Source organism: Nelusetta ayraudi, unplaced genomic scaffold (assembly GCF_046127955.1).
Source record: "Nelusetta ayraudi isolate G7.1 ecotype Tasmania unplaced genomic scaffold, CSIRO-AGI_Nayr_v1 ptg000059l, whole genome shotgun sequence".
Lineage (NCBI taxonomy): Eukaryota > Metazoa > Chordata > Actinopteri > Tetraodontiformes > Monacanthidae > Nelusetta > Nelusetta ayraudi.
The window spans coordinates 89,521-221,243 of NW_027466109.1; the positions used below are offsets into that span (position 1 = coordinate 89,521).

General features: G+C 47.7%; 3 protein-coding genes across 3 annotated transcripts; 1 reads left to right on the forward strand and 2 right to left on the reverse strand.

Annotated features, from left to right (window-relative positions):
* Nucleotides 1-2,364: 2,364 nt before the first annotated feature.
* On the reverse strand, nt 2,365-14,173 carry usp46 (ubiquitin specific peptidase 46). Its single transcript, XM_076039224.1, has 9 exons — nt 13,756-14,173; nt 10,640-10,720; nt 10,076-10,289; nt 8,283-8,530; nt 7,883-7,959; nt 7,699-7,782; nt 6,647-6,844; nt 5,354-5,432; nt 2,365-5,243 (listed from the first exon to the last, which is right to left on the reverse strand). Exons 1-9 carry the CDS (start codon nt 13,789-13,791, stop codon nt 5,142-5,144), a joined length of 1,119 nt encoding a protein of 372 aa, XP_075895339.1. The 5' UTR covers nt 13,792-14,173; the 3' UTR covers nt 2,365-5,141.
* Nucleotides 14,174-28,582: 14,409 nt separating this feature from the next.
* rasl11b (RAS-like, family 11, member B) lies at nt 28,583-30,980 on the forward strand. The gene is made up of 4 exons (XM_076039459.1): nt 28,583-28,884; nt 29,000-29,056; nt 29,153-29,229; nt 29,716-30,980. The coding sequence occupies exons 1-4, from the start codon at nt 28,770-28,772 to the stop codon at nt 30,220-30,222; spliced, it is 756 nt and encodes a 251-aa protein (XP_075895574.1). The 5' UTR covers nt 28,583-28,769; the 3' UTR covers nt 30,223-30,980.
* A 1,332-nt stretch (nt 30,981-32,312) lies between these two features.
* On the reverse strand, nt 32,313-114,538 carry scfd2 (sec1 family domain containing 2). The gene is made up of 9 exons (XM_076039236.1): nt 113,597-114,538; nt 113,286-113,454; nt 104,827-104,954; nt 99,541-99,716; nt 76,011-76,293; nt 45,234-45,379; nt 40,743-40,877; nt 35,201-35,320; nt 32,313-32,723 (listed from the first exon to the last, which is right to left on the reverse strand). Exons 1-9 carry the CDS (start codon nt 114,405-114,407, stop codon nt 32,631-32,633), a joined length of 2,061 nt encoding a protein of 686 aa, XP_075895351.1. The 5' UTR covers nt 114,408-114,538; the 3' UTR covers nt 32,313-32,630.
* Between the last annotated feature and the right edge of the window lie 17,185 nt (nt 114,539-131,723).

Consider the following 131,723-nt stretch of genomic DNA (forward strand, 5'->3'; position numbering starts at 1 on the left):
CGACAGTGCAGTTTGCACTCACAGGGATCGTCAGCACTTAGCCTTCTGTTAAGAGCCTGCTGCTAAAACTGAAGCTTTGTCGGACCATCCACATGCTTCGAAGTAGACAAAAAAAAACCCCGGGGAAGTGAACGTCACATGATAAGTGAGAAGTAATCCAAGGACAGAATGCAGTGGAATTTTACGCATGTTGGTTTACCAAATTCTGCTGGGATGAAAGGCCCTGCTGATTGGACTTGTGTCTACTTAAAGTTAAAGTTAAAGTCCCAGTGAGTGTCACATCCCGAAGGATGCAAAATTTGTCCTCCGCATTTGACCCATCGTCCCCTGAGGGAGCGGCGGGCAGCAGTGTTGCCGCATCCCGGAATCACTTAATGGTATTTAGAGCATGAGAAAAAAAACAAAAATGGAGAGAAAACAGTGCTGAGGCCACTAGACACGGCCGCTTTGATCTCACCCCCCTCTTTGAGAATGAATGTACATCTTATGTTGCACACTAGGACAGAAAGTCGAGTATCCAGTAGTGCATGTGTTGTTTTAACTCGTTTAATTATGTGTGATCTGTAAAACTGACACTCACTTGGAAACTAGCTGCACTCTACAAGCGATCGCTACACTGAATGGCGTCTCTATCATTGTCTAATGGAGACGCAACTCATTCCAATTCACTCATGTTGGCTATCGGTTATCAAGTTCACTTTAGCTCACTACTCGTGCGAAGTGACACAACGTACACATACACGAACAATGACATAAGAATATGAATGGCACATTTTCCAATCAAACAATTAAATAAATTCAGAAATGCTTTCTCATGACTTTTCTATCACTTCCGCTAACCTGTTATGGACATGCACACACCATAGATGTATCACAAGAACTAGATACCGGACTGACAATACGGCGGAATGTCAATTTTTCTTTCCCCAGTGGCCACTTGAGGTACTGCAGCAAAATAATCCCTTGGGCCCCAAAAGCATCAGGTTGACTGTGACCTGAAACGCGATTCATAGCCAATATTACTATGGTAGATTTTTCAGTTATGGTCTTTGAGTCATTTTTAAAAAAAAATGATAAAGGCCAGAAAATCACCAGAAAAGAGTTTACTCCCAGTGTGACGTTCGTGTATGTGATGTTCTCCAGATTGGTTCTGATTGGCCAAATAGATCATGTGAGTTGCAGAGGCATGCTGGGAGGTGACACTACCAAAAATAGCCTCTGAAGTAGCATTAAAGTGTTTTTTATTTGGAGTTTGTATCGCTCATTTCTCTGGAACTGGACTTTACAAACAGTCGTATAAACAGCCTGAGAACTTTTACTGTGTTCTCATGTCGCTCCTCCTGGTCTGAAACAAGCGGCCTACCAAGATAGATAGATAGATGGATAGACAGACAGACAGACAGACACTCTTGGTCTATTAAATTTGGAAAAATACAATTCAAGAAATCCTTTATAAAATGAGTTTTCAGGGTTTTTTTTTAATCCTTGTTGTTGACAGAATAGAAGAGGAGTCGCCGCTTTGTCAGGACGTTTTTTGCAAAATCATGCGAACACACGCACACAAAGACGTTGACAAGCTACAAAGTCGTCTCCCTTTGGTTGACTTTCCGTCAGCTTGATATAACCGACACATTTCATTGTGTTCAATTTCTGGGAAGAAACTGTGTTCCGAACCACAAGGCTGTCATCGTCAATGAAAACTCTCTCTCTCTCTCTGTGTCCCTCAGTTCAGCGCTCTGTGGGAGACGGAGACTTTCTGAGAAACACTGTACCCAGTGTCTTTCCATAGAAACTGAGCAAGGAGGTCAGCGTGGCAACCGAGGCCCCCTGCTGGCTCTCACCGCCGTCTCATCGTCTAAATCTTCAAACACAAAGCAGATCTCATGACTCTCCACCCTATTCTGTTTTTATGATTATCTTGCAAAATCTAAAAATACTCATTCTGGTGGACATTATTAAGCAATGACATGAGTCATTTAAACGATTCAACAGGAGTCGTTTAAAGGTGTAAACAAGATATTTTCGGTGCTGGTAAACACTCTGCTCCAAGTATTTACTTAAAACATTGTTGGAGTTGAACGCTGAAGCTTGACAAAGAATTCTGGACATGAGAGTTTGATTAATTCACATTCCTTGACTGTGAACACGATTCATGAGCCAGCTGGTTTCTTTTTAGCCCGTAAATCATGCACAGCACCGCCGATTAAGCCGTGTGTGGAAAAATAATGACAAGCTAGTTTAGCACTAAATCATCTGAAAGGAACAAATTAAGGTGTAATTCGTTAAAAAAATAAAAAATAAAAAATCTATGGAAAGATATGCCAGCCTAAGCCAACAAATAAAAAAAACCCAACACACTCAAAGTTTATTTGATAGTCATTTTATTGAACAGAAGAAAAAAAAAGAAAAAGAAATGCTCATCACTCATCACAAATAAAGTGCACTTTCAGTTTACAGCCAAATAATCAGACGTCACTTCCGCCCGTCGCACTGGCAGGCCGGCCATGTCCTTCCTGACGGGTTACAGTAAGACCAAGTGCAACATCTGAGCCTTGCGGCGAGGGCAATGCATAAGTGTCAATGGAAGCACGGTGCGATAAAGGGACAGAACGCCAAAACCCCACATTTCAACCCAATTACCGCACACACACACACACACACACACACACACACACACACGCACACGCGCACACGCGCACGCACGCGCGCACGCACGCACGCACGCACGCACGCACGCACGCACGCACACACGCACACACGCACGCACGCACGCACGCGGGTGACCCTTTCTAATCCATGTAACTGTTCAGGAGTTCTACAGAGAAATAAAGAACTCCATGTAACAATGCTGTAACATAAAAACCAAAACAATAACGGTACAAGAAAAACAAAAGACTCCACTGCACTGCTGCTGTGGTGGAAGACACCGCAGCAGTAGTACAAGTCCAGTTTGCCCGGTAAAAACGTTGTTAGGTAAATCTCAAGTGCAGCCTCCAAACATGAGGCTTTGTTCCTGTGAGCGCCACCAGTGGACGCTTTGGTTTAAACACGGCACAACCGTCTTCGGTTGTATTTCTTTTCCATCACTGACACTCCAGCAGGGTTACTCGGATTAGAAATGGTTCCCAGAGTCTAAATCCACAACATTGGGAGTCGTAATTGGGTGAAATATCTATTATTGCGCGAACTCTCCCTTAAAAATACAACAACAAAAAATCTCTCTCCATGAGACCGAGAAGTCGCTGACTGGCACTCCAGTTCGTAATTCCTTGGCGGGTTCACTTCTCCCTGGCAACAGCTCTACGATGACAAGACGTCCACTTATGTGTAAAAAACAAACAAAACAAAAAAAACGCAGTGATTGTAAATTTATTAGTGTCTAAATTTCATTTTAATTCTAAAATCTTTGCCTTAAACAAGCGTCTTTACAGTTGAAGATCGTCCCTTTTAAAAAAATATTTTTCCTATTTCCAGAAGTGTTTTTTTTTTCTATATCATATATGTACAAGTTGTTTTTTGTCGTTTTCTCAAAGAAAATAATGTTCTGTTAAAAGACTTTTGCAATGTCGGCGTCGACTCCAGTTTTGGCACGTGTTACTTGACCGTTTCGGACCGTTTTCACTGCGGATGCGGCCTCTCCTGAGCCGACATGCCCACCCACCGCTACCTTTTTTTTTCCTTCCATGTATTTACAACGAGATGACTCTGACACGCCTCCTCCTACAGAGGCAGAAAAAAACAAACATCTAACGTACAAGAAGTCTGGGAGTCTGAAGGCGGTGGGGTGTGGGGGGGCAAGGGGAACCACAATTCAACAACTCCACCACTAGAGGACCGTAACGGCGCTACATCGGACACACAAATTACACAAGTTTTTTTAATCTAGAGACAAAAACGGCAAGGAGGCCGCTACGCCGCCAGTACTGGAAATATAATCCATCGTATTGGAAAAAATGAAGGTTAACATCATGCAAATTTACACAAAGTTGGACGATTAAAAGCTCAAAGCGGAACCTCTGGGCGGGTGGTGTGCAGTCTGCACGGGGCAGGAGGCGCAAACTCAAGAGCGCTGGGGATTTTTTTTTTTTTTTTAAACTAAGGGAGCAGCTGCTAAAAACAAAACTAAACAAACAAACTAAAACACGCCTACGGACAGTTACATACACTTCACCATCGTGGGAAACGCCACAACAGATCTTTTCTCCCCCTACTTCTTATTGCACCGTTTGGACCGCTCATGCTGCCAGAGACGGATCGTTCCGGCCTCTCCGCTGCACCCTCTCTAAGTTTACTGGTCCGTGTGAATTGACAAGAGGTCATGAGAGCCATTTATGCCATGTCCGGTAGTGCATTAGACGCACCTTGGCCGTCTGCAAGAGACTTGAGAGAAGAAGAGGAGAAGCAGCAGGATGAAGGATAAATGTCTGGGGGTCAATAAATAGCTTGTTCCCACCTCATCAGGATAGGGAAATTCAGACTAGAATCAGGGATATTTGGAGGGAGGTCCTGCACTGGGATTTCCACTCCTGTGTAGTGTCTCAGTCTGACTGACATGCAGTTGCACAGCAGCTGGAGGAGAAGAATGGCATATCGAGACTGTGGGTCGTTTTTCAGTTGGTGATTTCTGCTGCAGGTGCACAAAGTCTGCGCGATACGGCGCGCTGGCATCACCTCACTTCCTGTTCATCCACCCAACCAACCTGACGGAGAATATCTGCACGTCGCGATGCAGACCCACATCCCATATACAAATAAATGCGAAAACTAAAGATGTTCTAAATTACCAAAAAACAACAACCGCAAGAGCACCAGAGTCAGTGGAAAAGATTGGACTCTGCAAGATACTGCTATAGGTGCAGCTTAGTGAGTTCGGGTGGGGGAGTGGGGGTTCGTTTAGTCTCTATCAGGCTATTTGGAGTTTTGGCATTAAAGTGCGGTCCAGACGCAGGTGACAAACGACAACAAAAAACAGAAAGAAAGACGGACGGACCTACAGAGGCAAGACGGGGGAGACGGAAGGATTGGCACGTACAAACAGGAGCAGCATAAGATGAAGACGACAGGGATCAGATTATTCAAAAAAACAAAAAACAAAGCAACAACAAGAATCCCGTTCAGTCTTCTCCTGCCATGGGCTCTGGTCAGTCCCTGGACTGGTAGAAGAGGATGTATCCCGACTCGGAGTTCTTGGAGATGTCTGAGGTAAGGCCGTAAAACTCCTCGATGGCCTGGGCGTCGATTTTCTGCACCACACACACACACCAAGACACACACAGACAGACAGGCTGGGTTGAAGGAGCGCAGGGCGGACCCACACACACACCGACAGCGAGATACAGTGAGAGTGACGCACCTCCACGATGTCATCGTCAAACAGCAGCCAGAAGCCGTGGCTCTTCACGATGGTGATGTAATGTCCTCGGTTTGGGCCGCTGAGAACACGGAGACAAACAGTGAGTGCAGCCCCGGCCAGGCGCTTTGGCAAAACGATGAGTGAGCCCGTCTGCGATAACAGAACCCAGCATTTAAAGCCAAACAATTATTTTGAAGAGGCCCGAGTCCAGGTTGATTCCAGCTGGAGTTGATGAGTTCTGGGGGGACGGGCAAGACATGAAAATAAACTGACTGAAGTTTTAGCAAGAAAGTGTCAGCAAATATCAAACAGTGGTGGAATTATTTCTTTAAACTGTCAGTTTAAAATATATACAAGAAAGAGAAAAGGAGCAATTCTTGAGCTAAAAACCCAAGCTCTGCATATTAACCTTTGTGATGTCACAAAGGGCAGCAATATTTCACTGGCTGGGGACCACACCCACCCTCACCCCCAAAAGGCCCTGACTCCGCCCTCTGAGACCACCCAGCTCATGTCCACACTGAAGGTCCAACCGATCACGGATGTTCACAGCAGGCTAAGATTTTTTGCAGGAGGCTGCAAACAGCGGGCTAAACATGCTGTTGGCTGGAGAGTCTGTCCTTAATAAAAGTACTGTGTGCCACTCATCCAGCGGAGCGCTGAATGAAAAACAGTTTAAAAATAGATGTAATAAGGGGCCTTGAAATACCAAACCAGGGTCCACGGCTGAACATGACAAGGTGCAATTACACATAAGCGCAACAAAAAAACAACAACTCTGTCACCTCGGCGCTGAGGACCTCATTCTGTCTTTAGCTGCAGGCGTCAGCTCTGCGATAGGAGCTGCTTTTGTTAAGCATTCAAGAGTTTTTACATGCGACACAAACACAAAGTGAAAGGCGGTTTTAAGCTGGCAGAAAAACAGCAAGCAATGTGTGTGCGTGTGTGTGTGTGTGTGTGTGTGTGTAGATATATATTTATATATATTTTCAATTACTGCCAGTTTCACAGAAGCTTTTCAACTGATGTCAGCAAGATCTCGGAAACTAGGCTGAAAAATATTTGAATAGCAGTCTGCTGCTTGTAGCAGATTACAAACAAGCAGTGTGTGTGTGTGTGTGTGTGTGTGTGTGTGTGTGCATGCAAAGTGCATGTCTGAAATAAAGCAAACCAAATGCAACCACAGAGCTGAAGACCTAATAAACCTTGCTGGACGGTGGGTTTTACTTCGGGTCAGGAAGCACATCTGAGTCAAGCTTTAAAGCCGACACCACGGCTGTTGGAGTGTCGTACCTGCCGCAGTGCACCACCACGGCCACCAGGTCGTACATGCGGTCCAGGTTGACGGCGTCCCCGGACGTGTTGAAGAGCCGTAGTTCCAGCGGGAACACCACCCGGTAGGAGAGCTTGGTGTAGCGGTGCAGCTGCTCCATGTACTTGAACCTCTTCAGGTGCAGCGCCAGGATCATGGGCAGCTTCTTGACGCGCATCCTGCCGAGGAGAAAATCAATCAAACAATTAGGGCTGTCGGCGTGAACATATTAATCGTCATTAATTAAATACAATCCATAACGCGTTCATTTTTTCCAATCGCATTTCAAACGTAAGGCCGGGTTCACACTGGAAGCGAAAGCGAGCGATCTGCGTCAAGCTGGACAGGAAGTCACTCAAAGAAACACAAGAAAATCTGGTAAATTTTCAAAATAAAATACTGCGATTGACAAATGCGATCATATTTGTGTCCGTTATATTTGTCAGCATCAAAACAGAGTGCCAGAGAGATGAAAACGAACAAACACGCACAAAAGAGAGCAACAGAGTGGGCTGGCTACGGGGCGGGGGTGGGGTTTTGGGTGTCTGAACACAAACAAACAAACAGGTAAAGAGCGAGAGAGGGGCAGAGAAGAGTTGTTGTCAAGTCAGGATGGACGATGTGAAATTGATCTTGATGAAAAAAATAGCTCTGAATGGGAGTAAACAACGGCAGAGCAGAAGCCCTGCAAGCGACTTTCGTGGGCACTTAGGCTTCCGGTGTGAACCCGGCGTTAGCATCTTTGCCCCTTTTACTAACCCCTAGTCGGCCCCTCTGGCCGATTTCTGGTAATAAATACTTCACATTATGGGGTTAAAACTGCCTTTAAATGCAAAATAACAGAATTTTACACATGCAATTCAAACGCAGTTAACAATTAATCATTGTTAACTGCGATTAATCGCCATTGCAAAAATTAATCATTTGACAGCCCTACAAATAATAATTAAAAACAATATAAGCATAGGGGGCGCTGTGAGCGGTCGGCTGTGTGGGCCTGGGCGTGTGAGACCCCGACTGAGGGTGGTCTTACCGCTTCTGCGCCTCCTGCTTGCTGCAGCACGTCTCACAGTAGTATTTGTATTCGCTGCACAGAGTCTCTGTGTTGCTGAAGTCCCTGCGGAGGAAAGGACGCCACGCGGGGCGACAGAGGTTACTCCATCTGGCCCGCATCGACTTAAAAATAAACAGTAGAGTAACAGTAACACGGTGATAACCTGAGGCAGTGTGTGATGGACGTGTTCTGCTCCACGTCCACGGAGAGATCCAGAAAATCCTCGTCTTTGCTGCTCACCTGTCAGAGAGACGCAGAGGAAGAGGAGACATGAGGTAACGCCACACATGCACGCACGCACGCACGCACATACATACGCACAAATCTGTGCAGCCTTTGTGACCCTCGCTGCCATTCAGGGCCAATCGCGGCCCCCCCGATCGGCGAGGACAAGCGGCCGTGCACCCAAACGCCTCCCTGCTTCACCTCTCAGCACCTCCGCGTGAGGCTAATCCTCCGCTCCCCGCTTCTCTTTCATGCATACTCAGCAGCAGCGCCGGGGTGTCAGGGGGACGCCGGAGTCAAAGAAAGAGAAAGACAAAAAAAGAAGAAGAGAAAAGCACCGTTTCACAGTTGAGGCAGCGCGTCTCGTTGGTCAGCGTGCCCTGGAAGATGTCGTGGACCCACGTGGGCTCTGCCTTGTTCTCCGCCTCGGCCTCTGCGGCAGCGGCCGCCACGGCGGTGCCGTTGTTCTTGAGACGCCCGTTCTGCTTCTCCTGCTTCTTCTCCTCCTGCAGGATGTCGGCCACCGTGTTCAGCAGGTAGTTGAGGAATTCGTGCGCGTCCTGTTGCATGTAGTTGTCGAACAGGTCTGCAGGGCGAATTGCAGATTTGGTGATTAGGTCATGAGTCAATGACGTCTGTATGTCTGAAAAAAGCCATTACAATTTTTTTTAAATCTTTTTAGCTTTTGATAATATGACTGCACCACATCAAGCAAACTCCTAGTTCCAGTCGAATTTGGGCCTTTTTTTTTTTTTTTTTTAGATCATTTTCAGTATCAGTCACTTTCATTCTTTCACTCCTGAAACTATGCACCCAGCGAGAGCAACATACCATCATCCATAAACATTCACACACAGAGACAGTACGTGGAGAGAGTGAGTGTGTGTGTGTGTGTGTGTGTGGACCCTGAAAAGCGAGACGAGGGCACCGCGAGTGTTCCAGGGGACGGAGAATGCGAGGAGAGGAAGCAGCTGAGCGAAGCCCGCTCCCCAACAGAGGCGCCATTGTTCTCTGACATAAAGAGCCTCGTTACTGCGGACGGCGGAGAACAGTCGGCCTCTCTGTCGGTCGCCCGGTGACCCCGTCCACCGACACGCACCTGTACCTCCACTCAAGTATTTGGGACCAAATTATAGAAAACGTGGCCACGAGGTTTGTCGGCCCCCATCTGGAGAGGTCCCGAGTGGAAAAGCAGCCCCGAGGTGAATATATTATAGCAAAATGTATCTCATGACCTATCTGTAGATCTAGTTAGTTGGTTTACAGCCTGTTGACTAGGGGCAGAATGTCCCAATAAACTTCATAATTGGCCTCGCCCTTTGCGACTGTATTGGCAGCTTTGTTCTGGTGTTGGAGATGGCTGTCTGGTTCAACTTATAAACAGTGTGACTTTTGTCGAGTTTTTTTTTCCCCCTCAACCTCCTAAAACCCAAAATGCTGCCACACGCTGGCTTTAAATCCCGAAGCAACCACTCAAATTCGTTTTCTTTAGTGCTGTGTGCGTGTCGGTGCCTCGTCTCATGAGTTGGTTTGGATCTGCGTGCTCGTGTGTCTAGTGTGCATCACCTTAAACGGACCGGTACGACGCTGCAGTGCAGTTGCACATGAGAAAAACACATTTTTTAAATTTGTGAATCGATTCATAATTGGCAATGTCATAATCGGAATTAATATAAGAATCTATTTTTTTCCCCCACCCCTACTGTTGACATGAGTGCAACATTCAGAAAAGGATTATGCAGGCAAGAATTTCACTGTCAAATTTTGTGCTGCATTCTGGGTGATTTTATCCCTTTAAATGGCAGATAATCACATTGCACAGCAAAATGAACCTCCTGCTACTACTTCAAATCTTATTGGTCAGAGTTATCCAATAATGGTAAATGGACGGCGCTTATATAGCGTTTTCCAGCACCTTGGAGCCAGGATTCGAACCGCCAACCCTTCGATCATCAATTCACAGCCCGCTCTACCAACTGAGCCACAGCTGCCATAATGTCGTGTGACGGGTCTCCGTCAATCACTTTGGTTCTTTTCGGTGCAAGTGTTTCAAAGCTTTCAAACTGCAAACTACAACATTTCTAGCCAAAGGATTCCGTCCAGAGCTACAACATGAAGACGAGTGTGTCACCGTTTTCCTTCCGCAGCCGCGAGATGAACTTCTTGGGCGGGATGACGCCCACTTTCTTCTTCTGCGTGGCGATGGAGTGGAAGAGGTCGGCCAGGCATGTGAGCAGGTTCTCCTTCTTCTTCTGCTGCGCTTTGTAGGCCAGCACGTTCTCACGGAAGGGCCGGCAGAAGTAGAGGGCCTGGAGCACCGAGTTACAGTAACATGTGTTTCCAAACTGGGAGAGAACAAAAAAAAAAAACAAAACAGGATGAGGACCAAAAAAAAAGTCGAAGAGCCGTCTGCTTAAAGTAGCCGGGGGGGGGGCAAAAAAAAAAGACACAACTCTTAATGTCTTCATCCCCTTGGCCGACGCCGCTGCGTCCACTGTGTTTACGCGATTCCCTATTAAGGAAGCAAAACATCAACATGTTGGCCGGGAGGCTCGGAAAACATCAGAGCTGCGGCAGGACTGAGCGTCCTGCCTGGGCCGTGAGTCACGGCTCGCTGTGTTTTGACAGACGACACCGGTGTTGTTTTGGCAGCCAGCGGCACCGACGCTGCGCGGCAGGATCCGGCGGTACTCACATTGACCAATCCAAAGTAGTGCTCATTGATGGGGAATTGCTCCGGGCCGATGTCTTTCTCCAGAGCAGAGGCATTGGTGCCCTGAAAGACAAACAGAAACCAGGCGGTGAGGAGTGTGTGTGTGTGTGTGTGTGTGTGTGTGTGTGTGTGTGTGTGTGTGTGTGTGTGTGAGTGTGAGTGTGAGTGTGCGCAAAGAGTCATAAATCAAAGTTTTCTCAAATTCATTAAGCGGGTGAAACGGACTGTTGTTCTCCACCATGACGCATGATTGACAGGAAAATGTTGGGGGACAGTTTCTTGGGGTCCGAGTCGGCAGTGGGACCAAAATTACCGACCAATTACGTCTTAATTGATATGATTACCCTTCTAAGCAAAAGACGTCAGCGTATCAGTTTACCTGCTATTATAGCTTAAATTTAGGGCAATTATCCCCCTCCTCTTCCTGTCGCAGTGGAAAGGGATCGCGCTTTAAACGGGGCCGACGCCAGCGGCGCCGCGCGCAGGGGCGGGACCTTCGGAGACGCGTGCGCGTTTCTCGCAAGTTCGGAAAAACAGCCGTCGCATTTCCAGCTTCGGTCCGTGAATTCCGGTGCAGCCGCAGCCCAGCGACTGCACAACAAATGCACTCTGTTCTCCGTTAAAAGAGAATCATTGTAAGCAAAAGAATGAAGGATAAGTTCGGCTGCAAGTTTGATTACATTTGAAACATTCGCCCGACAAACAGAAGACAACTCAAAGTCACCTGGAGTCAGGGGAGCATTACTGCCTCTTTAAGAAGGTGACGGGGACCCGAGGCTGCCACCGTCTCTTTCTTGGCGTGAGGGGATGCGCATGTTATTTGACAGCAATAATAAAAAAAAAAAAGACTCCGTTGGAAATTAAACGTCCGGTCGATTGACGTTTGCACCAATGTGGCAATATCTGACGATCTAGGTCGCACAATGCGGCAGGGTTACCAGAGCACAATCGGGTGCCGCATTTCTGAGCCTTTTTTGCGGCTGCGTATCATTAGCGCAAAACCTTTGTGCGGCGATAGGAACCGACCCCTGCCCAAGTCGGTTTGGACTGCTGCTTCTGCTGCTGCTGCACGTGATACAAACTCTAGGAAAGCAGCTCGCTGGACAGCAAAGCACCTTGACTCGCTTTCAAGTTGCTCTCCATTGTTAACATCCCTGGATTCTGTTGCAACTTCAATTGATTGAGAGTCGACCCGCGTTCAAGAAACACAGCGTCAACCCCCTAATTTCAGTGGGCAAGTGGCTCATCAGTGCTGGTAACTTTGGGGACGAGAGACGGTGTTCTGACGGGAGGCGTGTCGCTCCAAGTGCAGCCGGGAGACGGTGTGCGACGGCATGCGGCTCCCTGCAGGCCCGATGGCCGACCAAGCCAAAACTGCTGCCAGCAGAACCAGAACCGCGGTCGCTGACATCTCGGTAGCTCGCCAGCGCACGGCACGCTGACAAAAAGACCCACACGGGCCAAACGTGGAATTGTTGGACTTAAACAGAAACAGTACATTTTGTTGCTCTGGGGTTAATTGTGCCTATTATGTATATTGGTGCTCCTGTAGGCAGTCTGACAGTTACTAGTGCTTATTTTGTTTGCATTGATGTGGACTTTGACCAATTTTCAAGTGTGTAGCAGAGTGAAAACCTGCTGATTGGTCCATTTAAAAAGTAAGAAGAATAAAGGCTGTACTGGTGGTCCCCTGTGCACTGTTGGGAAGGAACCTGACAAGGACGTGTGATGCACAGCCGTTGAAAAACGCCTTTACTGACTTTCTATCTATCAAAGTGAGCTTCCAAACTCTGTGTCCTTGGCCAACATACGAACAGTACAGAACACAAGCCTGAAAATCTTCAGAGACAAAGAAGAAGAATGATTCATTGCAACCCAACAGGAACTATCTTTCAATCAACTGTGAACCATGACACATTTTCCCAGCATACAGACAGAAACTCTGCTCTGTCTGAAAGGCTGTTCAGCAGATTCAAGCAGTCGGTTTAGACAATGCCTTCCGCACAAAGCATACACAATAGAACAGTGTTTGCATCATGTAACACATTCACAATACCTGATATAACTGTGTAAAATAATTAAATAAAAAGAGAGAGAAATACAGTGCAAATGGTTATTATTATTACATTTATTTTTTTTTTTTTAGAAAAATGCTCTGCCACAGGAGCACCAATATCAGGGAAAAATTGTTGGGGCTCTTTTGTTCATATTTTCCTGCAGCTACAGACAGAGAATGAGGTGACACGTTTTTAAGACTGAAGTGACGGAGCGTTGTTGCACTGATATATAATTATTGCACTTTGTCATGTTCAGTTTGTCATTTAGAAACGGCTGAATAATCAGGAACGTACATGGTTGGCACTTGCACCGTGGATGTGCAGGCACAACTAGAAAGTTAGACACAAACCTGATTTTTCAGCAACAGCAACTCCAATAAGCATTTAATCCAAAGGGCGACTGGGAGGCTGGATCAAGGCCCCCCTGCAGAGGTCACAGCAGGGCCCACAATGCACTCAAATCCCTGAGGGATCCCTTCTGAACTTTCCCTGCTGCAGACTGGACCATCGAGATGTCCAGTCTGCAGCAGAGAGCTTGCTCTACAGAGGGCCTGGTTCTCATCACTTGCACCTCGTTGTTCTGCAGCAGCAGCAGCAGCAGCAGGGAGCACTGCGGTCACTGGGTGTCATGACTGCAGCTGCAGCAGCAGCGGCCAGAGGGCACAGACGCTGCAGGCCCCTCTACAACAGCCTCCAGCCTGTCTGCGTCGAAAACCACGTTATGCAACCACAGCAGGCTGCGCTCGCACGTCAATCACCGCTGACAGGAGACACAGTGTAGCGTTGTGTCATCCCGCGCTGCCTGCGACAACAACACAACGTCAAGGCCACCTCGGGAAGCCTGCAAGCCAGTCTGGGCACTTGAGCCCAGCACACATAACTAGTTCAGCACCATCCGCGGGGAAATGAGTGCGGATGCAGCGGGTAGGGCAGGGCAGGGGATCGGCCGCGGACATCATCTCCACCAGCAGCTCTGCTGCACAGCGGCGGCTGCAGGCTGATCGATAGCAACACAGCGCCGAGCGGCGACCGAGTACTCACCATATTACAGATGGAGGCGATGTTTCTGACAGTCATTTAGTTTACAGTGTCCCCCTCACCGCCATCTTCATGAAATAAACATGATTTTCAGAGGAGGGCGAGCGAGAACGAGCGGCCGAGTTGATTGTTCGCAGCCGCGGCTGGAGGCCAGACTGCAGCCCCGAGCGTCAAGAGAAGCGGCCGCGGCGACGCGGAGCACCATGCGGCCGCCGCCGACGACGCGGGGGAGCTGGGTCGGGCTGCGGCGCTCAGCGGCAGCACGGCTTCATCCTGCCACACGTCCCGGAAACGCCGCCGCCGAGGTACATGAGTGAGCGGCGGACGGACAGCTGAAGTTGCGGGGCAGCAGGTTGTCAGCGACCACCAGGAAGCTCGGACGATGCTCCTGCGCGAGGCAAGGCGACGCTCCCGCCCATATTGCTAGAAGCTCAGATACGATTGGTTCACAGCTCCTCCTTTTGAGTGACAGAGAAAATGAGACCAATTGACATCGCGTAACGGGGAAGTTTAGGTGAGATGCGACCAATCAACAGTAAACGTGGCCCGAGTCCATGTGGGAGTTGTAGTTTGTATTTGTGACGGATTTAAAGAGATTTTGTAGGCTTTTTGCACAGCTGCGGATCTTGGAGTTCAACCAGAGGGTGTCATTTGAGATGAAACGGGGAACTGCCACCACCCACCCCTGCTACTGTAAAAAAAAAATAATAATAATAATTGTAACCATGATTCAGCTTGCGTAGTAACCAAACAATTTAGTAGTTTTTAGTTCTTAGTACAGAAAATTGCTTGACGTGACTCATTAAAAAAAAAAAAAAAAAGTTTGACCTTCTAAAATACAACTGTGTCCTGATTAAAAGTGCACACAATGCACACATCTAGTCTGAAAACATACAGCCTACAGTGTGAGTTTAGCCAATGGTAATGTTACGTAACCAATCAGCTCCCAGTGAGTCGTGATAATAGCAGGAGCTGCCTTTAAAAATTACAGAAATCTAAGAAAACAGGACACAACTTTGAGTCTAGCTGCTGCCAAAGACAATGAATTGGAAAAAACATTCACATTAAAAGAACCACAAAACAACACTGAAGCATTTTTCAAGTGGTTTAAATACGTTTTGCTTAATTCCTATTTAGTTATATAGCAAGTTTTGGTGCACCTTGGTGAACCTTGAACCTTGAACCATTACCGTTCACCACCAGGTAGTGACTAGCGTTGCCAACTTTCATTCGGAAAAATGAAGGAATGAAGGAAGCCTCCCGCAGTGGTCGGGGCCATGACCATCACAGGCCAGTGGCTCGCCAGTAGTGGTAAATCAAACTAATAGGGTTTCAAGAAAGTATATGGTTCACATAGTTTGAACAGCTTTGTTACCATAGACACTGAAAACAAATTGAATGTTTAAATTTGATTGAAATCTTTAAATTTAACATATTTTACACAACAATCAAAGTGCAGGATGGATGCCTTTTTACAAAGGAATTAAATAAACAAAGCTATAAAAGAACAAGCGATCCTGATTCATAGCCTGTTCTTTGCAAGCTAAGCAGCCAGTTGATAGTAAAGTAAGCCTTTTGCCACATAGATTACGGTTTTGAACGCCAGCTCTATGGAAATGAACCTGAGTTTGCATCAAAAATAATAGTTTGTATTGATTCAAAATGGGACGCACTATTTCATTGTCAAATGCGGAACAATTCTGTATTCAAGGGACAGTTGGCAACTCTAGTAATGACATGCATTTCATATCACTCGTTGCACCTATTGGAGGCATTTGTGTTTCAACTGACAAGTTTTCCTGGAATGTGATTTAACATTTGTCCAATTGCCTTCCAGGTTTCTCCCTAAAATGGGCCCTCCTCTGTCTGAATGTTTTCTATGGTTACTTTTTCTTCGAAAATAATATGTGAAGTCAACGGAACAGATTCAGAACATTCCATCTGATAACTCGGTTACATCAACTGAATAAAGAAATAAAGTTGATTTAAGGCACAGGTAGATCGAGATGCATAATTCTGGGTAGGCTTTGAGATTCAGAATCCCTGGATCCAACATTTCCTCTCATGCAAAGTTTTACCAAAGCTGCTGCTGCTCATGACTGAAACACTTGAAAAACAAACCAAAACAAAGGAACTGAGATAACCCCTAAAGACATCAATGGACTTCTGATCTCCAATTAGACCTAGAGAGAAACAAACAAAAACAAACCTGCAAAGCTGTTCTTTAGAGCTCAAAGTTGCATTGCCCTTTTTATGTTTTACATATAAACAAATGTTACTTGCTTAGGGAGAACGATTTGCTGATCATGGCTAAGAGGTAGGCTGAGCTCTCTGCAGGAGTTCCTGCCCTCAGGACAGCCATGCACTACAAGGTTTATTTGGGGTTTCATTGTATTTGCATGACCTCTTTAGAATATTTGAGACCAAAAAAGGTAAAAAGACAAACTGTTATAATACCTCTCGATTTTCTGGGGAGGGCGGGAAGGGGGGCAGAAAAGCAGGATTGCAAGTTTAGCCAGCAGAGGAGAGAAATGTTTTTACTATAGGGCCAAACCTCTCTGTTAACGCGTAAAATGGTTTTGATGAGCCATCCTCATCTATTAACAATAGTTAGCTGATGACTTCAGTGTCTTTCCCTTGAGTTCTGTGGAGGTCAGCTGGTGTGTTGACGTGAGCTATTTAATGAAAAGTCTTGTGTTTATTCCCTGTTAATCTGGCCCGGTCGCCTCGGCACGTTTTGGATGGAGCTGACAGGACTTTTGTATCCACAACACGACTTGTTTTTGTCAGACGCCGGGCCGGCCTCAGAGGAACCTCGGGCGCTCTCATCGGCCGGGATGAAAAGAGGAGAAGATGGGGAAATTTATTGCACGTGCGCTGCACACACAACACGCACACAGAGTGATCAAAAATAGATCCCTGAGCTGTGTTTTGCAGTTGCAGAGAGTCTGGCTATTCATGACCTTCCAGTCATTTTCAAGCCTGCTCCAAAAAGGTGCACATGAATTATGCATCCCTTCCTGGGAGAAGGATAAAATAAAATAAGCTTGTCTACTGCAACCTATGAGTCACTTTTTTCTATCAGCAATCTGGGTTGGGACATTTTGCACAGTCTCTGATTTAAGAGTTTAAGATCATTCAAGAGTCCCCTAAAAGTTCACTGGCAACCATGCTCCTCGTTTTCGCCATCACAGATGGAATATGTTCCAAGTGCCGGTTGACATATTTCCACTGATTAATGCTCCAAACACAACGCACATCAAAACCAAGGGATGCTGGCGGCCGCTTTTATACAAATGATGCACGGCAGGTTCTGCTCTCTGTCTCCGTGCCTGTCGTTTGGACTGAAGGTTCCACGCTAAGAGATGAGCGAGCCTTTGTCTGCCTTATCATCTGGTGAGATCCGGGCGCAGAGCTGGACCGAAACAAGATTAAAGGCGGTGGACTAAACTATACTGCTTTAAACATTTTTCCGTTCAAGGGTTTAACAAAACCCTTACAAACAGAGTGTGTTGTCAACAGAGCTGATACACCTACACACTTCCATTACACCGGCTTTATCATCAGTCATGATTAACTTGCTCATTAGTTGCTCAGAGTCTCTGCCCTTGCTCAACGTGCGCTGCTCTAACAAACGCAGTGTGTGTCTTATCAGAAGGAAGCGGTGGTGGTGGGGGTGGGGTCAATAATGAGGACAGCACAGGAGGACGGGGAGAGAGGCCGACTGCACACGCCAGCCTCGTGTTTACTGGCACCCCGGTACAGGCTGTTCTACACAGACTCCACACGGTTTGAACACGCGGCACCCAGGACCTCTGCAAGGCATGCTGGGTACAAGCCTGCTGCCGCATCACCACCACGCTGACACAGGCGCAACGTGCGCCCTGAGTGGCCGGTGGCTGAGAATGCAAAGCAGCACATCAAGATGAACTTGATTTCAGGGAACTCAGCGTCGCTGAGCTGCTGCAGATTCGCTCCTGACGCTCTGAAGCCGCAGACCTCCCAGAGTTTTTCCGCTCAGCCTCGTCAAGCAACTCTTGGAACTTTTGGTTCCCAAAACCTTTTGGTTTACAATGATGTGAAACAGAAGAAACGTAGAAGTATCAACTAATAGGAGGTTGCTGGTAAGTGTTTAATTATTGGGTGTATTGGGTGAGCTGAGATGATTTGATAAATATTACAAACATCGATGATTCAATTAATATTTTCATCATATTGTCCTTTTAAATACCCTAACCGTAACCTGTGAATTATTTCATTCAATTCTGTAAATATAGAGGCGTTTTATATTTTTTATATCCTATTTCCTGTTTTTTAAACTTATTTATGTATGCTATATTTGTATTGTAGATTTATTTCTATTTTTCCATCTCTGTGTTAAAGCTTGCACAATTACAATAAAAGCCCTTGAATCTTGAATCTTAATCATGCATACACTTGTGAAGATGGTGTTATGTGTGACTGGCACCTTTCATCCTGGTTAGTGACGATTGAAATGTGTGTAGCTGTGGTGCGAAAAACAAAACAAACAAAAAAAAACTCTGATGATGAGGATGTTATCCTACAGGATGTGTCCAAGCAGCTTGTTTGCAGTTGTTCTTCTCCAGCTTCCTCCATCACTCACAGCCTAACTCGTCTTCTTTCCCTCCATCCTCTTTTTTTCTTAAAGGAAGCTGATTGCAAACCAATCAAAGGTTGAGACGCGCCGGAAACAGCATCTGTCGGAGCTCGGCGCGATGGGCGGCCGAGTGACCGTTTTGCGCATATTCAACAATCTCCAAATCTGCACGCGTGTTTACATATGTTTGGCCCAGATGAGTGCGCATCGTCGAGCGCCTGACTCACGAGGCGATCAAATGGAAAATACCAGGAGATGTGTTTATTCAGGTTTTTGCGACGGGGGAGAGAGGGAGGCAGTGGGTGGGTGACGGGGTCAGGCTAATACGGAGGAGCGCTGGCCTAGTTTTCTGGCAACTTTTCCCCCCTCCTCACTGATGCGCTGCATACTGACCGTGACATTTACAGGTTTGTTTTCCTAGCGGATAGCATTGCGGTTCGCCGGAGCGTCGCAGTAACTCTTCTCTATCTGGATTAAACACGGTAAAGTATCGGTGACTCCCACATGAAAGCGAGGCACAGCATTTGATCCGGCGATACGGATGCATTTGTCATGCATATGTGTGACAGACGCAAAAAAAAAAAAGCAATAAAAACCTGTCACACACGGCTTGTGTAAAACCTTGATATTTCTCTCTGCTCTACAGCGGATTCCTCTCCCTCGTCTGCATCTCAGCTGCGTCTCATAATCGCGGCAGTCAATAACAATAGATCTGTTTGTGTAACCCAATGTCAAGTGAGCTGAGATGGAGGGAGAAAAAAAACGTTAAAAAAAAGTACTGGTGACCCACTTTTGTTAGTCTCACAATCCCTCCTAATGCAGCCTGCCAGGTTGATCCTGGAGGCTGGAGGTCTGCGGTATGAAGCCCCCGAAGCCTCCAACACAGTCCACGCAGCAGCTTCAGGAGTTTTCAGGAAGTTTCAGGAGGTTTCTGGCTATGGCCTCAGTGTCAGGTCTGCATGGAGTGCAGAGATGGAGACGGTGAGGGTGAATCAAGGTAGGGCAACATCAAATGTTGTGCTTATGCAGCAGCTCACACACAGTCCACATCCTTCATTATGCTAGTGCACGAGTAAATTCTGAATTTACGCAAGAAATCTTTCCCAATCGAGGGTTTGAAAGGTTGATGCAGGACTGAATGTAATAAGCAAGGTTGTCAGGTTTCCTGTTTCCTTCACATGGATTCATACATGTAAGTCACTACAGTTTTGTTAGCTCTGAGTCACATTTTGTCACTTTAATTTTTCTGCCTGCCAGCTGCACACACCTTTCGTACTCTGACGTCTTCAGGGACAAAAAAAAAAACAAAAAAAAACAAGATTTTTCAGAAATAGTGATTCACGCCTTCTCTGAATGGATTCATCACACACAGGAATCCTCATTCTCTGTGAGGCGCTGACCTCTGCACTGAAACGTTACGTGCACGTCTTTGTTTTTTTTCTATTCATCTGAGCAGAGAAAAAAAATCCTCGGGAAACAAACCGCAGCATTTTACCTTGACTTTCTTTCATGAATCATATCATCAGAGTCTGCTGCAGAGGAGACTGCACTCAAACACATCTGCGCCCACAGCCCTGCAGACCCAGCCACTGAAACACAGCAGCGTCATGAATAAAACCAATTAAAAATCAGTTCACCCCTATTTATTAGTGAGAAAAAATAAATTCTGCTTTCGGCCTGTTGAATGGAGTTAAACATAGTTTTCAGCCTCTGCCATTGGCTGGAGTGGAAGGAAGGGAGGAAGGAAGAAGGAAAGAAGGAAGGAAGGAGGAAAAGAAGCAAGGAATGAAAGAAGGGAGGGAGGACAAAAGGAAGGAAGGTAGGAAAGAAGGAAGAAAGAAGGGAGGGTAAGGATGGAAGGAAGGAAGAACAGAAAGAAGAAGGAAGGAAGAAAAGAAGGAATGAAGGAGGAAAATAAGGAAGGAATGAAGGAAGGGAGGGACGACAGAAGGAAGGATAGAAGGAAGGAAGGAAAGAAGGAAGGACGCTTTCTGGGGTTGGCTTGACGCATGTCTGCTCTCCCTCTGCTTTGTGCTGGGTAGCCAAAAGGCAATTTTCACACAGGAGTACAGCGTGTACCCTTCGAGGACACTCGAGTGTGTATCACCTCCTGTTGCCCCCAGAGCGCTTTAGCTTGCCCGTCTGCTCAGCCCCCCACTAACAGACTAATGGTCTGACATGATGTCTTCCTTGAGCTCGAGAGACATCAAGGAAGGTGTCACCTTATCTTCTGTCGCTCTACACAAACTTTTCTTAGCGTGACGGACTGTAATGCCTCTGATTTATTCTTCCGTGTGCTTTAGCCACGGTTTCAATACAATCCCTGACAAACTGCACCCGAAAAAAAGTTTTTTTTTACTCAGGAAATGATGCAGAGTGTACGCATCACGCAGCACATTGTGTTGCCCATTGAGGGTCATGCAGCTCAGCCGAGCTCAGAATTGATAGCGAAACTCCCCATGTGGCTTCGTATTTTGTGCACTCTGAGTTTTCCAGGCTTTTTTTCTCGCTGAAACATTCAATCATTCATTCATTCATCTTCTATACCCGCTTCTTCCTGAGCTCAGGGTCACGGGGGTCTGCTGGAGCCTCTCCCAGCTGTCTTAGGGCGAAGGTAGGGTGACACCCTGGACAAGTCGCCAGTTCATCGCAGGGTCACATAGAGACACACAACCATTCGCACTCACATGCACACCTACGGACAATTTAGAGTGTTCAATTGACCTCACATGCATGTTTTTGGAGTGAGGGAGGAAGCCGGAGAACCCAGAGAGAACCCACGCAGACACGGGGAGAACATGCAAACTCCACACAGAAAGGCCCCAGGCCCGGAATCGAACCCACGACCTTCTTGCTGTGAGGTGGCAGCGCTAACCACTGCGCCACCGTGTCGCCTCTCGCTGAAACAATACATTTTTTTTTACATCACTGGGTGAACATGGGGTTAATGCCTGGGCAGCCTCCTGGGTCTTGAACTCTGAGATGCGAGCGTTACACTGGGCGGCAGGGTGGGACAATGATATCATAAACGAGTCCCTTGTCAGTTTCACCCTATCAACATAACAAAACAGCTCACATGTCAATAGGGCGGGCCAACTCTCAAGACCACCCATAAGGTTTTCCCTCAACTCCAAGCACTGTACTTTCTAAGCCTTTTTTTTTTGTTTTTAGAACTGAAGGTGAAAAGTCTTCGAGTAACCACGAGACAAGTCCGGTCGCCCACAGCTCAACCCTTAAAGAACAATCTACACCGTCTCATTTTTCCTCTCTTGGTTTGGTTTTCATGTCCAGCTCAGAGAGGTTCATCTTGTTTCCTGTGTTAAGAACATCAATGTAGAAGTCTGAAGGCTAGGCAGGCAAAATCGTGAATGAATAGGACAGTGACATTAAAAAAGATGAATGATTTTAGCTGCCAAATTTGCCAAGGACGCTTAATGGAACCTTGAAATTGTCCAGATACTCCCAATTCATGACACACTCTCAAAAAATACCGTCGTGAAAACGACTTCTATGCCTGAATCACGTTCCATGATCGATGGCAAACAACCCAAGCAAGACTTCGGGAGCAGGAAACGCACGTTGCCCACGTTGCCCAATATGTGAACCAGGAGCAGCGTGCAGAAAACAATTCCACGTGACAGTTCATTTTGAACTCACTAAACAAACAGGGGAGGTTCTGCCTCTGCTGTGGACTGACGTCGCACTTCCGCTCTGACTCGGCGAGGCGGCTGCCGTCGTCCTTTCTCTCCCCGCTGAAACGCCCTCGCAGGAGGGACGGCTGCCTCAGAGGAGAGCAGCCTTGGGATGCCGGATGGAGGCGCGACTCGGTCTGCATGTGAATCACTCCCGCTCTCGCTGACACACACGCGGACACACGCACACAGGCAGCCGCATTTATGCAAAGGAAGCTGAACTCCTTCAAGGTGATTTGAATCATAACCAGCAGGATTCTGCAGTTGCACGTGGGAGTTTGCGTGAAGGCTGGTCTGCAGGAGAGGACTGTTCCAGTGGTATGACTGTACAAAGACATCGGGAGGCATCATAAATGCTGCAAACTCAAAGTAGGAGTCGAGTGACTCAGGACCCCCCGGTCAGGCTGCGGACACCTCTGCCTCCCTCACGTTCTCTCAGCTGGTTGAGTCGAGCCAATGCAAAGCAGCCAGTTGTTGTGTTCGCAGGTGCCTAATCCACCTGTATTGAGGCCCGTTCTACCCCCCCCCCCCCTCCCTCCCTGCCAGAGGTAGTGACAGGACTGAGCCTGTCTGTCAGCTAAGGCACAAAACTCTATTTAGTCTGGGAGACAGCGGGCTGACAGGGGAGCCGCCTCCAGGCCGGCCGCGGATGACAGACGTGCGGCTAAACGAGTGAATAACGAGGTAATTAAAGTGATCGATACGGGACGACGATAATGAGGGAGAGATAGCGGCGATGACAGACGTCTGAGCGCCTCATCAGAATAAATATTTGGGAGGACCCCCTACCCCTCCATCCCCACCCTCACCGCTGTGTGGACATACAGTGCCCCCCCCTCCCCCTCCCCCTCTCTCCCCCTACCCCTCTGTTGACTTTTCTTTGTGGCCAAAATCCTGAATATGGGTGCACGTGTGCAGCGGCAGCGTCCTTATACCTAATTCACAGCCGCCGGCTCTTGTTACTGTTGAGCTGATGACGGGTCACTGTGACCCGATCGGAGCTGTGAAGAGGCCGTGTGAGCGCTGCGCTAGCATCACGGCCTTGCTCATTCTTCAGACAATTGTGCACACAGCGGCGGCGTTGACGTCGTGGCATATTGACTCGGGGGAAATTAACGTACATGAACACAAAGCAACAGTAACAGAACAGAACAGAATAGAACATCTTGAAAACACCTATTTTAAATTTACATTTATATATATCTATACAATAATGTTTTTTTTCCCCCCAAAACTGTCATTGCCATTAAATGCTTAAAGTGCTTGCTAGCTACACTGTAACTGTTTTAAGGAGGCAACGACGATCCAAGGTGACACTGAGCATCTTGCAGGATAAAGTCCTCCTCCTTTTGCACGGGTGTGTTGTAGCAGCGCGTGCACCAGCCTCACAGATCCAGTGAGACTTTCTGCAGAGGTTTTGCACAACGTTACCAATTTTCCAGCCGAAAAAGCCACAGACTGTGACTGCCTTGCTGCGTCAGTGCGACAGCTGGCGACCTCCCCCCAGACACTTCACCCCCGTGCAAGTCCGTCATAGCCAGACTTGTCACCCGACCTTGACCAGGTAGCGTCCAGGTGAAAAAATGGCCGTGTTTGCATACACACGTACGGCCTCTCTGGGTGAACTCTCGCAAACTATGTAAGAGGCTTAAAACCATCTTATCCCCCCCCCACCCCAAGATATAGACTTTCCACTGAACTCTGGCAGTCGACTGTACTGTACAAACAGTACTACTGTCTGTCTATTTTGGACGCTTTTCCTGTATGGTATGTGAAGCAGATCTTGCTAGTGGCTTTTTTCCCCCTCTTTTTTTGGCCTCTCACTAACGACATCCACAGACCGGAACTCGAGCTCCGGCTCAGAATCAGCCCCTGAGGGAGCTCTCTGTCTGTATTTGAGCGCCGCTGAGGCCTTCAGCTTGAGCTCCTGCTCCGCTCAGTCTGGACAGGACAGTCTGGACTAGACAGACAGACCGTCCCCCCGGGGGGAGAGAGTCTGACTTTGCTGCCACACTGTCCAAAAAACACAGAAATTTAAAGCAGCGGACCCGACGTGATTGACTCAGATTCCCGTCTGTCTGCTGCCTGCTTCTGTTGTACTCATGTCGCGATCACAAAACCACCCCCAGGGAATATTAATCTGTATTTTTGTGACTTCAAATGCTGCATTCCGAATAACATTTTGTGTGCGGTTGATGACGTAACTTGTTTTCTGCTTTTGCCAGCGTTTCTGATCTGTGGCACTGTGTTATTGCTGCGTCTACCGGCTTCACTCTTGTTGTTTCATCTGCATGGTATTATCTACCGTGTCCACATGAATAAAGCTCAAAGGACGTTGCCGCTAAACGCCAATCCTGTGGAAGAGTCTCGCTGACAGGCCTCACTGTCTCACCTTCACCACCCTGCGTTTCCAATCAGACTGGAGAGCCTCTCCAAGGCCCTTCATGGATAAAATCACATTGATCTACAAACCATTTTTCAGCCATTATCATCATGGACATTATCATAAACGTTTTCATCTAACATATAACCTGGTACAACCAATACAAGTCTTTCTTTGCTGCAGCTGCCACACAACATTTCAAAACAACAGTTCAAAAATGGTAGAATTCTCCACGCTGACTGAATTATACCTAAAAATCAAGCAAGATTATAGAGTCTGACTGTATTTTGTTGTTTGGGAGAATGCCAGGGAAATGTGTTGTTCTCTTCATCGCCATGCATGAATGAACGATGACTAATTCTCTGTTATGTGGGCTCTGAGTTCGCTCAATGCATAAAAAAACAAACAAAGCAAAAAAAAAAAAAGGCAGATTCTGTGTTTTTTTTCCCACCCACAAGTTTTGCATGTGATCAGAAAAAAAAAACCAACAGCTTCCTCATTCAGCGAAAACAGGATAATCCTACAGTTTAAGATCTTACCTTAAACACATGTCTACAGTCACATGGCAGCTAACCCCCACCACCACCATCAAAATATCATGGCTGCCGTCGCTGCGACACCTATCTGTTGCCGACACATTCGACGCCGCCGCACATGTTGACACACATTCGCACAGTTCCGGAGCTGACACGTGCACATTAATCCTCCGAATGAGTCGGGGTGGGGGGAAGAAGGGGCGAAACCAATTATCCAATGTTCTGCAAGAGATCTGCTGTGGAATGTAAACAGGAGCGGTTGCGGTGTGAACGGGAGGCGTAGAATCGAGATTTTTGACGTTTTTTTTCCCGCTGTCTTTTCCGCAGTAATTGGCTGTGACTAACAGCTTTCAAATCTTCAGCTGGCATTCCGTGTGTGTGTGTGTGTGTGTGGAGTATTGTTATTCGGAGCAACCCCACTAGAAGCACTCTCGCCATCCCCCAGCCGGTCAAACTGAGAGGTATGCAAATGGTCCAGCATGTTGAGGTTGAAGCTTTACATTTCAATCAGACAAGAAGCACAGCCTCCTCTCCCCTTTGTGTGGGCCAAGCGCTGCCCGTGCAGGCAGGTCGGGTGCAATCTGTATGCATCGCTCGTCAGAAATGCAAATGCACTAGATGGCGCAGTGTAAACAAGTGATTGAGATATGGAACAATAACGAGGGAGACCCACCTTGCAAATAGAAAGTCCTGCAAGAAGTCTCACAAACTCGGCTTTGGCTTGAAAAAGCATCTTACACTTGGGGTATGATTACAGAAATAATGATTTAAAAAAAAAAAGCTTTAAAACATTACTTAGAACAATTCAGAGGATGCCCACAATTTTGCAGAAATTGCAATTGTAAAAATGGCTTTTATAACCCGGGACTGTTGGTGGAAGAATTGTGTCCTAATGCTTCACTCCAGTGCGCCATGATTAAAGGCATTGAGAATGATAAGCATCTATCAGGACGGTGATAAAGAAGTGACCGTGGCTCATGACATTCACCCCTCAGGGCCATTTTCCAAACTGCACCCCCCCCCCCCTCCCGCCCCAATTCCCTCAGATATCCTGAATGGTCATCCTTTGAGGGCTGGAGCCCGAGGGGCCGCAGCGACGGCAGGATGCCTGTTCTCAGAGAGGCGGCAAACAAGGTGAGGCCCACTGGGGAAATCAATCCTCACTGATGTGTCAACAAGGACATCCTTCTGCACGGGAACACCTACAGATTCCTCCCGCACCTCGTTTTATTCCACCTCCCCCAAAACTAGGCAGGAATTTGTTGGTCGCTCTGCAAATTTGTCGTGCACTTTGACCCTTTGCTCATCTTAAAATGTTCACAACCGAATATCAAGCTGCAGGATTTGTGCTGTTTACGTCTGATTAGACAACGATGGTACAATGGCGATGGTGACCTTCTGCCTGGTGCCTTTTGTTGAACATTCTCTTTGATAAGCAACACAACACAACAAAGCACAGCAAACTACACGCGTTTACGTCACGCCAATGGATATTATTCAGGCGAGACCACAGGTTGTCCAACTGCTGGACAACCAATCAATACAAAGCTTGTTGTGATGCTAATACAGCCTCGTCCTCTCATCCATTTTATGGTCTCCGTGACATGACACCCACGTGTGGCTGACACTCTCGGCCCTCAATGAACCGTCTTGTTTGTTAAGTACTGCCAGGGAACCTGCAGCCCCTGCACAGGCAGAGCTGCTGTTTTTTGCAGAATGAAAAAATGCAGTTGCTGCACTGACCTCCACCGCTTTCAATTCTCCTTGGCATCCACCACACCTTCACGGGCTCACACAGTTTCCTCCCATTATCTGAGATCATTAGCCTTGATGTGTGGTTGCCAGAGGAGGGAGCAACAGCGACGCTTTTCATCTGGCTGCGTTGTAAACATGCTGCAGCGTGGGCTAAGACAACAAAAGCAGTGACACATCACTCTCAGCATTCACTTGGAAAGGAGTGGAGGGGTGGGGGTGGGGGGGGGGGGCACTTGAAATTCTGAGGAAATCTGGAATCGAATCAAGGGTGCGAGCGAGCCAGCTGTGTAGAAGGAAAAACAAGCGCTCCCTTCCATCGTCATGCCGGCAGGGGCGGAGTTAAGTGTCGCGACTGCGATGTGGTTAGAGGGCAGCCAAGTCTGCTCACGAAATCCCGGTCGCTAATTTCACATTTCGGCACAGACGCCTGTCATCAGCACTCTTATCAAAAATACATACCAGACCATAATCACAGGAGGAGCGCATGCCAAAATACCTCAGGAGCACATGAGCACAAATGAAAGACGAGGTGGACGGAGGCCTGATCGGGAGGGTGCAGGGAGGAGGGGGGGTGCAGAATAAAATGGCGTGTAGCGCTGGTAGAAGATAAATGTGAAAAAATAAAAACACATCAACAACAAATATTCTTCCTGCTGCAGCAGCCACAGTCTGTGCGTGGAGGCCTGCAGCTCCTTGCAGTCACTGCCGTGAAGGATCTGCTGAGTTCCTGCGAGGTATGTGCGAGCCGTTCGCAGCCTATTTGTAAAACATCAGAAACCATTAACCCCCCCGCCCCACCCCCGTGTGGGCCATTCACCAGGCGTAAGGAGCATGTCTGGACAGGTCGCCTCCTGCAGCACAAACCCCACAAGGCTGAGCAGGACTCAGGCACATGCAAAAGATTTCTGGGTGACGACAAACACAAGTGAAGGGAAATTGTACTTTAGACTTTAATAGTAATAAAAATGACACCAGATGGCGGGGGATGGCCCGCAGACCTATTATGAAATTTCAGTTAAAAGGCCGTGTGTTAGATGTAGTGGCACTGGATGGTAAGAAAGCATAATGCAAACACTGCTGGTGTTAATCACTGTAATCTGTTGTCCCACTTAAGGTGACGGTGTTCACACATCAAGTGTGATAACGCGAGAAAGTGATAAACGCCCTTGTGGAACTGCGTTTTGTGGATTTTTTTTGTCCAATGAAAATGGACTGTCAATGTTATTTATGATGCATGTCATACCAATAGGTACCTTTGAATGGTACATCCTGGAGCTTTACGTCCATATACTTTCTATGTATAAATATTCAGTTTTCCATCTTGTGTAATACCCAGATAAAAGAGCTTGATTTGCATTCATCTGACTAATACCAACTATAATGTCAAGGTAATATTGTAAAGCCTTTGAAAGATCTGGGTTATGAGCCACTATATGCTGGTAAAAAGAACAACCAGCCAACCCTATAACGCGGCCTCACTAAAAACATACTGTATATTCTTTCTTTCTTTCTTTCTTTCTTTTTTTAAATTATGTTAACACATGTTTTCCTCAGCTTCCACACTGCGCCATTTAAATGCACGTTTATTTCCTCCTTCTTTTATTTCGACAAAAACAGACTCGGTGCTGCACAGCGACAATAAAATATCATATTTCAGACTTGGTCCTTCCACAGAAAGCCTGTTTTCGCCCACCTGTTGCGGGAACTGATTCCCGCTTGTGTGCGTCGCTCTCTTCCACGTGTGGGCGTGTTCGCTGGAGGACCAGGGGGGGAAGCGGGAGGGGCTAGCCCGCAGCCAATCAGAGAGGAGCGCCGGCAGAGCGCTATAAAGCCTCCGTGCGCCTCTCCTCCGCTTCAGTTCGCCGCTTGTTTCCGGGCCAAGTCTCTCTTCCTGCCGGCTTCCCTCCCACTCCGAGCCGCTCCGGGGACTTAACACACCACCAGCCGCTCCGACCGCAGGCTTAGCTCGGACTAGTTGAGCTTTTATTTTCCCATCAGTTTGGGACTGTTCCGGCTTCACCCAGGAGGAAACCATGCGTCTCATCCACAACATGACGACGATCGCCGAGTGCCCGGCGCCCGAGAGCTCGCTGTCCAACCGGGTCATAAAAATGGCTGTGATTGGAGGCAGCGGAGTGGGCAAAACAGGTAAGAACACACATGGAGCCGAGCTGTATTTCTCTTAAAGTCACAGCTGCAGAATAGCTTCTCTTGCTTTCTGACGCACCCGTCTTTAATGGTGTTTTGTCCTCCCTCATTGCAGCGCTCGTGGTGAGATTCCTGACGAAGCGCTTCATCGGAGACTACGAGAGAAACGCAGGTGATTATCTGAGAGATCATCGTCACCTGCACACTCACGCGCAAGACCGTGAAACTCGTCGCTGAGCCTTTCCCCCCCTTGCCTTTGCCTGTGCAGGAAACCTGTACTCCAGAGAGGTCCAGGTGGACGGAGATCAGGTGACCATCCAGGTTCAAGACACTCCAAGTGTGGAGGTAAGACTCTGATTATTATTTCTTTCCCTCCTGGCCAGCGGGGGAATCTGTAGAAGGATCCCACTGTGTGAAAACCCACTGCTGCAGTTCAGCGGCTGGCAGGCTGCGGTCTCCACTGGGCGTGTGTCCAGAGGGTTTTTTTTTTTTTCATATATATTTTCCCCCCGTCAGAAGTCGATCCTCTGAGTCTGGCTGGTCTTAATCTCCCGTTTAGGCTAATGGATGTCTGAGGCCAGGGTAAATGATACCCTGGATCCAGACTCCTCAGTCAACCACACCTCACCTCGCCAGTAATCCTATAGCCTTGGTCTGCCTCGCTCAGCATTCCAGTCATGGCTGAACAAAGTCGGGGAACATTTAATTTGCTCGCGTTTCATTTACGTCTAGACAGAAAATGCTGTTCTTCCCCCCCCCCACTCCATTTTCCTTCTTCGTTTGCTGGCCTGTGTTTTAATCACTCCTCTCCTTTGTTTCCCTCTCCTGCAGCTGACTGATAACGGCATCACCCTGCCGGAGCACGTGTCCTGCTCCATCCAGTGGGCCGACGCCGTGGTGCTGGTGTACTCGGTCACCGACCGCCGCAGCTTCGACGCCATGGAGCAGCTGTACCAGCTGGCCGTGCGTGCCGGCGGCGCCGGCGTGCCCGTCATCCTGCTGGCCAACAAGGCCGACCTGCTGCACCTGAGGCGCGTGGACCCCCAGCAGGGCCCCCTGCTGGCGGCCGCGCTGGGCTGCTCCTTCTACGAGGTGTCCGCCAGCGAGGACTACAGCCAGGTGCACAGCGCCTTCCACAGGCTGTGTTGCCAACTGGCCAAGCAGCAGCAGCAGCAGCAGCAGCCACCCGCGACCTCCTCCTCCTCCTCCTCCAGCGGCGTCACGGAGAAGAGGCGCTCGCCCCTCATACCGCGGCCAAAGTCTCCCAACATGCAGGACCTGAAGAGGCGCTTCAAGCAGGCGCTCTCAGCCAAAGTCCGGACCGTCACCTCGGTGTGAGCAGGGCTGCAGGGGAAACTTTGAAGGTGGAGGATTGAGGAAGAAAAAAGAGAAAAAGGACGGAGAAGGTTCTCCTGAAGTCCTGTGCCAGTCTGGCTGCAGAGGGGCGGGTGTGAAACGCAGCCAGAGGTGGATGACTGTGAAAGGGGCGCAGACCTCTGGTTGGCCGGGGGTCCGTCCTGTCCGGGAGGGGGGGGCAGAGCAGGCCGGGTGAGGTGGGGGAGGAGGGTGAGGTGGGCGGAGGTTCATCCGAGCCAGAGAGACGACACCCGAGGACACAGATGCGCGCGGCAGCGTAGAGGCTGACTAAAGGAAAAAGAAAAAGCCAGAGTCTCTAATCAGAAAGACGTAACTCATGCTCTCCTGGCAACAGCAGCTCTCAAAGACTCGGCGCATATTTTTAGCCCATTGTGGTGTGTCTGTTTTTTAGGCGTCGCCGCTGAACGTCGGGACGATCAACAGCAGCTCAGTGAGCCGGGGACTCTGTGCCGTCCTTCATCTGCTGCATGTCAAAACCTGCAGTGTATTTGTGCACCACTCTTACCCCCCCCTGTAAATGTGCATTGAGAGAATATTGGGAGGAGGAGGAGGAGGAGGAGGAGGTGTGGTGGTGGTGTGTTGGCAGGGGTGGGGGTGGAGGTGCAGCAGACAGAATGTAGCAAGTTTTTTTTTGTTTTTTTTATCACTAATGCACTTTATATGAAGAAAAGGAATAATCCAAAGGGCCTGATTTATTTATTTGCTTCTGTTTGTTTTTGTCACAATAAAAATGTTGATGAATTTGACTTGACTCTGGTTTGTCTTGATGTATAAAATACACACAGTTTTGGCATTTAAAGCAACGCTATGTAGTTTCTATAAAAATTAAATTATAGTTACAAAATATTTATTTGTGTTTTTGACTTATCCTGGTTGAGAATGGCACCTCTTTCACTAACACAGCGCCCCCAACAGGCGAACAACATAACTTTGGTTACATGCCCGGCACCAGAAAGTAAGAACACACCAGCCCACTGGTCCCTGTGTCTGGCTGCTATCTGGGGCATCTCTGCCAGTATGAGCATACAGAGACTAGTATGCTAGCTCGCTAACTTCTACCCATGCCACAGACTAGCATGCTAACTCGCTAACTTCTACCTGGGCCAGGTTAAACCACCATACACCAGGCCTGCAAGATGCACTGTCTTAGTGCAGACAATCATTTTAAGGTAAGAAAAACAAAACTACATGGTGTTATTTTTAAATACCTCTCACATTCTCTGCTTTAAAAGTCCAACCAATGAGAAATACTTTTTCAATCAACTTAGCAGATACCGACATACTAATTGAGGCACGGCTGTTTTTGCAGCCTCCAAACCAATAAAAAAAACCAAACAAACAAACACTGCCGACCGTGTGCGCAAGCTCATAAAATCAGTTTGACAAAATAAGCAGTTTTAACAGGCCGACTTGCCGAAGAGTTCATGTTTTCATTAGCGAGTCCTCAGGAGGACTCGCAGCTCCCAGAAGATGAGGGGAAATTTATATTAAGCCGCTTTCTCATAAAGACTGGTGCATGTGTGTGTGTGTGTAAACGCGGCCGTGGTGGTTAGTCAACCGTTTATTTACAATTCGGGGAGCTAATCAGGAGCCGCAGAACATCTTATTCCCATCTGTCAACAGTGTGTTGAAAAAATGAAGGGAAGGAACCCAAGCGGAGGATGTGCTGGGCGGCTGTGCGTTCGCCAGGAGTTCAGGTGAAGGCGAAGCTGAGGTGACTCACGGCAACTCAACTGGGGGAGGATTGCGAATGTGTGTGTGTGTGTGTGTGTGTGTGTGTGTGTGTGTGTGTGTGTGAGAGGAAGGTGTGAGCAAACGATGGCTCTCTGCAGACCCTGCATGTGAAACGCGCTGCTTAATTATCCCGCTTGTCCTTTGTCGCCGCGAGGTGTGAATGGCCTCGGGAGGCGGGACCTTTCATTCTCTGCGCCGCGTCGCACGTCTGCATCAAAAAAAAGAAAGAAAAGAAAACCACCCTCCAACACAAACCCGCCGAAAAGGCCAACCACCGAGGCCGCCGTGCGTGCAAACAGAAGAACGAGTCACGTGACCCCCGTTTGCAGCTTTGGATTTTATTGTGTTAACAGCACAGAGTGCAAGCAAGACAAAAAACAACTAAAAAACAGAGACGTTATTTTTCTTTTTTGCGTGTTCATCACGTGTGGCGGCAGACGAGGACGTCGATTGTCTTTGCAGGAGGCGGGGAATGAAAGCGTCGGCAAGGACGCCGGCTTCATTCCCCGCCTCCCCCAGTTGCAGCTTCGCCGCTCAGGAACCCACTCAACGCCTGACGAGGACCACGTTGACGCCACGTGCGCCGGCGCTGGATTGGCTGGCTGGGGCGCCCGGTCACATGGTTGGTCACATGGTCAGACGCCGATGTCAGGCGTCAACCTCTGGGTGGTGAAGAGAAGCTCGGGGACGTCGGTGGGCCGCAGCAGCCTGGTGGACAGGACCAGCACCTGCAGCACACACGGGTTCACCAGTTGCAGTTAAAATGAGCCCATCTGGGTTTCCATTGATGGTACTGCAAGTATGACGGTGCTGACAGGTGTCTCAGAGAATCAATTCTGTAGCAGATGGTTCAAGACTATTCCTAAACGCACACTCACCGCTATCCAAAACTGATTCCTCACTGTTCATATTCAAAACAAATACAATCAAATTAAACATTAAACATCAATTAGGTCAACTGTTGTTTCATCTGCCTGTTGCTACTTTCTATTCAGACTAAGCAGGACTGCTGTGGACCGAGACCAGGAGTCTTTAACTATTTGTTTTAGCAGGCAAACAATGTTTTAGACTGTTTTTAATCTGTTGGGTTCTGGAGCTTGAGATAGTCTTCATGATGAGATCCTGTTCCTGGGAGATTTGCTCCTCACCACTAATGTGGTGGAGGTTCTGATCACATCTGATTTCTATTCCAAAATTTTCAAAAATGTTATTTTGTTTGGTTCTGGAAAGAATGATGTCAATGTCAGTAATAAATCCCCTGTGGCCAAATACTCCAATTTAAAACAAACCAGGAGAAACAAACAGAAATAACACAACACATCTTTCAATACAATGTTTGAACAAAAATATAACTTCCTGGGCATGAACTGCATCGTCATTTTTACTTAAAACTACACGAATGGCACAGAGACTCCTGATAACACAAGAAAAAGCCGCCAGTGGGTGTAGCGGCGGTACACAGGTGAAATGAGCAATTTTGTGCGGACTGTCCCTTTAGGGTGAGTTAACCAGAAGTTGGCCCTCTTTTGTGTGCTGTCCGGTTTGAACCAGAGCTCCAGTGTTGCGGCGTTGTGTAACAGCGGAGCAGAGTGTCTCTGTGGCCGTGTTGCTTTAACTCCGGGTCGGCAGCCGGACTTGGCTGCTCCGTCTGTTTGTAGTGGCAGAACCTGTCTGTTTTCAGACAAGTTCAGCCTGAAACGCTGCCGCTCACCAACATAGGCAACCCAAAGGCCTGTAAATATATACACACAGCAACACAGTGTGTGTGTGTGTGTGTGTGTGTGTGTGTGTGTGTGTGTGTGTGTGTGTGTGTGTGTGGCCTAGCAGGTTATTGTACGACGTGGTCTTTATTCAGTTTGTCCTGATTACAGACGGGAGGTCTTTGATCCTCACCCAGCCTTTCATTGGCCTGGGCCCCTCCACCACCTCCACCACCTCCACACCTCCACCTCCTCTTCCTCCTGCTCCGAGTCTCTTATTAGGGCGAAGCCACAATAGCTGGCTGGATCTCGGGCGGCCTGCTCGCCGGCTCTTCCTCTCAAACGGGAGGATTCATATGCACGTTGTTTGCATGTCGTGCGTAATCGGCGCCGCAGACACACACAGACACTGGAAAGGCAAATGTGTGTGGTCGCCCGAAAAAGAGACGCTGCGACTGTAGATCATCTCACCTCAGCGCCTGATCTGAACCACCTGGGAATGTAGGGCAGCGGATGGTTTCCTTGTCCATGCGGAAGAGTTGCGGCCCTCCCCGAACTACACAGCGACGTTTTTTTATTATAAGTTACATGAGAGGAGCTTGACAAGGTGGAGGTTCACCAAGGCTAAAAGCAAAGCTAGCTGACGAGGGGTTTTTGTGACCGCGTTGACACTTTGGGTCAACCACCTGTGGCCTGAGCATCAGCTGACGCTGCCCTGGCTGGATCTGGAGGCTAATCGCTAGTTTTGTGGAGGAGGTTGTGCAAGAGCTCGCCCTGGTGAACGGCAGCAGAGAAAAGAGAATAAAGGCGCACAGAGGGCATGAAACATCCGATAATCGTGGCTAGCACACCGAAGCCAAATGCTGGGCTTTAGCCGCCGTGCTACCGCTAACCACAGCTTTGAACTGTGGCCGACCGCTCCACTCCACTCCTCAAGCAAATTACATATTAGCATTCTATTCTATTCTGTGCGTTGTGCTGCAGAGAAAAGCAGATTAAAAAGACAAAATTTGCTACTGATTGACCTCCCTGGGCGTCACACTGAAAATGTGCATTGACTTGTGAAATCCTGCATTAACTTTTTTAAAATGGCCAAGCGGACAGGGTTGGGTATAAACCTCATTCTCTCTTCCTGTAGGTGCAGCCCCCTCTTTAGAACTGACAGTAATTATGCAGGCGGTGGTGCGGCTCCTCTCAGGCGTTGCATAACACTTGATTGTCATAACTAATGCCAGGGTTAAAATGCACCCTCTTACATTCTCTTGCACAGTTATTTCAGAATTACCCATCAAGTATTACTCGATTTATTCAAGTGGGAAGAGAAATAAACCTCGGCATTTGATTTATCTCACTGCGCTCGTGTGCGTTAAGTTTCAAGTCTTCAGAACGAGGCCGTCTCGTCTTACATGGACCCCACACGCTGTTTAATAAGAGGGACAACGTTTTTACTTCTTCTCTCGCTCCTGGGCCGGTGAAAGAGGACACCGGAGAGAAAACAAACTCACCTGGCTCCCCGGTCTGTGTGAGGCGACAACCTCTCGGATGAGCCGCAGCTCAGAGGGCGTGACTCCGCCCAGCATGAAGATGAAGAGCAGGGGGTTGTCGCTGGGATGCGGTCGAGTCACCTGCAGAGGGGAGGGGACACTGTGATTGGCTGCTGCCATTTGATACCGCACGGTTTTAAGGAGATTTTCACGACTGAATGTGCCCAGATTAGCGTGGCCTTGTCAAAGACAGCTTATATCCATGTGAGTAATCAAGATCCTTACCCACAATGCACTGCGGTATATAACTAAACTCTTGCGAAACTGCAAAAATGTACTTTTTATTTCCGAAAGTCTTCAGGACTGCTCTTTGTTTTCTTTTAATTTGAAAATACCGTCCGGTATTAACATCCATGCTTATCCTGTTAGCCGTAGCTAGGCTCGCAGTGACTTCCTGCTTTTCTTCCGTGCCATCCTGTGTGGCTTGCAAGAGCAGCTCGCAGCAGGCGCTTCCTGCTTTCACGACAAAACAAAAGGCGGATTGGTGACGGAATACTGAACGAGTGAATGGAAAATGAAAAACGCTTTACGCTGGAGCTCGGCACGGCGGACGTGAATCATGAAATCGAAACGTCAGCTCCTGTTTGAGCCGGACTGACGGCCGACCGCACTGCTGGTCGTGTGTGACCGGGAGTGGGCACATCTGTGAAGCTCCTCCCACCGTGGTGATGCAATAACGACATGTGCACCGTCCCCTTTCTCCATCAATCACACATACCGCACACTGCAGGCGCACCGGCGACATGACTGGCTGCCGGCTGAACAAAGTCTGCTCGCGATTGGTCGGCGGAGCCGCAGGCGGGAGGCGTCTGCCACCTGCCAGCGCAAACAATAACAACCGGCGGGCGGCAGGCGTGGGCGTCCACGTGAAGGCTGGGCAGGCAGGCGGGAGGGCGGGGGCGGGGGCGGGGCTGTGAAAGCATGACTGGACATGTGTCTTGTGGTGAAATGTGAGAGCAGCAAAAACGCCAGCGCTCGTGCTGGCTGGGCTGTGGTTGGGGCGGGGCTAGCGAGGAGCCATGTGCCCGGCAGGTGGCCGCCGCCGTCGTGTTTTTCCGGATTTCCGAAGAGGCGGCGCAGCTGGACGCGTGTGAACAATGTGCAGCGTTGTGAGGCAGAGCGGAGGGATGAGGAGAGGAAATGTGACTGTGAAGGACACTGGCTCAAGGAGGACAGTGGATAAAGAGCTTCCGTGTGGCAGCGAGGAGAAAAAAAAAATTCAACACAAAGTCTTCGTGAGTAAAGTGCATGTTGCGAGTTTTTTTTTTTTTTTTTTTTTTTTCAACTGACTGAAGTGGTTGGTTTAATTTTGGGACGTCATGCGAAGTGACAAACGCTGAGCATCGTACAGCAAAAATGTCCTTAGTGACATCACACGCCGGGGACAACCTGTTCTGTCGGGATCCAGCTACTGATGCATTTTTCTATGTTAACACGCTGCTTGTTTGTGCCTTTAATATGCTGCATTTATCGTCGGCTTTTAGCTTGTTTGAATATGTATCACCAGGTTACCTGCTATTTATTATGTAATTATTTCTTTATTATGTAAACATGTATTGTGTTATTTATTCCATTCGCCCCCGGATCTTTGTAGCGAATTTTGCTTCTTCATGTTTTTCCACACGATGACGATAACAAAAAACTGAGCCGTGACCCTTGACCTCATGCCCGCCATCGCATCGCTTCCACAATGAGCTCCAGCTGCTTTTACCTAACTGAAAAATTCACCGAAAACTAGTTGGCGAGAAAATAACAGTTCATTCATAATTTGTGCATTTCAATGATTCACGTCCTCCACCCACACAAACAGCTGCAAACAGCTCGGACTGACGGCAACCGGAAAGACTTTCACTCCTCGCCGGCTCTGTTTTGTTCCTATTTGACTTTGTGTCACAGACTTTCGGTTCAACTTGCAGAAGTGCATGTTTAACTGCACGAAACCACCGATGGCCAAACACAGAAAAAGAAATGGTATAAATGGGAGGAATTCGGTTCATAATGCTGCTCTCTCAGAACGCTGCTGCCAGAAACCTCACAAACACCAGGAAACTGGACCATGTTACACCGGCCATTAAATCGTTACACTGGCTTCCCGTGAGGCAGATGCTGTGTCTCAATTCAGGGTCTGCACCCTTCAAACCGAGTGTCCTCCGTCTGAAGGAAGCGTTCTTCAAGGACCCAGCCTAGAGGGGCGGACCAAACCCCGCCTCCCCGGTCACCACTCGGGACGGTCTGGCCTTCGGCGTATTTCCTCGTTTCGTCACCGCCGTTCCCTCCGGCTGGCCAACCCCGGAAGTGACGTTTTTATAGCATCAAGCTAACCATTGGTTCGCCATCTAACGATGCTGTTCGATAGTCAAATAAATAAAAACCCGATGTTAAACCTGAATATTTGATGTGAAATTTAATCCTAATTTATACAAAGTGTCTTTACCAGTACATGCCGCTAATTTCAGCTGACTTCCCAGGATCCCACGATGCTTTGCAGCAGCACACAAAGCATCATGGGATACGCAAAGGATAGTAGCGGTGCAGCCTTGGAAATGGGCTAAAACGAGGGCGCAATTCGAGTACGCATTTTGAGCGTCCTAAGGACTTGTGGGAATTGGGACAAGCCTTCACGCAGTGCTATGACGCAACTTCCTTTCAAAATGCGTACTTCAAGGATACAGACCCTGAATTGAGACACAGCAAAATAATAGATGTTAAAATCTTATTGATGGTTTATAAAGCACTGAATGGTCTTGGACCAAAATATATGTTTGATCTGTTGGTTCCTAATGACGCATCCAGACCCTTTAGGTCATCTGGAACAGGTTTGTTGTGTTTACCAAGAACAAGAACCAAGCAAGATGAGACAGCATTCAGCTATTATGCTCCTCATCTGTGGAACAAACTTCCAGAAGATCTGAGGTCTGCACAAACTGTTGGTGCCTTTAAATCAGGGCTGAAAACATTATAGTTCACTGCAGTGTACTCATAAGTCAAAATTCTCCATACTTGCTGCATTATATTTTATTGTCTTTTTCCGATTTTTATTGTATTGCATTTTCAATCAATCAACTTTTATTTGTACAGCGCTAAATCACATCCAAAGACGTCTCAAAGCGCTTTGTACAATCAGAGAAAAGGCAACCAACTGGGCCTCCAGAGCAAGCAAGTGCGACAGTGGCCAGGAAAAACTCCCCTGTGGGAGGAGACCTAGAGCAGATCCAGACCCCAGAGGGCCGTCATCTGCATATGACCGTCTTATTAATGCTTTGCTGGTTTTATTGTCTATGTGAAGCACTCTGAATTACCTCGTGTTGAATTGCGCTATACAAATAAACTTGACTTGACTCTCTTCTTTACTGACTACACACTCGGGCTAATACTGACTCTCTTCTCTTCTGCAATGATTCGTTTTCATCTTAGTTGCAATTCATTTCCATCCATTTCAGCAGGCTATAGTATTTTTAAGAAAACAAAACTCTATTCCCCTGAGGTCCAACCAGCTGAACATTGCAAACTGCCACTGGGCTCGTGTTCAAATGCAGCTTCAACCCATCAACTTGAGATGAAACCCCTGAGTTCCTGCTGTGGGATCCAAATAAAACAATCTGCTGTGACTTCCACCTCAAGCCCGTGGCAGTCAATCATGCCCTCGGGGCAACCTGACACCAACGTGAACAACACAATTGGGGTCACATGACGGGCCCCTGTTATGCTGATTAAGTGAGATCTCCCCCTGGATACAACCCTGGATTGGGTCCAGGTGCATATTAGCCCAAGTAAGACTTGTTGAGTGGCCAGCATTTGAAAAGCACATCCATCAGTTTGTGCGGGTCAGCATCAGATCTCCAACATTCGCTGCGCATTCCACAGTGTTTGATGTTTTTTGACAGGATGACCTACATCACTCGCACGGATCCCAGATCCCAGATCCATCACTGCTTATTGTATGTTCTTTGTCTTTTTGGCATGAGCAAACGTAAGAAAACGTTGCCCTACATCCAGGTGACAAAGTGTGAACGATGCACAAAGTGTGAACGATGACGGCCGAGAGGCATTTGTCCATCTCTGCTCCGTATCTGCTGAACAATGTTAACCAATTGGTGGGACAGGGTGCTGAGGAAGTGGAGCCAGAATTTAGTGAAAGTAGGACACCAGACACAAACGGACACTATTTGGGGATCAGCTAGCTGTGACATTTAAAGGGAACAACAGACGCCTGGTGCTGATCCAGACTGCGGGGTTCTCGAGTGAGCGAGCGAGAGGCTCGTGTGGTTAAAAATAGAAAGCTGCACGGCGTCCGTCTCACTGCACACAGGGCCGGGCACGGCGCCCCTATAGAAAGCTCAGGTTTACAGGGTTTAGCGCTCTGTGGGCCAGCCAGGTTCCTACACTTGTGTGAAGAAAGAGTGAGAGAGGGAGAGAGAGAGACAGAGAGAGAGAGAGAGCGAGAGAGAGAAAAAGAGGCCACGGTTACACAACTCACGCTCACTCCCCCCCACCCCCCACCTCCTCCCTCTAACCAGAGCCAGATGTGGGCTAATCAGCGGTCATCTGCTCTGCACTGGATATACATTACACACAAGCCAAACAGGACACAAAGCTTTTTAAGGGTATAATTGTGCCGACGCGATAAGATAAAACCAGAGTGAAAGCCTTCAGGGTGGAAACCTGAACGCTTTTAAAGCCCTCGTGTTGTGCAAAACAATCATCTGTGTGTCTCCATCCTGCCGCTGCAGGGAGAAAGTCCGACCAATCGTTGGCTGGCTCGTTCTGCTATTCAGAAAGTGCATAGTGATGTCACAAAGGGGGCCCTGATGCCTGTGCCAGGTTAGTGACAATAACTCCACTCTCTTGTTTTTGTCACACGCAAGCTCCATCAGTTCTAGCAGGAAGCTACCACCCAGTGTTTAATGTGGCGGGCTGTAAACAGAGGGCTAAGTAAGTAGAGTTTTTCTGATGAGGTTACTCCAAGGTGAGATCTACAACTGGGTGCAGGATGGAACCTCTGAATGATCAAAGAAGCAGAAACCGTCCTTCCACACAGAACTGGATTATTTGAATATTTAAAGCTAAAAGATGGAATGAGTTTAAAAAACTGAATTTCCCCCCCCTCCCCTTTCATCTTGAACGCCAACAACATGCGGAATAAATGTCATAAATCTAACAACAAAGGTTTTTTGATCTGTTGCTTATTTTACCATAATGATGCACATCAAACTCTTGTGTGTCTCTGTGCCCGACAAAGGCCGAGAGCGAATACCACTCTGATTCCTTTTACTGACCCATTTTTCGGTGTACGGCGCCCATGTGCACAGAAGAGAGACGCTGCACGAAAAAAAAAAAGAAAAAAAAGAAATGAAAGAAATCACCTAATCGGGTCACGACCGCCGGATGAAACGAGACACGTTGCCGTGCTCGGCGGGGGGAAGGTGTGACGGAGCTGTGACCCTGTTAGAGGCGTGTGTGTGCGTGTGTGTGTCTGCGCGTGAGACAGCAGGTGACGGCTGACCTTCATGAACATGCTGAAGCCGGTCTTCAGCAGATCGGTGAGGCCGCCAGACATGTGCTCCACATCGGGACACTCAGGCCGGTCGGGGTGGAAGACCTCCTCCAGGAGCTGCCGCAGGAAGGGCCGGTAGGAGGCCTGCAGCGACGACGACAACACAACCATCAACACAACACACCGACGCACAGAAACACCTGCACAGTTTGTAAACACAGACACGTCAGTGTGACGGAGCGAGGGGGGTAAAAATAGAAGCGTGTGAGTGTAAAAGTGTTGGAAGAGCTTCTCCCCCGCCACCTGGGCTTGTTTACACCAGTGGACGTGGGCGGCACGGAGTTATAATGGGCCGAGGCTCCTGAGTCACTAAAAGCAGCAGGAACTGTCTGAATAAGAGGCACTTTGACTTATGGTGATGAGTGGAGATGGTGCAGCTGAAATACCAACTCATGAATCACATCCTGCGCTGGTCCAGTAACGAAGCCCGAGCCCACTGACGGAAAAATCTCCGTTGCATAATAGTTTTCCACCTTTTGTTCCCCCTCTTTTCTTAGGGTTTGTTATCATGATTTGATTATATTTGTGCTTATTTTAAGTCTGGCTGTCCAGTGAAGCTGCAGTCACTCATTCGTACCTTATTATACCAATTTTCAGATCTTTATATTGGATCCCGGAGCCCCAGTGGAGCTGCTTCGCCTGCTCAATCATCTCCATGAAGACTGACAGGGAAGATTGCTTTGTGTCAGTGGCTGTTCTATTGATCTTCACACATTTTGGATACATTTTTACACAACATATACAGACATACATTTTTTAGCCTTGTATCATGTGTTAAAAAAACCTTCCCATTATTTAGCCCTGTGTTTACAGCTTCCAGCTATATTGAGCGAATAAAGCCAACACTTTGTCAGACTTTGCGGTTGTTTGGAAGATGACCAAAAATAAATAAATAAATAAATTACACTCACTAAGCCCAGTGCCCTCAGTGACATGACAAAGGGATGCTTCCCAGGACTGTGTTTTTTTCTGAAAAATGGAGCAATAGCAGTGAAAATAGACGTTTATCCATTTCTGGGGCCTTCGCTGACTGGCTAGAGACGCAGAATAATGATAGAAAACATAATCTGGGACCTCGTGTTGTAGTCAAGACCGCACTACCCGGGACCAAGACATTATCAAGACTAGATTGTATCGACATGGAGAATGACCAAGACATTTGGAGTATGAGACCAAGACAAGACCAAGACTTTATACATCAAAGAAAAAACAAAAAAAAACAAAACAGAAAAAAATGGCAGCAACTGTATTCTTTTCCGTTATTATCGTGTCATTGCAGTGTTGGCTGAGTCTTGACTGGTCTTGATAAAAAATCCCAAGTCTGTCCAGTCCAAGAAGGAGACAAGGCCGAGTAAAAATGCCTCCAGGTCCGAGGCGAGACCGAGACCTTTAAAAAGTGGTCTTGAGACCAAGACCAGTTTTAAGAACTACTGGGACCTTTATGATTTAATTGAGAGCCCTTCAGTGTGATGTTGATGCTCAATAGCAAGAGACCCTCAACAGCTACCCAGCTGATACTCACAGAGACATCATTCAAGACAGATTTTCTTTTTGATTCTTTATCAGTGCAAGAAAAGTTTGCATTCTTAGAGGGCAACAAGTGACCCCAGTAGAGTTGGCAGAGAGTCAAATTGAATATTAACTGAGACTCTCACAGTGCTGGAACACAGACAGGTGACACACTGTGGTTACACGCCCGCAGGCTGGTCAGGTAAAGATGGTGCACGGCAAAGCTTTGATCCAAGCAAACGAACACACACACACACACACACACACACACACACACGCACACACACGCACACACACACACACCTACACACACAAACCACGCCTACACACACAGATATGCTGTGTGTATTCCAACAGGAATCCTGTGACCTGGAGGAGCTGCACAAATGACAATCTGCCGGCCGCGTTATGTAAACCAGATTAATATAAACTAATACTGGAGCACTTTTCCTTTAGAGGTCAGTTTGCATGAAACTGAGCTGAGTGTAAACACATTAGTGAGTCAACCTGCTCCTGAATAACAAGGTTTCACACCGCCACCCACCGGCACAACAAACCGGCCCAGTGTTGTGCGCTCAACTGTTTGCAATTTTTTCATCCCGAAATAAAAAAAAAAAACACACACCCACTAAAAGCAATCCAATTAAATTCCTACAAACACCCACCTGATAAAAAAACATCAGAATCAGTTGTTTAATAATGCTGCCGGCTGATGGTGCTACTCAGCGGATGGACAAATTGATGGTCCATAGGGAAAAGAATTCCTGTTTATGTGCGTATGCAGCGTCTCCTTGTTAATGGGAGCTGTGCTTTGCATCTCATTTGAAGCCTCTCAAGATCACACGGCTGGACTGTGGTCGCCAGGCGGCCTCTCCTTCTCCCGCAACCTCCTCCTCTTCTTCCGTTTGGAGGCAGAAGAACGAGGAACAGACAGTTTCAGAACAGGCAATTTTTTTTCGATTTGTTTCGACCTTTTACTGGCCTGAAAACTGAAATTCCCATTAAATCAATGCTAATGCTAAGTAGGAACAGTTAACCAGTTATAACAGCAGCTGGCTTGTGCGTGTGTGTGTGTGGGAGACTCACGATGACTTAATTCCACTTTACAACATCTTGCTGCTACGTCAAGTGATTTTTTTTTTCTTTTCTTTCCCTTTTCCACTCCTTAACAACTGCACAAATTGTGAGTGCATTGAAACAGCGGCTAAGTGCTTCTTATTTTCAGTCCTGGTAACCGGAAAGCCTCCCTGACACTACACACACTCTCTCACACTGTCGCTGCCTGAGAACGGCGAGCATGTTTAGACACTAGCAGCAGGAAATGCCCGCCCACCCCCACTCCTCCACCCTCCGCAGCCATCCTTTCTTTCTTTTTTCTCTCTCTCCTAATAGCAGAACCTGCAATCTCACCGTGGGGCTGGAAGACCTGGTGAAAAAAAATAAAAAAAGGCAACACGGCAGATTTAAAAAGTCCTCTCCTGTAAATAATTGGACAAGAAGAAAGTGGGATGTGTGGTGCGGAGCCTGGAAGTCTCTGGTGGCGGCAGGAGACCTGCAGGCTGCAGGGGCTCTGATGGGGTTTCTGAGGTTCGTGCCTCCCGCGGCGTGAAATCATTTTAATCAGGCTGCGGCAGCAGGTACAGGAACAGACAGTTCCTCCTCCTCCTCCTTCTCCTCGGCACAGAGATGTTGCCACATTCTGACAATTCTGGCATTCACTGTGTCACCCTGAGCAAAAATGATGAGATTCGTCCTTCATTTGTGCTCCGTACTCCAAAACAACCACTGCATTCTTTGTGTGAGGTTTTGATATTTTCTGAGACCGTGTTTGAAACTCCCCAGACATGATGCACTCTGACGGGTCGGGGTGAAACCACTGATCTAACGCCGGTTATAAAGTTCAGCTTTATTTCCTGCTTCCTGGTAACGTCTTTGGTAAAACAATTCCAAAAGGGGGAAAAAAATAAGTGGAAATTTGGCTTTTATTCAGGAGCGCCGACAGGAAGTTGCAACTTCAGGAACATTTTGGAAAAGGAGGTTTTTAATTCGCCGGCTCAGTCTGACCTGAACAATGCTGCAGCAGTTGCAGTGAGTGCCTCGATATTAGCAGCTGTCTGATGATGGAGAGACGGCAAAATAGCTGAACCGTTCTAATGTTTTGACACTTGGATAAAAAAACAAACAAAACACCTTTGTGTCCCTATTTCCTCCTGAGGACAAGAAAAAAACCTTTGCAGGAAAACTGCGGAATTGCTTTTACCCCCTCAAGTGAAAACATGGTTGTACAACTCATAACTTGTCAATGGATGAATCCAGACTTATATAAGAGATAGAAAAAGAAAAAAAAGGCCACTACAACGGCACAGCCAAAGGCTGCGGCGCAGATGTTCGGTTGTAAAAATGCATTTTCCTTTTGTTCGGGCGTCTAGTTTTCTCAAATGCATTCGGATTAGGAAAAAACAGAAATGCCCTTCATGCAAAAAAACAGCAACAAAAAAAAAAAAAAAAAAAGAAAGAGAAAAAGAAAAGAAAAGAAGATCTAGCGAGTCAGTGAGGCAAAAAAACCCGCAGATGCGGCGACGGCCCTGCGGAGTTACATAAGCAGCAGAGAGCAGTTCCCTGAAGAGACTCTCTGACTGACAGCCGTGTGACGCAGAGCCGAGCAGGGACAACAGCGGCCAAGGCCAGAGGTCCTTCACTCCATCTTCCCTTAGAGCCACCGCAGCAGCCAAACAGGTAAACACACAATGAAGGACACAGGCAGGCTATATGTGTGTGTGTGTGTGTGATGGAAAACCAAACAGTTCTGAGAAATGTCCCTGCCACTGTGATTGCTCTTGCTGTGTCAGTGTTTATCTTTTTTAATCATGAAGTGTGTGTGTGTGTGTGTGTGTGTGTGTGTGTGTTTATTTTTTTTGTCGAGTTTCTAACCTGGTGAACTCCATCGCTGGCTGTGTAGACGGAGCGCAGCTGCTTCAGGTGGTCTCTGGTCTGGCTCAAGGATTGCAGGGTGTCAAACATCTCCTCTACGGCGGCGTGGGCCCGCTCGGTGCTCAGCTCCTCCGGACTCGCGCAGCCTGGCAACACACACACACACACACACACACACAAAATGAACGCACAATCAAGAGAGGGGACACCCGCATGCAGCGACTCCCGAGTAATTGCTTTTCATTTATGCACACGGGGCCTCGTTATCAGCAACACGAGGGAGGGAAAATGCGAAACATGCAACATTTACATGTGCAAAATATATAAAAAACAGGCACAAAATGCTGCAGCTTGAGGGTAATTATCCCGGCAGGGTGCACGCTGCAGGCGGCTGGAGGTGCACACACACTGCAGAGAGAACACAAGAGCTCCTTCTATTCCCTGCCTGTCTCATAAAAAAAAAATCTCTTCTAATCCTTTCTTGCAAGAGTGCAAAGGGAGGCAAAGAAAACAGCTGCGGCTAAAGACAGAAAATAAGACAAAAGTTGAGGCGGCGGCAGCGGACTTAGGCAAAGTAGGTCGACTGGCACCTGTGGCCCTGCTGCTGCTCTCTCGGTGCCGGAATGTTACAGCCTCAGTCAGCTGCCTTGTAAAAAGGCAGAGCAGCAAAAACCTGCAAACCGGATCAGCAAAAAACTCCACGAGGCTCATTACAGCTGACCGGCAGGCCGGCCGGCACACCGATGACTCTGCAGCTGCAGCAGGTTTTTAATGTAAGGCGTCGCTCTTTTCTCTTTAATAGAAATAGAATATACTGGGCTTTTTCCCCCCCAAAGAATAATTCCATATTGGCAGCCCATGACAGACTTCCATTCACAGGAATTTTAAGCCCCCGTTTCCTCCCAGTCATATGCTGTGGGCCCAGTGCTGCGATAAGCAGATTAAAGTGGAGGAACCACTGAAGACTTATTTCTCTCTTGGCTCAGTGGGTTAACTCGTCTTGGCAATGACCTCAGAGGAACTGCGTTTTCCACCCCGCAGTCGTCCTGTAGAGTTTTGAAAAACAAAAAAATAAAAAATAAAAAAACATATCAGAATATATATATGTATATATACATATACATATATATATATATATATATATATATACATATACATATATATATATATATATATATATATATATATATATATATATATATACATATATATATATATATATATATATATATATATATATATATATATATACATATATATATATATATATATATATATATATACATGTATATATATGTATATATATATATATATATATATATATATATATATATGTATATATATTTACATATATATATATATATACACATATATATATCTATGTGCCAATGGGGTTTCTTGAGGCCAAACGTCAGTGGGCTCCACTGATGTGTTCCAGTGTGTCTGAAGTTGCTTGTCTACAACATTCAAAAAGGGTCCAATCAGATTCCTCCACCGCTGCTGCAGCCACCCAACACTCAAATCACAGCACGGTTCAATGTCATTCTTGTCAAAGCCTCCTCACGGCTAAACTGCAGCTTTGAAAAGCTTTCCAAGGTGCCAGAATTCAGCTGTCCGACGACCCACTTCAAGGCCGCCGTGGCGCCATTGCACTTGCAGACGAACTCCTCCGACTTTAATTGGACTCATCAGGCGCCACGTCCAGGAGGTCGTGCATGACTTCTGCCACCGCGGGGTCGCCATCGTAAACCTCCCGGAAGAAAAACCTTAATTAGAGCGCCGACTCGGCGAGGTTACGTAAGAGGCGGTGAGCTCACACCTCACGCAGCCTCGCTCTGGGACCGGCGCAGGACAGACAAACGCGCCGAGTGTGTGTGAGTAATTCGAGCAGATAAGATCCCTCCAACTTTACAGGACATGTGGAATAAATCCAACATAATGCCGGTTGATGCGCTGAGACTTTGCCTCTCGGTGATACGATTGGCGAGGAAAATCCTCTTTTTCATAACCGACAAAAGAACTTTTTCGCAGGCTGAAATCTGACCTGTTTTCTGCAGGGACACCGCACATACGTGGCGTTGGAATAAATCAGTGCCCAGCGTGGTGAGATGAGATAACATAAGCGCTGGTATTTCTTCCCCCGCCGCCCCGCTGGTTCCTTTTCCTTTTCCCGTATAGAGGAGATTAAATTTAGCACGTCAAGTCTTTGTTTTGAGTTTCTGTCCTGAGGAATGTAAATGTCTGGTCTGGAGGAGCGTTTCACTCTCCCTCCCTGGGTTGGCCCGGCGACCCGGGTGGGGGTTGGGGGGGGTAGTCAGTCAGCCAGTCGGCCCGATGTGGGTCTTATCTCTGCAGACGGCTGCAGAGCAGGAACGGCAAAACAGTCGGCCGAGTCGCTCTTCGCACCCTCCGCGTTCGCGCCGTGGGCGTCGACACTGGCAAGCGCCGGGTCGGATGTGGCGCGAACGGGGGCGCGGGATGTGTGGCACGCGGCCCGGCTTCCAAGCATACGGCCGAGGCCACGTGCAGGCTAAGGTTAGCAGCGAGCGTTTGAGTGGGAGTGGAGGGGGCGGGCGGTGAACCGTGAGGTAGCCTGGGACCAGGACCTGCGGGGCGAGGAGCCAATCCGTGGGCTTCCTGCAGATCCGCAAAGCCAGGTGCCGAGTCCAGACATCTGCGCCCGGAGTCACCGTCACGCGACGATGCCACGCGGCCGACCGTGGAGGCACGCCGAGGCGTTTCAAACACAACAGCCGTCCCTCTCACGCGAATCAGCTGTGGCTGCATGCGTTTTTTGCCCCCTTTTCAATCTACAAAGAGGCTCTGTCAACATCCTGCTTCCCGACAAAACAGCTCCGTTTAATGGCCGGGCGATTCATTCGAGTCATTTCTGAGACTGACTCATCAGATTAGAGAGTCTGTGAAAGTCTGAGGCTGCTCTCGCCGGACAGGCAGGAAGTGGCTGATTGAAGGCTTCCCTTAATTAGATCTAACAGAGCCGGAGGTGAGCATTAGTTACTAAGAGGGATGTGACGCTGGAGGTGGAGGCGACCAACAAGAGAAGAGCGGAGGAATGTTTCACCAGCCAGATCGGACGGATCGACTGGGGATAAAAAAAAGTCTGTGGCTGCTAGAAAAAACACCAAGTCATACAACGAAAGATGAAGCAGCAAAAACAGAGTTGACAACGATTTCTTTTGCAACCACGTCAACTGGCACCGCTGACTTCTGCGACTGGGTTTTGCACTTTTTTCAAGATCGATGAGGCACTGACACCTTGTCTGTCTCCCACCATATGTGTGTAGGAGTCCCACTGGGATGTGCACTCGGTCCTGTCACACTTACTTTAAAGACTAAAAACACAGTGTGCACCTCGTAGAATTATTAGGGCTATTTGTGCAAGTGAAAATACATAAAGTTAAACAGGAAGAACTGCTTTCTTTACTTTCGACCTTTTACTGTCTTCGCTCAGTACGAAGCATTGTGCCACTGACAATGAGGAGGCGAGCCTCATGAAACACATGGAGCGTGAGCGCTACCCTTTGTTAACTGAGGAAAAGGACAGAATGTTACAATTGGATACGTGGCAATAAAAATAAGTATGGTCAAAGGTTTTCGGCGTTGCTGCCACACTGTTGTGGCAACAGCAAAAATGACGTCTCATAATAGAAAGCTGAATTTGCGATGACAGAGACACACGCTGTTCCCTAAACAATGGCCGGAACGGCGCAACAACTCGCTGGCAGTGCCCGCCGAGGCCCTCAAAACTTAATTGTTATGTTTCATTATTGGAATGAGGTGTGCTTACAAAAATATATATCACAGCTTATTGTGATACTTGATCACAAAATGCTATTCTGGTCTGAGCAGAGAGCAAGGGAGGATACGCTTTCAAAAAGGGGTCAGAGAGAGGATTTGATTTCTTTTTTTTTATATAATGGGTTTATATCAGATGAGGTGATCCTGTGTGGAATGCTGTGAAATAAATCTCTCTGCCGCCGTATCTGAGAATAAAAGAGGAGCAGGAGGGAGGAGGGATGAAGGAGGGAGGAGGAGGGGGGCTTTTAGGGCTCAACGCTCTTCATACAAAACTAACAGTAAATCCGTCAGTCGTGGTAGATGTGTCTTTTCCACCCCTAGGTGGCGCTATTAGAAGAAATACCAGTCATGTATTTCTCATGTCTCTGGTCACAAGAGGGTGTAACCCACCAACCTTTGGCTTTTCATCATCTTTTTTTTTCTCCGGGTTATCAAATTATGGAACAGAAGTAAAAAAAAATAATCAAGATTTAAAAACATAGAAACACATGCAGTGGTCCCTCGTTTATCGCGGGGGATACGTTCTAAAAAATAACCCGCAATAGACGAAATCCGCCAAGTAATCAGCTTTATTTCTTTTACAATGTTTTAAGCCGTAAAACCCCTAACCACACACTTTTATACAGTTTTCTCAGACAGGCATTAACATTTTCTCACATTTCTCTCTTATTTAAACACTCTCAAAGTTCAAACTTTCGTAATTAAAAAAAAATAAGTACAATATTAGTAAATGAAACCAAAGTTCAAAACCTGTTTTCAAGCCCAATTTTTTTTTTTTTTTTTTTAACAAATTTAATTTTAATGATCAATCTACGAGGTTTGACACATAAGAAATTACGCTCCGCTGTAACGTCTTTTTCCTCCGAAGGCATTGGTGCAGGTGTTTTTTTTCCGAGTGAAGAACATAGTTATAGGTAGTTGTTGGTGATTGAACATTTATGTAAATCTGGCGAGCCAAACGCATTCTGTACTGTACAGGAGACACTGCACGGAGGAGATTGATTGACAATGGTGTAGTAGACTGAAGTACAGTCCTTTAGCTAATCAGGACGCATAACACATGTGCGGTTCTCCCTTAGCCAATCAGGACGCCGAACACAATGTGCGTTCATACTGTACACTAAAAAAAAATCTGCGAAACAGCGAGGTAGGTGAACTGCGTTAAAGTGAGGGACCACTGTATATCTATATGCATGTATGTAGGTATGTATGTATCTCTCCTTCCATCTCTATCTATATATACAGTATATGGAGAGAGAGAGAGAGACGTGATTATTACATAAATTAAAATTAAAAAGTAAATTGAATGAAGGATCTTTGGTGGAGTCGTTGTGTTAATATTATAAGGATACATTGCACATAAGGTCAAACTAATGCCAAGGGTGCAGAACCCTCACTGCGACCTTTGTGTGTGTGTGTGTGTAGCTTGGTTCCACACTGGTCTGAATCCAGTGTTTAATCCTCTCAGTTGAGAGAAAACACAAGACCTTTTAATCCCGGCTCACTCATACAGTCTTAATGAAGATTCCCAACAATATCCCACACACACACACACACACACGCACACACACAGGCCGAGAGCCAGAGAATCATGTATACAAGAGGTGGGAAGAACCTCTTCGTGCTGCAGAAGCTTGGCCATTCACAGCGGACGTGATGAATCACGCCTGTTGCTGCTGCTGCCTTCGCTCCACCACTTCCAAAGAGAGGAGAGTAGAAAAAAATAAATAAAAAAGAATCCAACAAAATCCCCCAACCTTTCATGGTGAAGGCATACCGCAGGCTGCATAGCTGTGGGGGAGCTGAGGGACGTGCATGTAAGACACGGCGTGTCGGCCGGTCCGCGTCTTGGCGACGGGCCCCGGCGAGGAGCCTGCAGCTCCATCTGCTGAGAGACGCCATGAGACAAAAAGCAGTGGCTGCAGGGCGCACACAGAGAAGAAACACCTCGGCCCTGCCAGAGGGAGTCAAGGGTCGACAGCGGAGGAGGGACATGAATGTGTGCATGTGAGGGAACAGATATTATCGATTTTAAACAAATAAAAAAACGCTTCTGTGCTTTTGCAAGTCCGGTTCCTTCCTCCCTCGATTTCCAAACTCCACACAGACAAAAGCTCATTTATGAGCCAAAGCGTCAGCAGCAGCACCTCAATGATGAAGTTCCTCGTGAGGTGTGTTTGCCGTTGCTGTCGCCTGCTATTAGGCCGCCGATCACGCTCAGACTTTCACTTTGAACCCCTGTAATTACATTGTTCTCTGTTTGGGCATCAGCATGTGTGTGAGTATGTGTGAGAGTGAGTGAGTGAGTGAGTGAGTGAGTGAGTGAATGGTCTGGAGTGTGTTATCATCGCTGTGGTTGCACTCTTCCACGCATGATCTCACGGCAAATCGGTGAGATGCAGACAAACAGAAAATTGCAACTCTGCACGCAAGTGTAAGATGATGAGTGAGGAGTAAGTCAGTGTGTGTGTGTGTGTGTGTGTTCTTGCAAATAGGCAATTTGAGGACTGTAATAAAATTTTCACCCAACAGAATGAGGACATGGTGACAAGTCCTAACTTTTCCTCACAACTGCACCACACAGCTGCACAAAAGAACCGAAAATGAATTGCTGTCAAGTCACTTCCAGCAAAAGTGTGTGTACATGTGTGTGTGTAGCCTGGTGAGATGTTAAACAAACGGCTCCGCCACACACAGGATCCACTCAGGCTGACTGGTATGTTCGCTCTCCCGACTCATAAATTTCCCCTGCGGTTACATAACTGTGTCCCAGCGGAACACCAGGTGCTGATCCTCACGTCTGTCGCAACATTTTCTCCATCAAATTGATTGAATCCAGTTATGCATACGAATGCTGCACTCAGTGTGTGTGTGCATATTAAAACCAGAATTAGCGCCTCGCGGTTGTTCGCCCGGCCTGAACCGGTTGAGACGGATTTCATATTTGTTCAGGACTCGAATAATATAGCACATAGGAATTCAAAAAGGAACTGCTGTTGAAATGTCGAAACACCTATTAGCTTGAAATCACAAATACAAAGACCTGCAAAATATCAGAGAGCAAAGTGTGATTTACGCTAACAAGACTCCAAGAAGTATGTTGGTAAAAGTAACAGTTTGCCTCTCGACAAGTAGGTAATTCCTGAGCAGATAGCGATCGCTTCTCCCCGTTAGCGCTAGCTGGCTGCTTCACAAGCAAATAATGTTTACGTGTCCTCATTAGGCTAACACATTTTTGAATAAGATCCCAGAAACCTCAAACAGGACAGGAACAACTTTATGCAATGAAAGTAACACATTCCTGAAAATCTTTCCCAACAGATAGAATTTATCACCATAATTAGCAACGGCACATCCTGTCATCATTCACTTTTCATTCTTTCATTCATTCTGTCAAACATAAACAAAAATTACATGGGAAAAATAACAGAATTGGTGTCAGGTTCTACATATTTTTTTCTGTGGAGGGAAGAACAGAAATGAAGCAGTGCTAATTTGGTGTGCTGCGTAGAGTGTTTCTAAAACACTTTTGATATTATTAGTATGAGTTTTAGAAGTGTTAGTTGGTTTTTCTTTCCTAAATAAAACTTGAAAACCGAATCAAACCCACCATTTCGATATTCTTTTAATACTATTTCTACTTCAGCCAAGAGTTGCTAGATGGTCAAGCAAACTTAACTCTGTAGCAAAGAGAAATATACTGTCCACCAGGAAAGCCCTTCACCACCTTTTCAGGCTTTTCTTTTATTGTGAAATATCCTCCAGTTGCGATTAAATCAATTCTGCAGCAACATTCACGCTAATAGCTTTAGCTGCGGCCACACCTTGCTCTTCTTCTGCGGTCACTCACTAGTTCGAAGTGGCAGCTTCTCGCTCTGGTCCATCTTACCTCTGTATCCGTAAACGCGGCCGACTGCTTATGGAATCCACGTTAAAATGAGGCCGATTGAAAATGCAGCCGATTGAAGGCTGGCGAGATGTAGGACTAACATTTCAGATGTGGAATCTGAGCGATGCAGCTGCAGTACAGGGTCAAGGCAGCACTAAATGGAATAGACTCCAACTTTTTTAAGTGCTGTTTGTAGGTCACAGACGTACATGTTATGAGGGGGAAAAAAATGCTGTTTCTGAGAGGTTAAGAAAGCGAACGGTAATGACATAAAATAAAAAAAACATGACGATGCTGCGAACAAAGATCCTTTTAGTCTCAGTTTTAAGTTTATCAGCTCTTGCAAACACAGAGTGCTTGAGTGCATGCAGCTTTTTCGCCTGTTTGGTCTGCAGGATTTACACAATGCTTCTGTGGGCCGTGACAGTACAGTTGACATGACAACCCAACGCCTTCAGCAGCCAATAGAGGCTGCCGACGCTGTGAGAAAAGCTCACAGATCAGCACACAAAAGCTTTTAAAAGCTCAGGGTCTTTCTGTGTGTGTGTATGTGTGTGTGTGTGTGTGTGTGTGTGTGTGTGTGTGTTGTGTTTGAATTACAGCTGCATATATAGGTATATACATATGTGTGTGCATATCTATGTGAATATACAGTATATATACACATATATACGTATACATGTGTATACATGTGTATATATATATACATATATATACACACACACACAAACACGAATATGTATGTACACACACACACACACACACACACACACACACACACACACACACTGGGATGTGTGAATGGGAATCTGGCATGTTTAGCATTACCAACAGCGCCTGTTGCTGATATGAGAAATAAGATAAGTTTAATTAAGAGGGACATTCAGGGAGATTTGGTTACCTTTTAGGAGCCAAGCTATTTTATCACGCAACTGGCTGGCAATGAAAATGTTATGTAACTATTATTAAAAAAAAGAGCGAAGCCAACACCACTTAATATGGCTGGGATTATGTAAGCATTAAAAAATTAGTTAGGTCTATGACTGCATAATACGAAAAGGAAAATAGAAATAATTTAACTTCTCTAAATATCTCTCTGCAAAGGTTACTCACAATTCACTGTGAGTCAAAGAGCCAAAGGAAAAAACTTTTTCAACAGTGCAATCGTGTTAAAATAGAGTTACCACTAACACTAAAGTTGTGAGTCCAGAGAAGTTGAAAATATTTGTTTACGTGGAGGAAAAAATATCTTAATCCAGTAGGTCAGACTGTGAACCAGTTGAACCTGCAGACCACTGCTCCCCGTTGGACCAGCGTGTGTGTGTGTGTGTGTGTTTGTAGGAATGCCATTAGTACCGTGATGACTGAGCGTAGGTGTGTGTGTGTGTGTGTGTGTGTGTGTCCTAAGTGGTGCAGTGCTCGGCTCTCATCACTCCTCACCAGGAGATCTCAGCTGACGCTGCTGCAGACAGCAGGTCATTCCACAGTACAGGAGCTAACAGCTGAGCCAAAAAAAAAACAAAAAAAAACCCCCCAGCAGGTGAAGACACAGTGTAGTGTTAGCCTGCCCCCTGCAGGTCAATAGTGACAAATGCAGGCAGTACATCAGATAAATGGGCAGTTTGTTTTGCACTAAGTAGTGTGAACACGTTACTGCAGCGGGTCCACAACAGTCTTAAACACTATAAAGTGATTTATTAAACAGTTATAAGCAAACCAGTATGAGGGGAAATGAAGACGTCAGCGTGACTGGTAAATATTTCCAGTCCCAGAGAGCCCCCTGGTGGACAAAGACAGCGCAGCATACTGGACATAAGAGGTCTTCCTGGTGACAAGAAATACAACCAGAAGACACCAAAACCAAAGGAAAAAAACAACTGAACCAAAGAAGTAATTAAAAACAGTGTATTACTAATAAATCCGCATATGTGTGACATGCCCTAGAAAAACATAGCCATAATCGTAGACGATGTAAATATTTACACTGTTTAAGTGCTGCCACAGATCTGTTTAAAGTAAGTAAATGTAAGATGAATAAAGGCTGGTTGCCAGCTCCTTATTTTTCATCCTTACTGGGGCTTGTATATGCTTATATTAAAAAAGCTGTGCATTTACAGCCTTTGGCAAAACCAAACAATAAAAGTCAATACAAAAAAAACAACAGCAAAAAAAAGTGTCATTATTTTAATATCATTATTATAATTATTTTCTGCTTTGTTGAATCAAACACTGGTTTAGAAGGGGACAAAATATTTCATGAGCAGTTTACAATTTACAGTTTACAGTCGGGGTCCTTTAAGATTAAGTAAACCCTTGTCAAACCACAACTCTACTTTAACTATTGACTATTACCCTAACTATTTGTACTCCTGCACAACATTTAGTTGCGATCACGCGGAATTATCAGAATCTACAAAATCAAAAATCACAACGGCAACAACGCAAAGGTTTCTAAGCGAACCTGAAGGGGGACAAAAACAACAACAACACTGTAACCAAGGTCAGAAACAAGGTCAAATATGAGTAAACAAGGACTTCCTGCCGTGGGGGGAAGTCTGCACCTGGACTTCTCATTACTGAGCACCAAACAGCACATGTGGCCCAGAGGAAACCGGCACCGAGCATCGCAAACACGCACACACAGACACACATGCTTGGTCTCAGGACCACCTCCCCTGTTTCGGTCGTGTGGCTAAAGTTGCATTTGCTGGAGAGCAGCATCTTGCCGGAGCTGCAGATCTCTGGTCTCTGCCACGTCCTGCAGCGTCGCTCCACTCGGCGAGCAGCCGGCCTTATTTACGACCTCACTGCCACTTTGATCCTCTTCAGTCTCACAGCTCCAACAGCTTGTTTTCTTCCCCTCTGCTCCCTGCGTGTCACATCCATCTCCCCCCGAAGCAGCCAAGGCACAAATGACCTGACATTCTCCTCTGAGAGCTCCCCACTCCCATATCCTCCCCCCCCCCATTAAGTTCTCATCCCTGCTTCAAGGTGCGTGACTCTTGTTAAAATAACAAAGGTTATCATCATTATGTGGCAAAAAGACACATTTGTGGAGGAAAATGTGTGTTCTTTTCCATCCTTCCATCCCCTCCTCCTCCTCGAGGTCTTCACCTGGGGGCGCCCCCCCCCCCCCCCCCGACCACCGAGGGGCCCAGTTCAGTTCTGTCATCCACAGTGCCGAACGCCGCATTAATCTCCCGGGCTCGTGGCCTCTCGCGCTGTGTTTACTCCAGCGCCTCTCTCAATTCTCAGGATTCCATCACCCCTCTCACTCCTCAGGTGCAATTGTTGCAAAATCACCTCATCTGGGCTCCCAAACAATAACGGAGGGGGGGGGCCGCGAACAAACACACATAAAGTCCCTCGTAAAACTTTTATGCGTTTGAAATGCAGGTTGGACAAACATCCTGCAAAACAACCTCCCACCCCCCACCCTCTCGCCTCGCCCCCTTCAGGAGAGGTCGAACTGTGACCCGCACAACGGAGTCCCTGTTTTGGAGGGGGAGGAGGGGCCCGCTCTTATTTTGACAGTCCCTCCTGTCCTGAAAAAAATGGCCCCTGTTCTGTTTGTTTTCCCGAGGAGAAACATCTGAACATCTGCTGTGTTCCTTGGAGCGACACGCTGGGCTAGAGTTACAAGCTGCACTGGTGCGGCCAGAATGCATAAACACATGTGCGCTGTCGGACGCGCAGATGCACAGCAAATAGGCACACACACACGAGCTGGAAAGGGGAGGAGGGGACGGCTTGATGTTTGCGTTGCTGTGTCATTAATATCGGACCCTATTCTTAACATGATGCATAATCCAGATGTTTTTTCGCTATCAGACGTGGAAAATAACAAAACAAGAACGCTTGAGAGGCAGTGCGGGGAATGACGACTGATGTGGCACAGTCGTCATTCCCCGACTGTGCCACATTTAAAACGACTTTTAAGGGAGCCACAAAGCATCAAACATGGGAGAAAATATCCTTTCATTCTTTAGTTTTGCCAACTTTTTTGAGCAAATGTGTGCTAAAACACACTCGCACATATTTCGGGTTCACCCCTCAGTGATTTCACGGAGAGCACCAATGCATCTGCCAGGTTAAGTGACATCCCTCCCAGCTGAGTGTTGGCTCCGCCCTCTGAGACGTGTCTTGTTTTAGTCTCCTTCCAAACATGTGGAAGGTCCGACAAAGCAGGAAGCTAAAACTGTGGAGGCTGCAAACAGAGGGCTAAATAAACTGTTTTCTGGATATCTAAAGAGTTTTTTTCTCTTCTTTTTAAATTTTTCCCCTCTTTTTCCTTCTTCCCCCCCCCTTCCAAACATGTGGAAGGTCCGACAAAGCAGGAAGCTAAAACTGTGGAGGCTGCAAACAGAGGGCTAAATAAACTGTTTTCTGGATATCTAAAGAGTTTTTTTCTCTTCTTTTTAAATTTTTCCCCTCTTTTTCCTTCTTCCCCCCCCCTTCCAAACATGTGGAAGGTCCAACAAAGCAGGGAGCTAAAACCGTGGAGGCTGCAAACAGAGGGCTAAATAAGCTGTTTCCGGGATATCTTAAGAGTTATTTTTTAAATTTATTTTAAATTTTTTTTTAAATGTTCAATTATGTAATGCAGCTGCAGTGGAGTCCGGGTTAAAAAATAGATAAGTAAGTGGGTAGAATATGGAACCTTGTGCCACTAACAAGATCATTTTAGAAGACATGAACACCCAACCCTTTGTCTCCCGTTCCCTTAACAAAAACAAGTCGGATTGCCAGAAGCTAATCAGTGACAATGATGACAAACATCCCCAAAAAAAAGCCTGATGACAAGCCAACCTAAACTGCTGCAGGTCTCAACAATGCCACTAGGGGGCACTGTTAAACTTCTTACTGGACCCTAACTTTCTCACACACGCACACAGCTACAGGCCTCTAAACACACTGTTGCCAGGACTGAGCTGTTTTCTCCTTTTCTCCTGAGACAGATCAACTTTGTTACCTCCCCAACCCCTCCTCCTCTTTTTTTTTTTCATTCTCCATCTCGGATAATACGGCGAAGGTTGCGCTCCAGATGTGAGGCACCAACCCTCTAAAACTTGCTTGAAAAAACAAGTCACTTTCCCCTCCTCCCTCCCCCGCTCCACCCCGTCCTGTTCTTTACTTTCGCTCCTTTTTTCTTCTGACTCTTGTAAACCCCAATCATAAATCGGAGAAAAACCGCTTAGCGGGAATCAAAACAGAAACCCACCAGCGGCACACAATTAGCTGCAGAAGCCCATTAAATGCACGTAAAAGTGCCGCAGACGGTGAAAAAAGGAGAGAGAGAGAGTGAGAGAGAGAGAGAGAGAAAAGAAATTGAATTTTCAGGCCATTTCACAATCGCGCTCGTAGAGCAAAAACGATGCTGCCCTGAAATGCTGACTCCGCCCTTCCAAAGCTGCCCTCTTTGCATCAAACCTTTGCCAAAATCACAAAAAACTTTGAACCCACTAGTTGGCGGGAACTTTACACGGTTTTAATACAAGGGTGGCGCACTGCAGACTGGGAGAGCACTGTGTTGTTTTTTTGTGTTTTCTTTTTCTTTTTTGGAACTTTTTTCCTGACCAGATCTGGGCAGCACTGTGCCTCACGCAGAAATTGTAACCTGGCCATAATGGGCGAAAATGAAGGCTTGTCTGGCGTGTAATAGCACACGCGGCGCTAACAGGCTGTCATACTGGACGCAGGTTGACATTTGAAGGGAGCCGCTGAGGCGTAGCAGCCGGGCCCGGCCCTCTGAGGTCATCTGTTTGCGTGAAAGAGACCAAGATTTGGGAGATTTCATTGTACTACTACACTTCCACCGAGACGTGCGTTCAAAACATGAAATCATAATATTATCTGTGGAGCAGAGAGAGAGAGCGTGAGGGCGACAGACGTGCTGTATTCTACACTCAGCCGACAAATACACAGTGTTTTTTTTCAAATGCAAAGCCTGAGGCATATTTGATTGATGTCAAGTTCGCCTTCAGATATGGACCTATTATAAAAATCAGAGTGTAGTCTGAAGGACTTGGCCCAGCAGACAGCAGGTACATGGTCCTCACAAGGTTATTCTGAATCTCAGTCTTCTGTCAAAAAAAATGTCTAAACCCTGATCAGATCCACCTTCTGGTCTGCTGTAGGTACCTGGTGGCGGTGGAACATGACCACCTCCTTCCACTCTAGTCCATGTTGTGCCAGGTTCCTGTATATTTTACACACTGGGCCTTTAAGAGAAGTCTCCTCAGAGAGGAGCAGCGACACACACACACACACACACACACACACACACACACACACACACACACACACACACACACACACAAACTTTTTGACACACTTCCACACTTTTGACATGCCATCAATGCAGTGTTTTCTTAGTGGGGAAACAAGCTGGGAATATATGGGAAATATGCCTGTTTGGAAAAGTGAAGGAACTGACAGCTGACAAAATCTCCTGGTGGTTTAATTCGAACCCCCGGAAGGTGGCCAAAACTCCTCGAAAACACACACACACACAAAAAAATTTCCGCAAAACAAAGTTGCCTCTTCCTCTCTGTTTGTTTTTAACACATTTCGCAATTAATAGAAAACATATCCATATAGAAAGAAGTGTAACGTCCCAAATTAAAGCACAGGCGTGAGTATGAGGTGTTACTGGCCTGAGCTGCTGGAAGCTAATTCTGTTACCTTTGGATGGAGCCCGTTTAACCCCATTTCCTGTGTTTGTGTTACACTAAGCTACCTGGCTTCTGGCTGCAGCTTTTATATCAACCCTCCATAGGCCTGGCAGCGCTATTATTCATCTCTTTATTATTTTGAACCCGCTCTCAGTCGAGGGTAGACAGAGATAAAAAAAAAAAAGGGGGCAAAAATTCTCAAAACACCGCTGCTCCTTCCGTGTTTAGAGACAACATCCAGAGTTTAGTGTAATCGCACACCCCCGTAGGAAAATAATAAATAAATCAGCAGCGAGGTGATCCGCTTGTATTTGGACTATCAAGAGGCCCAATTAAAATACAGCCGCAAAATATGCAACATATCCTACATGTGGCGGTGCCGGCTGAGCCTGGAGGGCTTTCTGGTATGTTACACAGAGAAAAGCAACAGCCAGGAAATGAGGATTTGTAGCATCCTCTGGGAACATTGTTAGCGAAAAAAAAAAAAAAAAAATGTCTGACCCGATTGTCTTCTTATGAAGAAATTTGTGCCCTAAACGCACTTTATGAACACGTCTGAAGCGCCGAGAGATATTTGTGGAAGGATCTGCGAGTAAAAAAAAAAAAAAATTTCCCTGCTGAATGGACCGGTTCCTCATCACTTCTCTTCCCGCACTGAACGCGCTGGCTGCGGCCGGCTAACAAGTGGCGTCCTGACAGTTATTGCTCCACATCACGGCGCTGCTGTTGCTGTTGGCCGCTGCCTCGACAATTTCAAACCCTTGCGTATTTAATCTCCCAGCGAAGAGATGTGGGAACTGAACGTTAAAGCGGACCGTGGCAGATGCATCACGTGACGCTTCCCCCGCACATCTCCCTTTTACTTTTTTTTAAAATTTTTTTAAGTAAAATCAAAGTTCCCAAGTGTGTCAGATTAGTTAACAAAATACCATTTTGAGAAAGCCTCAATGGCTAATGTCCAGTCCAACACACAAGGAAGCGTAATAATGTGATAATGTGCAGGGCAGCGGCGGCCCGGAGCGTTGCCCTGAAGCTGTGAACCGGCACCGCCAGCGCGGCTCATCACGGAGAAGAGAGGAGAAGAGAAGAGAGGAGGCTTGACTCGCAGCCAGACTCACAGCCGGGCTCATCATTAACGAAGTGACGAGCGGCGACGCCACAAGTCACGGCCGTTCAGGCTGCTGGATCTGGGTTTTTTTTTCCTTTCTTTCTTTCCCCCTGCCGATGAGAATGGTGCCGATGCGAGGAGAATCCTGCATCCGTCCTCCATCCATCCATCCATCCATCCATGACTGATCCACGGAGGAGTAGTCGTGCACGTGGAGCAACTCCTTCAGATTTAGGGATGATGTCATTTAGGAGTAATGTCGAGATAGGGTGTCTCATAATGGAAACAGGAGGGCTGCAAAAGAAAAGGCCAAGAGTCTTCTTCCGCCAATATAAAGCTCAACTGGAGGAGTTGAAATGCAGCAGATTGGTTGACTGAACTCCCTACCACTCATACTTGGTCTCAACCTCGACACTTTTTGGTCTTGGTCTGGTGTTGGCCTTGGACATTGGTGTGAAGGGGATTTCAAAAACCAGGCAAGCTGGTCCTGGTGCAGCATCATTATTATCATTTGCCCTTTTTCAAATGCAACCAATAAGTTGCATCTATGTAAAAAACAATGTACACAATGTATACAAGTGGCAAAGGTGACGGTCAGAAGAAACAGTTTGTGGCGTCATGCAGTTATGCACATCCATAACACTTTTTGTTTTTGCACACAGTGTGATGTTCAAAATTCCGTCGCTGTCTAATAAACGCTGACTGCACCATTACTAAGCCTTTATTTGTCTTAGTGGACTAGTTAGTTGAGGTATTAGCCAAATATTACAGTCATATTTTACCGTGCCTCATTCCCTGAGTAAACGCTTTTAAGAGAGAAATGATGAAGAGAACGTTGATGCAACAAAGAAGTGGACTAAGTCATTCTTTTATTAAGAAAAAGGATGATTTTTTTCACCCCGCCGAGGGGTCACGGCTCAGACTGCAGCTCCATTTATTTAACAGGAGAAAAACCTTCCTTGAAGGGGGAGAGGCCGTAAATACTGCAGACTGTCTTTGAACGCAGCACACAGTCTTTGAGGCAGCAGGACAGGGGTTTCTGTAAATGCACCCCTCTTAAATAAATAGGCACTTCCTGTTTCAGACAGGGCTGGGGTGCGTGTGTGTGTGTGTGTGTGGGGGAGCGGGGGGTTCATGCAGGGGGGAGGTCAGACTGAGAAATATGCCATTTCCCCCCCCCCCCCATGGCTCAAAAAAAAAAAGGTAAAAAACACGAATGAAAGCGTCGATAGCAAGATTTTTTTTCCTTTCAGCTTCATAAACACGTGGCCGCAATCTGCCGCGCTTATCAAATTATAGGAAAAGCTCTGTTACGTGGTATTTATTGAAGCGTATATCAAATTTACAAGACTCGCCTGCCATTAAATCAGCTAATGTAAACAGAGAAAATGAGGGGGGGTGGGAGGGTTCCAGGCAATGTGGAGAGGTGGGGCAGGACTGTTTATTTATACTGCCTCTTTTCAAAGTGTCCTGGAGAGGATGGGACGGGACGGGACTGGAGCGCCACGACCAGCGACCGCAGACAAACACCGTCTGCTCGGAGACACACACGCATACATCTACACACACATACACACCGAGGCCACAGACAGAGCGTGTGTGAGCGGTATGATGGAGTGTGTGTGTGAAGCGAGTGTAGAGAAGTGAGCATGCGCTCGTGACTGCCGATCGTTTACATCGTATTGCCGATAATAAACCACCACTGGAGACGTCACATGACTGTTTGGCCAAATCAAAGAAAACAACAAAATGTTAGTGATGGGAGGAACTGTATCAATGTAATAACTCCTAAACTTTAAAGTAGATGTTTTATTATAAAGTCCTCCCAGTGATGAGGTTGAAGCTGCGTTCAGACTGCCAGCCGAAATGTGTTTTTTTTTTTTTAGCCCATCCAGATTGAAGCTGGATGGCTCTTTTGCAGTCCAAACAGTCACAAATCACATGAAATCCGTTTTTTTGCAAAACAGATTGAAACCACGTTCGGGAGGTAGTTTCAAGTGGCGTTTTGGACTGATCTGCGTCTCAGTGTGAACAGCTCCAAACACACCAATCAGTTTTGACTGTCCGTGTTGTCACTCTAGACGACCTAAGACCCAATGCGCTAGACCAGAGAGCGACATTCCGGGTGTGGAGCTGTAGCGTAATGGAGCAGACAGAAGAAGTAGAAAACAGCAGTCCCTGGACAGAGGAGGAAACTCATTGGCTCATCAGTGTGTGGGGAGATACTGTAGCTCCATTCAAGCCAAGCTCCAGGGCATGTATGGCAACAAGTGCCGCTGTCGCAGTGAAATGACGTCACACACTACACGTGCTGGACAACGCCTCCGCTCCGACGTCGTTGCTCCAGCAACCTGTCAGATGGGCCACTGTTTCAAACTTTATTTTTATGTATTTATTTTATTTGTCATTATGATTATTCTCCCTCCACGCTGGGAGCTTTTTATTTTTTTCTCATTGTTACTACTATGATTGTTGTTCTTATTATTATTACCTTTCTTTGTTTTGCTTTGTTTTGTTTTGTTTTATTTTGTTAAGCACTGTGGGTTGCACATGTTGTGTATGAGCAGTGCTATATAAATAAAGTTTATTATTATTATTATTATAACGTGGCCCAGGCTGAACAGAACCAGATCCTATTTGGACACTTGCTAAGAAATAGTGTGGACAGTCAGCCCTAAAAATTTGAGAAGGAATCCGATTTGAATCGGATTCGCCTGCAGTCTGAACGCAGCCTTAGACATCACTCTAACTCATCACTACACTTCACTCTCAAACAAACAGTTGTTACATTCAATTTGACAGTTTTGATCAAACTTCCCTCAGCTTGCGTCAACTTCTCTTCATGTTGGACATCTTGGTATCAGTATTTTTAAATTCCCAACTTTGCTGAGGTGGAAACGCTGAAAGCAAACTGGCCGACACTAGGTGGGTTACAAATACAAAATTACAAACGTGCGCTTTGAAATCAGCATGGACTTTTCAATTTTTCAGCCAGTCACACAACTCTCAAGCTTCAGTGGTCCTCATAAAAAACACAACCGGCCGGATTTGACCTGCAGGCCTTGAGTCTGAGGCCTGTGACCTGCCCAGCGTGTAAAGTGCCCTCGGGTGACTTTGTTATGATGTGCTACTATACAAATAAATCTGTCATGACTGCAAAGAGACAGACTAAAAATTTGGTCACAAACAAAAAAAAAAAAAAGGTTTTCTGGACAGTAACTGTGCTGCTCTCATGGGAGACAGAGCGCGACGACTCTGACGCTGGTCAGGAAGGAGGAGATGAAGGAGGAGATGGCTGTGTTGGTGAAAGTGTATGTGTGTGTGTTGCTGTTGCAGAACCTCTGCTTGGACAGCGCGAGTGTGTGTCCCTGGGAAAGCACACAGCGGAGAGATCACAGTCTGTGCTTGCTGGACGCTGAGATGTGTATTTGTGCGAACAGGCTCATGCGCGGCTGTTTGTTGACTTGCCGGAGCTCGCAGAGACGGTGGCGGGGGGGATACACGCGTGTTTGTGGGAGAGAGTTGCGGCTTTAATTTGATACCTGAAAGCCAAATAAACAAGGCGGGACGTCCAGATCTGAACCCGGAGCAATAAACGGGCGCTGATATCTGAGCCGCGGGGTCTGTTTACGGGCTCATCAGTCAACACACCACCAGAGCCTGAGCACACACGTACACACACACGGACGCTGGATGCTCCAACCTCAGTTTTTCCTCTGGGATGCTCTAAAAGAAAGGTTGTTTAGCTGGGATGATGATTGTTTTGTGGCCAGAGGACAAAACCAAGTGAAATCCTGAACGAATCACCGTGTTTTCGTCTTCAGCGGCCACAGGTCCGTGCAACAAAAGGGGTGGGGACGAACATAAAACACTTATTAAAGCCACATGTTCCCCACACAGACACACACACACACTCTTGCACGTGGATTGATTGATTCATCTGGAATGTTTCTTTTCTTCTTCTGCCTTCCAAACGCACGACGCCACGGAAAAAAACCTCGAACAGATGACAAGGCATCGTTCATTTCACTGCACCAGAACCCCAAAACGTCCCCACACATTTTTTTACATTTTTTTTTTTACCTCTGGCTTTCATGTGCGCTAATGCACTTCACTCTGACTCACACTCATTCACTCACTCCGACTCATGCCGTTCGATGAGTCATGTCCGTGCAGCCGTAGTGACCCGCACTGGTCTCTGCACTAATTTCTGCCCTGCCCATCCATCATTGAGCATAACGCAGTGGTTTGTGTTAATGAATCAGGAAGTAAATGGAAATGTTTTTTTTTAATTTGTAGTTTACTGGTTATGAGTGTTTTGTCATTAATTTGTCACCTGATTAAAATGGAAGCTGCATATTAAACTTGAAGGAAGCCTCCAGAACGTGACTCTTTGTATGAAGACCCTCCCTTAAACTGTCAGCGTCCAATCAAATCCCACCTTCTGTCAGTGAGCTTAGCTAGCAAACTTTCCACCAGTAAAAATTTTGGCAAAGTTGTCGGGTTTCCCCATTTTCTCTGCGCTTCTTCCGCCACACTTCTCCCCCAACAAAACCCAATTTCTGCCTGCACCACCTGCAGCTCAGCAGGCTGCTGCGATCTTCAGATGATGCTGAGAAGTGACACGGCACCGAGCAGACGATATGGGCAGACTGTAATCCCACCGTGAGGCGGGGGAGGAGGAGGAGGAGGAGGAGGAGGAAAAGGAGGAAGCTGCAGAGCGATGACAGCACAAGTCTGCAGCAGTAGTAGTGCACGCTGGGGAGGCGTTAAGGGGAGACAAAATACAAGCTTGTGGGAAAAGCACAACAAGTTTGAGAAGTTTCCTCGGAAAAGTTTGCAGAAGTAAAAATTGAGACGCAGCTGCAGCAGCAGCAGCTGACACCCACTGATGCACAAGGCTAGTGCACAACATCGTGTCTTGCATCGGCTGAGCAAACTTTCCTTGAGCGGCAGTTGGATCGACTTCAAATATCATATTGAAATAAGGAGCAAACTGAAGTGGCGTAATTAGATTTAAAAAATCAGTAGATAAAATGTAAAAAGGCTAAAGATTCCTGCTGTGAAAGTCTTTGGCTTCTGATTGGTCAGCTGCTGGCCGCTCTGGACGCTCGTTCAACCAGAGGACATGTTGCGTTATCAGGGATCATTGCTCAGAGGCAGCAGAGACCCTCTGGACATCCTTTTGGGAGTCTGTCTGTAAGACAACAAGAGTGTCAAACAAACAGCTCAGCGTGGGCAACAGCCAGTCAAAGAGCAGCGGACTGGAGGACGAGTCAGCGGCGCACAGGGAGAGCTCGAGATAAGGCGGCGAGTCCCGCGGACGCAGAGGAAGCTCCCAATCGCAGGAAGCTCCTCCGGCCCCCAGTGTCAGATTTTTCCTAATCTGCTCCGCTTCCTGCCGCGCTCCCTCCGAGCTGCACGGCGGCGGCGACGACGACGACTCACCAGCGATGCCCACGACTGACTGGCCGAGCCGCCGGGATCACACATATACTTACCCGCCCGGCGAGGCCTGGCGGTCCTACACAAACATCACATCCTGGTGGGCTCCCCAGTCCACATCAAAGCGGATTACAGGGTGGACGAGGCCGGCGCTAAACTGAGCGAGAGCAGACACACCGCTTATTATTTCTGACCTCGACAGGTCGACGTGGGCTCGGGCCGCCTCTCCAAAAGCGTCTGCCGCGCCTCTCGCTCCCTTTCAAACGTGGATCAACGCGACGCTGTGCTAATCTGGTGAATTAGCGCCCCCTCCGTCCCCGCCCTCGTTTCTATACTGCCACGGTAATTGTTGCAAAAGCCCACACAAACTGGGTTAGCAAAACACCGCTATATCGCTGCTCTCTGTGCACGGCAGCCCGACAGAGACGCACAAAACTTCCTAATCCTGTCGTTTTCTAATGCGTCTCGGGTGCTAATCCACTCCCACACGCTGCGGCGGCCGACTGTCACGGAGCAACACATCACCAAACTAGGAACACAAGCACTGAATAAGTTTGATGAGTTAGTCTGAGCCAAAGCACAAGACAGCTGTCCGTGTGTGTGTGTGTGTGTGTGTGTGTGTGCGCGAGCGTGCAGACCCTTGACTGGTGCAGCGATGCGAGGAGGACCTATCAGAGGGAGACGGCGCCCACCTGAGCGGCAGATTTTGGCGTGTAAGATGCGCTCGTCCACGTGTCTGCAGCGGGAGGCAAAAGGCGCACAAAACTGACGAGTCATTATTTAGAATAGCTGTGATTTAGTTGTGTTTAGGGGTGATGCTGCTCTGCTGTCCACAAAGCCACAGTAATAATAAAGACTCCACAGGTGGCTTCACTCCCTTTTATCTCTGTCCTTGAATTCTTTCAAAAAATGTTTGTATCTTTCTCTCGTTTGGTGCTAAGATCAAAAGTAAAGGAAGGAAGAGACGGACGGACACCCTGGATATGTGAAACTTTTAAGCCGATTTTCAGGTATCAAGGAATTCGAGCCCGAGTAAGACTCGCTGGACTAGGGAAAACGTTTGACATCAATCAACAGCTGTCGGCGCTACCAGTCATGCTGCCGTGCACTGTACGCAAACAGAAAGCTGCCATTACAAGCTCCCTACGTCACAACTTGTTGGCCATATTTGCTTCCATCTGCCAAATTGCACATTTCTTGCAAAACGCCGAAAACAAAAGTCATGCAGGACCTTAAAAAAATAATGTTTTTTAAAAGAAGTGCAACGGAGATCCAGGACGTGACTAGTAAACTGTGGAGAGATGCTGCTCAATAAGTGTGAAAATTGCACAGGAGCAGCAGCAGCAGCAGCAGCTTGTGCATGGACTGGGTCTAAAAAGAGCTTTTCGGAGTCGTGGCGGGCAGGAAAAGGAGAAAATTAAAAGCACACATCCCATCGTGGAAATAACACACTCCCCCTGCGCTGGCTTTTCTTTGGGATTTGCTATTGCTATACGTCGGAGAGGGGAAATTAAAACGCGGCCCCAGAAATAGCCTGTTTTGAGTGGCGAGCCTCCGTGTACTCGGGGGGTCAGGGAGGGTTGAGAGGGGAGCTGGTAAACAGGGCAAAGTGTTCTAATAAAGCAGGGGATCTATGGGCTGCTGGCGTCCATGGGAAGAAGAGGAAGAAGAGGTGTATGGCTGGGACCCTGGACGAGTGTTTATCAACAGGGGGGCCTCGGCGCTCTGGTGCCTCGGCTTGCGAGACGGTCATTATCGCTGTCCAACATATGACGCAGACAACGGCGTCCCCCGCCTGCCAAAAAGCCCTCGGTTTCCTGCTTTTCCCACCATCTGCCGAGGAAACGCAGCAACAGGCGGCTCATTCATTCATTCATCCATCCCCCACCTCCGTCCGTCCCTCCCTCACACGCTCACCTGGACGCCGACTCGGACCCGGTTGGATGTGATAGCGTCGAGCCGCCAGACGCAGCGCAGACGGCCAGCAGCTGGCAGCATCAAAGAGCGCTGGAGTGCGTGTGTGTGCGTGTGGGGGAGTGAGCGTGTGTGTGTTTCAGAGGGGCTGACAGCGCAGAGATAAGATGAAATGATGAAGAGCGCGACAGGGAAGGTTCTATTGATAGCAGGATTACCGCGATTGCAACAGGCTCTTTGTTTTAACTGGCCGAGGAAATTCAGGATGAAGAACCTGACAAGTTTCCAAGTCAGGCACATTTTACGAAACCAAGATGGAACAACGGTGGGATGAAGCGGCGGAAGACGGAGAGATTTGAGGAATTAAAGTCAGGAACGCTGCTCTTCAACCAGGACAAACTGTCAAATTAGTCTAATGCAGCTCATTAGCTGAATGTTTAGTGTATGTATTAGTCACAGTTTAATCTACAAAACTGTTCCTAACAAAAAGACAAGAAAGCACCTCAAACCAGCCCACAAACTTTTTCTTTTGAAAATTATAGGATTTTGTTTTTCAATTTCCTTAAATTTTTTAGAATTTAAAATGCTTGACGGCCAGAAAAGGCTCATCCTCGGGAATAAAATGGTGTTTTTATCATCCAGTTTTCAGGGGTGTTACTGAAATGACATCAACCAATTTTTTTCAGGAATATTTTTGCTTTTCCCGACATCGTTTCCTGACATGTGAAGTCGTGAGTGCCAAGAAGCAACGAGCCGCCACGTCTTTTCAGGCAGATTGCGCAACTGCGACCACTGAAATCCTTCGCATTCCCATAATTTCACTCACAAAAATGGGAACCAGGATATCTGTTGAATCACAAGGGTTTTGATTGCGGTAAGAACTTTGTCACTGTAATCTCACATCTTCCTCGTAAATCAAGGCTGAAACATTTCGACCCCCGTGGCCTCGCGCTTCAGGATTGTGTTTTTCACATTTGGCTGAGCCGGAATTCCTCTCCGGCTGGATCAGGGTCCGCCAGGCTACATTTACACGGCCACCGACTCTCCGGGCGTATAAATATCTCTCCGCCGAGGATGAGGCCGGCGCAATGTTTCACCATCGAACATGAGCGATGAGGCACGTAGGCCGTGAGGAGCTCAGTCCAAACATTCCCCACCACCACCAGCATCACCTCGCCTGCGTCTGGCCAGTGAGCGGGTCAGCTGAGCAGCAGCAGGAGGAGCGGGGGTGGAGGTGGGGGTGGAGATAAGCCTATCTCTCCCGCTGAGTCCGCAGGAGACACAACAGAAAGTGACCAGACACGAGGGAAGAAGGAAAGAAAGAAAGACTCCTCTCTCCTCTCTTATTCCTCACTATCTCCTTCTATCTGCTGGCTGGACCAGCGGTCCTCCGCAGGGACCCCCATGATAAGATGGAACCCAAAAGTCAGAGTTATTTACAGCCACCTAAAAGAGGCTCACGCAAAGGTATGACATGTTTTAAACAAAGGGAGAAGTGCGGCTGAGGGAGACAAAAAGGAGAAACTCTGGGTGGAGGGGGGTGGAGAGAGAAATATGTGGAGTTTTGAGCCTCTCTGCTAAGTTGGAGGGGGTTAAAGTGGAGAGGGGCTGTAAAATAAAGAAAAGGAGGAGGAGGAGGGAGAGGGGGAAAAAGGGGGCGTTGCTATTGGCTCGGGCCTTGATTAACACCAGGCCTTTCGACAGGAAATGACCCGGCCAGCTCATAGCGCCAGGAGAGCTTCCATCTGGTGCCGAGGCCCGTGGAGGAATTCTCCACCCGGGAGCAGCGAGCGGAGAAGGACTCCGAACCAAGTCAACTCCCCCCCCTTCAAGGGCTCCCATATCGGACCGGGCCGCTTCCAAAGAACACAGAGAACCGCCGTGTTCTCCTTGTCTGATGGCACAGCTCTCCTTCTTCTCCTCCAACTCCTCCTCCTCCTCTTCTGCAGCCAAAAGCTTCGCAGCTGGACGTCCCAGTGAGGTGGGAATAGGTTAGCAACCCATCCTGTATTCGGGGAAATGGAGGAAGCTGCACTGGTAGAGGGCGGGAAGGGGTAGAGAGAGAGAGCGGGGAGGGAGAGAGGGGACAGCTTTGGGGAGGGAAGCGGGTAAATTGGGACAGGTCATCTTTCACCGCCGGCTGGAATCTCAAACGTAAACATGTTCTTCCGCAGCAGCAGATAAAAGGCAGATATACTGTAAAAGCAGGCGACTCTGGCAAAAAGCAGACGTGCACACGGTCGACAAAATTCCTCCACTTAGGGATGAGGATTTTTTGAGAAGGGGGACAGAGGTGGGGGTGTTTGAAGGACCCCTAGCGACTCCGGAAAACTCCTTAGAAGGGTCTCATGTTATCCAAATCCAACAGGAATCAGTCAACCATCTTCCCGTTGATGAGGGAAAAAAAAAATCATGTTTTAGGACACCATAGAGGCCTGTAAATTGGTCTTCGGTGATGTCACAGAGGGCACTGACACCTCAATCAAGCCCTCAGTCAGGTCGGTGACCACACCCTCCACCAGGTGTCGTCTCTGCCCTCAGTTCCGCCTCGTTTCCTCGTTTTTTGGCCAGTGGGAAAGGGGCTCAACAAAGCTTTAGCTTCAGCAGGAAGCTAAAACCCATCGATTCAGTGGGGAGGGTGTAAACAGAGGGTTAAACAATGTGTGGTCTGGAATTCTCCGTTTCTCCACTGCAGAACAGAGACGTGAAAATGGGCACAACGTGATGGCTCCAAACTGTTTCTGTGAAGGTACTGGTGCAGATCGGGAGGTTTTTCCTGCTTCTGAGCTGCACGTCCCCGCAGACGCTGCAGGAGCGTGTCAGGCCGACTCCTACGCTCCGTCAGAGGGTCGCGGGCTGACCCCGGTCTGCAGTGGTGCGTGTGCAGGGGCCAGGGGCCGCTGTCTCACTCCGAGTCCCCCAGGAGCCCCGGCTGCGTCTCCGTAGTTGCCCCCCTTCTGTCTTTGCTCAGCGCGCACGAGCGCCTGTTTGTCAGCCTGCGCCGGATCACCACTGAGTCCCTCCTTTCCCTTCATTTTTTACCCCTAAGATTTTCCCAGCGGACATGTAAGGGAGATGTGAGCGCCTACACAACTTTTATGACGTGCATTTCCTGTCATAAATACAAAAGCGGAGGAATTCTCCGCTGAGCGCTAACACACTCCATAAAGCAAACAGAGGCGTAAAGCCCGGGCCCCCCCGGGGGGGGCACAAGTGTGGGATCCAGCTTGCACGGCAGAAGATGGGCCTGCAGGCAGGTATCACTTTCCCCTCTGCACGCTGCGAACCGTCAACACCACTTCGCTGTTAGCTGTTGGCCACATCTGTCCCGGAGCGGACACCAGTATGTTTGCATGATAATGACACATTTCAACGTTGATGCGCAAGAGTTTCGTTCTGAGCATGCATCACTTTTCAATATTTTTTCAATATTTAAAATTCAATATGCAAAAAGGTTTACATGCATATAGTTTTTATAACAGTCAAAAAATGAAAATTGAAATTCAAATGTGTAAATCACACCAAGGTTCTATTTAAAATCAGCAGCCACTGCAGCACGTCAGAGTCTCGTTATCATGCAGTTTCAGTTTGAAGACGAGAAAAAAAAAAATGGCTTGTTACTTTATCGAACCGCCCATCGATTCATATTCGTCTCTCTCCCGGTGGGTTAAAGCCTCCAGACTGGTGGCGGATCGATATGTGGCGAGTGCAGCATCAGATTAATGCACGAAAGGAAAAGAAAAAAGAACTGTTTCCTGATGCATCGCACCCCAAACAGCAAAACTATTGCAAGGTGACGGGAAGGACAGTGTGCATCCACCTGCAGGTGTTTTGAAGACGGGCAGACTTGCATCGACATGAAGAGGTTGTGCACGCTCATGTAAATGCGACACAATGTTGCTGTTTCCAGTCACTCTTGGACCCCTAATGGAGCAGTACGGGGGAGATGCTGTTTGTATCTGCTATCTGCTTTGTTTTATTGCTATTATCGCAACTACGCACAGTGTCCATGAGGTGGAGCCCTCATGTGGATTAGAAATTGCCGCCTGGCTGTATCCACAACACGTCCAGAGACGACGAGCGAACCCTCCAATTACTGGCCAACGTCGCCTTCCCCTGTTTGGATTTACGGGTCCGGAGCGCCGCTGTGGGCTGAAATCAGTATAATCCGAGAGGAGAGGAAAAGTGCGGTGATTGACGGATGCGAAGGAACAGAGAGCCAGTGTGCGGCGCCGCAGCGGCCGGTCTGGGGGGGGATCTGGGGGCGACTCCGTGTGTGGCCCGTCGTGTGAAACCGCCGACGTCTGGCACGGCGGCGAGGAGCTGATGAGCCGGCGCTAATTAAAGCCCAGCACCCGTGTCATCGGCTTATCTGATGAGCGGGTGAGGAGTCCAGGGGGAAGTGATGGGAAGAAGGGGGACCAGCGCCACCGGCTGCTCTGTGTTCACCCCGAAGAGAAGTGTGTGTGTGTTTGTGCAACTGAGGAGGAAGCAAAAAGAGAGAGAGAAAGGGAGAGAGTGCCAATTAAAAATAATTGGGGCTAATTTCATAACATGGCTAATCAGGCGTGATCAATAGGGCTCTGCCTCCCCGGCCCTTCAGTCAGGCCGGCAGGTTTGGAGGAAGGGGAGAAGGACAGCAAGGGTGGCAGGCTGGAGAGAAGAAGAGAGAAAGCAGGAGGGATGGAACAGGAAATGAAGAAAACAAAGAGGAGGAAAAAGTTTGAAGGTGGTTTTTCTGCAGACGGCGGTCGGAGTCGTGTGTGTGTGTGATGCCTTTCATGTCCCTTGGCCGGTCGGGCCGACGCTCTGCCAACCCAAACAGCAGCGCGGTGGAGGTCCCACTCTCCTGCTGCCTCCCACACACCCACTCACCCACCCTCCATCCATCCATCGCCTCCTTCCATGCCCAGCGCAGGGGAAAGAAGAAAAAAAGAGACACTGACAGGATGAAAAACAACCCCCTCTTATTTACGGTCGTCAGAGAAAAGCTGTTTTTTTGCCAACTCTCGCTGTGTCGCTGCTGCAGCTAAATCTCACAGAGGAGATGGAGAGAAAGACAGAAACTAGGCAGGTAAAGACAGGTTGGAGAAAAAAGAAATGCAACCGTTCAGGATAAGTTTTATCATTAGTTTCTTGCTGCAAGCATCATTGTTTCTCACAACTGAACTGCCGGGAGCAGCTTCACCACCTGCACACATCAAACGCAGGGGGGGCCGCCTGCACCGCAGACAGCCAATGGGAAGGCAGGTGTCTGGGAGAGCAGCGGCGGCTGCTTCTTATCCCCCTTCGGCGGTGTTTGTTCCCCAGTTGTGGCTTCGCCTGCGAGCTTCAGTTTCTATCGCTTGCTCCACATGTGGCGGCTGGCTGGCCGGCAGCGAGATGCTGGCTTCCGAGCTAGTTAGTGAAGCCTCTTGCTGTGCTTTCACCTGGAGAGGAGAGTCGGACCGCAGCCACCGAGCCTGACCACAAACTCCAGACAGGAGTTTCAGGGGAATTTAATAAATAAAAACACCCTAAAAAACCTTTGATTTGTAAAGCGCTAAATCAAATCAAAATGCATCTTGAAAGCCAGGAAAAAAAACCCAGCAGGGGGAGAAGGGGGGGGGGGGGGATCGTCTGCTTTGACCGTGTTAGGGGTGAAAAGGGAATACAAAAAAAACAAAGAGAAAGAGAGAGAGAGATATCCCGTGTCATATCGCCGTGGGTTCAAAGGTCAAACATTTACATTTAAATCTCACTGATTTACTCCCTTCCACTGCGACTCGCAGCCTTTTTTGCTCCTCTTCCCTGAGGTTCGCTCCTCAGTTCATAGCTGGAAACCGAAGCTAAAGATAAAGATAAAGTCGGGTCGAGCGGCGCAGACAGGAAACACCGTCGCACAGCACCGCACAGCAGTCTGAGGGGCCGCCGTTTCCCTCGGATGCTCTTTAATTAAGCTCCCTGAAGGGGGCGGCTGAGGTTGGGATTTAGCTGCCGCGGCATCCCTGTCTCTCCTCGGCCCGGCCCGGCAAGATCCAGCTCAGCCCAGCTTGTCCCTGCTGCCCTCCCTGCAGCCATTTGCGTGCAGCCGCTGTGTTTTCACACGCGCCGTCGCCAAGGAGCAAAATGGAAGAATTTGTAAAAACAATGTTCTCATGGCGACCAGGTTTTTTTTTTTGCTACCGCGTCTGGTTTCCATTTGAGCCCTTTAATCGAGGAGTGAATGTCACAATGTTGGAGAGAGGGAGAGAGAGAAAGAGAGAGAGAGGGACAGAGAGAGAGAGTCGCACGTCGTTCCGTCTCACAGTTTGCCAGAAATTGTCCACGCTAGGTTGTTTTTTTCCTCTCTTGGTCAAAAAGTGCACCTGCACTAAAGAGGATTAGGTCTGCTAGCTAACTGAGTTCGGTTACCCACACCAAACAGGAAACTACTCTGGCGAAAATGGAAGTTCGCCACAAGGCTTAAGTGCACAGAGGAGCCTTTCGTCTTTAATCATGAAATTTCGAAATGGAAACTAAAAAAAAAATAATAAAAACTAAACTAAACCTTCCAGTAATTATTTTTTCCCTCCTCTTGTGGCCCTGTTCCTCTTTCGTACACCTGGCACACTCCGGCAGGGTGACTTCCAATGAAGTGTTTACAACAGAGAGTCTGATTTTTTTTTTTTTTTTCCCCACTTTCTTTAAAAACACAACTCACATCTCGGTCTCGGGGCCCTCGGCTGCCAGAGGGGCCCCTCGGTTCCGAGCAGCGCCTCGCCAAGTGGAACAGGAAGAGGCAGAGGCACCGAGTTCAGTGAGAGGGGAGTGAAAAATGTTCTGCAGGGTTCGACGACCCCAGAGCAGAACTTCACATGGACGGTTTTAACCCGGCCGGTAACGACCAGGCAGAGATATGAGCAGAAAAACCGCTGAGTTATTATTTCATGGCGTGTGCTGAAGAACGAGCCAAAACTAAAAGTAGCTGTAATTATGAAGCAAGTGGTGGTACTGAAAGGAAGAGGTTATATATATATATGTGTGTGTGTGTAGGCTCAAGGCTGAAGGCGCCGTTAGCCTGGGTGGTGCAGCTAGTTGTGGTGGTGGACGGCCTCCATCAGCTCTCACTTGCATTATTCTTTAGCTAGAAAGAATTTAGAGTATTGTGGACGTAGTTCCTCCCGCAAATAGGAACTTTCTGCTGCAGTAAAAAAAAATGCACATTTCCCCCCGAAAGTAGCTCAAAAGAGGGTATAAACTGCTTTGTTTGCTAATGGCAGTCAAAGGTAAAATCGACAGGTTCCGTAAGTTGCAAAGCATCGATGTTTAAACGTCACATGACACACGTTTTGATTTGAGCAGATCACACCGGTGGGATCCGACTTTCCCACGCTGGACTTTTTGTACGATTGCAAGAATTTTTGAGCAGCTGCTTGCCAGGCAAGCTGACCTGCAGGGCTGTACACTTACCTTTCTAAGTGCTAGCACTAGTGCTGGCATGTTAAAAATTTTAGCAGCACAAAGAAAAATTTAGTAGCACACCTGGGTGGACAGTGAGTTCACATGTTTACTGTGAAGTTAATTTGAACCAGGAAACGTAGTTCTTAAATAGCTGAATTGAGATGGATAGTACACACGTAGAACTACAACTCCCATGGAGCAGGTTTAGCAACAACGGACGGTTACTTGTATGGGTCAAAAAAGTGGTACTAGTTTTCCCACTTCATGATCATGTTCACTATACAGGCCTGACCTGATTGTGAGGATGTGGCTATGCAGGAGAGAGTGTAGCTCAGAAATAGAAGCAGAGCGATGGGGTGCGAAGAGGGTGATAAAAATCTTCCCCACTATGGGGATGACTGTGGAAATAAACAGTGGGCCGTTTGCACTCCTCTCCTGTTTCATCCTCCCTGTCTCTCTCCCCGGACTGATCGCGTTGGACGGAAACACGGATCAACGTCTCTTACCGGTGAGCTTCTGCAGCAGCGGGCTGAGCTGCGGCTCTCGGGTGAGGACCAGGGTCAGCGCTCCCATCAGCTCCCTCTCCAGCTTCTCCAGCTCCTCCTCCTCGCCCTCCTGGGCCTCGTCGGCCAGCGAGTACAGGTAGACCAGCAGAAGGATGAGTTCGTCCGGGCCGCACTCATCCTCCCCGGACCTGCAGCCGGAGGCGTCGCCGTCCTCGGCGTGGTGGGGCTTCATCAGCGGCAGCAGCTGCCGCAGCACCGACGGGAAGTCGGAGTCCCCCAGAGCCTGCGACACATACAGTATGTGAGAAAACAGGTTTTCAGTCTGTCAGTCAGTCGGCTTCATTTAGGTCTGAATTAGTAGCTACAGATCAGGGCTGCATTTTAGCTGGTTGTCCTCAAAGGGCCAATTGGAGCCATTATAAAATATGTTCAATATCTGTCGTAGAAAAAGCCACATTTCTCCACCAAACTTTCAAAAAGTCAATAGCAAACACAAATATCATCAAACACAAGTTAGTGCATTAACTTTGGCCAAAACACTTTTCTAAATATAATTTTGGGATTATTTGTTCTCAAAAAGAACAAACTGTAATTTGTCGGCGGGACGTTGTTGGGTTGTGGGTCAGAACCTTGGTATGCATTGTGGGCGACACAGTTTACGGGCAACTTTAGGGACAATTATCATCTTCAACGAGACATAAGTGTGATTTGACTATGTGTATATGTATTTGAATATGTACTGTTAATTTCTGCACATTTTTTTTTTTACCAACTAAGTGCACGTGTTCAAACATTTGCGTGAGCCCTGATGTAACCCCATCATGTCGTTATGACTGTTTCCTTGCTAGCTGCTCATTTCGTGGATGCAGTTATACACTGAAGGTGTTACAGAATTTTTTTTTAAAAAAATCCCACGGTGTGAATGAGCTCACTGAGCCATCATTAGGTAATTTGACCTCTAGGCCAACGGTCAGGGTCACATTTAGTCTACGAGCCCGACACGCTGAGAAATCCAACGCTCCGAGGAGAGCGTCCAACAAGCTGCAGATCACTGAGATTCTACAGAACTCTGGCCTCGCTCACAACACGGGTGACCTCATTGAGTAATAAAACAAGCGGGGTGGGGAGAAGGGTGGGGGCTAATCTGTGTTACGAAAAACATTGGAATTGTATAAAAAAAAAGTGGGCGAAAGGGAAGAAAACACGGCCACGGAGCGGAAGGGGGAGTGAAGGAATAATAAAGAAGAAGAAATGAATCAGGATGGAGATAGTGGAGGAGGGGCCTCGATCGGAGGGGACGATATCAGGGGAGCCGTTGTTGTGTTTGTCCATCGCGCTCGCGAAGCGCCCCAGCGGATCTATTTCATTTTAACGAGGCCCACTTGTGTGAGGAACACTGTTCCTCCAAGTGGAAGACAAACAGGCAGTGAGAACGAGGGCCTGCGCTGGCGGCGGCGGCTCCCGGCGGGGGGATCCCGTGTCCCACCCAGGAGGACGTTGCGCTGACTCAAGCGGTGACATGCAATCGGTAGGCCGAGATCTGGAGCCAAGCAAAAGAAGAAGAAGAAGAAGAAGAAGAAGAAGAAGAAGAAGAAGAAGAAGAAGAAGAAGATTGTCTAGCAGTGAGTGTCCCCTGTGTGGAGTTCATGTTGGGACGTCAGCGGGCTGAAGCTCCAGTTTGTCATGGCTGCCGATGGCGACACCTGCATCAGTCACATATTCCAAACATCAAGGGAACAAACTTCACAGCTCCTCCTCCTCCTCCTCCTCCTCCTCCTTTTCCTCCTCTTCCTCCTCCTCCTCCTCCTCCTCCTCCTCCTCCTCCCTTCTGGACCATTCCAGCAAAATCTCAGCGCACGTTTCTTTTCAAACAATCAGAAACATTAATAAAAATAATGATAATGACAAAAGGAAAGGAAAGAAATAAACCCTCTATTGCCAAACAACGTCCGCTATCCTTCAGCAGTGAGCTGGGCGGGATTCACAACAAAGGGATGTCAAGGGCTCCTCGACCAAACGCAAACAACTTCGCACTTTCATCTCTGGGAGCCATCCATCGCCTTGCACAGCTGGCCGCACATGTGGAGGAGGAGGAGGAGGAAGCAAGAGTTGCACTTCCAGAGAGATAGGCTTTTATTTTGACGAGCAGCTGGCCGGGGGAAGTACCTGCTGAGGGAGGAGATCGGGGTGGATTCTGGCCCCTCCAAACGTTTGGATGAGCTCAAGAGGTGTAGCCCCTCCGCCCCTTCGGTCTTCTCGCTCGTTTGGCGTCGTTCATCCTTCCGTGGCCTTAAGTACTTTTTGATATACTGACCCTGAACGACTGCCAGTCAGAACACGAGATACTCCTCGGATGTGAGTTACTTTCAAGGGGTTTGAAGGTTCTGCTTTCACAAAAGTAGTGGTACGCAAGCCAGACAGGACGAAAGACTTTGGAATTTATTCCCAACGGCAGCACTTTTCAAGATTGCAAATTGCTCCAGAAGACGTTTCAGGTCAACGAAAGCCGGAGAGAACAGAAAAAAAGTGTTTGCCGTGATTGTGTTAAACTCAAGAAATAAGTGGCGGCTGTGAGTTGACTGTATTTATTTATGAATTATGTGCAGATTTCAGCATTAATTTATTTTTAAACCCCTATAATCTGGCATTAATGACAAAATATAGACAATTCATTGAAGTAGAAAATGAAGACAAACAAACATCTTGCATCATTAGTATGTAGATATTTCATTACATTACATTTGTGTGTTTGCATGTTTGGATTCTAACTAACCACTCAGCCACTGGGAACTCTGGATCACCACTCCTTGGTCAGATTACAGTCTTACTTCGTTATGAAAAAAGTTCAGTTCCTTGAACACTGCCATGTGGCACCTTTGCGTTATGACCTTCGCCGCAACTACACGGAAACCCACCTACCTCGACCGGTGAGGTTTTATGCCTTCATGCCTGGACACGGGTGCGGAAAACGTGCACTGCAACTGGCTTCCTTCAGAAGATCTATTAAAGCTGCTGTCAGCTTTTATGCCACAGCATGAAACAGACTTATTTGGTGCACTGTTCTGGGAGGACTGACTAAAAAGCTGTTTGCGGCACTAAAAGACAAATTCAGCGTTGGCAAGAATCAAATAACTGGCATAAGAAGCTGAACAGAGGTCAGAGTGAGGGGACCGGGGGAGAGTCGGAGCACAATGGAAGTGGAAACTTTAAATGGCACTCTGGTTAACACAACCAGATTACTGCCTCAGATAACATCAAGTGACCAATCGATTGAAGGAGGGAATTCGACTCAGCAACTATTTTTTAGAAGCACACAATTTATTTGACCTCCACAATGGCAGGAAAGTGGACTTGGAGCGCGGCTCGAGTCACGTGGTTCCAGGAGTTGGCCGTGCAGAGCTCACGGCCAGAAATGAAGCTTTACTGCAGTAATAACAGGAAGCCGGCGCTATTATGACACACTATTACTGGATGCTCTCATCCTGCTGCCGGCCACTAATGCGACTATTACGCTAAAAATTGTAGAATAACAGTGGAATAACGCTGTCAAAACACGAGGCCTGCAATTACTCAAGTAAAGTTGTTACTCTGGAGGAGCCGTTGTTTCTCAGAGACCTTGAGATAAAAAAAAAAAAAAAAAAAAAAAAATCAGCTCTTAAGACTTCATTATTCTCCAAACAGAAGAGAGGCCGATGCCTAAATTAACTTTTGGATTAAGGGCGTAAATCTAAAACATCGCTGGCTGCAGACTCGTGGCTCTGCACCAATCACAGGCCCTCTCTTTGCGGCCCGTTCTGGGTTTGAACGTGCACGCCAGCGATGGACAGATTACCGCTTGGCAACTGCAACCCTCCAAGGGGTCGACGAAAAGGCCCAATCAGAGAGGTGGGGAGCCAAACTCCGCCCCCTGCTCCGTCGCAGCCTGAACAGGAAACCAACTCCAGATGCAAACCCTGGAGGAAGGTGAGCTCCAGCGAGCAGCGCGGCGCGCTAACCAGGACCAGGCATGCGCGGCCCAGCTCCCTGCCAGCACAATGAGCCTTTTTCAGGGCCCGAGGGCAGGAGGAGCAGGGAGGGGGGGAGCGAGCGAGGGGAGGTGGGCTCATGGGAGCACGAACAAAGTTGGCCACAGGTCAGATGTTCTAGTCAACCTGCACAGGAGTAACCTTAGACTGATTTCAGTCAGTTTGTCATGACCAAAGGCGGCCAGAGAGAGAGAGAGAGAGAGAGAGAGAGAGAGAGCGAGAGGGAGAAAAACAACAGAAAACCCCCCCAACAAGATATTTACATTCTTTTGATAGCCAACCCACACGTGTGCTTCATTTCCAAACGTGTAATCACTTTCAATTCGCAATCACAAACAACAACATGTAAGGCTGGATGACACACACGCAAACAAGTCTAAGGTTTGGAAAGAAAAGGCAGTAAATCACACAGATGGAAGACAGAGAATGTAAATGTCCCCCATCGTGAGTGAATTCTGGATTCGTGCAATGGCTGGAAAACACAACCAGCGTCGCTACGAAAGTCTGGAAGGGTTTCATGGCAAACAGACCGAACAAGTTATTTCCCTACGTTTGTGCACATAAAGACTGGTTGACGTGTCTGCATTTCAGAGTCTTGGCGGGGACACATGTTCACTGTCACCTGGCGGCGGCGACAGTGATGAATCCGAGGACGCTTCCTCCGGAAAAAATTCTGTTTATCGCAAGACGGAAACTCGCCTTAAGTTGAGGCGGAATGGAAAAAGAAAGTTTACCTCCGGCTGCTTTTTTTTTATTTTTATTTAAAAGGCCATTTTTCTGTCTTATGTTAAGAGTGAGGACGGTGCATCAGGTGCTCGACAAGGACGGCGGAAATACACGTCCAAACACTGAGCGAAGGTCTGCACACGGAATCTTTTTTTTTATGACGTTTTTAGAGCAGTGGAAGACCACCAATGAAAGAAGAAAAAAAAAATCAGGATTTGGAAAATTTACTCGGCCTTAAAATTAGCCTGTGCGACAAATTCTCATGGTAAGATTGTTTTTCTGCTATTAATCTGGATTTATTAAGGCTTTAATCATGGGTTAAAAAAAAACAAACCAATGTAGGCGGCTCTGGTTACAGTAGCTTTTAGCTCTGCTAAATGAACTCAACCACTAAGAGCTGTTATGACTGAAACTAGTGGTTGGTTCTGTTGGCAGCAGATAAATTTTGTCACATTATCACGAGTGGTGGAGTTCACGACTCCATGATGCTTGATTAAAAACGTCTTGTTGTGGCCTAAAACCCCCAGAATGTAACGTTTATGGGGATCTGTTGGCATCAAATGGACAAAAAAATAATAATAATACATGTGTGTTTTTAGTCCAATAAAGTCACTGGAAGTGAGTAACCTTTCCAGCATTTCCATTTGCATACAGGGCGGCTCCATCAGTGAGGCGGCCCAGAATGTGGATCAGCTCAATATGTCAAGATTTTATACGACTTCGACGCCACAGCTAGAAAAAGGAAAAGATGTGAAATCGAGTGGGATGTCGAAAAACCGGGATGAGATGGAATCTGCTGACGAGAGCAAAAGAAAAATGTTTGCAGAGTGGCGCTGAAGTCAGCTGATTTCTACAGCTTTCACATTTCGTTGCAATGTATTATATCATGGGAGCAGCCTGCACACACGACAAGCAGGCATTGATTTGTTTGCAGCATGTTTTCTCACTAAATCTTACACACTGGGCCTCGGAGTGTGAACGACAACAGCGGGTCCACAGTCCAGGACGACTGCCTTCCCTCTTCGTTGCTTTTGCACCCTTTTTTTGTTGATGCGTTGATTATCACAATTATTCATGCGGCAATTATAGGTTTTCAAAGGCATCTTACAAATTTCCCCGTGTCATCGACAAATGCAGTTCCAAGACAAAGCATCGGGAGGCAACGCAGAGGGATCAGTTTGAAATATTGCCCTAGAGTTGAATATCGACGTGTGGAGTAAAATACTGCACGAGGATCTCCATCTCTTCTCCACGTTAGCATAAAAACTCTGCTCGGAAAAAACAGCCGCGCAGTGTGGGAAACTAAACTAGCTGCGTTTGCATGATTTCTCTCTTCCTTTTTTGTTTTCTTTTCGACTGGGAATCTGTGCCGGCGCGGTGTTTGTGCAGCGGCGGACCGCCCTTGTTGTTGTTAGCCGCGACCGCCGGTTTTGCCACACAAACCAAGTCCGACATCTGAAAGGACAACAAGCCTTGGCTCTGTCGCCACCTTGCTCCGCCTGGCCGCCATTAACCCAGGATCATCCCGTGACTCAGCAGAACGAGAGCTCGGATGGAAAAAAGGGTTAAAGAGGCGGCGTAAATAGCGACTCAAACTCAATAAGGATCTGGCCCGTACGCTTGGTGCGCTTCTCTGCAGCTCGTCTGTCAGCGGGGTCCTGCGACGTCTCTGAGCTCCGGAGCTCAAACTAAACTTTAGTCTAGCTCGAAGCCGAGAGAACAGAGAGACGGACGGAGTGGAAAGGATTTCAAGGGCGAAGGGAGCCTCTGGTTTGGCGTGTTTGTCTGCGATGCTTTGCGGGAACAAACCCCGGGACGTAAATCTTTTGGCCTTTTAACGAGGCCTGAATTGCCACACAGGCTGCGGGGCGGCGACTCTTGTTTGGCTTCCTGGCCCGTCTGACCTGGAGACCTGCGCTGTTTGGAGGCAGCCCTGCACGTGGAAACACACAGCTGAGGCTGGAGCCAGGAGCCTCGCTGGATGCAGCTGCAGCTCTGCATACGAAAGAAACATTAAAAAAAAAATGAAAATAAAAATCTCAGTTTCACATCTTCATCCTCTCTAAAGCACTCTTCTCCTCTTGTGTTTTTATCTGCGCTCTGTAAACTCCAACGCCTCGCGCTGAAGGTTGGGCTCCAGGGCTGTAATTTGGCAGAGACGTGGGAGCCAATCACAGACACAAACACGGCGTCTCCGCACGCCACCCTGTCACCGCCGCCCGGCCACATAATGACCACTGCGGCTGGACCTCTTGTACGCCTGGCGCACGACATCGCTGCCCGCTCGCTTATCTGACCGCTCCGACCGTCCGTCACCACTTCCTGCTCCTCAAAATAAGAGCCCCCCCCCCCCGCAAAAAAAAAGGCTTTGAAAAAAAAAAAAAGGCATTTGCTCTCCGGCGCTTTAAACACACGTGTGGGAGGACTGAGCGTGTTTTCACGGCACATATGCTGCAACAGATGATGGAGCGGCGCACCGGTGGAGCGGCGGCGAAACCCCCCTGAGGGCTGCGCACGTCTGACTCAGTGTGAGAGGCTGAGTAACAGGCATTCATGAGCAGACGCACACACACACACACACACACACACACACACACACACACACACACACACACACACACACACACACACACACACTGCATTGCATCCACTACGTGTTTATGCAGTGAAATGGTAAGGCAACCAGATAAGAACGAGGCCTCAGAAACGTATGTGATGCTGTCCAAACTAAATCAGCTTTTTTCCATGCTAGCTTTTGCGCCTGGAAAAAAAACAAAAAATTAAAAAAAATTAAAAAGACAACTGGGGCCAATAAAACAAAAACAAAAACAAAAAGTTATGAGATGTTTCTGCAAGACTTTTTCTTGCATTTTTTTTGTCCGTCTACCCTCCGACAAATCGAAACTGTATTGTAAAAACGATTAAGGGAGGCCATCTGATTCCAGTTTCAGCCTCACACATGTAGCGTAGTGAGCGTAGTAGTGGTGGGGGGTGGGTGGGCGGGCTGCGGCAGACAAAAGGAGGCTGTTTCAGAATAAGAGAGTGCGGCTTGTCTGGCTTCAAGTGGATGGAAGGAATCCCCCGTTTGAATGTGAGAATTTTTTGTTTTCCAGCGTAACCCGTGCAAAAAAACCAAGGGAGTTTATTTTGGCTTAAAGAGTGAGTGCAAAATATGCGAGTCTTGAATCGGAGGTTCGGTTTGGAGACTTATGACCATTAGGGGGCACTGTCGCACCACGCCGAGCCTCCAGACGCTTCATCTGACACCCGGCAGCCAAGTCTCTTTCCCTCCAAAAACTGCAACTTCACCAGACAGGAAATGGACTGAAAGTCAGAGTTCTGGATTTACATAATATATTTTTTTTCCATTTTCGTTGCGTTTTGGGTGCATCAGCGAATGCACGGTGCACTCCTGACCTCGGCCCTGTCTCCACTGAGGCCTGGCGGCAGACTCGCTGCTCTGTCACGGCTCTGAATAAAACATGGAGCTAATCACGAACAACCAGAGAGCTGCGTCACGTCACAGAGGTCTGACTCACGGCTGAGTGATGGGATTTGGCAGCGCTCGTCCGTCTTTTCTCTCGAAAAGTTGCGCGTCACACACGTGGGAGAAGGCGGAGCCTCTGTTGCCTTTAGAGTTGCCAACCGTCCCCTAAAAAACAGAATTGTCCCGTATTTGACAATGAAATGGTGCGACGTGTTTTGAATCAATAAGGGACGGGGTTGGTCCCGTATTTCTGAGTTGTCTTGAACGTAACTTTATTTTCAATGCAAACTCACGTTTGTTTCCATAGAGTTTGCAATCAAAACTGTAATCTATGTAGCTGCGCGCAATACCAGTGTGCAACCCATTCACGACAACTGTGTACTGGCTGCCTAGCTTGCGTAGAGTAGGCTATGAATCAAAATTGCTTGTTCTTGTCAGCTTTATTTACTTAAGTGCTTTATAAGAACCATTCATCCTGCACTTTATTGATTGTTGTGTAAAATATGTTCAATACAATTTAAACATGATTTCTCATGTATTTTGGTAACAAAGCAGCTCAAACTAGGTGAACCATATACTTTTTTGAAACCCATTTTTAAGTTATGAGTTACTTCTACTGGCGAGCCCACTGGCCTGTGATGGTCACCGGGAGGCCTCCTTTATTTTTACGAATGAAAATTGGCAGCGCTAGTTTCCTCGTCACAAAAAAGTAATGGAACAAACCATTGCGAGAACAGGTGACGGCTCTGGGTCCGCGTGACAGCGCTTTTACGTGTCCGCGTCATGCGTCGACAGCGTCCAGGTCACGTGACGCGCAGTGCGTCCGTCAGAACCGACCGACAAACACGCCCACGCACGGCTGTTGTTGCCCAAACATTTAGAGAAGACTCATCACAGGCACAGGAAATGGAAAACAAGCCCCTCTCCCTCCGCTTCCCGTCCTGCAGCAACACCTGGTTGGACGCACGCTCCATTTATGCCTTGTAAAAAAAAAAAAAGAAAAAAAGGGGGGGGGGGTTGGTTGGGATGAAGAGCTGGAACATTTTTAACTCCAGTTTCATAAACAAACACAGAAATAGCGGCGAGTGGAAAAAATCAGAACGATCAGATAAAAGGAGGGGGAGAGGAGAAGTCAGGGGGTGGTGGGTTGGGGGGGGGTTGGAGCAGTGCATGATGGGAAGGAAGCGGCAGAAGACGTCACAAGGTCTCAGATCTTATCGCCGTGGCGGCGGCGGCGTGAGCGCTCACTCTGGTCACGTGGTGGCGGCCAATTAGGCGAAGAGCTGCTTACGTGAAACGGTGATGAGACACAGACTGAGTCTTTATTCAGCAGCCAATTACAATCAACCAGGTTATTTATTCCCGGGCTGACATGAATATTCTCCGTGTAAACACGCCAACCACCGACGGCTCCGAGTGGAAAACACTGGCCGGTGAAAAAATGCAGCGCTGGGAAAACTGAGGCCTGGGTGTCCAGGCCGGTGCCAACAGACCCGTCTGTCTGTCTGTCTGTCTGTCTGTCTGCAGCGGGTCGAGGTTCCAGCGACATCAGTCGGCCTGCACAACAACGCCTGCCAAATAGTCGTAAACAAGAGAAACGCGACAGGAATTTAGAATCTGCGGTACCTTGTGAAGAGGTAGCTGAGGCAGAGCTTCACGGAAGAGGAGCTCACTGTTATCATCACAATGTCGACTCTTTCTCAACTTCAAACATCCCCGTTTGTATGAAACGGCGACTTTGCCAATGTTTCCCAAGAGCGAAGAATAAACGCTTCTGAGAAAATCACGCCCTCAACTGCTACCGCTGGCAACAGGAAGACTGGGCCAAACACGGTCGGCTCTGGATGATGAGCCCGCTGTGATGTCACAAAGGGCACCAGTATGTTAATGACCGCACCACAAAAAGCCCTTAAGAGCGCCTTGTTTTTTTCCCCATTGCCTCGGACACAGCAGGAAGCTGGAACCCAGTCATTTCCTGACTGGAGGCTGTAAACAGAGGGCTAAATGAACTGGAACTACTGATAGTTTTTATATGTCTCTTTTAGAATTGTACTTCAGGACACTGTCTTTTAATTATTCCTCTCCTTTCATCTCTATTCTGAAAGAATAGAGATCATCATCAGAGAAACAAACTGTGAAATTATCAAATAAAGTATCAAATTATCACTACTGAGCACAAAATGCGACGTCACATTGCTGAGGAACACCGCTCTCTGTGAGCAGCCTTGTACAAGACGCCATTCTAATACACACTAACGTGCCACTGCTTCTCACACTGGTTACAGGCAGAAACAGGTCGATAGACTAAGAACTCAGTGAAGCTGGAGAAAGGGAAAACACACACGCACGCACGCACACACGCTCAACAAGCAACAAGTGTTACGTGTGTGTTTACTGAAATGTCAGGGCGAGAGGCTGGACAGAACACACGGGCCGGAGTCAAAGGGGCCACAGACGCACGCCGATCCTCCCGCTAGACGGCTCGTCTGGCGGCAGCGACACCCCAGCCGTCCCCCCTGCATGAATCCCCGTCTGTTGGACCTCTCAGAGAATCGGCGGGACTCTGTGGGCCAGTGCCGCAATTCACGCCGCCACCGACCCACATTTTATGAAAGGGGCAAAGACGCGGACAGACGTCGGGAGCGATGCAGGAGTTGAGGAGTCGGTTGGTGTTCTCTGGAGGTGTGTGCGCACCAGTGGGTGTGTGTGTGTGTGTGTGTGTGTGTGTGTGTGTGTGTGTGAAAACAAAACACAGCGCCGGCCTGCTGACACTGGTTCCAAGCTGAAAACAGAACAATTCAAACAGCATCATCCCGGCTTTCTGCTGCACAAACATTCCCAGAGCCTCGGAGCCACGCCGCAGCTAAGAACACAAACCCGGCGGGACAATGAGACGAGCTCAGACTATTTATACACCTGAACGACCGTGTCACAGTCGTCAAAGGGTCCCGAGTGCATCTCACATTTAATTACCGTTTTATTAATTTCTTTATTTTTTTGTCTTTGTTAAATCCCAACCTCGGGCTGTTTGTCCTCCTCCAGCTCCTCCGGTGCTGTTGTCTCTGGAAGCTGATCTACGTTCAGGCCGACTCAGCCTCCTGGAGTGTTTTGACTTTTCGCAATGCTTTGTTTTCGCCGACGAGACTGTGTTGTCTCGTCGGCGATGAACACGACAACTTTCCCAGACTTTTCTACACTGCCAACGCCACAAAAAACCCCACGGTATTATGTCAGTTTAGCTTCAAAACAGCATGAAAGCTAAATGACAAACCGTTAGCCTCCTAGCATAGTTGCCTGAGTCATATTTGAATGTTTTCGGAAAACAAGAAACAAAAAAAAAAAATTTTAGGCAAGCACATTGGTAAAGTTAGGCAGATATAACAATTTGGACTAAACATTACTTAGGCACGTTATGCTATTAGGCTAACGAAATGTTTTTGTAAGAAAAAAATAAATAAATAAAAAATGTTGAGAATGAAAAAGTGCAAAAAAACACTGGCAACAGGTGAGCGACATGACTTGGAGAATGAAGAGCATCCAGGAGGAAAAGACGTTGCCAGATAATTCTGTTTCTGCTCTCTCCCCCGAGGTTCCCTTCCCTGCTCTCTTGTATAAAGACAAAATCAGTGGTGACAAGTCCTCGGCCCGTCCTCCCGGCTCAGCGAAGGGTTTGACCCGCTGCTCTCTGGTGAATAACGGCTGATGTCCGGCAGTAAATCTCGTCCGCGCCCTCTCCGCTCTCCCCTCATATGCCAAGAAGACGTCTCATCCTCTCCCAACATGTCTGTCCTTCCCGAGCAGATGGTAAACACATCATGATGCCTCGGCTGTCTGTCTGTCTGTCTGTCGGCCGGCCGGCCGGTGACTCAGCGCAGCAGCCCAGCTGACTGAACAAGGACTGAGTGCACACCGAAGACAAAGGCGACGGCTCGGAGCGCCACCAACGGCGGAGGACTCACCGTGATGTGATGTTGAGCGATTTTATTATTTTTATGATTTTGATATTTGCTTGTGGCTTTTCGTACAGTTTCTCAAGTCATGGATCCTGATCTGGTCTCCTTTGGGCTGCAGTAGAATTAAAAATGATGTCACGAAACGGTGCAGCCATCACAACTTCCCTCCAGATGTTATGTCCAATTGAAATCTGATGTGGCAGGCTGGTCCATGCTGAAGTTGCTTTTTTATTTTATCATTCATTCATCATTCATCTTCCATACCCGCTTATTCCCGGGCTCAGGGTCACGGGGGTCTGCTGGAGCCTGCTTTTTTATTTGAACTAAAATCAATTCAAAAAAATCCTATTGAGATTGTGATTTGTGCCTTTCACACTGTCAGATCTGGGTCACATTGAGACAGAATCACAAGCAGGCCACTGGAGTTTGTTCTGGAGTATCTTCATTATTTCAAGCAGCTAATTTTTTTTTGCTGAACTGCTTCCACTGGTGCTTTAAGCCACAATTATCCCACACCGTCGGCTCCAGACATCAGTGAGGGGAAGTAAGTAATATCATTTACTCAACTACAGTATTTAAGTGATTCCCCCTGCCCCCTGTAATTTAAGGGAAAACAAGTTCTGTTGTAATGCAAAAATCAAGAGAAATACTAATTACCCTCCTCCGTGATTTTTATTGGAATATATAATTTAATAGATATATTATACACAACAAAGTCAGATTTTGGAAAACATCATACTGAGTTTCAAAGTACAGCTCATTCTCAAGACTTGATTTGGCAAAAAAAAAAAGTCAGTTCTGATTGTTGTCATGTAATGTAAAATATTTTCAGAAACTTTTACATTAAAACGCCAAACCAGTCAAGTCTTCATCTTTTTATGTTGCACAAATGTGACGCACACGTCCTCAAAGAGGTTGAACTGAGAACTGAGGCCACAGTTGAGCAGCTAAACGCTGCCCAGCCAAAAACTTGTTGACTGTTTTCTGAGATTTATGTAAGGGTTTTGCAAGAGTACACGCTATGCTACCCTCTTAACCAAATAATCGCCGTCTGCGACAGTTTGGCCACTTTTGTAAACTGTAAATGTGCATGACAGCTATGCAAACCACTCCAACGGTCTATTTAGTTAAGTCTGAATGAAAAAAAACCCCGGAGGATGGGCAGAGTCAGCCTGCCGCTGGCTGCAGTCGAGGCAAAGTGGCCAAAATAAAAGTGTGATTCTGCAGTGCGGCAGCTGAAAGCTCCCAGTTGTTATGGTTTTAGACGGGATGTGGTGCCGGCGCAGTGTGAACGAGGACGTCTCAACTTGTGCTCCTTCCACGCCAGATGTGAAACTCACAAAAAAAAACTACAATAAAAAAAAAAACAAACAAAAAAAAACCTGCATAGCTGCAGCCAAAATCTTCTCTTTCTCATCAACAAACTCCTAATTAGCAACAAGCGGCAGAAAATTAGCCGAAAGCTCGGGGCAAACTTTAACACAAACACCAGCAAAACGACGACATGTGTATCCCATCATATTTATTGTGCCTCTCTAACAAATAAGGCATGTGAAGAGGGTGGAGGGGAAGGGAGAAGGAGTTGGGGCACACGCATTGTCACTTATCAACAGTGCCACCCAGGAGTCGTGAGAAGGAGACAAAGAAGAAGACACAGTCGCACAACGCCGGCGACGCTGAATCATCGTGACAATAAAGATGAAAGAGAGAAACGAGCGGCGTCTTAAATAACAGCAGGGAACAGAAGTAAAAAAAACAACCCAAAACAACAGGAGACGGGTGCAAGTGATGGAGGGGCAAGGGGCGGGAGTGTGTGTGGGGGGTGAGGGGGGCAAATGGCGGACGCAGAAGAAACCAGTCGCCTGCCCCTCCCCCATCCGCCCTCCTCCTCATTAGCGGCAAGGCGTCGGCGCTGGTTTTTCTCGGGCCACTTTTATTCCTTTTCCCATGACAATGAAAACAACAATAACACGATACCCCCCCAACACCCCCCTACATGTGTCGGCAAGAAAGAAGAAGAGAAGAAGAAGAAGAAGTAGAGAAGAAGTAGAAGTAGTAGAAGTAGAAGAAGTAGAAGAAGTAGTAGGAGTAGAAGGAGAAGTAGTAGAAGTAGAAGGAGAAGTAGAAGAAGAAGAAGTAGAGAAGAAGTAGAGGTAGTAGAAGTACAAGAAGTAGAAGGAGAAGAAGCCAAAAGCTGGGAATTCCCATCTCTTGGTTTCAAACAGAGCTTTTCCTCCTGGATGAGGCGTAGCGGCCCAGGCCGGAGGGGTGGGGAGGTGGTGGGGTTGGGGAGGGGGGCTTTAGCCCGGGATTCGGCTGGTATAAACTCCGACTTATGACCGAGACTCTGCCCTGAAACTCTCCAGTCCAGTGTAAAAGTTTGACTTACAGCTTGTCTCGACGCTGTATCATGTGTCATGTGTGGCGCAACAACAACCCGGCAGACATGTGCGCAGTCGTTCCCCACATTTGTCATAATTGCACTACACATAACCAGCGTTCTGGCAGCCTTTCTGAGGCACTTTGGAACAAACAAAGTATCGCAGATACTTTTTGTTTTTCGACACACGTCCGCGTTGGCCGCTCTTTGTTTCTCGCAGGACATTTTTCGGCACACGAAAATCCAAAGCAAAAAAAACAAAAAAAAAAAAAACAAACCTGAATTAAATAAAGTCAAAAGGGGTTAAGGGTCTCAAAACAAGGGCAACAATAAAGAGCAACGCAATTCTAGACAAATTCAGGGCACCTAATTAGCTCCAGACCCCAGTGGAGAGCCTGAGGGACCATGTCTCGATATTGTCTTCACCCTGATGTCAATCACCTTCTGAAGTGGGAGTGCAGTGGTCTCCTCTCCCAAAAATCCACAACACATGACTTTCATTTCTGGCTCATACAAGATGATTCAAAGAACAACAAAACGCAACCTTGCCAGTAACTGAAGGAAAAAAGAAAAAAAGAGAAGGAACGCTGCAATGCAATTTTTTTCCCTCCCTCTCTTTCTGCATCGCTCCGAAACAAATGCAAATAGAGAGGACAAAAACATTTCAAAGGCTGCTTTGGAAAACCAGATCCAGCTCAGCCTGTCGCTGCCTATAAACAGTGAAACATGCGCGAGTTGGAGCCGACAGGGGTCTGTACGCTCTGGCTGCGCAAATCAAACAGTGTAATGCGGCTCGGAGTCATCCGGGATCGCTCTGGCACCAACTCCTCAAACATTTCCCCTCGCATAAAGTCGTTGCATTCTGCGGAAAAAAACGCCTCGGGTTTGCGCGGCGCAGGTCACGGCGAGGGGCGGAGCTGGCGTTAAAGACGTGACATGTGGATTTGCCGCTCTCCATACACTGTCAATTGACTGCAAATGAAAAAAAAAGGCCATCACGCATGAAACAAACAGTGAGGTCCACCTGGTCACCCGCTCCGAGCTGGTTCCTTTACCCTGGGGGAACCGCCGGTGAGGTAATTAATGACATGCCGGCGATGGTGGCAGGAGTCTGTCCCTGATTGACCCGCCCTGAACCCCGGTGCTTAGTTACCGCGGCGACTGGTCAACCCCCCCCCGTTCACTTTGGGTGACCAGTTGAACCCCCCCGGGGGCGACAAGGTGGTGTGCAGGGTGGGCATTAGAGGAGGGGGGTGCAGATGGGTACAATTACTCACAGAGGAGGCTAAAATAAGGGGCATGGCCCACCTTTGCTCCGAGACCCCCAACAAACCCCCAACCTATCCCCGCGCCCCCTAATCTTTATTGTTTTTTTGCTAGCTCATTCGTCAGACTGCGACGTTATGGCTCATCCCTGGCAGCAGGGGGCACCGCGATCTACCAAATCCACTGGAAATCAGCTGTGAGTCCTCACTGCCCCCCTCAGCCTCACTTGGTTCACAAAGATCTGCATTCACCACTGGGCTGGTCTTCATCTGAAGAGCTGCTAGCTCGCCACTAATCCTGCAGAGGCCGACGTGCTCGTCACCCTTTACCGATCAATCACAATGAAGTGAAATTCCAGTCGCTATCCCAATGAAGACGCCTCAGAGCTCCTGGAATGTTTCCGCGTCTCCATTTCAGATCAGACGCACGGAGACACACAAAGGGGGACGCGGCGACCTCCCGCATCCTTCCCCCGACCTCCCCCTACCAAACAAGCCCCCCCCCCCCCCGTCACTCCGGCCTAGGCCTTTGCTCAGCAGGTAGTGACAAATGACCTGATAGTTAATCTGTCCCGAGGTGGAGCTTTGCGACGAGGAACACAAGGGGCTGTCTGTGTCAACAGGAAGCCGAGACGCGTCCCCCCACTGCGACAGGCGCATCTCGAGGGAGCGCACAGGGCCGCTCTGGGCGCTCATACCTGCGAGCGCACCTGGTCGCGGCTGCACGTGTGGGATCTTTCGGAGCAGTGACATGGCGAGTGGAATGGTGGAATGAAAGGTGCCGGATCAGCTGGGGACACTGGGTCATTGTTTGAATCTCTCCGTGCCCCCCGCTGTCATCTTAACCAGTGGTCAACTCCTTCTGCAGCCATCCTTATTAACAATCTGGGGGTGAATGCTGGGCATTGTCGGATTTTTTTTTTCTCTCTCTCTCCTCAGGCCCAGTCTGTGGTGGCTTGTTGGAGCATGAAGCCTGGTGGCAGGAAGCGAAGTCAGCAAGCCACACTGACCTGATTCACCAGGGATGGAGGGTGTTGGTGGAAGCTCCGTCAGCCCCCACCATCTCAACGTGCTCGCGAAGCCACCTCACTGGAAAACTGTCAATGCAAAGACTTCTGCATTAGCAGAAGAGTAATCGGGGGGGGGGGGGCGGCGTCAGCGTGGATGATCACCAAGAAAGATTAAAAAACAAAAAAAATTTTCCTTTATTTTTTCCTGATCCAGTGTGTGAAAATCATTTAAGGGAGGCCCCGAAAAAGCACTTTACTCTGAAAAAAAAAGAAAAAGAAAAATGGTAGGGGGGCAAAAAAAAGAAAAAGCACAATGGTGGCAGAAAGCAAAACCAAACCACATGAAAAAAATCCTTCTGACATGAAGGTTTCAGCCTCCAAAAGTCAAACAGCCACAGTAAACAACAGAGAGAGACCAGTGCAAATAATCCGCACATATGCTGCGAATACAATTCTGACTCAACAATGAATGAACAAAGGCCAAAAACGAAAAAAAGGCCCAAACACTTAAAGAACAACAAAACAACACCCGAGTGTCACTGCCTGAGCTTTAACATTTAAAAGAGCTGTAGCACCGTAATCCAGCCGCTATTAACGCCGAGGCAATTCCTGCACCGTTTCAGCTCAGTGGGCCGAAATATAGATTTAGCAGAAAAAAAAAGAAAAAAGATGCTTAGCGAGACATTAAAAAAGCGCAGCACGTGCAAATAACAATCGAGCAGAGCAGCTTTCCAGCGCAGTTTAATACGAGGCAACTTGATTAGGCCCCCACTGTTTGTGTGCGTTTTTTAGAAGCACAGAACGCAATCAGAGCCGGCAGGATGGCGAGGCCGCTCGGGTGAAGGTGAAGCGCGATGCAAGCCGAGCACCTCGGCGGCGGTAACGATAACAGGAAGCGAGCCGAGTCGCGTTGCGCCCGGGCGGCCGACTGGCCCGTCACCTCCGCTCCGCCCGCTGGAGAGGAGGTCCCCTCTGTGTAAACAGCGGCCCTCTCTGCCTATTAAACAGATAGTACATTAGAGTCCGAGCCGGCGGAGGACTACGTAAACACAGCCGTCTCAGGGTGCCGTCGCTGGGCAGTGGGGAGGAGGGTGGTGGTGGTGGGGAGTGGGGGGGGTTTAGGCACGGGGGGTTATTCCTGAGAGTAAACTCCCATCCCGCCTCTCTCCCGCTGTAATCCTTTCAAACTAAACACAGGAAGGAAGACGATAGGTAAATAACTGCTCTTCCGATAAAGCCGACTCTTCCTTGTGCTCCACGCTTACGCAACGGCCGGCCGGGGAGGATTTTTTTTTTTTTTTTTAGAGCAGATGCTCAGGGCGGGATGCACGTGTGCATACAGGGAAGGATGGACAGGAAAAACTGCAGAAAATAAAAAAAGGAGTTAGAGGAGTTGAAGACGACAGAGCGCGTCCAAGAAAGAGTCATCTCAAGAGGAGGTGACCCCCGAACCTCCGACCCTCCCCCACCCTTCGACTGCCCCCGTGCCGCCGCAGAGTTTAGGGGGCTTTGGGGAGGATATTAAAAGGAGGTTGGACGAACGGGAATGCGGCCGCTGGGAACGGAATGGATGGGGAGACGGTCAGTCCGGGTCAGCCCAGATGTGGGCGGCTGTTAAACAGCAGGGAAGTGGGAGGAGGTCAGCGGCGGACATCTCAGGGGCAGCGCCCCCGAGTCGTTCACGTCCCTTTGTTGCAATCCCTCAGCGCCGGCGGCGCAGGGATGCAGCAGAAGCAGCAGCAGCAGCAGCAGCAGCAGCAGCAGCCTCGGAGGTGCTGCCGCACGGACCAGGGGAATGTCTGGACTGCGGGTTCAGGCTTCCCGCCCTGGGGTAAAGGCCAATTACAGGCTTAGAACCCATCGTCTGTGGCATGCAGCTCAGATAAGATGAAAGTTACTTTGGGACAAATATCAACACCCCCCCCCCCACCTCCCTCCATCCCATCCCTCCAACAACTCTGTCACTACCACAAGTGACCCAATCCAGATGCTTCTCGTAGGACATCTGTATTCTGTTAATCGCTTTACCTGCATTCTGGGAACGGCTGGAGTTTTTTTTTTTTTTTTATGATGGCCGTTGGGCCCTCTGACAAACCACAGACGTGCAGGTTTGAGCTCCCGCAAGTCGGGTTACGTCCAGGAGATTGACGCCAGGGGTCAAGCGTGCTCTGACACTGTACCGTGCAGGGGGGGCTTAATGGAGTATTTGGGTTAGCGGGCTCCGACCTGGCTATAGACACAGACTCGGGGGGAGAGAGAGAGAGAGAGAGAGAGAAAGAGAGAGAGAGAGAGCCAAAGTCTGATCAAATTTGCAGACAAAGATGAAAAGTTTCGAGAGCGCAGCAGAAGTTTTAAATTTCTTGAACAGAGTCGACTCAATCCTGCTGTGTTTTATTTTTTAAGAAAAAAAAAACAGACCGTAAAAGCTTTCAGTAAAAAAATAAAAAAAATAATCAAGATTCACTGAAATCATAAAAGAAAATGATGTGAGGATAGCAAAATGTCAAACCAAGAGTTGTATCGTGTAAAAGTTGTATTCCAAGAAGAGAAAAACACACACACACACACACACACACACACACACACACACACACACACACACACACACACACACACACACACACACACAGGACAGGGAGACTGTTAACAGCTGTGCTGCACATGCAGCTCGTGCACGACTTCAAGATTGTGTAAGGAAAAATATCACTGTTCTTGTCAGCATCCTGATTGGTCAATTCCCCCCAAAAAAGATTCAAGAATGCAAAAATCCACCTTCCCCTCCGGCAGGCCTCGGCACCTGGCGTGAAGATGGACCATGATTCGATGTATCTGACGAAGAAGTTTGCGAGTTGTCTCGGATGGAGAGCACAAGGAAGCCACTTGTTGTGCTTTCCCAACGTTTACGACGCTGCTCGCAGCACATTTAGTCGCAAGCGGCTTCCGAATCTTTGAAATGCCTCATCCGTCGTTCTGCTTCCTGCGCCACTGCGACATTCAGCCTTGTAACGACTCACACAAAGACAAGAAACAAGAAGACTCGCCAAACCCCTTCGACGGGACACCCTGGTGCCAGAACTCTTTCCTGCTGCTGCTGCTGCTGCTGCTGCTGCTAAAAGACGAGGACGCTGCCGGGTTCATAAATTCAATCATAACTTACACGTTTACAGTTTTTCCGCAATTAAAAACAAACAAACACCGCAACACACGACAGAGACAAGAGATAAGGACCACAGGCAGTGACTCATGGGAGAGCGAGGAGGGTTGGGGGGGGGGGTTGACAGTCAGCCGAACGCCGCCTTCTGTCTGAGCACAACCAGTAATAAGTCAGAGCTTGAATGTTTGCAGAGGCGCAGCCTGGATAATCCCACCGGAGCGAGGCGACCGGCCGGGGTGGCGGAGGGCGAGTGGCGCTCCGCTGCGCCGCTCTCGTCACTTCCCTGTTGAGAAGCGACGTGCTGATACACACACACAGTAGTGAAAAAAAAAAGTTGACATTTTTTTAATCAATCCCAATTATTGTCATTAAATATCTGTCAGAATCTTTTTGTGCTGGTTTTTCAAAAGGTTTTTGGAGGCGCACAAACGAACGGAAATGATTTTGTTGCTCATTGTTAAATAAGACATAATAGTTTTTTAAGTTTTGCTGCCTCTTGGCCAGGACTCCCTTGGAAAAGAGATGTCTAATCTCAATGGGACTTTCCTGGTAAAATAAAAAAATAAAAATAAAAAAAGACAAAATAAGAAAAGATTTTTTTTTTGTTAAAAAGAAAAGTCAACGTGCTGAAACATCCACTTCTGAGCTGGATGGAACAGTGCACGAGCAGCATGTGGGTAAATGTTGGTGACTGCACTGAAACAAATGTGCACTGAGGGACTTTAGACCGATTCAGTGTGCAATACTGCACATCACAAATGCATGAGGAGGCGTCCGAAAACTTTTTTTTTTTTTCCCCCACCACCGTGAAAGTATCGCATTTGAATTTGTATTTGCATTTGCATTTTCGATAGACTCGCGGCACAACAAAGGCGTCAGTGCGTTCGGCTGTGGCTGGCACCAGGTGCTGGGCTGCAGGAGCAGCGTGCAGACTCAGACTCCCTCCTGATGGGAAGCCAACGAGCGTGTGACGATGCGGGAAGCGCTGAAAGAGGGAGTCTGTTGCCCTCCGCGTCTCTCCCCTCCCCTCCCCTCCCCGGCCAGGAGCCCCGACACATCCCGCATACATATTCTGTAACCTGCGGGCTGGAGCGGCACCAAGCCCGTTCAATCTGGGCCATTCACAGCAAGAAAAAAGAAAAAAACAAAACAAAAAAACAAACTCTCCCGTTAACGTGCCAGACATCCAGGGTCTGAATGGCAGCGGAGGGGGTGGGGTTGGGGGTTGGGGGGAGGGCAGTGGCTAGTGCCAGTGCCAGCCGACAAGATATGTGGGCTTGAACACAAACACTGAAGTGGGAGGGGGAGGAGGAGGAGGCGAATAAATCAAGCGGCCCTTTGCAAAGATCACACACATTAGCAGCTAATATGTCGACTTATGATCCATGGCCGCCTCTGGCTGCAGATTATTATGACAACGCAAAAGTGCAAAATCTAGCACCTTTTCCTTTTGTGGTGTGCATTGCATCACACTCAGGAGTGAAGCGCTGCGCCGACGTCCAGCAGGTCCAAGTTTTGTCCGAGCCAAAAACGAGTCGGTGTGCATGGAAACCCGTGCGCGGAACAGTCTGAACTCAGTGGCCCCTCGATTCGGTGCCACAGCACGGCCGGAGTGTTGGCCCGAGTGAACCCACCCCGGCCAGCCGCGGTGAGGCGGCTCACACACTCTGACAGAGCAAACACACTCTGCACCGCCGCCGACAAGATCGCCGGCAGGCAGCGGCAGCAGCAGACTGAGCCATTTCATCCCGTCACTTTCTGCTGTGATGCTGTTAACTGTCTGTCCGCGCTGAGACCGGCAGGAGAAATAAAACAACAACAACAACAACAACACACACACACACACACACACACACACACACACACACACACACACACACTCATTCATTGCGTGAAAATTAAATAAACCGAAGGCCAAAGAGGACAAACTGCTCATTTCCCTTAATGCCTCAATAAAACTAAAAGCCCGTTGTGATTGCAAAACGCCAACTATCGCGCCGCGCTCCAGGCCCCGGGATTGGGAGATTTTGATTCGTGAGGAATTCCATTTTGGAACGCCGGCCCCACTGCAGTATACTGCACCGCATCCCCATGCCAAACACAACAACGGCCGGCCGTTATTAGCGCGGACCGGAGCCCGTTTTAACGAGAGGCGGCTCCACCTGTGGACGCGAAGGGCCAAGACTGGAGAAAACACGGTGGGAAAGTTGAGGGTTCGGACGTTCCGCAGGTACGTCAGGAGAACTGTGGAAGGGAGGATCAGCAAGTCTCGGAGCAAATGGATGCCCGGAATGATAAGTCTTAAAGGCTTTTTTCCTGCATTTAATAAAGTGCACAGGGCCCCAGCGGAGAGGCTGAGGTTTATGAGGCCGTTCTCAAATTCCAGTACGAGATGGGGCGCCACTAGGGGGGGTCGGGAGTGGGGGGGTTATTTATTTTTCTGCGATTTACTTTAATAAGTGTCTAAGTAGGTTGCTGTATTCCAGCTCGCTCGGCGGCTTGAGGAACACAAAGAGGCTCAATGAAAAAAGCGAGGTAAGAAATTGGGGGGGGGGGGCTCCCGCTAGCTGAAAGCCGCTCGCCCAAACGTCTCAAAGCAGCAGTTTAACGCACGAGCCAAAGGAGTGACGGCTCGTCCCTTCGCTCCTTCCTCGCTCCCTCGCTCTCGGTGTCTCTGCAGTTGCCTCCCAACTTGTCAAACACACGTATGTGTGTGTGTGTGTGTGTGTGTGTGTGTGTGTGTGTGTGTGTGTGTGTGTCCGCCCACCAAGAACTACACTTTCTTCCCTTACACTAAAACTCATGGAAATCTGACGTTTTTTTTTTTTCTTTGCTGTTTGCTGGATGCGAACATTTTTTCCAACAAGCACAACTGGCCTTGTTTATGAAAGGGGAGGAAGCCACATTTTCTATTCCCCTGTTATTGCCCAACATTTGGAGAAGCAGAAGTACCTTCTTACCTGCTGAACATGGCCGCTAAAATATTTACCCGAAAGGGGGGAAACACCCTAAAGAAAAATCAGCTGGCTCCCTGCAAATGGTGACTGTGTTTGTACACTGTGTATGTCTAGTTTCCTTTACACTTCAACAGAGCTCGGTTTCAAAAGTCGCCTCAGCAGACCACCTACCTCTGTACAAGCCGTGCCTATGTTATAATGCTAATATTGTGGCTAGCTAGCGCTCAGCATGGGGAGAACGAAGGGCTGCAGCCAGCCAGCTGCATGCAAACTAATCCTTTGTGACGCAAACTTATTATTCTTATACACCATTTTCTCCAATGTAATGAAAGTGTAAATCCCATTTGCACTCTTCACAATTTTGCTGACACAGCGTCTGTCATGAGGAGTGTGTCCAAATGAGGCTTGTGCATTTTTTTTCTTACCATTTTTCCCACTTGCAACAATGATGCACATTTCAAAATGCACATCACATTTGAACACAACTTTCTTTTTTTTTTCTTTTTTTAACGGCGGGCTTCTACTTGTCACCACCTGTCGCACGAGTGAATAATGTGTGAGACGAGCGCCGACCTGCAGCAGCAGCCTCTCGAAGGCCAGGCAGGCGTCCCAGCGAGGCAGGCCGGGGTGGCGGAGTGTCTGGGCCGCAGCCAGGCCCAGCTGCAACAGCCCGCAGTGGCTCTCCAGCGTCCCTGCGCTGCTCCGGAACAACTGCACGTAGGAGCAGAGCTGCTCTGGGGTGACTCGGCCTGGGGAGCAGGAAAAAACAATGGGTTGGGGAGGGAGAGCAAATAAATCATTGATTTCCATCGCATAGCATACATACAATCTGGAGCTGTGCCCCGACTTCCTGTATGATATGTCTTAAGCGTGCCATCGAATGTAAATAAATCAAAGTGCAAGAGGGTGTAAGGAGTGCGTACACACACACACACACGCGCTCAACAATACTCTCTTCCTCTGATGGGAAGAGAGGAGTGTTGAAACTGGATAAATAGACAAGCCATTTCCAAGCATAACAACATTTTTAATAACTATCATCCAAAACAGACCATAATATTTTTTCAGTGAAAAAAAGAAAGAAAAAAAAATCTTGTCAAGGGAAAGTTTAGGGAACAAATCGAGAGAGGAATATATTCACTCGGTGGAAATCTTGGGTTAATATCGCTTCTCCTGATTAACTCCAGTAGATCCCCGTTCAAATGTTTCACACTGGGGCCTTTGAAGAAGAACTTCAACCCATCAATTTGAAACCATTTATCATAATTATTTACTACGTCCCGTCCCAGAGGGAGGATTATTGCCGCTAGTGGACCGTGTTGGCCAACTTCACTTTGTCTATTTTTGCGCGTCTAATAAGTGTAAACCAATTTTTTGTTTCCTTTCTCTCTTCCATACTGTGGCAGAGGTAACAAACAGTGCGACCCCGCAGTCCCACTGGCTGGGACTGACAGGAAGAACTGGCTGAAGGCTGACGGGTGTCTGGAGGGCACGAGGAGGAGGGGGGGGGGGGGGGGGGGCACACGTTTACTCCCCATAAAGCCACTTCTTCATGTTGATGCTCAGAACCAGCACCAGATGTGGGAGTATTTCCTGTTGCCCTCCTCGGCCAGTGTTGTCTTTAGCAGGGCCAAAACAGAAGAGGGACAAACCGGTAGAATAAAAAAAATAAAATGGTAATAATCAAAAAAAACAAACTGTAACCTAAAACTAAAGAACAAAAGAATCCAAATTGAATCCTTGTGAGAGCGCTGCAGCGCTTCGCTGTTCTGAAAGCGAGCTATTAATTAGAACGCCGACAGGAGGAGAAAAAAAAAAAGGGGAAGCAAACAAAAATCTCATTTTGCACCAGCTCACGTGTGAAGTCAAGAGAGGCCCACAAGTCTGCAGCTCGGGAAAATTCAGAGCTGAAAGTCAAAGAGCCAGTGTGGCACGTTGCACTATATTACGCAGGCCGAACAAAAAGGCCATGAGAAAAGGTACAAAAGTTTCCTGCTGAAATGAACGTATTTGAGCGCAGGGGGGGAACAATACTGAGCGCCGACTTATACTGAATACTGAAAAGCCCCATTGTGAACATATCCAGCCATAAAAACCTGGCGGCGCAACGAGGGTTTTGCCAACGCCCGGACGTGCCAACCACAATTCAGCACAGAAACCGGGGCAAAACGCAGCCAAAGCGAAAAAAAAAAAAAAAAAGAAAGGGGGGAAAAAGGACCAAGCACAATTTCTCCGGAGAAAAGGTGGGGAAAGAAAACAGCAAAGGGCCAAATAAAATCTGAGTCCACGGCTCGGGAGGAATCAGGGATGCAAGACACTGGGCGGACGGGACAAAAAAAAGAAGAAGAAGAGCAGAACGAGCACTCAGGACAACAAAGCTGTACAAAAGCCTGTTCTCCATTACACAATCAAACTGCTGGCTGGAGTCTCAGCTCTTATCTGCGCCACTAAACTCCCCCCTTAAACAGCCGGGCCGTTCCTGCAGCATCTTGCCGCCAGATGCTGGACCGACGGGCCGACGGACTGACCGTCCCTCAGCTGGCTCGGAACGGTTCATGTTTTCATCCGTCAAATAAATGAAGTGAACACTGTCCACGTGTCTCTGGGAGAGATTTCTTGTTTTATTTCCACCCTCCCTCCCCCCCGTGGAAGCAAGCTCTAACATTGTTCTGTTTTTTGCAAGGTGTTTATGAGACCTCAGACAAAATGTTTTGCCGTAAAAAAAAAAAAAAAAAACAATTCCAAAGTCGCACGTGTGTTTTATTGTGCGGTGCCAATTTTTTTTGGTGCCATACAAAAATCTTACTTTTTTTTTTGTTTGGGGCCATTTTCTCGTCTTCTACCTAAGACGCCGTCGGACACCCGATCCCTTTCTGGCGTTTTAACGTTCTTCAGGGGGTGCGTTTCTCCCAGCCGAGCGGCCGTAAAACAAAATCACATTCCCGGCGGAGCCCTCGCGAGCCGCCGCCCATCTCGGCCTGACGCGCTCAAGCGGCCGCAATCAAAGCGCAGGTACGGAAAAGGATCCGGCGATGATTTTGCTGCGTCGCTGGAAGACGCCGACCCGCCTAGGAGGGTGAAGCGGGTCAACGGAGTGGCGTCCGGGCCTCGGCAGCTGGACTGCCTCAGAATTGATTCTAACACAAGACGAGGGATAGTGGTGGGGGGGTGCAGGGAGGTCTGGACTCTTTTTCTAATTTTATTTATGCACTCCAGGAGGGGAAAAGCCCTGGCTGTTTTATTTGTGGCTGCACCCCGGGGACCCGTCCAGGACTCCACTGGAGATCACAAGGCTGCGAAAAGGGCAAATTTACAAACACATAACTCAGGCCTGCATTAGTTCCCCCAGTTCGAGGAAAGATTGCGTCCCACTTTCCCCCCCCCCTCGTGCATAACAAGTTCTGCAAATTGGCTGGGTTTTCCTTTTATTTACCATAAGTCTGATCTCCGGAGATTCTTTTTCTTTCTGGTTATCATGCCGTTATTTATACGAGGAGCGGCTCCCAAGGCGGCCGTAAATGTAAAGTCTATGTGTTATTATTTGACCTGAATTATCACATTTATTAAATGGAAGGAAAATGAAGAAGAAGAAGAAGAAGAAGAAGAAGAAGAAGAAGTAAAGGCGAACGCAATGCAATTTAAATGCCATGATTAAAAAAAAAAACTGATAGGACAACACCTCTGCAAGATTAATGTTATTTTGAGCCTGTTGGGGTTGTGCAATAAAATTGCGGGGCTTTCCGCAGATTTCACTTGCTGGAGAGCTTCTAGATTTACGGTTGTGTGCAGTGTGTCTTCTGACGTGCTCTCTCTGTTCCCATGCAGCTGTGTTTCTGCCATCGCTGTTATTGATTCTCACCACGTCTTATCTTCCACTGCAGCACACAAAAACACACAAGCTGTGCGAGCACTTACAGAAATGTCCGATGAGGCAAGTGAATGGGTTTAGGTTGCTGACACCAGAGATGCTTGACCAAAATCAACTCACTTCTTGCTAAGAGTTTAAAAAAAGAAGAAGAAAACTCAAACGGCCAAGACAAACACTGGACTGCATAACCACTTAGATATCTGCATGAATGCGTGCGCGCGCACACACAGACACACACACACACAGGGAATTTCATCATCCCATTGTGTTGTGAGAAACTCGGCAGGTCACACTCAGGCTCTGAGAAATGGATTATTTTCTCTGTCTCTCCCTCTTGGGCGATTTTATCCCACGGAGATGAGAGGAAGCCAAGCAGGGTCAGAGCGAGAGCTTGCAGGGAACTGAAGGATCCCGACGAGACCTGCGCCCAGCCGCCAAGAGCCGTGCGCCGGGGAAGAGCGCGAGTGGAAAAGTTCCGTGCTGCTTGTTTGACTACGCTCTGGTTTGAGCTCAGTGTGCTGGGCCTGAGAACTCTGCTGGTGGTAATGGTGGGCAGAGTGGATCTCTGCAGTGGTGGTGGGGGTGGGTTGGGAGTTGCAGTGTGCCGGGACCTGCGTTTTGGTCACGTGCAAGTGAGGTGTTGTGACGGCGGCTCCTTCTTTCCCCCCAATCTCTACTGCAGCAACGGCACTTTCAGCATCTCCACTCCTCCTTTACCATCCTCTGCTCCCTCCAGCTCCCCTCCGCTCCTCCTCCACCATCCTCTGCTCCTCCTTTACCATCCTCTGCTCCCTCCAGCTCCCCTCCGCTCCTCCTCCACCATTCTCTGCTCCCTCCAGGTCCCCTCTGCTCCTCCTCCACCATCCTCTGCTCCTCCTCCACCATCCTCTGCTCCTCCTTTACCATCCTCTGCTCCCTCCAGCTCCCCTCTGCTCCTCCTCCACCATCCTCTGCTCCTCCTTTACCATCCTCTGCTCCCTCCAGCTCCCCTCTGCTCCTCCTCCACCATCCTCTGCTCCTCCTTTACCATCCTCTGCTCCCTCCAGCTCCCCTCTGCTCCTCCTCCACTATCCTCTGCTCCTCCTTTACCATCCTCTGCTCCCTCCAGCTCCCCTCTGCTCCTCCTCCACCATCCTCTGCTCCTCCTTTACCATCCTCTGCTCCCTCCAGCTCCCCTCTGCTCCTCCTCCACCATCCTCTGCTCCTCCTTTACCATCCTCTGCTCCCTCCAGCTCCCCTCTGCTCCTCCTCCACCATCCTCTGCTCCTCCTTTACCATCCTCTTCCCTCTCCAGCTCCCCTCTGCTCCTCCTCTACTCTCCTCTATCACTTCAGTCTGTGGCAATAAAAAGAAACCCACCATGTCGCAGTGATTCAGAATTAGGAGCGCCATTTAGCACAAACGTGTGAAAGGAAACCCACCGTGTGAACCAGATGCTTGGCAGGACGTGTGTGTGTGTGTGTGGGATGTGCGCACACTTGTGTGTGTGTGTTTTTCCCCCCTGCTGCCTCAAATTCATCCCGACCTGGTCGCTGGTAGCGAAGATGCTTTTCAGTTCCCAGATTACAGCAGCAGATCGACCACGCTGCTCCTCCCTTTTCAGCCCCAGCCCCTAGTCAGCGGGTGTGCATGTGTGCGCGAGCGTGTTTGTCTAAGCGCAGTCCAGAAAAGGTGAGCGTGCACCAGGGCGCTGCATACTTTTAGCGTGTAATAGCTTTATTTTTGCGTGCCGACGCGTATTTTTATCCTTGAGTTCAGCCCTACCCCCTCCTCCCCTCCTTTTGCTTCATTAACAAATAACAAAAGTTCACCGACAGCTCTGTGTGTGTGTCTGTGATGGAGCCAACATGTGGTTCACATTTCCTCTGCGGACAAAGGGGCAAACGCACAACGAGGCAGAGGAGGCTGGGTCGCTCGGTAGGAGGCGCTCTGGTTCTGCTGAGCAGCTCCACTTCTTCGTGTTTATTAAAAAACTCTTTGGGTCTCCTCACCCATGCTCATCTTGATGGGAAGCTTCTCCTTGCTGGCGGCCTCCACCAGCTGCCGCCGGACCTCCATCACTGCCTCCTTGTGCTTGCTGGTCAGCAGGGTTTCCCAGAGCGACTGGGCTGCAGGCGACCTGCGAGGTGAAAACAGTGGAGCAGGTGATTTAACGTACAGGGAGAGAAAATCAAAAGGGAGCTTTTTGTGGCATGTATTTATTTTTCCTGGGGTGGTGCTGCTTCTCCAGCACATTAAGGGCTTGTATAAACAAATTCCGAGACAACAACACACACGGACGTGTCCGAGCGCTCGGCGGCCACTTCCCCAATGAGAGCCGCCCTCACAGGGGAAAAAAAAAGGAGCCCAAATTAGTGGAAGACACGTCAGGAATGTTCCCCGGTCCACCTTAAAGTGGTTCTCGATATCATCTTGGTCTCTCGGTTCCCTCGTCCTGTCACTTATGAAGCCCACTGCCGTCTGCGAAACCGCCGTCAGTGGCGGAAGCGACTCAGAGGAGCTTTATGCAGACTGACAGCTTCTACCCTATAAAACAGCTCTGTTCTCCGTGTCTGAATCCTAGTCGCCGATGTGTTTTGTGTTTCTGTCTCAATTGTCCTCAGCCGAGAAGAAGAAGAAGAAAAAAGGCCGGATGAAAGGGCATCAACAGACTACATCTCTGTTTGCATTCGAGGCAGCTGTACAGACATGAACAGGCTCCACTGGGCAGAAAGCAGGAAAAGACAAAGAGAGGAGAAAAGTGGCTCTTGGACAAAGACAGAGAGGGAGAGGGAGAGAGAGAGAGAGGGAGAGAGAGAGAGGATGGTGTGGGGGAGGAGGGTACGCTGACAAATCTACTCTGTTTTTCTTTCTTCCCTTCTTTTTAAGAAAAAAAAACTTTTTTTCTCCTCTCGCCTTTTCTCCTCTTTCTAACTGCTGCCATGTGTTTAATATCAGATGTAATCTGTTCCAGACCTCGGGCCACGGCTGCACAAGGAGGGGGGTGGAGAAAGAGAGAAAGAGAGAGAGGGGGAGAGAGAGAGAGAGGCTCTAACTGGGACGCCCACCATCTTCGCACTCCATCCAAACACAAAGAATAAAGAGCAAGACTCAAGGTCTCATTTCAGAGGGATGAATATTAAAAACGACACAGTCAGGGGTGGTGGGGTGGGGGTGGGGGTATCTCTTTGCGTTTCACCCAAACCAAGTTGTCGTGCTGTGACCAGACGCTATGCTGCTGCTGCCGCCGCCACTGCTCTTTGCATCGACGTGGTGCCGTCGCTGCTTTGGACGTGATGAGGCAGCCGAGTTGTTTTGATTACAAGAAAACCGTGAAGTCCCACATTCTTGTCATGGCTGAAATACCAGAGGTGTCGCCCGGCCACATGTGAGCTGCAACGACCCTCTATGCGTGTGTGTGTGTGTGTGTGTGTGTGTGTGTGTGTATTCATGCGTCTGCCTATGTTTTGCGCGGGACTGTCGACGCAGCTCCATGTGTGTCCCTGGGAGAAGACAGGCAGGCTAGTGTCACTAAAGCGCAGATGAAACATGGTTCTAATTTGGCTGCGGGCCCGCCACGTTCCCGTCTCCCCCGCCTCCCTCCCCCTCTCCCTCGCCTCCCCTAGACACCAACCCCACCTCCCCTTCCCTGGGGGCCATTTGGTCCAGTGGAAGAGGGTGTTGGAGGGCCGGGGGCTGACGGGCTCCATGGTTTGTCCTGGCAGGCTGTGAGACAGGCAACCGTAAGCAGCCAGGAACCTGGTTGAGTAACTGCTTGACTCCGGGTTGGAGGGTGGGGAAGGGAAGGAGGAGGTGGGGGGAGGAGGAGGTGCCATCAACAAATGTTAAGTGCTGTCTGGTTAAAAAAAGAGAGAGAGAGAGAAAAGTCTGCCCAGGGACAACCTGTAGGGGGCAGTCTTGCTCTTGACTAGCAGAAACCCCGAGCGGGTGTGGAGTCTTTCCTGCCTGGATGAAGGTTCGGGTCGCTCCCTCGCAAACGTGTAGGGAAGAGTGGGGGATGTTTGTGTAAATATCAGGCAACAAGAATGCGATACGTGACTCACTTGCGGGGATTTGTACCAATTACAAGACATGAGACGGCTCTGATTGTGTCCAACTGTGAACCTGAGGGTTAGAGGAGGGGTGGTGGGGGTGGGGGTGGGGGTGGAGGTGGTGGGGGTCGTATTCCTGGAAGAGCGTGATGCAGCTGTGAAAAACGTTTCTGACTCAGGTTTTCTTCATCCTGCGGTCGACCCTCCTCCTCCTCCCCCTCTTCCCCTCTCCTCCTGCCTCAACACCGTGCAAGTCTACGTGGGTCTCTCGCAGGTCACTGCTTATTTCTTTGCTCTGACGCAATCGAACATGTGGAACCGCATTCTGGAGTATTTCAATTGAAAATGTTTTGTGATTCAGGCCCGCGTCACTCTTCTGGTAAGGGGCTGATGAAAGGCACTAAAGGGTCAGTTTACTACAAGTCGTTCGATTGCGCTGTCGAGCAGACCTTTTCTTTATTTTTTGATTCGCTTGGAAAAACATTTCAAAAGCACCGAGCATTAGCTGTTATTTATTTTTCCACTCTGGCTCAAGTTGCTCAAGGGTTTTTTTTTCTTCCCCCCTTTCTGTCTTTTATTTCTCTCTGCATTGTTCTTTCTCGCTCGCGTTCGTCAGAGCCAATACGTTTCAGTTTCACCCGCAGATGCTGCGAAATGGCTTTGTGGTCTTTGGTGTTTCACGCACGTGGGGTTGAAAGCAAGAAGGCGGGTTAGAAGTCAGAATCAGCTCCCTCTTAGAATGTTATAACATGCTAGGAATTATTTGCTCTTGCTATTATTATTGTTATTATTATTTTTTTGGGTCTGTATTTGCAGCTCCTGTGTCTACACAGGCTGTGCTGTAACGGCAGCTAGCTAGCTGGCGTTAGCTGCTCAACTAGCACCTCACCTCCAGGAGTCGTCGCTATTAGTACGATTTACTGCATTTGATCTCCTCTGGTGAAACAATAAGTCAAAGCAAAATCTCTTTCTCTGGAAGTGTGCCGCCGCCTGTGCCATAAGTTATATTCACGAGTACGGCGCCGTCTCCTGCAATCGAGCATCGCTTTGCTTTGGAAAAGCGTTTCCAAAGCGTCCGCGCAGGCTCTCAATCCTGTCCGTCAACTCGCCAGAAATAAGAAATCTGTCCATGCTTTATTTCTTTTGCTTGCTCCACTTCATAAACGGCTTGTTAAAAAAAAAGTTGCACTGAGGCTCCGCTGGTTTTCGTGCTCTTCTAAATCCATCAGAAGTCCTACAGAGCTTCAGATTCAGCAGCATTCTTACAAGAGAGGCCGTAAACAGAGGGCTAAATATGCAGAGATTGATTTTATTTTTTTGGATAAGCAATTCCAGAAGTCCAAGATTCCAAGTCAAGTCCTGGAAAAACTGCACTTTTTTATTTTATGGCAACACAACTCGCACAGACGGCACAGTGTGTGCGGCACCACATAGGGAACGATCCCGAGCACGGCGAGTGAGAGGGGAAACACGCCGTTTTCCGCCACGTCCTGTAAGCAAGCACGCCATTACGACGGAGAGAGGAAGCGAGAGAAAGAAGGAGGCCGAACGAAAAGCAGACCTGGCCTTGAGCGCCTGTGTGTCCTGGCAAGAGGTACGAATAAGCCAACGGATTTATGGGGAGAAGACGAGGGAGAGGAGTTCCGCAGGAAGAGAGGAGAGGAGAGAACACACACACACGCACACGCACACGCACACACACACACACACACACACACACACACACACACACACACACACACACACACACACACACACACTGAAGAAACTAAACACACTGACAAAGACTTACAAGCGGTGACTCAACCCCCCACTTGAAGTGAAAGACGTTAATGAAACCCACGTTTTGGAAACGAGGACATTCATAATAATTACCGACTGAATTAGTTACAAATGACGGAGATTTTTAGAGGCACGACTCTAAAAGTAAGAGCCGGGCTTGTTTACAAATCACCACAACACAACCCTCAGCGCACAAATTCATGCACATACTTGGAGACAAGGCATTTATCACAGGGATATTTATTATTCATTTACATATTTTCCTGCAGGTCCGGCCACAGCGAGGACTGAGGATGATGTGACGGTTAGTGAAGAGGAATATTTTTTCTCAGAAGGAGCCTCGAAAACGTCCCAAAATAGAGTACCATCCTACAAATCACTGGTTCTGAGGGCCCGTCTCTACACAAATGTGTGACTAAGTAGAGGCCGGGTGAGGGACCAGACCTGAGCGTGAACGTGTCCAGCTCTCATAGCAGTTCTTCATCCTCGGCGGGGGTGAAAACAGGGCTCGGCCGTCTGTCATTTTCGCTCTGCTCTCGGCGCTATCGCTGTTTTCACTCCGCCCGCCGTCCCCACACGGGCCCTCCGCTGAAACCCCGCTCACATTTCCCCATACGGCACAGAAATAGGTGTTTTTTTCGCTCCTTCCTGGTGGTACAAAGTGCAGGATCTGCAGGGCCAGACTGGCCCCGGCTGTGTTTTCTCATGGCAGGGTGCGGTCGGCCGCTCCGTCTGGCTCGGCACTCCGCGGCTCCCGGAGGCGGGGCCCAAGAGCACCTTGGCCACCCGTACTCAGCCTTGCCCACATGTACATCCACCCACACACACACACACACATACACACATGCTCCTACCACAGGAGCAAGGTCGGCAGCGGCCAGATGACAAGGCTACAGGGTTCAGCCTGCCGCAGAGAGGGAAAGTTGTGTCCTCAGCCAGTCTGGTTCTTGCGTCCTGCGCAGGATCACAAGGGGGCTGTGCAGCCGAGCGCGGCCGATTACACGGAGCGGGCGGCAAGGTACACGGCCGCAAACGTACACACGGGCGCGCACACAGCGCGACGGGCTCACCGCCACGTCTTGGCACGCTGCAGATCCATGACGGGCAGATGAGCAACAGGGAACCACTGAACCCTGTTAAATATGTTGGGTTGTTGTTGTTGTTTGGGTTTTTGGGGAGTTCCTTTATGGCATTTTTTGGGGGGGATTTAGACCATAAGTGGTCTTATAAAGTATTGAAATGCCTCAAAATAGAAGGTCCTCAGAAATCAGAGAAAACTAAACAAAACAAGCTGATGTGAAGAAGTTGTTTGGAAGGTGTTTGACTCTGTTTGTGGGTGAGTGACGAGTCTGGTAGGTGTTTTAAGCAGCTTTGCTGCCGCCGGGTGGCAATTTCCACATGCCCAAATTGTTTGGGAGGTGGGTGAAAGTGTTTGAAAGGCAGTTCAGGTGGTCTCACACAAAAGAGAAAATGTTTTCGCTCCCCCCCCAAAAAAAAAACAGAATCAACACTGTGGCATTCTGGGTCTGACAACTGATTCAGTTGATTCAGCTGAAATTCCAATCACAACAATCTTGCAATGATGCACACAGGAAAGTGCATGAAGCGGTTGTGTGCCTGTGTGATGGGTCAACCTACACAATGTATATTCTCTCTCTCTGTGGCACGACTACAAGGATCACAAAGTGAGATCTAAGTGGCAGGACGAGGAGCTCTTAAACACATTACGGGCGACGACACACCAGTAATTGCAACCACCCGCAAGATGTTTGAGTCGTTCTAATCTGTAATAATACACCCTGGACGAATCGGAGGGAAACTTAGCATACTTAGGGTCCACACCTAGCATTTAAAAAAGGGCCGAGCTGGTCCCCGTATCACCACCCAATCCAAACACGCTGAGGTTCGGCGCTAAAAATAGCCCGGCTAATCATAGGTATATAAACAAAGTGTGGGAGGAAAAGCTATTACACAGACGATCAAACCGCAGTGAGCCGGCAGAGGTTGGCGCTTTGCAGAGTCGGCATTCAGCAAAGAAAACAATCCCCCGGTCGCAGAAACTCGCTTTCTTCCTCTGGAATCTGCAGAGATTAGGGCTCCAAAAGAGCAGAACGCGTCTCAAAAACATCCGCAGCCGCCGTCTTGAACACATTAAAGTGACTGACATCAAACTCTGCCTATATGCCGAGCCGAGCTGCAGGCACCCGGACTCCGCCGCTCCTTTCTTGCTGTGCCCAGGCACCACTTCAATCGGCCAAAACATCTGCGATAAGGCTCGTCGGGGCCATCTGCTCGCAGATAGCGCCGTCAATAACACTCCTGCTGATCCCGCGTCGCCCTGATCGCGCAACACACATCCCCCCGCAGCATTTCTCATTACTGCCAGGCCACGCTTCCACCCCTGCCGCCTGGCTGTGTCCCTGAACCTGCCGGAGCTCTCGCAGACAATATCTGAAGGCTTCAGCCTGACACTTCTATTTACAGCAAAGACGCGAGGCAGAGATTGAAAGCACCTTCCGACCTGCTGCCAAAGAAACAAGCGTCCTTTTAGACGTAACAATTTCAACGTTGCAGGATGATGCAGACGTAAACTAGCAACTTGAGTCTGTTTCCATCTGTTTTTAAAAGTCACATGCATCTTGGATCTGCATTCACACACACGCTTGCTTAGATTTGCTACATTTCCCAAGAGAAGACAGAAAACCAGTGCCGGCCTGTGGAAGTAAACAGAATTTTACAATGGATGCAGTGTGACAGTGGACAAGCAGCAACCAGACAGCACTAATGGAGATGAGGGAAAAAGGGGGAGGCCTGATTTCAATCTGAAAATGCAATTCCATTATTTGCCACTTGAGAGGAAAATAATTGTGCATGAAAGCATGAAGTGATTTCCTTGTTGGGCCAAAAGTCTGCAGGGCTTCCTCACTGTCTCATCATTTCTTTCCTTTTGTTTTGTTACTGACTTGAGCTCCTGCTAGGCATTTGTTCTGTTTGACTTGCAGGTCATACAAGCGCTGCGTAGAGGGGGGGGCGGTGGGGGGACTGTGGTGGATGCTTGGGATGCTCAACCCAGCGAGGGTTCCATTTACATGATGTAAACATACAGACAAAAATAATCTGACTGACAACTGCTGTGCCACTGTGACTCCAGAGTGCAGCTTTGAGAAAATTCTATTTCCCCTGAATTTGCAGAGTCTTTGTCAAAGAAACAACAAAACTATTATTTATTACACATTCTTTGAATATTTACCTAAAATGTATTTTATGAAAAAATAAAATCAGTGATGTAGCCTCATTAAAAAAAAACTACACTTCTACAATACAAATACCTTCTCAGCTAACATGAAAATATTACATAATACTCATGTTTGGGTTTGCCCTAATTAGTTTCCTTTTCAGGGAGCACGCAGCAGCTTTGCATTGCTGTGATTGTGCATCTAACATGTTAAGAAGCACTGCCCGGACTTTAGACATTCTTCCGGAGGTGTTCTGCTAGCATCAGGTTGACATTTGCCCCAGACTTGGAGCCTGACGTCAGGAGGCCGGTGCAACCTGCTCCCGCTGTGCTCAGATTATCTGCTACAATTCACACAGTGACCGGCCAAGGCTGAACAAAAAGACCTGAGGCTGGTTCCACTACAGCAGAACCCCCCGTCACCTGTCTCGAAACACTCTCTACTTTCAGAGGCAGAAACTCTTCCTCTGCTTCTTCTTCTTCCTTTCGGCGTCCCGCAGCCACATGAACGGAGGCGATGTGCGAGCGGAACACATGATGTAGGACTAATCCCCGCCGTGTACAGCAGCCCCGCTGCAGGCGGCCAACACGTGCATCCGCGCTGCCAAATCTGAGGGCGAGCTTCACTGAGCAACTGGCACCTAATCCTGGTCATGTGCCACTCGACTCACCCCGAGGAGGCTACTCATGCGTGTGCGTGCATGAGTGTGTGTGTGTCAGTGTAGATTTTGTGTTGCGTACGATTGTTCGGATTAGACGAAAATCTGTGAGGAGAAAAAAAGGTTGATGACAGGAATGAGCGCAGGTTGCAACGGCAACTTTTTAGATTGGCAACTAATTGTGGGGGGGTCGAGGGGGGTAACTTTTTTTGTTTTTTTCTTTTACTAATAGTGTTTTTTTAAGGGGCACTTAGGGGAAATGTTGAGGTGGTTAAATATTTGCTACTAATGTGCTGAACAAAAATTCCAAATTAGGCTGCGTTTGGCACACGCACATCAGCAGAAACATCTAAATGAACACATGAAGTAATGTACATATTGCTGCATGATTTTTACATTTTCTTTGTGACGTGAATGTTTAATTTTAAGCATCCTGATCGTACAGTTTGTGTTTTGCCAGGTTTGATTTATTGTGTTTGCCAGGTTTTGTTCTTTTGAGAACTTTTAGGAGCTGAAACTTAAACACTCCTAGTCTGTCTGTTGAGGAAATGCATGATTTGTTATTCATCTCTGAGCTCTTTAGTTAAACAAATAACATAGACATACATAAAAATTGCATTGTTGCACAGCCAGAAAGTATGAGGTGTTTGACTACATGCTTTATGAAGGCATCACCGAGCCTTTGACCCCTCCAAACTGATACCAGTTAACTCTCACCAACCACGCATTAGAAAAGCACTTACTGGGTCTGTGCCAGGCAGCCAGGGGCCACAGTGTTTTTGGAATGGATGGTTCGCTGCACACTTGTGAGCTCCAGCATGTCCACCTGGACGTCAGTCACATGACCCGGCAGTGGTTCCAGGACTGTCAGGATCTTCTCCACCAGGTTGTCGCCCTGATGACCCACAGCTCCTGAAAAAGGACCAAGATTACACGTCACAATTTGTCAGAAGTCTGTCAGTACAAATTCTTGCTGTGATAAATTACGCAAGCAATGATGTCGGCCATTGCACAACTACACTAATGAACAATAACAAAGAATAACAGGCTTCACCTGTTAGATCCATGGTCCTGTCCACAAAGATGATGGAGGCTTTGTTAGGCGCAGTCTTCCTCCGGTTCTTGGCCTGAGGGTGACTGGCCAGCTCTCCTGCAAGGATTCGACTCAGGGGGCCCACAGCGAAACTCTCCTCCCTGGTGCCCGTGGCCTCGAACACAGAGTTCAGGGCCGAGGCCAAGGTTTTGATCTGGAGCTGGAGATCCGTGGAGAGCGAGTGCACGTCCATGTCCGCCAGACTGGCGAACCTCTTCTTCTCCGGACGATGCGCGTTCACAGCCTCCAGATCAGGCGGGAGCAGCGGGAACAGGTGAGCGAAGGCGGGCGCCAGCATCAGCTGCTGCGACACGGGGGCGAACGTCACGGGGACGTGCACGACCTCCGCCGTGTAGTTCATGTTGCCCATCCACTCGCAGAGCTTCTCCTCGAACTGCTCGAACACGGGGCTACTCTCCATCTCCGCTGTGACGCCGTTGGCGAGCAGGTGCACAGAGTGGGGCACGGCGGTGACCACCACGCAGTACTGCAGGCGGCTGAGGGACACGATGTCTTTGATGACGTCCACCGTTCGGCCCTTCAGTAGCGTGCTCACCACGAACACAGCTTTGGGCTCGCTCTCGCCGCACGCCTCGAAGCTGGAGAACTCCCGCACATTCCTGGCTCCAGCCTCCAGGAGCAGCGAGGCGCCGCCGCACCAGTGCAGCGCCTCGGCGCACCTGTCGTCCATGAAGACCACCGCTTTCCTCACTTTCGACAGCACCTTGTCCCACATTTGCGCCGGGAGGCGCGCGAAATCCTCCGCCGTCATCGTCGCCCGCGTTCGGTGGAGGTTCAGCAGCAACGAGCTCGGAGGAACATCAGAGTTGTCGTTGTCAGAGACTCGGTGCGGCGGCAGCGGCGGCAACGCGGAAGCAAAACAAACACACGAGTCTCGCAGAGGTGACGTGGCAGGATGAAGCGTCGCAGCATTAGTACGTCATCGAAGAGTCAGAGCGTTGCTATGGCAGTGCAGCATCCGAAGGACACGTCCGTTGAAAGAGTTTGACGATTGCCCATTTTAAACAAATAAATAAATGAATAAACAAATTAATGAATTACCTATTGATTTAGAACTTAAAAGTTTCAGATTTTTACAAATGTATTTCACAGACAGACAGACAGACAGACAGACAGACAGATAGATGGATAGATGGAATTTTAGGTCATTAAAAGCTTTTCCATTTCACATGTAAAATGAAACGTTTAGATATTTGTGTCTTCTTTTATCAGATATGTGGATGAAACGAAAAAATGAAAATGATAGATAGAAACTTATAAGTATATAGAAATACGGTGGGGATTTCACAAAGAACGACTCAAGCGCCGTTTTGCTGTTGGTGCGTCAAATTAACGTCACCTTTTATTTTGCGACTTGACTTTTTGGAACACACCCCAAAATGGCGGCAGCCGGGGGCTAACTTAAACTGAATACACTTTCACTCATGGTTCAAACCCAGGCGACAAACAAAGCATGACATGCAACACCAACAGAACATAAACCATGCACAAACACACTCACAAACACTCGCACACTTGCAGTTTAACCATAACCATTAACGCAACTCCCCAACATAATTCCCCCATAATGCTTTGTGGCCTGAGGGGAGCGTCCCGCTCTCCACAGCCGCCACAATACATACAAACTTATAAGTGAGTCAGTAAATATTGTTGTTGTCATTAGACTTTATTCAGGACACAACATGAGGTCCATATTTACAATTCAAAGGTTTCTTGGTAGACAAGTTGATTAAAAAAAACAAGCTTACCTCACCAAGATCGGCAGCTGCACAACACACCCATTTGGTAGATTTTTTACACAAATATCGTTTTTAAGAGGTTAAAAATATTTACAGTTACATTTACAACAAAATAACAACTAGAACTTTGTTACTTTTACATAGACATTAAGTTGTTAATGAAAAACACTTAGCTTTTAGTACTGACATACTGTAGAGCTGGCGCTTATACTACATATTCATCAGGGTAGTCTAGCAGTGGGCTCTTAGTTTTAGACACTGAAAAGTGAATAAATCAACAAGGGAAACTAGTGGCATGCCCTAATGAATGACTGACATTAATTATGCCACTGTATAATGAAGCTGTGAATTTTATAATAGGGTGTCACCTGAGCTGTGCAGTCTGTGGTATGTAACTTTTACAAACACCCTTCAAAAGCTGCCAGTGAGGAGAGAAGGGGTAATTGGGTGCTGGGCAGCGTGGATAAAAGCCATCACACAGCTGACAGTGTCTGTGTTCTTCAGCCTCGACGGAAACAACATAACCTGATTAGTATCAGCCTCAAAGAGTGACGTAGAGGTCTAAAGTACAGCTGGATATATTTTGGCAAAGTGGATGGAGCTCAATATTAAATAGTGATTGACATTGAACCTTATTTATTTCCTACTATGTTATTATTCTTTTTTTCTTTTTTTCTTTTTTAGCATACATTACAGAGGTCATTACAGTCTCAAAGCCAAGATAAATAATTCATATTTCACCCATGTTGAAAATGACTTGTTGATGTGTCTCTCATTCTTCCATGTTGCGTATACGATAGCCCTCTTATATAATTGTGTTGCATGCACAGACCAAATAAACTGTTTTTGCATCCAACAGGGTGTTACTATTTTTCCATATGTCTGCCTGTTATAATTGAGTAAGCAATGAGGAGTGAAGTGACATTTCTGATGCATACATTTGTTCTGTGAAACAGTGCAGCTGTGCATGTGGGAGTGTAAATGTTTACTATCTATCTTCTGACACAACTGTGGAATTTTTCAGCCGTCTGTTGTGTCGTTGTTGTCTCCCCCCCCCCTTCCTGTATTGCCTGCCGGGCATACTACCAAAGTGCATTATTTGTCAGAGACCCACTTCTGTCAAGAGGCAGCTGTGAGATATTTCCCTTTCCGGAGGGCAATGTTGGTTTTGAATGTTGAGTTTCTGTTTGTAATTTGAAATCATTTTTTAAGAAAACTTGTTTTTTTTCCCTCCAGTGTTTGAGTTAATGGCATGATAATACCAGTTATGTCTTGCCAACCCAAAATTGAAAATCTGGCCAACAACCCTAAAGGGAAGTAATAATGATTGAACAATATCCAAAATAATACATAAGAAAGGTGTTTTTCTACATACTTTAATAAAAGAAAGCAATAACCTTTAGCCCTCTAATAGAGAAGAAACTGAAGTTGTTTTTTCCATCAGGATCCACAGGGGGTGCACAGCGCAGCATCAAGAACCAAAGCCTCCCCTCCCCCACACAGTTCTGCTCTATTAGCTGTCATGTCTTCTTTTTTCCTTTCACCCACTGCCTCTTGTTCTCAGTCTGAATTCAGAGTCTATCGAAGGTGTCCGCCGCTCGCTCTGCTCCGTGTTTAAGTTTAACACGTCGACTCTTCGGCTGCTTCCATCTGCTCCCTCTGATCCTGAGATGAACTCTAGCATATTGGTCTCGTCCTGGCCGCAGATCTGAAAGCCTTGAGGTAGAGCAGAGGCCAACGTTCATCTGCTAGAGGTTGTGGCGAGCAGGGTCACACGTGAATAAACACAGATTTTTTTGGATTGTTTGATTCGGAGCTCAATGACGATGAACAATAATTAACAGCTCATTTTTTTCCCCCCTCGTCAACAATAATTTCCGTCTCTCCTTTGAACTCCCGGCTTGAGCAACGTCCTGCACGCAGAAAACGGGGTCAGCACTTGTTTTCACTCCTCCTCCTGTGTGTGTAAAACTTTTCAAGCTGTCTGAGGCCTGCGGTCGACCTGGATGTTGGAGGAGCTTTTACGACCCAGTTGTCTTCCCGTCATTTATGCACAAGGAGCGGTGGATCGCTGTGGAAGTAAACAGCGCAGATCATTTAGCGTCTCCCGTTTATGGGGCCAGGTGCTGCGCGCAGGCAACATCTTTTCCCCAAAAGTGCTCCGATGTGGCCTGTTGAGTAAGATGTCCGGAAGGATTTGACACTTAATTAAAGACGTGTCCCTTGATGATGTTGCCCCTCCGTCCCACGGGGGAAGTCGTGGGCATCCGAGCGTCTCGCACTTTCGTACGCCACAACGTCAACGGAGACTCTGAATCAGAAGGAGAGCAGAAAGTCCCGGTGGAGGACACCCGAGGGATAAACGAGCACTCGGGTGTGTTTGTGGACGACATGCAGTTTGCAGCCTTTTGTTTCTGTGCGAGTGGAGGACTTAGCGCACTGGAGAAAGACTCAGTTTTTCCCAATTTTTAAATCGGAGTTGTTGGAAGAATGTAACGCTTGCACGAGTATCATCGCTCCTGCAAATGTTCCCATTGGTTAGGAATATTCGAAGTGAACAGAAGAGACACTGAAAGCTCAGAGCTGTTCAGCGCGATGTTGCCATTAGATGTAGTTGTTAGTCCTTTTTTTGTTTATCTGTGCTGTTGATAAAGTCTTCGTGACAGAAAGAGGTTAGTGTCCCATCTGTGTGTTTGTGTGTGTGTGTGTGTGTGTGTGTGTGTGTATGTGGGTTTTAGGCTTTTAAAGCATTTCCTTGGGTTTAAAAAAAAAAGCAGCTAGATGCCCCAGATTAGAGGGTTCGCTGGGGTTGCACTTTGTGCCTGTGGGAGTCAGATTAGGGATTAGGAAATCATATTTTGTTTAAAAAAAACAAAACAAACAAAAGAAAACATATTACATAAGTGCCCCACATATTTTTTTTAAGTTGCAGCGATTATTTTGTAATTGCACAATGCAACACATTTTTGTTTTTGTTTTTTGTAAATGTGCAACTGGGCAGACGATCGAGCTCTGAAGCACGGATGTGACTGGCATACAAACAGGAGCCTGCAGATTGCAGAAGTCTGCAGATACTGCACATTTGGCCACTCCATTTAATACCGTTTTCTCTAGACTTTGGACAAGGACTGCAACTACTCGCTGCACAAGCTTGAGGTTGAACGTGTCCCCTTCATGGCTCCCCTCCCTCCAGGAACCCTCCTGGAGGGCCACATCATGCAGCTGCACAAATGACTGATGGCATTCTGACTTTGTGTGTGTGTGTGTTTGTGAAACTTTGCCATGTGCCATAATAAATAACCTTGTGAAGAGCAAAGTCAAAAAGTGTGCACATGTGTGTGCACGTGCAAGCATGTTTTCTTTTTCCATTTCTTTTCGTTAGGATGTTGCGCGGATGTGTGTCTTCCAGGCAGGTGTGCTTGGTGCCATCCAACACTTCCCCCTTGTCTTTGTAGTGAATTGGACAGAAATACAGGAAGACTCCCCGGATCTGCACACAGCTGAGCGCTTGCCATGTCTTCATCTTCAAAGGTCCCAAAATAGACGTATACCGCCTGTGACCCCCCCAACACCGGCCAGTAAAGCAACACCAGAGCTGCTAATGCTACCAAAATATCAAATGTCCTGCTGAGAGCAGCTTTGAACACTCAGCTACGGCTTTGATGTATTTTAATGTTTTTTTCTGTTGTTATTATTTTTACCGCACACCTCTCTTGAGGTCAAAGCCCCACGTTGCATTTTATGATGCAAATGTTGAAGACAATAAAAACAGCCTTTTTTTTTTATTTTTTATTTTTGCCAGAACAGCATATTGAGAAATGTGCTGAACACACAACCAGAGGGTATAAGGTAGAGAGACGGACCTACTGTTTTAATATGTGGTTTTTGTTTGTATGGAGGTCACTTTGGGTGCTGGTTCCGTTTGATGGATGCAGATTTTGGAAGGGGAACTGCAGAGTCTTTGCAGTTTTGTTTCCGACTCATCTATCAGCGACTTACTGCAGCTGCAGCCCTGCAGTGGGTTAGTGGCTTCACTGCAGGCGGTGCAGCAACGCAGCATGTGTGACACTGTTCTTTCACTCGGCGCTGAGTCCTTTGCCGAAGGCAGGAGATGTTTGATTCTTCCTGAATTGACTGCACGATTACAGGATCAGCGATACTGACGGGGGGGCACTGACCTCTATTGCTTTTCCATTTAAGTGATAATAGAGATCAAAACAAGAAATCTTTGCACTGCGCCTTCTATTCCGGCAAGATTTCGATGGGAAAATGACTTCCCTGCTCACGATTCTCAAGAAAACTGAACATGCTGTGCCAGATGGAACGCTTCTTAAATCCCTTGGATTTATCTCACACACCAGCCTGGTAAAGAGCCCATGGAAAGCATTTGTAAATACTTAGAAGGTGATAAACCTTTCTGCGACAATCAAGTGGACCAATCAGATTTGTTGCTGCTGCTTCAGCCAAGAGCCAGAGCTCGAGGCTTCCTATTGGCGCAAGGAGCCTTGCATGTTGGTAGTTGCTATGTTAAACTCTCACCAGAGAGAGTTGGAAGTGAAGTGCAAACACGCTGTCCGCTGAGAAAAACTATTGATGCTGGCATTTCTTTTGAAACGATACCAAAAAAAAAACAAAAAAACATCCAAATCCAGTATCCAAAAAAATGCTAATAAAAGTTTTTTACCCGCATTATCATGTTAAGTTAGGCTAAGCTAGTTTTTTTTTTTTTATCAGGCTAAAGCAAACGGGTATTTGTTTTCAGTCTTTTGAAGTCCTTTTAATTGGCCCAGGAGCTACTGACAGAACACTTTCACCACAAGAAGAGCGGTGCACATCTGTCCCAGCCGATAGCATCAGACAGTAGCCTTCACCCACGCGAGATGGCAACCGTGCCGAGTATCGGCTCCATCTGAAAGCCGCTAAAAGTCTGTGAAGCATTAGCGTGAGAGGGGAGAAAGAGAAAAGTGGGGGTTGAGGAGGGGGAGAAAGCCACGCAAGCACAATCGGTGGCAATTAGCCCTCGGCCATTAACTCCCTCACTGGCTGCCAAGCGTGGAGCTCCAGCCTTCATCAGAACACTGTTTTTTTCGGGATCACAGCAGGTAGAAGCAATTACTCAGTCACGCTAACATCAGCGGCATGTGTGCCTGTCTGCAAGTGGTGTTTACTGGGAGTGTGTGCGTGCTTGTTGGTGTGTTGCGCGGTCCTATCTGGAGCACCGTAAGCCGCGACATAGACTCGCTCTGTTCTCTTGGCGAGTCGCGTCAAGCCGATTGAAAATGGCCAGATTTTGAACTCGACGGCTTACGCTTCCAGAAGGTTGGTGGTGCCTGCGTGGACGTGCGCACCGTCCCCCGGGTGTCCAGGTGTCTGAGGTATCAAAGGGCCCCGGCTGGGTTTCCTGGCCCTCGATGTGGCGTCCGGCCTGTTTCAGCACAGCGGGCTCTGCGTTTGAAGCGGGAAGGAAGATGTTCTACATTTCACCTACAAAGCAGTGGAGCCCTTCACTTTACATCTAAACTCCAACTTCCAGCGACTCCTTATTTTTTCTGCTCCAGTTTCAGCTGTTATCCTTGTGCCTGCTTGTGTGTGTGTGTGTGTGTGTGTGTGTGTGCATATGCATGTGCACGCGCGCCCCTCCTTCAAGTCAAATCTTGCTTTGAGCCGCTTGCACATTAGGGGTCTTTATGGGAGAAAGACGAGGATGGTATCCAGATGTTTCTTGCCTGGGCTCCTAAAAGGAATTGCTTTGCGTGCGCACGCGCTCGTGCGCGAGCATGCAGCACTCAGCACAGCCTGATGTGATTTACGGTTTCTCGGTCATGTATAGCTCGAGCTGCGGAGCAAGTGCGGGGCTTTAACTGTGCAGCTGAGCGCCGGAGTAATCCTGCAGTATTGGTGGAGGAGAAGAAACCCAAAACAGAACTGAACAATTCTTTTGTTTTACAATATCAGACTGGTGGAATTTTATTCCGCTTAAAATAAAAGCGGCTGCAGATTATTGGGTCAAGTTGTCGTGAATACATGATATTTTTGTATGCTTGGCTCGTGATTCATTGCCCTCGCTCCTTGTCTCTCTATACTTTCCATATTTATATAACAACAACAACAGAATCCAGTTAAGGACCCTGCTGCAAACTTTGATGGACATTTACGTTTTTCAGTCTCCAGCATTTCCCCTTTTTATTAAACCGAAAGTTTGAACATGAGGACTTTGTTTGCGAGCAAGCAAAAAACTAAAAACTCCAATATGTTAAGAAATGAAACAAGACCCTGCGATATTGTTAATTAATTTAATTCTCCTTTTTCCAGCCTTCAGTTTTAACAGAAAGATAAATAAATTATTGAGAAGTGGAGCAATTGGAGCATAAAGAGAATGAAGGAATATTTTTGTTGCTGACAGGTTTGCATGTTCAGTTTAAGGAAATTTATCCTCAAACTCCTCAATACTCAAACTTCTGCAACCATTTTGATAATAACAACACATTTCTCATCTTTTTGTCCTTTGAAGTCTGAGGACCTGCAGGAGTCCTTGAGCTTTGTTTCTCAGAGATGTGCTTGCGAAATAAAACATATTTCTCTGGACTCTCCAAGGCGATAATGGTATAAAACCAAAACAGCAAACAATATAGCAGAAAAAGAATAAAATGTCACATAGGACTTATTTTGTAAAGTTTCTGAAAGTTGTAGATTGTGCAACATCTCCTGGAAGCAGTTTCCACTCACTGAGGCCTTGTGTCTCCTGTCCCACAGCGAAGGACAACACGTGTTTATGTTTTCTGACCCTTTATTGCTTGTCATTCCGCACCGGATCCGACCGCCGCCGCTGATCTGGCGGCCCCCGAACCGATGACCAAATAAGGTTTGGGAGCAAAGACGGCAACCTTGTTTGTGCCTGTTTATCAGCATCCAGCTCTTCTCCGAAAACTCCCGTCCTTCCGATTTGTGTCACAACCTGTCTGCGCACTCCCACTCTCTCCGGCTCTCATTTACATTTCTCAGATCACAAGTGGGCCACGCTGCTGCCGCCGAGGCCCTGCGGCTGCTCTTCCCTCCGGCTCCTCGCTCGGCTTGCCGTCCTCCCGGCCTTGTTTTCCTTGGATGTCGTCTGTTTGCATCCTGCCTCATTTCATCCCTTTCCTTTTTCCTCCTCTACTCCATCTTCATCCTGTCCCTTCAACTATCTCTCTATTTTCTCAATCTGCAATCCTTTTTTCCCCTTTCTCCTAATTTGCTGTGTACACTCACTCGGGTCTTAAAAGACAGTTCTGCTCACATCTGCGCTGCCAAATCCTGCCGTCCTGCAGGGACTTACTGTTCTTGCAGGCGCTGCCAACCGGCTCCCATAAGCTTTATGAATCATTTCCTTTCAACTTTTTTTTTTTCCACGTGTGGCGTCGCCGCCTCACTGCTGGTGTTCAGTCTTTTCTCCTGGGGATATTAGAAACAGCAGGTATTTTTGGCACCGCCGGCGCCCTGCCTGGCCTCTTGTGCTGCGCAGGAGGGCCCAGATGACTCCCTAATATCCATATTTAGTTTCTGAAAGAGACTCGTGTTGATTCCACAGTAATTTGCCTTTAAATGGAGATGAATGAAAGCCGGCCCCGTTTCCACACTTAAAACCGCTTTTGTCGAAAGACACAAGAGAGAATTTTCACAGATATGCGCCTAGCGGGTTGTGTCAACAACTTACTGGTATGTCTATTAGCTTCTAAATCTTAACTAAAAAATAAATAAATAAAAAAATCTTTCCGAGAGTTATTCGTAACGTTGTCCATTTGATCACTTGAAATGATAACCAACAGACAACAGAAAGATAATTGTGGACAGTCTGCAACATCCTCCTCTTTAAAACTAGCATCAGCTCCTAATGACATCCATCCAGAGAGACTCAAATCAAAACGTCAACTCCAACAAATAGCACAACAGAAATGGAGACTCCACATTCTGGTTCCCACATTATTCTGCCACACTTTGAGTGACTGATGTTGCAAACTTAGCCTTAAGTAAAAAAGTTGATGCTTTTGAGTTATTTAAAGCTGAGGAGAGAGAGGGAAAAAAGATAAACCTCTGAAAATAAAATGCTGAATCAACATCAACAAGAATCCAAGCGGATAGGAAATGACTTGCAGGAAGATGGACAAGACAAACTGTGGTCTTGCAGAGATGTTCTCATGATTCTGTCACTGTCTGATTTCAGAAGGCTGGCGTTTTATCAAGAACAAGCGTTTCCATCAGCCACTCTAAATACCCATCTAATGCGCCTTTGAGCTGCAGTGATTATCAAATGAATGATGGATCGACTCCGTTACCAGAGGCGGAAGTTCAACCTGCTGCACAGCAGAACTGCTGGAAGAGCTCCGACCGCACATCTCCAGTGCAGGGAAGAGTTCAATGGAGGTTTGGGGGGTGTTGGCGATGGGTGGAGGGGGGGGAACCATGCAGATTAAGTTTGCATCGGTAATTATGCAACCCCCACCCCGACCCATTCTCCGCCTTCGCCTGTCAGCCAGGCGCACGCCGTGCCTTGACGGAGAGCCAATCACTTCAAACGACTGCGGAACACAGCTGCGCTTTCATCGCGCCGCCGATCCATTCACTTTTTATTTTACATTTTTTATCTGAATTCATTGCTTCATTCATGTTTAAATCTATTCCAGTCGGGGGCCGTCGAAACAAACCTGCAGGTTGCAGCTGAGTTATATTTAGGCCGCGTAGCGTCATGCCCCGTCCATATGCCAACACGGGAAGCCAGAGGACGTGAGCTCAGCATCAAAAGCCCCCTGCAAACATGCGGACGGAGCCAGAATGAAAGACAAAAAAAAATCATGAACAAACGGGCAGATTGCGCTGATCAAGAAGTCCACATGTGATGCACACCGGCTAATTCTGACCAGATCGTTAGTGGAGCCCAACTCGCTCATTCCTACAATGTTTGTTTTCATTAATTTTTGAGCACTTTCAAAATTAATGAACTGAAATTCTACACTGACAGCAGCAGGAGCCGACTCTCTTCCCTCATGACCTCTGCAGGCTTTAATAAGAATCGTTGGCTCACGCTGACACATTTCTCATTAAAAACTCGACTCTTGTTTTAACTGAAGAGTGCAGAAGAGATGCTCTTGCCTCTTCTGTCACTTCCCGTCACACCTGGTCCAGGGCAGCCGAGCCTGTTTGAACTCTCTGCGAGTGTTTGTCCTGAATATTCTCCCTGAATGAATGAATCTCACTGCCGCCGCCGCCTCCTCCTCCTGCACCCACTCATGTTAAATTAATCTCTGCTTGCTCTGAATAAAGCAGCACAGTGAACTCTGGGATTTTAAAATGCACAGACCAAGCAGCGTTAAATAAACCAGACTTACACTTCTACAGCAGGGTGGATACAGGACATGGAAAGTGGGCCGGGGTGGAGAAAGAAGCCGTTGAAATGAACAGAACATGATGTTGAAAATGGAAGTTTACATTCAAATTATGTGTCTGAGACACCTTCTTTCCCCCTACTTCTAAGAACCCCTCACACAGCATTTTTAGGAGAGGAGAAAGTGAGCCGGCTGTCTGGGAGTAAGAGAAACCATTTGTTGCCCTTTCATGTATCATATCAGTCAAGATCCAGACGTGCAGGCCCATCAGATTTAGATGGCAGAGCCATCTATCCATACACATTATATTTAATCTCAACTCTTGGCTTCCATCAGAGTGTGAAGAGGTCTGCTGAGCAGCTGTGGACCGCCGACCTGAGCAACATGCGGTTCGTTGGTTCTGCTCCAGATTTACAGTCTCTGTCTCCGGCTTTCGTTCAGTGCGCTAAAGAAAAGAAGAAGAAAAAAAAAGAAATCTGTTTCTAGAACTGTGTTCTGTTTTGCTGCACTGAGACACAAAGACAGAACAGGCGGTCGCACAGGGGGTCTGCCCGCCAGGTGTGGGTGGTGGTACTTTGCCAGCGGCTGGAGTCTGTTTTCAGCGTGACAAGAAGGTAAAATGTAGTTCCTCTTGGAGTCGGAACCAGAGGGAGGCAGCATGGGAAGAGTGAACGGCTGTGCTCCTCGTTTGCTTGAGCTTTTCCCACCGTATCGTTCCCTAGTTTGCAGCTTTTGTGTGCAGCCCGCAGTCAGTTGTGTTTGGCAGCGTGAGAAGTCGGATATCTCTCAGCATGTCCGCTGTAGGGAAAACGGCCGCTGGGATTTTTGCCTCCGAGGCCTTTACCGAGATGTTCTTGCTCGCGGCTAAAATGCACAATTTGTGACGGTTGTGAGCTACTTCCTGGACTGGAGCGTGGTAAATTATTTTCTCTCTTAAAGAAAAAAAAAAAGAGGGAGAGAGAGCCCCGTGACGAGCCAGAGAGGAGGCAAGATGAGGTTATACTTCACTACCTCTGCCAGCGAGTGACAAGAGAAGAAAAATACTCTTCGCCCTTCCCTAAAATGGAGCTGCAGCCTTTTTGTCCCCGATGATAAAAAGTCATAATTAGACGCTGCGGCCCGCTGGCCAGCGGTCGCACGCACACACGTGCACACACGCTGCCCTACATTATTTTATTTTTTTTGCCTGCACACGCAGCGCTGACCACTCGACAGATGTCCATTCAATTACCATCAACTCACCCGGCTGACGACTGGAACATAAACACAAGAGCGTGTCTTTTCCCTGCAGAAATGTGCAGAACTCCCCCTCCCCCCGTCGCCATCCCTTAAAGATTTCAAATGGACGCCTTTGTCTGCAAAAGTTGTTTGTTTGCTTTGGATGAAAAATCCCCCCCGGTCAGTGTTAGTGTGAGAGTTTTTTGAACTTGCATGGAAAAATAAGTGTAAAACTAGAGAGTCAGAGCATCCATGAGCTGCTCCGTTTGGGAAATGCATGCGTGATCTTCTGCTTTGCGGCAAGTGGTGACGACTTTGTGTGCATAAGATTACTGGACAACACACACACAATAAGAAAAAGCCCAGATGAGGCAAACAGTGGGTCAAATGGGGGAAGTGGGACAAGGGGACAGCTGGGAAGCTGGAGGCCAACTGCAGAAGATTCACCATCACATGTGCGTGACAGAGACACGCAGGGGAAACATGGGAGGTTTAGTCGTTTAACGGCAACACAAATGTCACAACGGAGCGTTGCTGTGACCCACTCAGTATGTGTGTGTGTGAGTGTGTGAGTGTGTGAGTGAGTGTGTGATGTTCACTGCTTCTGGGCATTGTTGATATTTTTGTCCTACATTCCCATCACGTGACCGCGCTGCGCCGCTCGTATGTAAAGGTTACGTGTTCGCCGTTCCATTGATTTATGACTCTGCCGGATGCTATTTTTAGATCAGAGCCCCGAGGGTTTCATCGCCACTGTGTGCATGTGTGTGTGTGTGTGTGTGTGTGCAGAGGCGAGAGACACAGATGGAGTCCTTGAGGTCGCCAGTTATTCTAGGTGCGCTTTATTTATTTGCACAATCACATTCTTTGCAACTTTGCAAAGGTCACATGAGCAGCCTCTTTTGGTGGCTGAATGATCTGAATTTAGCTTTTCCCCCCTGTTTTTCTTGTTTTATGGAAAGCACTGATTTTAGTTGGGTTTCGGAGGGATTCTGTGGATGCTGACAGCACTTTCGCTCTGTCTTTTTCCTCATTATGCTTTAAAGGTCCCATATCCACCCATTTAAAAGACAATTTATGAGACAAAAAATGAATATCTTGCAAGAAAGAGTTGAAAGGAAGCAGCAAAGCGCCTGCAGTGGATGGAGACTTTACCATTCATCTGAACAGACAGTCACTTCCTGTTTCCCCTCAGCATTTTAAAAGTGTCCTGCCAACTGAAAAGCATCTGATTGGTTTTCGTACATCCAGGACGACTGGAGATGTTTGTAATTGAAGCTTTCCAAAATTGCCACTTTTTCCACAGGTCAATTCTTGGACACCCAGGTGTTTTCAGTCCCAGCTGCGGATGACAAGCCTGGACCTCCTCGTCTTCCTCCTCCTCCTTGTCTTTCTCCTCTTCCCTCGAGCTGATGCTGCCTCAGAAACTCGTCATCACGGTTGTGCGAGACGGTCACCACACGGAACAAGCGTTTTCCCGTCCTCGGCTCGTCTCTGACACCCTCGGGGAAATCGAAAATTCCAAAGTAAATAGTACTCAAAGGGCTGCCCAGTCCAGTTTGAATGTTGCACAAGGGATTGGAGTGGACTCCCCATATAAAACAGAATCAGTCTGGTGAGTCAGAGCAGAAGAAACCATGGGAATCTAATTTAATAGACACTAAAGAAAATTTGCACCTGTCAACAATGATGGTTTATTTATTATTTTTGGGGTTTGATTTTCAAAGGTTTGTTTTGTTTTCAGTCTCGGAAAAACGTGTCTTTGCTTGTGTGTTTGTGATTTAAAGAAGCAGCCTGTCTGTCTGCCTTCCTAGATTGGTTAAAGATTTAGAGGACACAGCATGTTCCCTGACTGCCTAATTCTATTATTTCTTTTATTATTTTTTTGAACTTATTGTCTCAGAAGAAAGATTTGCTGAAAAAAGCTCCTCATGTCTGGTTTGGATCATTTGATTTCATGCCGTTCTTATCCTCTCCAAGGAGACTGCACTTCCCCTTGCATTTAACATCCAATATCATACATTTTCACAATCGATTAAAGACTGAAAGATAATCCAGTTTTATGGAACAAAAAGAAGAAGCTTGATATCAACTTCCTGCTAAACCTGCTGCTTTTTTTGGACCTTCGGCTTGTCAGAGGCAGAGCCGTCACCTGGTCAGGGTGCTGCTTCAACCCTGGAGGGTGCTTTCTTGTGATGTCAAAAGGGATTGTTTTTTCCCCCCAGAAGTGAGTGCTTTATCACACGTTTTTCTGAAAAGTCAAACATGCAAAAGAAGCAAAGAGTTTTCTCCTTTCTGAGGAGTTCACTTGCAGGCACGACAAACATATTTAAAATGAAAATGGTAAAGTAAATTTTGCATAATATGGAACCTCTAATCCTCTTTACTATTCAATGTTCTCTACTGAGGCTCAGAAGTTGTCTCACACACTAACTCAAATTACATTTCCCTTATGAATAATAAACCCCTTTTTTTGTCATGCCCTTGATTGGAGAAATGCAAACGGGGAGATTTCATTATCAGGATTGTCAGCAGATGCAACTGTGTGTGGTTAACACCTAACACCGTGGGGATGTGCCAGAGTTGATGAATAAGGTCACATTAGCGGAATTTGCGTATTAATTGGCAGTAACGTGATGATGATGGTTATTGTAGGAAGGAAGGTGGTGAAGGGAGGCGGCAGAGGAAGGAGGTCGTGAAGCTCAGTCAGCAAAGAGATCCGCTAATCTCTTAAAATTATTATTATTATTATTATTATTATTATTATTATTATTATTATTATTATTATTATTATTATTATGTGACAGAAAATGAGGAACAACCACTTCACATGGTCAAATAATATGGGTTCATGGGTAAATTTTGAATTTGGAGGGGGATAGACCAGAATCAAGGTGTGGTCACTAAACCTGGGACATCCATCAATGTCCTCTGTGACATCACTGGGGGTTGACAGACGGAACTGATGTCTGTGCAAGCATTTTGTGACAAGCAGAGTTATCCAAAGAAGTGAGGGATGGACTTTTCTTATGTCTGGGGTTTTCATGAGTATCATAGAGACACACACTGCTCTCTGTAAACATTTGCATTGTGAATTTTGAAGAATATGGAAACAGAGGCAGAGAAAAGCACCGGACAGACACATATGCCACTGCAGCACCGAAGCCTGCAGGAAAGTCAGAGAGGGATTCACACCACCAACAGGCTCTCAGGCTTTTTAACACAGTTACCGCCCACCCGGCCCAGCCTGGGCAACGGTAATGACCTAAATAATAAAAATGTGGAAACAATCCCCAAGGCCTCGACGCTGTTCTATACTCCCTCCAACGGCGTCTTCTTGGGAACTTTTTGATGCCGCTCTCTGCTTGTTTCTGTCTTACATCTAACTGCTCTGAGCGAGAACAAATAGGGACCTTAATCCCTGCTGCTAACAGACGAGCCATTTCCAAACACGGAGTGCGTTTAGCTCCGCGCTCTCTGCCCCGGCGAGGCTCCTCCTGCTCTGCACCCAGCCAGTGAAAAACGGAGATAATGAGTCCTGCCACGGGCAAGTTTGTTTGCACGTACAGAATCTGTAGATGAAGTGCCTCTGTAGAGGATGATTCATTAAGGTCAGGTTGATTATTCTTAAAGGAGGAATCTGCAAATGCTCAGCCAGCGCGTCTAATGTTACACCAATTCCCCTTTGCTAGACCCAAGTTTTTTCTTTCTTCCTCTTTTAATCAAACAAACATGGAGCAATGGATCAGAACCTGAAAGTTTTTCATTATTAATAGAAAAAAATGTCAATTCCACTTTCCAGGAGCCTGGAGCAAGAGGTTGTGTGTCCGACCAGCGGCCCGTATCCGCAGACTCCTCATTTACATTTATATCAGATGGAGTAGAGCAGCAAAAGTTTGCATCTGAGAAGCTGACAACACTTTATACGAGAACATTTCAGGTAATAGCCGTGGATCAAGTCGTAGAGCTTTTCCTTATCGAAAGGTCATTAAAGTCATTTATCCCGTCAGTTGGTGCAGATTGTCAAGAGACCTTAAATGTCCCATATTCCCACTCACTCTCAGATTTCTTTTTTTTTTTCAGCCATCCAAGAAAAGCTCCAGAACCGCCAAATATTTAGCCCTCCATGAACAACTTCCCACAAAACTGTTGGCTTTGAACTTCCTACTCAGACTTTGTTGCAGCATAAACGACCCACAGGCACATTCAGAGGTCACACACTCACTGAGGGTCTATCCAAAATACAGGAAAACAGCAATAAAATCCAAACAGGCAAACATATTAAATCAAACCAGAGACTTAGAGCAGGTAAACAGGCAGTGGGCCAACTGTGGTAGTCAACGACAGAGCAGAAAAAAAATGGCTTTTTAAGTCGTCCAACAAGCTACAGGTGTGTAGCACAATGAGCAAGCCAGTCACTGATTTGTTGACAGGCCTCATAGTGGGAGTGGAGGAGGGCATGGGGAACATTTTGGAGGGAAAAAGCTGCAGAACGTAGCAGGAAGTAACATCCTCAGAGGGTCACAGTTGAACAGGAAATAACCCTCAGAGGAGGCGAGGCTAATCTTTTCTGGTTAATCAACATAGATCAATGCAGAAATTGTTAAAATGTATTATTTTGCATGGTGGGATCTTGTTGCATCCAACAGCATCCAACTGTTGGATGCTTGAAAGCCTGTCGCAGGAAGTGCTGTCACTGGCCACGATGACTGGTCTCGTTCTCAGTGTGGATGTGGATTCTTCAATGTTGCTGCTTTTATGTCCTGAAATGTAACAGTATGTGTTTTCTCTCTCCTTATCAATTGAGAATTAAAGAGGCTGGTTGCTATAAATTAAGCCAAGGTTGCAGCACGGCAGCAGCAGCTCTCAGCAGGCCAGTGACTCATCCGCCCTTTGTCCACCGTCTTTCTCCCGTCTGAATAAAAATGTGGCTGCAAATGTATTTTCACAGACAGCGGGTTAAGTAATGACGGGTCCTGTTTTCCTCTCAGGACTGCATGTCCAGTGTTGAATAATAATACATTGTTTTCTCTTGAAGGATACAGCACCTCAGCTGCTTGGCTTTCTTATGAAGGGCACTGGAGTTCTCTTTTCTCTGTTCTCGGTTCAGGTTGTCAAGGCTTTCAGCCAGCGGGGACTCGACAAAACGTCAGCTGGGAAAAAAATCATGTGCTGGTCTTTGGCTTTAAAGTTCCCCGTCGCATTTTTATTTTTCTTCCTGCTAGACTGCGCTGGAGCAACTTGTGTACTTAATCATAAAAAAAAACCACACAAGCAACAAAAAGGAAAAAAGAAAATCCAGTAAATAGCCTACTAAGCCCTCTGCATAACGCCTCCTTCAAAAGCGATTGTGCTCAGATGCATATTGTTAGCACAATATGCACGTAATTTAATTTCAAAGGGAGTAACCCGAAATGATTGATTATTCAAAATAAGCGTTCAAATAATGGTAATGTTATTAGCTTCGTGTTTACAGCTTCCTCCTAAAACGAAGGCTTTGTTGGACCCTTCATATGTTTGAAAGGGGTCTCAGAGGGCGGAGCCAATACCTGTCTGGGGGTGTGATGACTAACTAGGGAGAGGTATCAGTGAGGTATTAAAGTGGCATCATCACAAGCAAAAAGAAAATAAAAAAAACAAGCATCTGTGTACAAAGTTTGTTTCTTTGTGGCAGCAGAGAAAAACAAGAACGGTTTTAGTCTTAAAATTAGATAAAAATCAGTTTTTTTTTAATGTGACTGTCTATCAGTG

Excerpts from the sequence above, each read along its gene's own strand:
- scfd2 (XM_076039236.1), bottom strand. The coding sequence starts at position 114,407 with ATGACGGCGGAGGATTTCGCGCGCCTCCCGGCGCAAATGTGGGACAAG. Across the intron at positions 40,878-45,233 it reads CCAGCGATGGAGTTCACCAG|GCCTCCTACCGGCCCTTCCT; the intron begins GTTAGAAACTCG and ends TCGTCGCTGCAG. Across the intron at positions 32,724-35,200 it reads CACACAGACCGGGGAGCCAG|GTGCTGGTCCTGTCCACCAG; the intron begins GTGAGTTTGTTT and ends TGTGTGCTGCAG.
- usp46 (XM_076039224.1), bottom strand. The coding sequence starts at position 13,791 with ATGACTGTCAGAAACATCGCCTCCATCTGTAATATG. Across the intron at positions 10,721-13,755 it reads TCGCCTCCATCTGTAATATG|GGCACCAATGCCTCTGCTCT; the intron begins GTGAGTACTCGG and ends TTTGTCTTTCAG. Across the intron at positions 7,783-7,882 it reads TCCATCACACACTGCCTCAG|GGACTTCAGCAACACAGAGA; the intron begins GTTATCACCGTG and ends TTTCCTCCGCAG.
- rasl11b (XM_076039459.1), top strand. The coding sequence starts at position 28,770 with ATGCGTCTCATCCACAACATGACGACGATCGCCGAGTGCCCGGCGCCC. Across the intron at positions 29,057-29,152 it reads AGACTACGAGAGAAACGCAG|GAAACCTGTACTCCAGAGAG; the intron begins GTGATTATCTGA and ends TTGCCTGTGCAG. Across the intron at positions 29,230-29,715 it reads AAGACACTCCAAGTGTGGAG|CTGACTGATAACGGCATCAC; the intron begins GTAAGACTCTGA and ends CCTCTCCTGCAG.